The following is a 144,100-nucleotide window of genomic DNA, read 5'->3' as shown; positions in this document are numbered from 1 at the left end:
TTATTCCTCTCGATATAAAAAATTATATTTGACATTTCCAAACACCATATATGTAAGTTGTGATGATCAAGTTTGGTGTTTTAAACAAATAAAAGGAGATAATTAATGACAAAAGGACACTAGAAAAAATCCTAGACTTCAAGAAATTCCAATTTTCCTTAATTCTTTTTTTTATTTGACTATTATTATATTTATATATATTTTATAATTTATATAACTTCATAATAAAATAAGAAAGTCCAAATACAAATTAAAAGAGTTATTTATATCTAACTTTTGTAAGTTTCTAATAATATTATAAATAAATAAAGATGAAATTTCACTTAAAACTAAATATAAATTATAATATTAATGACATTACATTAATAATTTAAATTTTATTTTATTAGGGATTAAATATATAAATTATGAAAATGTGTGAGAACCAAGCAAACATGTTAACTCATCTCTCCTTCCCTTTTCTCACAATCCTCCTCTGTTTACCTTTATTTTTTTAATAATATTTTTATATGATGATAAATAATAGATATACATTAAAGTGTCAATCTTAATAAATATAATGATACTTATCCTGAGTTTTATACATATAAAAAAAATCTACAATCAAATAATGTTGACCCAATTTAAGGAAATAACTTGTACGGATTACATTAAATAAATATCGGGAATAAGTGGATAAAAAAATATTTTGCTTTTATACAAAATGCATTCTTACATTGTAAACCCCTACCCTAGCAGATTGGACTTTAATATAAAAATAGGGTATTTTAATAACTAAGGAAGGGTTGGTTAGAAGGAGGAATCGATGAGCGCAATGCCCAACATGTTCATAGGTCATAACAAGTAAAGTATGTCTTTGTATGAGTGTGGTTGAACAATGATGCGATTGGTTAATTAACTCTTTTATACGAGAATAAAGTAAGGATTGACCATTTTTGGTTTTTTTTTTTAATGAGCTAAAATATTAAGCATTGAAAATTTAATTAATAAGAGGAAAAGGATATATTAACCACTAATTTCTTTTTTAAATAACTAAACCCCAATTAACTATCTTTTAATATTTCATATTTGAATTGAGATATTTAATTAAAATAGAAATTAAAATAGAAATTAAATTATTAAATAAAATTATGAATGAGTTAGATATAGAAAAATAATGGATTGTTTAAGTAACTGGTAATTGAGTTACAAAATTTATGATGAATCGATGAGGTGATATCTTTGGTTTCTAGTGAGTTATTTTAATTGAATTGGTGCTATTTTGATTTGGGTACAGAATAAAAAACATTTGTTAAAACAAAAAGTATCATCTGATTTATGGATATTTGTTGGGCGAGTCAAACTTATGATGAGTGAACATTAAAAATAAGATTACAGTGAACATAGAGACCTTTCACTTATTGGACGAGCTTGATTTAAATAGACTCTCAGGGCCTATGTCCTTGGGCGAGAGTTAATTTTGAAAATGACAAAGAGGAAAGGAATATTTGGTGGCTGAGCGAGTCTGTCCTCACTGGACGAATTTATATGTGTTTGATTCCGGTGCTTGGTTCGCTAGGTGAGTAGCTTAGTTATTGTGCGAGTACATTCTTATAGATAATTCAATAAAGGTTAAAATATTTTTTTGATCTCCATTTTCGTCAAGTTTTTTCAAATAAGTCCTAATTTTGGTTTTGTGTTCAAATAGGTCTTAATTTTCGTCAATTTTGTTCAATTGGATCCTTTTTTTGCTAACACCGATGGCCATAAACAGTGACTGTCACGTGTCATTTTGTGTTTTTTTTGAATTTTTTTTTATTATTTTTTTATTATTTTTTAAAATTTTTAAATTTTTTTTTCAAATGTACACGTGTCAATCCAGGAGCGTGCCACGTGTTACTTCGTGGTTTTTTTGAATTTTTTATTTTATTTTTTTTGAATTTTTTTTAAATGTCCACGTGTCGACCCAATAGTGTGCCATGTGTCAAAGTCAATGTTCTATATTCAATTTGGTCCCTATATTTATTATTTTTGTTCAATTAGGTCCCAATTTTTGTTAACATTAACCAATTTGATCCTTATCGAAGATGTGACCAAATTTATTTTTTATATCAAAGTTATAATGATGTGAATTTTAATATATTATATAAAAATATTTAATAAAAAATGTGAATTTTAATATAAAAATTAGATTTAGTTTTAATTTGGAGAGGGACCAAATTGGTTAATGTTAACAAAAATTGGACCTAATTGAACAAAAATAACAAATATAGGGACCAAATTGAATTTAGAACATTGACTTTGACACGTTGCACACTACTGGGTTGACACGTGGACATTTTAACAAAATTTAAAAGAATTTTAAAAAAATTTAAAAAAAATTCAAAAATAAATAAATAAAATTAAAAAATAAAAAACATTTAATAAACATTTTAAAAAAATTAAAAAATAAAAAAAAAATAAAAAAATTCAAAAAAATCATGAAGTGACACGTGGCAGTCACTATTCATGGCCGTTAATGATTTAGGTGTTAACAAAAAAGGACCCAATTGAACAAAATTGACGAAAATTAGGACCTATTTGAACACAAAACCAAAATTAGGACTTATTTAAAAGAACTTGACGAAAATTGAGATCAAAATGTTATTTTAACCTTCAATAATCAAGCAAGTGATCTTGTTGAGCGAGTTTGTGAATTGTTTTATATGATTTATTATGGAATTATGGGAATTATAATGAAAATTTATAATGTTATTGATATGGTATAAATAATAACTAATAATAAATATAATCATTCATGCTTATATATAAAGGAAATTATTTTTTGTGCCACAATTACTTTTTTAATTTACCTTTTAAAAAATTAAATGAAAATAATTATTTTACTAATTTTACAATAAATGTTTTTTTAATTTGACTATTTTTTTTTAACTTAACTATTTTGTTGATTATAAAAGTATCTACAAAATAAATAAAAAATTTACAACAAAATTATAAAAATTATTTATATTTAATTTTATAATAATAATTTTATTATTTTTTACTATTATAAAAAAATAACACACATGTGTATAATGCAGGTATTTTCATTAGTTATACATAATATAAATTACAAAGAATAGTAAATAATTTCTAATGAATAATAAATATATAGAAACAAATAATAATTACAATAAATATTATAAATAAATATAATAAATAGTAATAATATGATTTGAAATAAATAATAATAAATAGTAATATTATTATGTTAGGGTCTAGTTATATTAGGAATAAATTAAATTACTCTTTTATTTCATTTAGTAATCATGTAATTATTTAATTATGTTATTATTATTGACAGAATGACATTATTCTTTTTCAGTTATTACATTTTATTATTTATATTATTATTAGAGAGTGAAAAATTTGTTGAAATTTTAAATATTAAATATGTTTGTATTTCACTTTTTCAAGATTTTTAAAAATAATAATTGTTCTGAAGAGTCATGAAAATGGGGAATTTGTTGAGCTTCCATAATATATTTTCAATAGTTTAGATGAGTCTTTGCTTAAATTATTGTTGGTCACATAATCATTTTATATGTGTTTCTTTTAATAGTTTTAATTGAGTGTAAAAATGTTATTATTAATAAACAATAACTAAATGATTCATAACAAATAATAATAAATATATAATTATAAATAATAATAATAATAATAAATGATAATATATCATAATAAATAATAACTAATAATAATTAGTGTTCTAAGGATATTAAATAATAATAATAATAAATAACCATTAAATTTTACACAAAGTGAATTGTTAATTGTGACATTAAATTTATTATAACATCATTAATCATTGATGTAGTTATACTTTATTTTAAGAACAAAAATGTGAAGATGTGTTATACACTATTGATAATTTATCTGAAATAAAAAAAATTAAATAATAATTAAATAATTTTAACATTGTTGAGAAGTTTCATTGAGTTTTCTTAATTATACCAATCAAATTAATTATTTCAAATTTTAATATCAATTATTTTATATTTTAGGTTAAAATACTCCGATGGTCTTAATTGATCTCAATTTCGTCCTCATTTTTGTAAATGTGTTTTAAATTAACCTTTTCCGTTATCAGTTCATAGACGGCGTTTATTCCTGATGATGTGGCTGTTTTGTGTATTCTGACGTGTCATTCACTTGTTTTGGCACATATGTTCTTAGTTTCTCTTTTAAAAAGAAATTATTTTCATAACATTTGAATGTTAGGGTTTGAAAAGGGTGAGGTGAAGCTGTCTCTTGCGATCTCAATTGGTAATATTGGTAATGTCTCCCTCTCATTCTTACTCATCCTGCACTTGCAATGCTTGGGAGATGAAAAATTCCAGCTTTTCTTCTCATGGAGGTGCAGTGAGGAGGTCCGATTTAACACCTGTTTGTTATTGCGGTGAGAAGGCAATCACAAGAACTGCTAGAACGGCTAAGAACAGGGGGAGAAAATTTTGGGGTTACCCAAAGTTCAAGGTACGATATTGTTGTTTTGGTGGATGTTTTTTGCGTATTTAGGATTTGGAAAACCTAATTTTGGTAATTGGTATGTAATTGGTGGTGTTGATTTTTTGTTGGACAGGGTGGAAGTGAAGAAGTTGTTGGATGCAATTTTTTTTCATGGTGCAGTGAAAATGTAGTAGACGAAAGATGTGGTCCTACGAAGAATGACGATGATGACACTACAACGAAGATGGTAGAAAGGGATGACCAAAGCAAATTAATAAAGACAAAGATGGTAGAAAGGGAAGGGGAAAACAAATTAATAAGTATCAAGAAATGTATTATGAGATTGGAAAAATGGTGAAAGTGTTGTTTGGAATGGTTTGTTTGTTGTATGTATTAAACATATTTCTATTCACCATGTATTAAAGTTCTTGCTGTAATGATTCCAAATGAATATGAAAGTTTCAGCACCTTTGGAATGTAATGACAAATCCATTTGAATTATTGATTTTTGTAAAGCATTTTGATTTTGGAACTGAAATATGGCATGGATATATTTGAATATACTGTATTGGAGTACACCAAATGTGATATAAAATGTGTACATGTAACTGGATTTCTGTGGGACAAATATGTGTTTGAGTAAAGCACCACATTCCTGTCACAGTTATTTATTCCAACATTGTAAACATCCATCCCAACATCAATTAAATGGTACCTAATATCAAAGACATTGGTCATCCATCCAAATTATCATACAGATCCATCCATCCATTCAATACTTAAACACCATGAATATACAATAGATCCATATATCCACTGCCTACACAAAATATTGTTCAAAATACCATGACAGTGGACTGCCCAAAAAGACTACATGTGTATTAACCAACAATCAACAAAAGTTTAAACAACATCTACAAAGCAGATTTAAACAACATCAAGGCTTCCAAACACGCCCCCTTCTAGCTTGGAGTTTGTTCCTCATTGGTTGGACAATTTGATTGCTTGATGCACGTTGAGATTGACTTGGTGGTGGCACTGATTGGGACTGATTGGCTAGTGCTCTTGCTGCTGGTAGTGGGCCTCTTTGCTGTGATGGGGTTGCTGCTGGTAATGGGCCACTTTGCTGTGATGGGGCTAATGCTGTTGGTGGGGCACTTTGCTGTGATGGGCCTGATGGTGCTAGTGGGCCAGATTACTGTGATGGGCCTGATGGTGCTGGTGGGCCAGTTTGCTGTGATGGTCCTGCTGCTTCTGGTGGTGGCGGTGGCTTTTTAGGACAAGCAGTTCTATTATGACCAATTTCCCTGCACACAGCACACCTTTTGCGAACTCCTCCTTTTCGTAATGCGGTCTCATCCTTTTTCAGCTCCCAAGGTTCCAATCTTCTTTTCTTTTTAGGTCTTCCGGGCATAATTCTTTTGATTGGTGGCAGGACATCAGGATATGCTGTAACTTCCCACAACTGGTGACCATTAATTGGGTAAACTACTGAGTTATACGTCTCCTCATACGTTGATTTCCTGAACCAATTGGCTATAAAATCTTCTCCTTTCAGATTCAAAAATTTTATGGCAGAAATTGCGTGGCAACAAGGAAGTCCAGTGATGCTCCATTTCCTGCAGCTGCATTCCATCTTGTCAATATTAACCACAAATTGTTCCCCTAGATCTGTTTTTGGCCCATCTCTTCATGATATAAACACGAATGTCCTCCAGCATACTTATTATTGGCTTTGTTCGAGTCTTCACTAGCACACTGTTGAATGCCTCACACATATTATTAACTAAGGTGTCACACTGGGCTCTTACAGTGAATCTAGATCTGGACCAATACCTAGTATCATATAAACAGATCAGTATGTATTAATGATGCAGTAAATATGGTGTAACAATTCATGGTGGCATACCTTGGAGGAATACCAATCAAGTGTTTGAATGCCTCTTCATTGACCTCTTTAATGTCCCTCATTATCTTCTCCCAAGCCTGTGGATGTGTTGCTCCTGCAGCCTTCCACATGAGACGTTTAAGATTTTTTCCGGGGAATTGCTTTCTGAAATTAGCATACAAATGCCTAACACAAAATCTCTGGTCCACTCTAGGAAGAAGTTCTTGCATAGCTGGGAGAAGACCCTGTGTGTATATGTGAAAAATAGTGATGTCAAAATTTGCAAACTGCATGCTGTTAAAATATAAATCAATTCAAATAATAAAGGTAATGTTTAAGGAATAACCTTTTGTTGGTCTGATATAAAAGTGCATGTTGCACAAACTGAATCCCCACCAAGATCATTAATTAGAAGCTCCAAAAACCATCTCCACGAATCCTTATTTTCTACTTCTACAACAGCATATCCAAGAGGGAGAATCTGCTCATTACCATCTCTTCCAATTGCTATTAGTAACTCGCCACCATACCTTCCTTTAAGAAAGCAGCCATCCAATCCAATGAAAGGTCTGCAGCACGTGAAACTGTCTTTGCATGCCTTCAAGCATGCATAGAATCTCTTAAATATAACTTCACCTTCTGTGTTCTCAACATTAAGCTTTACAGGAACCTGGATTGGTTCTCAGCAGTTCGTGTGCATAATCATATATTCTCCTAAACTGTTCTGAAAAAAACCCATCCACGTGATCTCTAGCAATAACTCTAGCCCGAAAAGCCATATTTCTAGAGATACCTACATTCCATTTCCTACTGACCTTGTCACGAATGTCCATGACCTTCATACTAGGGTTTTCTCTAACTGTCTTTTCCATCTTCTTGCTTAGCCACTTTGCATTCATTAATTTTACGTTGAAATCTCTAGAACACGTATGTTGATCTATTATTTTTCTAAGTTGTCATGACTTCACTGCACCCATATAACCACAATAAGCATACCAATTGCATTCTCCATTTGCTCCCAAACATTTAACTGAAACCCTCTGATTGTCATTTTTTACAAATTTTAAACTTTTTCCATTTGCAAGTGCATAGGTTCTAATTGCTTCAATGAATTCATGTTTCTCTGTGAAATAAGTTCCTATTTCCCATTTATAGTCGTCCATGTTTTTTGGCATTGTAAATGTAGGAAATGACCCATAACCTTCAAAATCATCTTTCACCTCATCAATGTCTGAACCACTAACCAATTCATCTGATTGCCACTCGAAATCTGACCCTCCACCCTCAGTCCTTACTTCATCAGAATCTGAATCAGTCGACTCTTGTGCTGTGTACCAACCTTTTCCATCAGATGCACTTTCAACAGCACATGGCACATTACCATCCCAATCTGAATCACTATGTCCATCACTGTTAATATTTACATCAACCAAACCTTCCTCATTCAATGATTCAGGCTCACCTTCATTTTCTTGTACTCCATCACCTTCATCAGCCCCCTCTTTTTCAACTACTTCTGGTGCAACACCTTGCTCACCCTCACCCCTCTCCTCTTCCACTACTTCAGCTGCAACATCTTGTTCACCCTCACCCCCCTCCTTTTCAAGTACTGCAGATTCAACATCTTGTTCACCCTCACCCCCCTCCTTTTCAAGTACTTCAACTTCAACATCTTCCTCACCCTCACCCCCCTCCTTTTCTACTACTTCAGCTGCCCCATGCTCATCAGCCTCATTCACATAGTTAACTACATCATCAGCCTCAGAAGGACCAACCTCCCCCATACCAACACCCTCTATCATGTTGATTATCTCAGGTTCTGTCATTTCATGAACCACATACAAATGAAATGCACCATTTAACGTTGTTAAGTTTGCCATATGAGTGGCCCCTCTATCATCACAAAGAAGCTCCAACCTATCTTCTAAGACAGTCCCACCTCCTAAACTATACCACAACTCCTTCACAGATACGTGTCCTAACTCTTTTAATCCAGCAATAACCTCAAAATATCCCCACGTATCAGGGTCACAGAACCACGTGGTTGTTTCCCCATCATATTCCAATTTCCCATTACTAAAAAAGTGGCCACTATGGTGGACCACCACTTGAAAACGATCAACAGACATGGCTATATATGCACCCTGTATACATTGCCCCCAAAGGAATTCAAATATTACAATTCATACCAACAACGACAACACAAAACAATGCATTGAAATGGGGGACCACAACTTAAGCAATTAAAAATGGGGGAACACATTCGAATACGGGACCACATACTATAATCCATACGGTCACCGATTAAAAAACAAAGTCGCATAGGGGACCACCAATCAAACGATTTCATTGTCGAAAATGGGGGGACAAGCAACATTTAATCACAAAATAAAAGCCATACAACATCATTCCCAACCAACAAAACCCTAAACAGCCAAGGATGAACTGATACTCACCTTCACGGTGTGGCACTCAAGAACGACTACGATCAACGACACTAAAGCTCGAAAATCGAACACTGAAATGTTCGAGCTCACCTTCGACGACGCTGAATCTCACCTTCGTCGACGTTCACGGCATTGACGCGAGTCGCCCTCCCAGTCGTCATTCTTCAACACTCAGTTTCAATCCTAATTCAGTAATTTAGGGTTTCCATACAAATGCTTATTTTAATGAATAACGCCACGTACAAATTTTTCAGTCCTCAGATTAATGAATCAAGCCACGTCAGATAATTAAAATGAAGTTAACGTTAAAAATTTTGACACTGTTAACGATTGGGTTAATTTAAAACACATTTACAAAAATGAGGACGAAATTGAGATCAATTAAAATTCGAGGACCAATTTGAGATTTTTGAACCAAAATGAGGACCATCGAAGTATTTTAACATAAATGTAATTAAATCAAAGATCATTGATTATAAATAAAAAATAATATAAATAGATAATATTAATAATAAACTTATTCATAATAAATTGTTTCCCATGAACAATACTCTTGCAGGTTTGTGGCTTAGCAATGTTCCTTTGGCTCAACAGTAGGACTTTTGACTGCATTTTATATTATCAATTGTTATGGCTAAGCTGGGTTGGCGTGACTCGGTTGCTAGATACCTGTTTTCTTTCTTTTTATGCAAAAAAGTGACATGTTATTAAAATTCCTCATTTATCATCCAAAAAGTTAGAGACATGATGTTTGGATAAAAGAAGGCATGTTTTCTTGAGAAAAGTATTTTTCCACCTAAGATAATTGTCTAATTTGTTATGCAAAATGGATATTTTTTAGACACTTATCATGTACCGTCCTAGTCATTCAAGGCCCAACTCGATACTCAAAGATGAATATTAAATGTCTGTAAGCCGACTTAAAGTTTATATGTCTAAGAATTGAACCTAAATTTGTCTTGTATTTAGTTTAAATTTTATTATAAAAAAAGAGATATCTTGTATGTAGTTATTATCTTTGTGATTTTTTGTTATTATCTTAGTATTTTTTTTTTGTTATCCTTATAACTAGAATATTCCTTGAATTTTGAAAATAAAAACAATTTGTAATGTTTACCTATAAATAGAGCATTAACTCCCCCGACCAAATTACAAAACTATTTTGGTTTAAGTGTTCTCTACTTCACTTTAGGTCAAGAGAGTTTTTAGTATTTGTCTTTTGCCAAAACAAAAAGCAACAAACAAAAAAAAAAAAATAAGCATCCTAATATATGAACTATCAAGTAATAAAGGGTTAAACATTTAAAAATTTTACAAAAAAAATAATTTGAGACTTCATTGAATTTCCTTACTTATTTCTTAAATACCTTAAATAGATATAATTAATAATAAACTTATTTGTAATAAATTATAATAAATGAGAATTAATAATAAATATAAATGACAATAAATAAAACAAATATAAATAATAAATAATAGTAAAATAATTTATAATAATAATAATAATAATAATAAATAGTAATAGTAATAATAAGGTCAACTATATTCAATGTCTATTGATCAGATGATTGACTATGTAAATTGAGATCATGAGATAATAATATATGGGAGACCTAATGAGAAGATACATTAATTAGATGATACATATCAAAATGATCTCAACGGTCACACAATACAAGCTTATCATATTGACAAAATACAATGTTGAAGTTCTCACTTATATCATTAGATGATACAGTAAAATTGCTTTATCATATGATAATACAGTACAATAAATATAAACAAAATATTCAGGTGTGTTTATAATTATTAGATGAAACTATTAATACACAAATTAAACAAGTCTCTCTAACAATATTCTCATGCTTCCGGTCCCACCAACAAATACTTAAACTACAAACAATCACTACTCTACATTTTTTTTTTCATATAGTCTATCTTTTATAATTTTAGATTGTCTTCTCTTTACATTTTTCTTCATCATCTAACCTTTGTATGTTTACAAGTATACTCTTTACATTTTTTTTTTCATGATCTATCCTTTATAATTTTATATCATTTATTATTTACATTTTACTGCATCCTTTTAGTAAAACAATTATATACAATATATTTCATTAAAAATATGTATAAATAACTTAAAAATACATTTTTATTATACAAAAAATCAAAATATTATTATTTAATTTAATAAAATAAAATACTTATATTAAATTGTAATTATATTTTAAATATTCAAATTAATATAATAACTATATTATAATTTTTTGAAATCTTGTGTCGGGTACACATACTAGTGAAGGAATAATCTCTTTTTTTTTAAAAAAAAAAAACAAAATTTATAGTCATTTCTGTGATAAAAATATATTATATTTTCATGTGAAAGAATTTCTTATTTTCTCGTAATATTTTTTTTCACACATTCAAATTAATTTTCTTTTATTACATTTAATTATATTTTAATTTTTAGTAATATTAATTATATTTTACTATTTAATTATTTTTTTAACTTTTAATAAATGTATATCAAATAAATTATTAATTAAAATTGTATATCACTTATAAATATTTTTATCCATTAAAATAAAATAAAATTACATTTTAAATTATTATATCAATATTCATTTAATATTTAAGTTAACTGTACACTCTTATAAAATTTAAAACATATCAATAATTATTCTAGTGTCCTATTAAAACCGTCAGCAGGATCCTAATAAAATACCAACATTAAAGCATGCATTAAAAATGCGTAACTTAGTTTTGGTAAAGGTAAACAACCAGTTTAGCTTTGAAAATGACAAAAGTAGTACGTTTCAAACTAAACTACCAAAATTTGACTCATTTTAGGAAAGAAAACAACCAAAATAAAATTGAAAATTTGTAAAATCACACAAGTAGAAAATTAAACAGAAAGTTCTCTTTCGGTCCTACTCAACGTTTTAAGAAATATTAGAAAGAAACGTGCTTTAGTAATTTGAAAAACAAAGTAACCCATTTTAGTCAAAACAAACAATAATTATTATGCCTTTAGAGGTGTGATCCTAAGATTTGATGAAAGAGGAATCTGAATAATAGCTTTTTTCTTTCTTTTTGCAAGAGTTTCTTCCTCTACCCAGTTTTACGAATCTCCTTCCAACTATGTTTGATCCATATCATATCACAAGACCTGAGAATCAAATCCTTAAGGCCAAATGTGCTTACTACTCACGCCAACCTGTTGCTGCCTCATCAGTTTTCACATAAAAAAAATATGGTTCTGCTGTCCATAAAAAAATGTAACCTTTCTTGCAGAGAGAAAGTACTATGTTTACGTTACAAATTGAAAAATAGAAATGTATTTATTTATGAGTAAAGTCAACTCAATTTTGATACATATCTTGCTAAAATATAGGGTCTCCACTTCCCATATGTCTAACAGGTAATACTTCTTTTATTCAATATTTGTCTCGTGTGAACTAATAAAATAGTATAAGCATCTTCACCGCGTGAAGGTGGCTACACATGGCTGTGATCTCGCCATCATTTTCGACGTATCTCTCAGTTCTAATGAACTTTGCAAAACTTTTGTGCGCAGATATGAATATGTTGCCACTTCGAAACCCACCCACCATGTTTGACCCTGCGAAAAATGCATGCTTTTAACTCCTTCCTCAATCTCCATACATATATATCGTGTGTCATGTTAAGGGAAAGGAATGGGATCCTTTCAACCACATACAAACATCGGCAAAACAAACTGAGAATGCTTTTGCTTCTGGGAAACGGATACTAGGTCGTAGGGGTGGCTGCAGTATTTAAGGTTGTATTTTGTTTTGTTCTTTTGTCTGGTTGAATGGAGAGTGGGGGTAGTTTCAGGAATGGTAGTGCATCCATTTGGAGGGAGAGTGGTGAGGATATGTTCTCAAACTCATTCCACAGAGAGGATGATGAAGAGGCTCTCAAATGGGCTGCCATTCAGAAACTCCCCACCTTTTCGCGTATGAGGAAAGCTTTGCTCACTTCATCCGAAGGGGGAGTGAATGAGATTGATGTGCACAAACTTGGGTTGCAAGAAAGGAGAGTCTTGCTTCAGAGACTGCTCAGAACTGCTGAAGAGGATAACGAGAAGTTTTTGCTCAAGCTAAGGGAACGTATTGATAGGTCTGATTCCCATTCTCTTTTCTTCTTCATTAATGAAGCTGTGTGTCTTTCATCGAATTTAACTCATGAATGGCCCTTCTCCTCCCATTTTCTTCCTTGGATTTCATGACATCAGAGTTGGGATTGATCTTCCTGCTATAGAGGTTCGGTTTCAGAACTTGAATGTCGAAGCAGAAGCTCGTGTAGGAAACAGAGCTTTGCCTACCTTCACTAACTTCATGGTTAATATTGTGGAGGTGAGTATTGGTATCAGCTTTCTTACATATAACATGACCTTACAGAAGGAGTTCTATAACTTGTTAATTTGGTTTCACTTTTTCTCGTTAAAAGGGTCTGTTGAACTCTCTTTGTATTCTACGAAGTAGCAAGCAACATATACGTATTCTCCAGGATGTTAGTGGAATAATAAAGCCTGGCAGGTAACAGTGAAAATGGTGTTCTATATATCTGTTCGTAGACTAGACCCGTATACCGTAATATGATAGCACCTTCAGAACCAATATAATGTTTCCATTTCCTCCTGTTCAGAATGACATTACTTTTGGGCCCTCCAAGTTCCGGAAAAACCACACTGTTGTTGGCCCTGGCAGCAAGACTTGATCCAAAATTAAAGGTTGGGGCATCAAAGAAAATAATTTTGTTTGTTCGAAAGATACTTTCATGTGTTTTTTATCTTTATTTTTAATATTGTATCTCTAGATAATATAGTGTGGTTTCTTGGTCAGGTTTCTGGAAAGGTGACTTATAATGGTCATGGGGTGGATGAGTTTGTGCCCCAAAGAACTGCAGCATATGTCAATCAAAATGATCTGCACATTGCAGAATTGACGGTCAGAGAAACCTTGGCCTTCTCAGCAAGAGTCCAAGGAGTTGGAACTCGTTATGGTTAGTCTGCCCATAATGTCTTTTGTTTAAATTCAATGTTGAAAACACATGCTAACATTGTCCGTGAAATTTAAGGTTTGATTATGTGTAAAAATTATGGCTTTATGCAGATTTGCTTGCAGAATTGTCCAGAAGAGAAAAACAGGAAAATATCATGCCTGATTCAGATATTGATGTCTACATGAAGGTAACAGAGTCCATCACTTGTAAGGAATGTGTTTGTCCCATTTGAATATAAAAGTCCTAGCACAAGAGCACACTCAAAATTATTTCATCACCAAATTGATTCCACCTCCAAGCTTTTGGGCCAGGCCAAAAATTAGGGGCACCAACCCCAACAGTTGCCATCTCGATTAATTATAGTTGAATCAGCAGTTTCTTTTTTTCCATACAGATATTAAGTGGTTGTCCTTTTGACTCTTAATATTCAGGCTGTAGCAACTGAAGGCCAGAAGGCAAATTTGATAACAGATTACATCCTAAGGGTATAAAATCTACTCTTTCTGAAGCTTCTCCAATCATCATGACTCATTATAATATTTTCTTTTAATCACTCATTTCTATTTGCAGATTTTAGGGCTGGAGATCTGTGCTGATACCGTTGTAGGAAATGCAATGTTAAGGGGGATCTCTGGTGGACAAAAGAAACGCCTTACAACAGGTAAAAAACATTTTTTTTATCACGAATTGTACTAAGTTTGCACCACTCAATAAAATGAATGTATAAACTTGTAAATTCAGGAGAGATGCTGGTTGGACCAGCTAAAGCTTTATTCATGGATGAAATATCTACTGGTTTGGATAGCTCAACAACCTTCCAAATTGTGAACTCACTCAAGCAATCTGTTCACATTCTCAAAGGAACCACAGTCATCTCACTCCTGCAGCCAGCCCCAGAGACTTACAATCTTTTTGATGACATTATTCTACTCTCTGATAGTCATATAGTGTACCAGGGTCCACGTGAATATGTGCTTGAATTTTTCGAATCATTGGGTTTTCAATGTCCTGAGAGGAAAGGTGTGGCAGACTTTTTGCAAGAAGTAAGTGTCCTTGTCTATTGTCCAATGATGTAAACTGTCTGCAAAAGTACTAGAGAGTTTTATAAATTAAATCTTGGCCATTGATTACTATGCTATAGGTAACATCAAGGAAAGACCAAGAACAGTACTGGGCACACAAAGATCAACCTTATAGATTTGTCACAGCCAAAGAGTTCTCAGAGGCACATAAATCATTTCATGTTGGGAGAAGCCTTGCTCAAGAACTCTCTACTGAATTTGACAAGTCCAAGAGTCACCCAGCTGCTTTGACAACCAAAAAATATGGAGTGGGAAAATGGGAGTTGCTAAAAGCTTGCTTATCCAGAGAATATTTACTTATAAAACGAAATTCATTCGTTTACATCTTCAGGCTGAGCCAAGTAGGTTTGGAAATTAGAATGGTTCATTTTATTGTCATGTTATCTAAAGCTTTTATTATCATACTGATAGCTTCCCCCTCCTTTTAGCTTGCTGTAATGGCATTTATTACCATGACCATCTTCCTACGGACTGAGATGCACAGAGACTCGGTGACTGATGGGGGGATATATGTGGGTGCATTGTTCTATTGCCTGGTTGTGGTTATGTTCAATGGATTTGCTGAACTTTCAATGGTCGCTATGAAGCTTCCTATTTTCTACAAGCAAAGGGATAATCTGTTTTTTCCTTCATGGGCTTATGCTCTTCCTGCATGGATCCTAAAAATCCCTATGACTTTTGTGGAAGTTGCTGTTTGGATATTCCTAACATACTATGTCATTGGATTTGATCCAAATATTGGAAGGTAAAAAGAGCTTTGTTTATACACATACTCAGCAAGCATGCTCGTTGATCTTTTCTAGTCTCATTTTCTACTTGGACCCTGCAAATAAGAAATGACATGCATTTTATGTCTACAATATGCAGATTTTTTAGACATTACCTTGTTCTTTTACTAGTGAACCAGATGGCTTCCGCACTATTCCGATTTATTGCAGGAGTTGGAAGGGAATTGAAAGCAGCTTTAACTCTTGGGTCATTTATACTAACTATCCTTTTTGCTATGAGTGGTTTTATCTTATCAAAAGGTACCATGAATACAAAATAGACCAATGCCATACTTTTCATTATGTTCTACGCTAACAATGCACTTTTGTTCTCTTTATGCCCCAGACAACATAAAAAAATGGTGGCTATGGGGCTTCTGGATATCACCTATGATGTATGGACAGAATGCTTTGGTAAATAATGAGTTCCTTACAGAGAGATGGGGACATGTAAGCTTTTAAATAATATATACTTGTATGTGTTCTTCATTATATAAATAGCATTATATTTGAACATAATCTCTTATGATAGGTTCTACCAAACTCTACGGAGCCTCTTGGAATCGAAGTTTTGAAATCACGGGGATTCTTCGTTCAATCATATTGGTTTTGGATAGGCGTTGCGGTTTTGATTGGATATACATTACTTTTCAACTTTGGCTACATCCTTGCGCTTACGTATTTCAGCAGTGAGGATCTTCAACTTAAATATTCAATAAACCATATAAGGTATATCTATCTATTAATGTGATAAAATTGATTTTGCAGCACCTGGGAAGCAACATGCTTTTATATCAGAAGAACCTGAAAACAATGAACAAAATGGTGGTACTGGTAATAAAGGAACTAATGTGATGAGATACATAAAATATAACTTTACCGAGCACTCAATTAAAGGTATTCTTCTCTTAACAACAGATAACACAGTCAAGTCTAGATTTGTAATAGTTCATTTTCAATTCACATTACATCTAACGGATAACGCTGGAACTACTTCACAGTGAGAGAGGGCGAAAGTATATGTGGAAATTCACCTTCCCATACTTTACCCACTAGCAATAGAGGAATGGTTCTTCCTTTTGAACCACATTCTATTACCTTTGATGAAGTAACATATGCTGTGGACATGCCACAGGTAATGTAGAAACGAAACAAACCATTTGAAAACTCTTGCATATACATACTGTGATTAAAAATTATCAAATACTTGCAGGAAATGAGAAACCAAGGAATTGTTGAGAATAAATTGGTTCTTTTGAAGGGTGTCACGGGATCCTTCAGGCCAGGTGTTCTCACTGCTCTGATGGGTGTCACTGGAGCAGGAAAAACAACTCTGATGGATGTACTTGCTGGTAGAAAAACTGGAGGATATGTTGGAGGGAACATCACAATCTCTGGGTATCAGAAGAAGCAAGAAACATTTGCAAGAATTTCAGGATACTGCGAGCAAAATGACATCCACTCTCCTCATGTTACTGTGTATGAATCCTTGGTTTATTCAGCTTGGCTCCGATTGTCTCCGGACATCAATGCTCAAACAAGAAAGGTTGGTATCTAAATGTTATGCCTTTTACTGTCTTTCAGGCTTATTCATTTTAGTTTAACCATTTCATTCGTGCTGCATTCTTGTCTAATCTGACTTATTGAAACAATCTAGTACTATTGCCTTTTCTGGATTGAGTTGTGACAAGCCCATACATTAGAGTTTGCAAGTAAATTTTCTCAGTAATCTGTAAGCGCCAAAACTGGAATCAATTACCATTCATGATTGGAAGTATTAAGTCATAAATAACAAAGGAAACAAGATTATGAGTGTCAAAAAAAAAAAGAACACACTTCGATGTTTGACACTGATTAATGTGGTTGCAGATGTTCATTGAGGAAGTCATGGAACTTGTTGAATTGAAACCATTAAGGCACGCAATAGTCGGATTGCCAGGTGTTGATGGTCTCTCAATAGAGCAACGTAAAAGGTTGACAATTGCAGTTGAACTTGTGGCAAATCCTTCCATCATATTCATGGATGAGCCAACTTCTGGGCTAGATGCAAGAGCAGCTGCTATTGTAATGAGAACGGTTAGAAACACTGTAGACACTGGAAGAACAGTTGTTTGTACCATTCATCAGCCTAGCATAGACATATTTGAATCATTTGATGAGGTGAAAAGCAGAACCAGTGTAGCAAATTTACTCTGCTCTCTTCCATAACCATGTTTCTAACCTTTTTGTCACATCAAAATGCAGCTTTTGTTGATGAAGCAAGGGGGGCAAGAGATATATGCGGGGCCACTTGGACATCGTTCTTCCAATTTAATTAGTTACTTTGAGGTAAAAGTAGAAATGCTATGAAAATAAGGAATACTGAACTCGTGCTTTGCTTCAAATCATCATCTTCATGCAAAAGTTTCACTCTTGTCATTCTTTTATTCTGAAGGAAATCCAAGGTATCAGTAAGATTAAAGATGGCTATAATCCAGCAACATGGATGATGGAAGTCACAAGTTCAGCAAAAGAATTGGAATTGGGGATTGATTTTGCGGATGTATACAAAAATTCAGAGTTATACAGGTATTTACAGTCCAATAAAACTACAGACTCGAAAGTAACCTGACAGAAAGCACTTAAGATCAAAAAATTCAATAAGTTTTTGTTTATTACAAGAACTATTCTCAGTTCAGAAGTAGAATGGTTGCTGATATATGGTCTTTGGCATTTGACTCAGGAGAACCAAAGCACTTGTTAAAGAATTGAGTACTCCAGCTCCTGGTTCCAAAGACCTTTATTTTCCTTCACAGTACTCAACTTCCTTCTTCACCCAATGCATGGCTTGCTTGTGGAAACAACATTGGTCTTACTGGCGCAATTCTCAATACACTGCCCTAAGATTTCTATACACAGCTATTGTAGCTGTTTTGCTTGGGAGCATGTTTTGGAACCTTGGCTCCAAAATGTAAGATCAAACGAGAAACTTGGACATGTGAATCTCCTTTGTTTTGTTGAGAGTGTTTGATCAAAACATGAAATTTGGCCATGAATAATTGCAGTGAAAAGCAACAAGATCTTTTCAATTCAATGGGGTCCATGTATGCTGCTGTTCTCCTTCTTGGTGTTAAGAATTCAAATTCAGTGCAGCCAGTAGTTGGTGTTGAGAGGACAGTGTTTTATAGGGAAAGAGCAGCTGGAATGTATTCAGCTTTTCCATATGCTTTTGCTCAGGCAAGCAATTCCACCTTTCTAATTTACCTCTGCATTCCTTCTTTCTAATATACATTTGTGTTAACTGTTGCAGGTTGTGATTGAGGTCCCATATGTACTTGGACAGGCTGCAGTATATAGCCTTATAATTTATGCAATGATTGGTTATGAGTGGAGTGTGCCTAAATTTTTGTGGTGTCTATTCTTCATGTACTTTTCTTTCCTCTACTTCACCTACTATGGAATGATGGCAGTGGCAGTCACCCCAAACCAACACGTCTCCACTATAATTTCTGCTGGCTTTTATTCAGTGTGGAATATCTTCTCAGGATTCATAATTCCACGCCCAGTAAGTTTCATCTTCCATTCGTACTTTATATGAATGATTATATTGATTATTCCTTTTTGGCATGGTGTAACAGAGGATCCCAGTATGGTGGAGGTGGTACAGTTGGGCAAATCCAATTTCTTGGAGTTTGTATGGATTGGTGGCTTCACAATATGGAGATATAAAGCAAACCATTGAATCCAGTGACGGAACAACAACAGTGGAAGGGTTTGTGAGAACTTACTTTGGTTTCAAGCATGATTTTCTTGGAGTGGTTGCAGTTGTGATAGTTGCATTCACACTAGTTTTTGCATTGGTCTTTGCTGTATCAGTGAAGATCTTTAACTTCCAGCGACGTTAAGAAAACATTCAAGTATTTTGTATAGAAATGTCGAATGTAACATTTGTAAGAAAATATCTTCATAACTAACTGTATTTATTATTTATCAATTATATGTACGATGATATTGGAAATTGAAGTGTGAGCCTTGTTGGGCACATAAATTAAAACCAGAACGCACACACCTTATGCAGAGAGAAAATGAGAGTTATTTTCTCATACACACATAAACTGAAAACTGCATTACATCAAAATAAAAGTCTAAACAAAACGGTAAACACACAATTAAGTGTTAAGCGTTAGTTCTTTATTCAAAATGACCAAAATTTCACCCTTGTTTAAGCATTTCCAAACTTGCGTTAACTGATATATAACTATCTCACTTAACTAGTCCAAATACACATCAAACAATTAGTCATGCTTTAAGTGCTATGCTTTTGTTTAATAAGTATCTACTCAAAACCATCATTGCTTCACTTAAACAATGTTCCCTTTTGCGATGAATATTTTTCACCAAAATTTATAATTGATTGACATACATTGTTCTTGAATATTCTGTGATGAAAAAAATAACAATATAATGATATACCGGACGAAATGATTTTTTTTTTTACAAAAAATTTGTATTATCTATAATAATATATAAAGATGATTTTCTATTTTGTGCCCATATTTTCAAATACCAATTTTACTTTTTAAAATATAGTTATTTATTAAAGTTTTGAAAATTGACCGTTACTTTTATAAATTTTTTAAAAAAATCATATATATATATATATATATATATATATATATGCTTTTTCTCATATTCTTTATTTATCAACGGTTATTCTCTCATCTTTTTTTGGTATATTTCACTTTATTTTTAATAAATATAATTTTATTTTATATATTAACTTAAAAATATTATATTATTATTCTTTATTAATATAATATCACACATATTTAAAAAATACGTACACACAGTATCTGTGGCCGTGTGTACGTGCCAGTCTCTTGTTATGACAATCGTATATTTTATCACAAAATTTATCTTCAAAAATTTATATCTATGATAAATTTGTTTATAAGAAAAGTGTACATATACTTATTTTCTAATTTGTCTTAGACCTTTGAGCTCAATGAAAATTAGTTATACATTACTCTTTTTATACAATTTATTTGATTTGTACTACAATTTCTCAAATTGAAATAAATTCTTAAAACATAAATATTAAGTAAAATTTACCAATAATTTAACTCAGTCTCACAGATAAAATGAAGGAACTGAGAACCCAGAAAAATATTGAACAATAAACATAAATAAAAGTTAGACGTAAAATAAATAAATGAATAAATTATAAATTTATATTAAAGAATGATATTTAACAAAAAAAAATTAGGTGTACCGAATGGTATTGAATTCAACACTACTCTTTAACGAACCCATTCTATGGTAGCACACATTAATTTCCCTAGCTACTGAAAAAAACGCTTTGAAGCGTCACTCCAAATTCTGATTTCGCCACCTCTTCCCTCAATTTCAAATCTGCACGTAATTGGAATTAGGGTTCAAAACTCAACACTTCAATTTGCACGTGCCAAATATCATACAATTCAACTTACCCAATTTAAATCAATTATACGCATAAAACAAAAAATTGTTACTATCTCATATAACTTAAATTAACCAATGCACATGTGATTAAGTAAAAAAGTGATTTATTCAACCAAACTTCAATTAAGAAGTATAACATATTTCTCCTCTTCATTTATTTCTAATATTTAAAAAATAAATCAAGCCATTATTTCTTATGTCGGTCCACGGTTCCATACCTATTTATTATTTATTCACCCTCGAAAGTCAAAATACTATTAAATAAATTTTATTACCACAGTAAGCTATATTCTTTATTCATCCACGTAACTCAAAATACTATTAAATAAATATTATTATCGTAATAAGAGAAATTTATTTACAGCGTAAAGACATATTTAGAGTCAACCAAAGTTAGGTTATCCCATTTCATTATCGTAAGCCAAAATGTTATACAGGATGATAATTTTAAAGTGAAAATTTATCCTCGTTTTTATCTCTGTACAATTCACATAAAATTTATATTCCATCCTTATCTTTTGGATAATGTATACTTATATTCATATTTATACCAACTTTATTACGATTTTTACTAACTTTACTACCATTTTTACAAAAACAAATTAGTCTCTAATTTTAAATTGAAAACTAATTTAAACACTAATTTGATAACTAAAACTTTAATAACTAGTATTAAAGATTGATTTAGAATTTAATTTAAAAGTAAATTATATTTTTTATTCATTATAAAAACTATTTTAGATACCAACAATAGTTTATAAAATGATATTTAACTTAGTTAATATAATAACTATTTTTTTTTAAAATTGATTGTTATTTAATTATTTTCGCAAGAAAGATATAAATTATGAAGTAAAAACTTAATAAATTATTATTCATAAATTACTTAAAATCGAACCGACGAGTAAGAGAAGTTTTTTTGGAAAGCCGGACAAAGTGAATCTTATTTAGAAGTCACACCAATGAAAACAAAAATCACATATTCACTTTAATGTCTTATTAATTCCTAATAATTTTTTTTTTTTGTTTTGATTTTCCAAAGATTAAACACGTTTATATATATATATATATATATATATATATATATATATATATATATATATATATATATATATATATATATATATATATATTAAAGTGAAAAAACTATATTAAAATAATCAATATTTATGTAATGCCTTATCTTTTTCGCCGTGTTTTGTTCCTACCATATATCTTATTATGTTTTTATTTCTAAAATAATAATATGGCTGATGTTTATAAATTTTTAGATGATGTTAATTTTCAATATTATTTATAGAATAAATAAAATGGAAATAAGACAAAACTCGAAATTGTATTAGGTATGCGATGTTGTTGAATTAAATTCAAAGTTTCTGTCTTAAGAGATTAATTTTATAGTTCAAAGTCAAAGGCCAAAATTAATTAAAAATCAATCATAAACTATGCATATGTTTTGTACTTATTTTTATTAATTATAATAATTGAATCTGATAAACACCCCTTAGTCAAGAATGATGTCGCCATTATTTGCATTAGATGTTGTAATTCATCATAATGAAGTCAATATTTGCTACCATAATTAGGAACATACATACACATAAGTGATGATGAAATTTATAAAGGGTTGGACATACATAACCCCACACATGTCACATCACATCACATCACATACATCACATAACGTGTCGTTTTCGTTTTTAACTGTTATTTTTCCTTATCCAACTTCGAACCAACATCACTGTATATATCAGCCTCTTACTTCACATCATTGCTTATGTAATGTAAGAGCAACCATGTAGCTTTCAATAAAAATTAATCAAAGCTTCATATTAAAAAAATGAAAATATTAAATAAGAAAAAATGAATAAAAAGTTTGATGTAAATTATATTAATTTGATTAATTAAAATAAGTAATGATCAAAATAATTTTAGTTAGTATTTAATAAAAATAAATATATTTAAAATTGATATGTGACTTAGCATGGAATATTTATTGAATAAAATAAAAAAATATTCATTAGAAATGTCTAAAAATTAAATTTTATATTGAATAAATAATTACTTTTTTATAAAAACATGATTTTAAAGTTTATTAAGAGAAAAATTGATGAAATAGTTTGTAACATATTATTTTTTTAACTTAATAATATTTGTAAGAAATCATTTATTTATTTATTACTAAATAAAATTTTAACACGAATAATTAAACTAGTATAATAATTTAGAAGAAAAGTAAATACAACATTTTTTATTGTATTAATTTAATTTTTTTTTACTGAAAATTGTAAGAAGTAAACTTTTTATTATTATTCCATGTCAACTCAAATATATAGTTATTAATTTTTATATTATTTTCTAATTTCAGAAATTTAAAACCATATATTAAAAATTTAATAATGCAATGTCAATAACATAGTATTGTCATTTTATTCTCAGTAAGGGACAGTTAAAAGAAAACTTAATCAACTCCTAAATTTCAAGAACATTAAGATTAATCGTGTTTAAGGAAAATAAATAAATTTAAAATATCAAGAAAAAGTATGAGTATTAATATAAAAAATTATCTTTAACTTTGACAAAAAGACAAAATTTTAATACAATATTTATTATCTTAACTCTGATTTTATTTTGTTTTTGTAAATATTACTATTACAATATATGCATAAACACTTAATTCAATTTAAATAATAATAACAAAAAAGGACAATATATTACGTAAAATTTTTCTTCTATACAATTCCTCTTGTTTTTCCATCACATTTTGAGTTGACTTTCCAAACCAGATAAATCTTGTAGTGAATATGTACACATTTATAAAAAAGAAAAACCCCAATAAATCCACACCCAAAATCTGAGTAACAGTTCCAAGGTACAAGAGAGATAACATAACATAATGAGTGATGTCAGCTTCCACATTTCCAATTTGGTTCCTTTCCTAAAAAGAAAGCAAAAGACAAAACAAACTAAACCAAGTTGTTGCATGCCATGGTCGTGGCCACCTTCAACGTCTCCCTCATTTGCAAGCAACATCAACAACCCAGCTATGTTATGTCTGTGTTCATGCTATTTTATGTCACACTCTCCCACCAAGTTTGACACGTTGACATAAATGACATACCTTTATCATCTCACTCCTGTTCCTTCTCCATCTCTCTCTCTCTCTCTCTCTCCCTATATATACATCCCAACACCTTTGTTAGATCTCAATCACCCAAAAGGGAAAGAAAAAAGCTACTGGGTCATGCAAAACAAGAGCAAAAGAAACAAACTTTAAAGTAGATATTTCTCCAGATTTGTAGTTTCTTCTGGGTACTGTTTGTCTGCAGTTCAAGTGGGGTGCCATAAAGGTTCAGACTTTGCTTGAGATACATGGAGGGTGGGGGTAGTTTAAGGATTGGAAGTTCATCCATTTGGAGGAACAGTGACGCAGAGATATTCTCAAACTCATTCGAACAGGAGAATGATGAAGAGGCTCTCAAATGGGCTGCTATTCAGAAGCTTCCCACGGTTGCACGTTTGAGGAAAGCTTTGCTCACCTCACCTGATGGGGAAGCCAATGAGATCGATGTACAGAAACTTGGGTTGCAAGAAAAGAGAGCTTTGCTTGAAAGACTCGTCAGAACTGCAGAAGAGGACAATGAGAGGTTTTTGCTCAAGCTCAAGAGCAGAATCGATAGGTGAGAATCTCACTCTCGTTTCATTCTTCTTGATTTTAATACAAACGCACTAATGGCTTCTCCTATTTTTCTTCCTCTTGGATTGGATAATATTAGAGTTGGAATTGATCTTCCTACCATAGAGGTTCGTTTTGAGAACTTGAACATCGAAGCAGAAGCTCGTGTAGGAACTAGAGCTTTGCCTACGTTCACTAACTTCATGGTTAATATAGTGGAGGTGAGTATATCAGTACCTATTTAATTATATGCTCGAACTTGCTAAATGATCTTAGCGAAGTAACTAACTTGACGTTTTGTTTCATTTGTGTTCTTCAAGGGCCTGATGAACTCTCTTCATATACTTCCAACCATGAAACAACATTTAAACATTCTCCAGAATGTTAGTGGAAAAATAAAGCCTGGCAGGTACTGATGTTGTGTTATTGTCATTGATATCTCTTTGGAGGACTAATATAACACGATTTTTCCGTTTTTTATTCTTCAGAATGACATTGCTTTTAGGCCCTCCAAGTTCTGGGAAAACCACACTCCTGTTAGCCTTGGCTGGAAAACTTGATCCAAAACTGAAGGTAATGATTTTTGTTACGAAAATCATTTATTTTTGTGTAACAGTGTTAGCATGCTTTTAGTTCTGTTTTCTTATCTTAAAGCTCTAGCTAATATTCTGCTACTTCTTGATCAGATCTCTGGAAAGGTAACTTATAATGGTCACGGGATGAATGAGTTTGTACCCCAAAGAACCGCTGCTTATGTGAATCAAAATGATCTTCACATCGGAGAGATGACAGTTAGAGAAACCTTGGCCTTCTCGGCAAGAGTCCAAGGAGTTGGACCTCGTTATGGTTAGTTCATCGGAATTCTTTATGCTTACACTCATTATTAAATTCAATATTCCAAACACAGGTTGACTTTTTTGAGGAAATTAACTCTTGACTATGTCTAACATCTGTAGACTTGCTAGCGGAATTGTCCAGAAGAGAAAAGGAGGCAAGCATCAAGCCTGATCCAGATATTGATGCCTACATGAAGGTAATGATTTTTTTTTTTCTGCCAAGAATGTGTTTTTCATATTTGACTTGCATTCAGTAGCGTTTCAGACCAAAGTGTGAAAGAAAAATATGACAGCTTAACAAGTTTTTAATATCAAAAGCTGTTTGGTTTTAGAAATTGGAATGACTGATGACTAATTGGTTGTTCTTTTGACTCATAATGCTCAGGCTGTAGCATCTGAAGGCCAGAAGGCAAATATGATAACAGACTACGTACTGAGGGTAAAATTTATACATTAAAACCAATCTCTGATCATTTTCCATCCATGTCATATTTCGGTTAAAAGACTCTTGTTTCTTGGATATGCATTTGCAGATTTTGGGACTAGAGGTTTGTGCTGATACCGTTGTAGGAAATGCTATGTTAAGAGGTATCTCTGGTGGACAAAGGAAACGTGTTACAACAGGTAAAGTTAACCTGATTTCAATCTTGAAGTGTATCTTGTTTAATCTCCTGAAAGTTTGATTCCAAGATTCTATTAGTTAATAATTATATATCTATGAATACAGGGGAGATGCTGGTTGGACCAGCTAAAGCACTTTTCATGGATGAAATATCCACTGGGTTGGATAGCTCAACAACTTTTCAAATTGTGAATTCACTGAAGCAATATGTTCACATTCTCAAAGGAACCACAGTCATCTCGCTGCTGCAGCCAGCACCAGAGACTTACAATCTATTTGATGACATTATTCTACTCTCTGATAGTCACATTGTGTATCAGGGTCCCCGTGAGCATGTCCTTGAATTTTTCGAATTAATGGGTTTTAAATGTCCTGAGAGGAAAGGGGTGGCAGACTTTTTGCAAGAGGTAAGTGTTCTTGTGTATTGTCTCAACAACTCAATCTGTCTGCTCTGGTAAAAGGGGGTTTCATACATTTAATTTTCATCATTAATATGTTATGTTATAGGTAACATCAAGGAAGGATCAGGAGCAGTACTGGGCACACAAAGATCAACCTTATAGATTTGTCACAGCCAAAGAGTTTTCAGAGACACATAAATCATTTCATGTTGGGAGAAGCCTTGCTCAAGAACTTGCTACTGAATTTGACAAGTCCAAGAGTCACCCAGCTGCCTTGACAACCAAAAAGTATGGAGTGGGAAAATGGGAGTTGCTAAAAGCTTGCTTGTCCAGAGAATATTTACTTATGAAACGCAATTCATTCGTTTACACCTTCAAGCTTTTCCAAGTAGGTTTTGAAATTGAATGCTTCATTTTTTTGTCTTATCATTATCATCTAATGCTGTTATTTTCTTACTGATAACTTTCCCCTCCTTTCAGCTCGCAGCATTGGCAATTATTGCCATGACCATTTTCTTCCGGACAGAGATGCACAGAGATTCAGTGACTCATGGAGGCATATATGTGGGTGCCTTGTTTTATGGCGTTGTTGTGACTATGTTCAATGGATTGGCTGAACTTTCCATGGTTGTTTCAAGGCTTCCTGTTTTCTACAAACAAAGGGATTATCTTTTTTTCCCTTCATGGGTGTATGCTCTTCCTGCATGGATCCTAAAATTCCCTTTGACTTTTATGGAAGTGGGTGTTTGGGTATTCCTTACCTACTATGTCATTGGTTTTGATCCACATGTTGGAAGGTAAAAAACCTATGCTTTCACATGTACTCATCAAACTAGTAAATTAGTACTTTCTCTATTGTATAATTTTCTATTTGAATCCTATTAATAACTAATAGAGCATTTATATGTCAACTTAATGCAGATTGTTTAGGCAATACCTTGTTCTTGCACTTGTAAATCAAATGGCTTCGGCACTGTTCAGATTAATTGCAGCAGTTGGGAGGGAAATGACAGTGGCTCTAACACTTGGGTCGTTTACACTGGCCATCCTTTTTTCTATGAGTGGTTTTGTCCTATCAAAAGGTATCAAGGATACAGAACTAAACATTCTAGGCTTTGTCACTTTATGTTCTACACTAACAATGCATCTTTGTGCCCTTTAATCCCCCAGACAACATAAAAAAATGGTGGCTATGGGGCTTCTGGATATCACCTATGATGTATGGGCAAAATGCTATGGTAAATAATGAGTTTCTTGGGGAAAGATGGAGACATGTAAGTTTTAACTAATCTGTATTTTTATTTTCATGCCTTCCAATGGTTTATAATATAAATAATATGACATTTGATTTGAACATATTTTCCCATGACAGGTTCTACCAAACTCTACTGAGCCTCTAGGAGTTGAAATTTTGAAATCTCGGGGATTCTTCACTCAGTCATATTGGTACTGGATAGGTGTTGGAGCTTTGATTGGATATACATTACTCTTCAACCTTGGCTACATCCTTGCCCTTAAATACTTAAATCGTGAGTACCTTAAATGTATGACAAACTACCAAAAGGTATGCCTGTGTACTAACTTCACAAAATTAATCATGCAGCATTTGGGAAACATCAGGCTGTTATATCAGATGAATCTCAAAGCAATGACCAGAATGGTGGTAGTAAAAAGGGAACTAATGTGATGAAGAACACAAAACATAGCTTTTCTCAGTACTCAAATAAAGGTAATTCAATACCAACTGCAAATGAATAATATCTATATATACATAAGTAATATTTGATTTCAATTCACCTTACACCTTAAGGCTAACATTGGGGTTACTTCAGTGAGAAATGGTGAAAGTACAAGTGGAAGCACTTCTCCCCATACTTCATCTACTAGGCACGAAGCAGTTGATGCAGAGACAAATCATAACAGGAAAAGAGGAATGGTTCTTCCATTTGAACCTCATTCCATCACCTTTGATGATGTAACATATTCTGTCGACATGCCAGTGGTAATGTGGAAACAAAAAAAAAAAAACAAATTGAAAATGCTTGTGTTTATCTTTTCTAGCATTCTTGTGACATGAAATTATTAAATACTTGCAGGAAATGAGGAACAGAGGTGTTGTTGAGGATAAATTGGTTCTTTTGAAGGGTGTCAGTGGAGCTTTCAGGCCAGGTGTTCTCACTGCTCTAATGGGTGTGACTGGTGCTGGAAAAACAACTCTGATGGATGTACTTGCTGGTAGAAAAACTGGGGGTTATATTGGCGGAAATATCACAATCTCTGGTTATCCAAAAAAGCAAGAAACATTTGCAAGGATTTCTGGATACTGTGAGCAAAATGATATCCACTCTCCTCATGTTACAGTCTATGAATCCCTGCTTTATTCAGCATGGCTTCGGTTGTCCCCAGAAATCAATGATGAAACAAGGAAGGTTAGTTTAGCTTTTTAGTTTTGCATACGAGGATAACTGGTTTGAACACTTGAATATTCACGAGTATCTTTTATGAATGTATTAGCTCCAAAACTAGTACCTTTCACCAATCCTGGTTGGAACCATCATGTCATCAAACAACTAAAGTTACAAAAGGTTCCTTTAATCATCGTTACCAAGTTTGACAGTGTTAAATGGTTGCAGATGTTCATTGAGGAAGTTATGGAACTTGTGGAACTGAAGCCACTGAGGCACGCATTAGTTGGATTACCTGGTGTTAATGGTCTCTCAACTGAGCAACGGAAGAGGTTGACTATTGCAGTTGAACTTGTCGCAAATCCTTCCATAATATTCATGGATGAGCCAACTTCTGGGCTAGATGCAAGAGCTGCTGCAATTGTCATGAGAGCAGTTAGGAACACAGTAGACACAGGAAGAACAGTTGTCTGCACCATCCATCAGCCAAGCATAGATATATTTGAATCTTTTGATGAGGTAACTAACATAGGAAGAATTTAAAAAAGTAGCAATTTCAATTTGTTCTCTTCCATTTCTGAGTTTCTAATCCTTTTTTTGTGTCACTATGAATGCAGCTTTTGCTAATGAAGCAAGGAGGGCAAGAAATATATGTGGGGCCACTTGGACATCATTCTTCCCATTTAATTAGTTACTTTGAGGTAGAAAATTTGCATTGATAAATAAGGATCACTGAATTCGTGTTTTGCTTCATATCATTAACTTCATGTGCATACTTTCATCTTGAAGGAAATCCAAGGTGTCAGTAAGATTAAAGATGGCTATAATCCAGCAACATGGATGTTGGAAGTCTCAACTTCAGCAAAAGAAATGGAATTGGGGATCGATTTTGCACAGGTGTACAAAAGTTCAGAGCTATACAGGTACTTTCAGTTGTGTGAAGTGTAATCAAACTGTAGAGTAGAACTCAGATATAATTCACTGAAAGAACTTATAATGCAAAAAGTACAAGCCTTTTTTTATGACAGTGTAGAATGTTTACTGATATTTAAACTTTGGCATTTTTTTTCAGGAGAAACAAAGGACTTATTAAAGAATTGAGTACTCCAGCTCCTGGTTCCAAAGACCTTTATTTTCCTTCACAGTACTCAACTTCATTCTTCACTCAATGCATGGCTTGCTTATGGAAACAACATTGGTCTTACTGGCGCAATCCTCTATACACTGCCATTAGATTTCTTTACTCCACCACTGTAGCTGTTGTGATCGGTAGCATGTTTTGGAACCTTGGCTCCAAAATGTAAGAACAAAACAATCCACAAACTTAGAAATGTTATAGCTTCAAACTATTACAACCTGTAACTAGCATTTGATCTAACAGTAAATTTTGACATCAATCTTTGCAGTGACCTACAACAAGATCTTTTTAATGCCATGGGCTCCATGTATGCTGCTGTTCTTCTTATTGGCATTAAGAATGCTAATGCAGTGCAGCCAGTGGTTGCTGTTGAAAGAACTGTCTTCTACAGGGAAAAAGCAGCTGGAATGTATTCAGCTTTGCCATATGCTTTTGCTCAGGCAAGCAATTCCTTTTATCAAAAACTTTTCCTCTGAGTGTTTCTATATCCTCACAAGTCCTACATTGTCCTAGGCTGCAACATGTCTCTTAGGAAATTGTACACATCAGTAATTGGTTTCAATATGGAGTATAACACTGCTAATATGCATAACCTCTGCATTTTTTCTGATATTGATCTTCTTGTTTTGCAGGTTGTAATTGAGCTTCCATATGTTCTAGCACAAGCTGTGGTATATGGCATCATAATCTATGCCATGATTGGTTTTGAATGGACTGTGACTAAAGTTTTCTGGTACCTATTCTTCATGTACTTCACCTTCCTAACCTTCACCTACTATGGCATGATGTCAGTGGCAGTGACCCCAAACCAACACATTTCTTCTATAGTTTCCTCTGCATTCTATGCAGTGTGGAATCTCTTCTCAGGATTCATAGTCCCAAGACCAGTAAGTTTTGTCTCCCTTTCAAACTCATGCACTATTGTAGATTAGTACTTTCCAAGCACAGAAGAATATCTTAATGTATTTTATCTTATTTTGATCTTCTTTTATGTATAATGACAGAGAATCCCAGTGTGGTGGAGATGGTACAGTTGGATTAACCCTGTAGCATGGAGTTTGTATGGATTGGTGGCTTCACAATATGGAGATATACACAAAAACATGGAATCTAGTGACGGAAGAACAACAGTAGAAGGGTTTGTAAGAAGCTACTTCGGTTTTGAGCATGATTTTCTTGGAGTGGTTGCAGCTGTGATGGTTGCATTCCCAGTGGTTTTTGCATTGGTCTTTGCTATATCAGTGAAGATGTTCAATTTCCAACGGCGTTAAGAACACGTTCAAGTAGTATTTATTTAGTATAGGATGTTCCATGTAACATGTGGTAACAAAATGTTCACATAACTTTCTGAATTCTTTTATTTACCTGGTGGAAATCCACCGATAGGGTAGGTCAAAAGTATTGGAAAATTTAGGTAGATTCCATGAGATCATGGATTTAAATCTTGTAAAAAAAAAGTGTATCATATTGATAATATTAACATATGTAACACCTTATGCAACACTCCTTTTTTTCAGAAACACAATCAAACCCACTCTCATTTTCTTCTTCTCTGCAAACTCAACTCTCCCCTCTGTCTCCCTCTCTCTGACCCTTGCCTCCATCTCACCAACCTTGCTTCTTGATTAGGTCCTGAAGAAGAAGCTACGCCTGAGCCTTCTGCTGCCTCCACTCATAGCCTCTCATCTCCTAGGTAAGTTTTCCTTGCAGCTTCAATTCTGAATTCGAAATTCAACTCGAAATTCTGCTTCCATTCAGAGTCTAATCCAGTGCTCATGCTTCCTGTGTGATTTGATGATAAATTCTTCTAGGTTCAGCTGAGGAATTCTGCTCCCCTCTTCTAGGTTGTCTTCACCCAAACTTTAACTCAAGAATAGGTAAGGGAAGCTAACTCTGTAACTCATTTTGATGTGAATTGTGTTCGTGAGTGCTTTAATTGCATGATTGCTTGTTTAATTGATGTTTGAGACTGCTGGTGTGTGAAATTGAGTGGGAGATGTTCTTGAGCGAGCTTGCATGTGCAGAACAGGGAGGATTTCCTGGTAGTTTCGCCTAGGCGAGTTGGTTTCGCCTAGGCGAGTTGGTCTCGCCTGAGCGAAAATACCAGAAGCTCACCCTTGTCATTGTGCGAAATCTCGTCTAGGCGAGCTGAGGTCGCCTGAGCGAGATGACATCTCGTCTAGGCGAGCCAGTTTAGCCTGAGCGAGAGTTCGCCCAGGATTTGTAATTCGCCACTGTATGATGTCTCGCCCAGGCGAGATCAACTCGCCTAAGCGAGATAGACTCTCTAGCTTAGGCGAGACCCTCTAGCCTAAGCGAGACTCCCTGCAGAAGATTGGTTTTCCCACTGTTTTGATTTCTTGATGCTAGATTGGTTGCTTTAAGATGATGATGGTTGATATTGTATGTGATCCTTATGCATGTTGGACTGTGTGATGGAATTGAGTGTGAATTTGATGTGAATGGAAGTATGTTAGAGTTAGGATGTCAAGGGAAATCCTAAGGAATGTGGTTTAGTAAATGTAAGGGCATGAGGACTCAGATTGGTGATATCCTGACGCTTCCAGTAACCATTAAGACTCAAGTAGAGTATGATGGATTACGTCGGGGGAAGTAGCAGGAGGTCCTGGTCTATGAATCCGATCCATCGTAGAGGTGATGGGATTTACCTTGAGAGTGGTTGGGTGAATACCCCTTGTGCCTAAAACTCTACAGAGTTTAGGAACCATCTCAAGTGCAAGTCACCAAGAGCTCCAATGCCACTTACATAATCCGGATATCGAGTCTAGAATGGCGTGTGGTGTTATAGTTGGAATTAATTGGATGATTTTTGATAGACTGTTTAATGAATCCTGTTTTCTGCCTTAGCATAAAATAAATTGCATGGTTACTCTTCATTCAAGTTAGCTTACCCTTCTAGTTTCTATGGTGTGTTTGTGTGTGTCTTCTATCTTTGCAAAGATCGTCTCGATTGGATGGCGTGAGCAGATAAACGTGCAGGTGAGGATACACCCTCTGGGACGTGAGATGATTTCATTAGGCGTACCAGTAGCATATGTGACCTTTTCTTTCTTTTGCTTAGCTGATCGGGTATTTTGTAATCCCTTTTGTCGTGTACGGACAGTATAGGTTGATCAGTGTATGTATGGTTATTTTTGAGGATGACTGTATTGCATTATTCTGGCCTATGTCATCATTTGCTTCTGAATTGCTAAAATTTAAATGTTTTGTTTAATAATTTAAAAAAAAACTATGAAAACGGGATGTTACACCTTATATATTTAATAAATGCCAGTTGCTTCTTCTTTTCTTCTAATAGTAAGCATTGTAATTTATTCATTATTCAACTAGTTAAAATAAAATTTTATTGAGATAATTATATTTAATAAATGCCAGTTGCTTCTTCTTTTCTTCTAATAGTAAGCATTGTAATTTATTCATTATTCAACTAGTTAAAATAAAATTTTATTGAGATAATTAGGAGATATTAGGAAACAAACAACTAAAATATATTATTGATTTCAGTAAAGTCAAATTTTTAAATAAAATTGGACAAAATATGCCTTTAATAACTTGTGGAGATTTATTTTTTTTCTAACAGTTCAAAATGCTTGAAAGAAATGTGTTTATAGTTTCTTCTATATATTACATAGTCCATAAACTTGTCACCACTTCATTTCCATAACTTTAAGATAACAATTTTGTAAATTTTTTTATATATTACCTTTTTTTTATTTTTATATAATGTGAAATTCAAATTCATATTTAAATTCTTAAAAAGAATACTTAGATAATATAGGAGGACATTACTAAAAGCTATTTCGTCACTTTTAGACTAATAATCCATAAACATTTATTTCGCTTAAGTAAAGGGACACCTTATGCTTCACAGTTTAATAGAGCACCTGTATAGCAAATTCTACAGTTACCTTTAAATTTTAAGAATTATAAAACTGTTTATATTTTTACACCAATAATAGTTATTAAGTTTCTGTAATATCACCAATTTTGGTTATTTGATATAAATATATTTCGTAGTTTAATTTAGTTTCTAATTAACTAAATAATTTTCATTTAAATTTAAAAATTACAATTATTCCAAAATTCAGAAAAATCTGATTCTTGTGTTAAAAATATTTTGAGCTGTCTATAATTGGAGAGTATTATCGACTATTAACAAAAAAATAACATTGCTGCTTAAAAAAAAATGAAATATCTACCAAGTTTACAGCTCAGCACATGACAATTTAAAAAAAAAAAAAGGAATCAAAAATAAAGGAAAAAAATCACAAATTAATGTTGTATCGGGAAACTCGAGGCTGAGAGCATATTATTAATCCTGTAAACTCTCGAGTAGAGCAGTGGCTTTATCTTGGAAAATCTGCCACGCAGTAGTGACATGCCTCCTTTCTGTCAATGGTGCTCCTACTGCAAAACGTAGAATGTACTCACCTGATAGAACCTGCACATATTAGGTAACAAGAAGGGAAAGAAAATTAGTGAAAAAGAAAGAATAAAGAACAAAAGTTACAAAATTATGAAGATAATTTATGCTTACCGTGTGTGATATGAAAATATTTCCTGTTGAATTTACTGAGTCCAGTAGATCACTATTTAGTTTATTACCATGATCTTCAGAATTGAGAGGGGGCAATAGCCGAAAGCAAACTAAGGAGAATGTGCGAGGTGCAACCACCTGGGAAGGGAATTTGTTGCAATTTTAAAGCATATGCAGATAAGTAAATAAACTACTTAAGGAAAAATATTCAATATTGGCATATATTGACTTAAAACATTATTTAGATGGCCATATTTTGGCTGATAAAAAAAGAAGGGACCATGTTTTGACTGAAGGCATTCTCTAATACCTAGTTTTTGCTGTCCACATAAAGGATAATTTGTTTTTAAATTAAGAAATGATTTAATATCACTTTTGATCTCAATATTTATCGGAATGTGGTCCCTCAATTTTTTTTTACTCAGTGTAATATCTATGTTTGTTAAAAAGAGCCATGTAGTTGATTATGTTAAATTGTTCTTCATGCGGGTGACCGACAATATAAATAACAAGTGTCATCGTCTTGGGTTGTCCAACATGATATCAATCCTTCACTATAAGGTGTCATTGTTTAACGTGGCTGCATTGTCCAACATGACATCAACCTTTACTGTCACGTGTCATATTGTCACATGGTGTAATGAGGTGTCATTGTCCAAACATAACTGGGTTATCCAACTTGGTACCAATCCTTTTATTATCATATATTTTCATGTTATCACCCTCTAAAAACTATATTGGGTTAAAAAGTTGAAAAACCACGTCAAATAATTCCAACAAATATTGGGACCACACTAAGAATAAGCCTTAAGAAATTAAGAACAATGCTTTTCATAGAAGGACGAGTACCTTGAATCTTGTGTCCTGATTAACAAGCTCTTCAAAATAAGCAGCTAACTCAATGTGGTTTCTTACGTGGCTTCGCAGACCTTCCAAACCATAAAGTCGCAACACCATCCACAATTTTAATGATCTGGAGTCCAGTAGAGTGAATAGACAATGTCACACATTTGCTGGCAAATATAAACTTCTAAGGTGTACAGAAATATTTATTAAAAAGATATAAGACCAATGATTTGATAGAAGTTTTGACATCAGAGTTCCCGTAATCTCTTAAAACGGGGAACATCGAAAAGAAACTCAGACGTACATAAAATCCAAAAAAAAAAACATTAAAATCAAGATCACAAAAAATTAATACGAGAAATGTTAACAATACACTCTTTTGAACGCACCCTTTACTATTCACCGAAATTCATGAAAAATACAATTTTGGTAGTCATCACATATCACGTGAGGACTTTCTATCCAGATTTCATAGTTTCCAATAAATTTAAAGCAATAGTAAAGGGTATTATTAGCATTCCTCTTATTAATACTTTTAGGCATAAATGAGTTAGAGCCCAAATGCACGAATAAAGAGGATTTATGTGTCCAGACGAAGATATGCATGAACATTCTCGGGTACAAAATAATTCAACGAGGAGAAGAGAGATTTCAATACCAAATACAAATATATCTATGTATAGATAGAGAGAAAGAAACAATGAAAACGTTTCCAAAGGAAAATAACCAAGAAACCACCTAAAGCGACGCCCAAGAGGAATTTGCCAATCTTTGTAATCTATGACCGTGTTTCCTTCAGAGGCCTGCAAGGTCAAAAACATAAGCACACTATAAAACCACGAATAGATAATAATAGCAGCGACCTTTCAGATGACAAGTTTCATGCTTAAGTGACACTGACTCTGTTCACTCGGGATAAGAACTAGTTCGTAGTGAAAGAGGAAATTAACTCTACGTCGATACATAAGAAAAAGAATTGAAAAACAAATGCCCCCGGTTAATTTCTGAGTGTTCCCATAAGTATTCAATACTTATCACTCATAACATTTGAAGCACCTTTCTGAGGGAAGTTGAAAAAGAGGACATTTTTAGATGCTTCAATTTTGTTTCACTCTCTCTTTCCTTAACATGTATTTGTTTACCGTTTGGGTTCATTTAATGTAGAATGCTCTTTTCTTTTGGAATACCAAGTCATATTCTTTAATTTTCATCTAGAGAACCAACTTGTAAATTTAATGTGATGCTGTCTATACACCTTGACTGAATGGAATATAATAGCTTAATGTAAGATCCACACACAGAAAAGAGAAGAAAAACTAAAAAGGATTATTCAAAAGTTTGAAAACTTCCTGCAGTTAAACTTCAGCATAAACCTCGAGCATGCAATAGAAACTTACCTTGTTTTTCAGAAATTCAGGATTTGTAGACAGTGATTGAATCAGAAAACTTCTGTCCTGTGTCATCAACTCGTAATAAGTTTGACCTCTTATCTTGAAGTACATTGAAATGTTACAAATAAAGATTCAAAAGTGAGATTGAGATAAAAAATGCGTTATGGATACCTTAACCCAAAGTACTGAACAGTCAAAGTTAGTGAGGAACCATTTATGTGCATTCATGTTAAACGAGTCTGTTTCTTCAATACCGTCAAAGCAGTGGCGGTACTCTGGACATATACAAGCACTGCCAGCATAAGCAGCATCCACGTGAAACCAAAGATTGTTGGTCTGCCAAAAAAGACAGGCAACAGAGCATTATCAGATTTCATAGCTCTACAAAATACATTCAAAAGACTGGACAAACAAAATTTGATGCAGGTCAGCGGAGGTTTATGAACCACTCATCCTAAAAGCCTAAGCAGGGACAATGAGCCAAAACAGTTGAAATACTCATGTATCGAACTTTTCTTTCTTGCAACTCCACAAGTATCATTATATCCTTGAGTTCATAACATACTGCATAGTCATTTATGGGTTTTCATCTATCTAACTGCATTCCTGTTCCTTGAGAGTCACATTTTTTTTTTAAATAAACGTTTGGTTTAATAACCTCAATACAATGAATCAGTGACTATACTAGCTTTTTTCACATCACAACTCCATAAAATGTATTACCTTGGCAATTTTTCCCAATGCAGGCAGTGGATCAATAGCTGTTGACGAAGTGGTGCCAACCTGCATATATAAATGGGTAATGTATGCAATTAATGCAAGAAACTTAATATCCAAAAATAATGGACTCTTAAGTTACCTCAAGTTACATCAAAATTCAGATACTTTTCACTCATCAACAAAACATTAGTTCCAAGTTCCAGGGTGATAAACATTCGCCTTTAGTCCTAACATAGACCCTATTAGTAGGTATATAACCATTTGTTTCCCAGCAACAAATAATTAAGAGACGGTACATAGGTATCAACATGAAGAAGGACATTTATCCCTTGATCCTATGCTCAAATGAGCTGAAATTTCTTATTTGAAATTCTCTGAACATGTATGATAAAATATTGGAGATAAGACACGTAAATAATGGTCAGTTAAGGCCATGCATTATACAGCAATTTCTTACAAATTCATGTAAGTGTTCAATTCTTACAGTAGCACATAAGAAAAAGGGTACAAGACCGCCAGCAATGTCATTTGAAATTGCTTCAGAAAGAACTTCAGGAGAGAGTGCATAATTTGTTGAAGAATCAGCTTTAAGCAACTTGCAAAGCTCAGGATTAAGTCCTGCTATCTGCCAATGAAAAGTTCAAAACTATTACAATAAAAATTATGTCATTGGTTATATTCAAGAATGCATATAAGAAAAACAGGAAGACTCTCATACCAGAAATGGAATCAGACTATCATTTGATCAACTGGGTGATAAATACTAAACAAATTTTTAAAATACTTACAGAAGAATAGGTTTTCTCTAACAACACATTAACTACTTATAGACTATAGGCTGAATAAGTTTGAACTTGGTGTTGTGATCAAAGTTAAGGTCATATGTTTCCAGGTGACACCGTAACACTGGCATATACATATGTTTGGTGCTAAAGAGCATGATAATCATGTAATTAAGGAAACAAACAGCCATTACAATTTATTTAACTGAGTAAAAATCTCTGTTATTTCCCCATTTTGCAAACTATTAACAAGAAGCTTATGATTATAGATTTAACAGATAACCAACTCTTTTCCTTGGATAAAACAAAAAACGAATCATAATCAAAATAAATAGAATATTAAAAATCTATAAGGCCTCTCTTCGAATTTTGGCTTAAAGTGTAATTCAAGCTCGTAAATTTTACTTATATAAAGAGAGATACTCAAGCTTTATAATGATTACATTGATCATATCTATAGTTGATATGAATCTCGATACACCTACTCATGCCAAGGAATAACAACAGAAAAGTTTTAAAGAAATGTTCAGTGTTTAAAATAGGTCAGAAAGCTAGGAGCACTGATCAACAAAAGTTAACTTGACAGTGAAAATGAACAAGAAGGAAATCCATATGTCCTTGAGTACATAAGATAAGGTCATTTTCTTTGTTATCTGTCATTGGAGGTACCTGGCAAGCTTTTCGTAAAGCAGAGTGTGTTTGATCAGATGCATACATCACAAGCTTAGGAAGGGCACTCCTTCCAAGCCTTCTTAAGATCTTGTCACGTGCTGCTAATAGGACAACTAGTACAGCTTCACTTGCTGTTCCCTGTATAACTCCACCACCTTTCCCTGCAGTCAAAGTTTACATAGTGTATTTGAGCTTTTCTATCAAATAAATTATTCATATGCAATTTAGGCTCACATTTTTATTATCTATAAAATTCAACCGAGTTGAAGGTTAATGAAAATCTCAGGCCTGAGTTTACAAATTACAAGCTCATCCAAAGCCAGGAGATATTTCATATGCAAACCTACCTGAATGAGTCCTGTTTATGGAACTGACCCATTTTCTTTTTTTCTCTTTTCCTTCTCCTTTTACTCTTCGAGCAATATAAAGGAAAGATATCAATTCAGAAAAGTATAAAGGCCATGTAAGTCCACATTCTATTAAAGAAGAAGAAAAAGACAAGACAAAGAATGACTCGTGTTCTAAAAAAACTCACAAAAGAACTTCAGGAGCCAAAAGGAAGGGCCGACGAAGCATCAAGATGAACTTCGTTTATTGCAAGATTATTTGCTTAATTATAGACTTAGAGTTTGAATTTCTAGAGGATTCCCATAATATCATAGTTATATTTTACAATAGTTTAGAGTATATTAAATTATAATTATTATACGTTTTAGATTGGTTACCCTATTTTCTTATATTTCATCATCTGATTTCATATTTAATTTGGAATGATTCTGGTATTAATATCGGTGAGGGTTAGCGCTTTATGTTTTGTAACACATCCAATATGTTCTCTCATATCAGGTAAATATGAACTTCAAAGTATCAGTCTCTGTTCTCAAGCTTACATGCCTCTGTACCTAGAATCCCATAATTTCTACAATTATCAGTTAAGACACGAACACCCCATGAGAATACAATCTCTTCCTTTTCATATACAAAATAAAATAACAAAATACCCAACTTGAGCTTAAAAAACAAAAACTAGTAGTGCATATTGTATCTTCATACGCTATACAGCATCCCAAGACCTTACCGGTAGAATAGAATTCTTCAGGCAACTGAAACGCCTTAGCCAGCCAGTCAAGAACAATGCTTTCAAGTTCAGTGGCAGCAGGAGAAGTTATCCAGCTGAAACCCACAATGTTAAGACCCGCACTGAGCATCTCTCCAAGAAACCCAGCAATGCTACTGTTGGAAGGAAAATACGCAAAATAATTCGGGCTTTGCCAATGCGTCACCCCTGGTAGTATTTTCTCCTTTACATCTACAATTTGACAAACAGTATCACGCTAGCATTGCTCAAACAATTTCACAATCTACTAAACTAATGAAAATACGATTGCTGCTGCTGCTACTACTAAGGTTTTGTCCGGAAAATTTTCTTAACACTTATATAAAAGAAATTAAGATTAAGTGAATTAAACCTCTTCTGTAACCATAGTTTTAAAATTGTCTGCAACCGTAACGAGTATTGATTGCTGCAATTGCGGCCGCATTGGCCAGCAATCTTCTACAACGCCAAGGTTCACAACAAATCTGCAACTGTGTTGCATTGCAACCACAAATTTAAAACCACATTGGAAGACGCTGTACAACTTAAATTCTTAATTGTCTTGTCTAGAAGTGTTTGTTTAAAGTTGATCCAAAAGGACCCTAATAATAATAATAATAATAATACGTTGCACTAAACAAAAAAGGGTAATTGAGAATCGAAGTAAGAAGTTTCACCGTCCAAAACATTTTGCAAGGAGTCAGGATACTCGGGAGCAGAATCTGGTAAAAGGTTCCCCAGATAACCTGGCTGAAATTGGAGAAACAGAGTGATGAAGCAGCATGTACGTAAAATCAGTTCTAGAAATGCATTGATTCGAAGAGAAGGAGGAGAATGAAGAACCTGGACTTGGCTGAGAACGGGGAAGTTTTGAATGGTTTTGTAGTAATCGGAAATGAAATCGACCATCTTGTGAGCGTGCTCTCTCAGTTGCTCAGCGTCCATGGCCCTCAATGCACTTTCTTCCATCTTCAAACAATTTCAAACACTGCACGCAATAATGCAACCAACACCTTTCAATAAATCAGAATCAGAGAACTAACAAACTAACTAGCCATTCATACATTTCTCTGTCAGAAAAATTCAGAGGGTGAAGCGGAGCCACTCGAAAGAAAGTTATCGTGGGTCCTAACAAATATCATAAAAATCATAATATTTAAAATTAATTACAAAAGTACCACTCGGTTATTGGTTCAGCCAAATTTTGTTGCATAATGACGGTGATTTTTGTTCCAAGGAGAAATAGTCTCGAAAAGTATATATATATATATATATATATATATATATATATATATATATATATATATATATATATATATATATGTTAGTTATGTTTTAAATGAGTCATGAATTTAGTTATTTTTAATCTATTAAGTATATTTAAAGCTTTTATATCTTTTTAATTGAGTATTTATGATGTAATATTTTCGTTAATTGAGTATGGGTATATTATTTAGTTATATTAATTTTATTTATTTATTTCTAGTATTAAAAGATAAGATGAGATGTGAGATTCTTTGTTTAATATAAAATTGATTTGGTAATGTGTCAACGGTGAGAGTTAATTTTTTGCATATCTCTCACTTTTTTGTCACTATTTACTAGTTTGGGGTTCGAAATGGCTGGTTTAACTCCTCATCTACTATTCTCTAATGCACACAAAACTATGGCCGAAAGGACTAATTAATTAATTTTGTATGTATTTTTATTTTATTCAAACTTTGGTAAATCCATATATCACATATAATGAGTTTGAGATTGTCTTTTTGTTAAATGTTTCTCCTAGTTTGTTGTCAAGTCAATTATTTTTTTCATGATTTAGAATGATGCGTTACATTTATGAAAATATATATTAGTTTTGTTTTATTTAAAATTTAGGTCTTAAAAACACAGTTAAATATTGATATTTTCATTTTTTTTTTCTATATCTTATTATGGGTTCTATGAGAATGTTGAGTTGAGTTTCAGCAAATTTATTATCTTATTGAGTTAAGATAGTTTTGGATTGGATTAGATGAGGTTTGAGATTCGTATTTTTTTTTCCAGAAGTTCTAAACCAAACCAACACTACCGGTTAAATACGTTAAGTCAGTAGGTACTTAAAATATAAAAACCATATTATAATTAAACTATCATTTTTCCTTTGCAATTTGTTTTTATATAACTTTTAAATATTTCTATTGCTTTTTTCTAATAAATAATGCAATTGAACAAATAAAATTAACTTATGCATACAATACATAAGGACATTTTTATTGACCGTTCCAAATTCAATTTCTAAGTTTTGTTTTTCATTTTTTTTTTTTTAAGGATGGAGTTGACCATTGAGAAAAGTTATATATATATATATATATATATATATATATACATATATATATATATATATATATGAGTTTATTCTTATAAATAAATAAAATTAACTTTTCAAAAAAATTATACAGTAGAGATAAATTTTAGTTTATCATTATATTATGCGTTTGGATGGAATTTTGTAAGATAACTTGGCGAGCATTTACTTGTTGGACGAATTATTAAGGAATGTATTCTCTAGAGTCCCAATAATACATTTGATGGGCAAATAATATGATATTGGTCGAAAATGTGTTTTTCATCCAACGAGAATTATGTGTTCGTTGAACGAGTGGATTAAAACCGAATAGGTGTTGACTGAGTTCTTTTAGAAGCTTTATAAATTTTATGATTAAATGATTTGGTATATGAGATGGATTTGAGATTGGTTTTATGAGGTTTAGTTGAGATTTGTTGATCCTAATTCAAGGAGAATTGTGAGTGATTTGTAATAGTGTATGCAATAGTATATGATCCAGTTGGAAGTGATCCTAACGCTCTAATGACCATCCAATTCTTAAGTAGAGAAGGGTGGGGCATGTGGTAAGAGGAGCATGAATTCCTAATCTAGGGATTTTACCTTAACCAGAGGCGTTAACGGACATTGTGTGTGGTAGGGTGAAATTCATTGACAATGACTCTGTAGAGCAGTAGAGGCCAAAACAAGTGCACAACTTTCCAGGATCCGATATTAATGCATGTATCCGGATAATTGAGTCGTTGTTTGGGTCTTTGTATGAAATAGATTGATAATGATTCATGATTAACTGTGTATGATTAATTGATCCTATTCTTTTAATGATTAAAACTCTTTTGCCATATTAGCTTACCATTCGTTGTGTTTTTGTCGTGTGTTGTTTGTCTTTGTTATACGATGATCACCTATTTGGTGATAGTAGATGTGATTGCAGTTTCTAAGACACCTCTAAAGAATGAGAAGTCATCTATTAAATTGGTGGAAGGTTTCAGTAGAAGTTATTATATGTGATTAGTTTGTGTATAGAACTATTATTGATTTTTAGTTTTTAGTTTATTTGTATAAATGTTATAATTTTTATAGTTCTAACTTTAATATTATTGTATTAATATATTTTATATATTGATTTATCTGTTTTGAACATTAGATAAAATATCATATTTATTAGTTTTTAAACGGGTAAAATTAAGATGTCAGAAGAGTTAATTACTTAATTATATCATTATAAAGCTTACTAAAAGTAATAATCTAAATTTTTAAATAATCTTCCCTCTCTTAAATGTGTGTATTTTATTTTCATATTTTTCCAGTATAAGTCCAATCTGAACACTGTGAGTTCAATATTAAGAGAATTCTTTTTTCAAGTTAAACCAATTGCGATTATTTGTAATTATTATTGTCAATGTTTTTCTTTTTTTCAATACAACTCAATATTTCTCGATTGATGTTCGTAGGAGCTTTATTTGTGAATACCATTGATTTTTTTTTCCTATGACTATTAGGATGGTCTAATAGTCATTAATAAAGAAAAGGCTTAAATACATTTTTAGTCCTCATTTTTGTAGTATTTGTTGCGGATGGTCCTTATTTTGACAGAATGTTTAAAATGGTCATCATTTTTACCGAATGTTTAAAATGATCATCATTTTTGCAATTCGTGTTTTATTTGATCCTTTTCTGTAATGCCGTTTAAATAATTAACGGAGCATTGTATAGGTGGCACGGTTTGTTTGTATTAGGGTGTGTTACGTGTACGTACTGTACAGGTGTGGTAATTAGATATTTGAGGATAAATAAGTGAGTTAGGGGTTTGGTAAGGAATGTCTGGGCAGTTGGTGAGTTTTGGCAATCTTGTTCCTCAATTCTCAATTGGTGTTGATGAAAAGGATGTCATCATCATGACACAAATAAGCCAGATTAATGATTTGGAGAAGTCATTGAAGGTTGCTGAGAAGAGACTGCAATTAGTAATAGGGTTCACTTGTGTTGTTATTGTATTATTCGTACTGTTATTGTGTGTAATTTTTTAAAGTCCAATCTGTTTTGTATTATTGTTAAATGAAGAAAGGAATTAGTTTGATTATGTTGATATTAGTCCCAACATGTTCAAAATGACATCTTAATTTGAGCATTGAAGTAAGTGATATTGATCTAAGCTTGGGAAAAATTAAATTGATCTAAGTCAAAATGCAGTACATCAATAATGAATTCTACATCAGAAATTCCAAAAAATAACTAAGACGTTTGTAGCTGATATCATGGCCTCCTCCTAATATGTAATTTCATCATAAACTACTGAGATGGTTCTGCTGTTTGAGTTGTTTGAGTTTCAGCAGTTGGTGCATTCTCAGCAGTTTGGGTATCTGGTACAGTCTCAGCATGTGTTGCAGTCTGCTCATCCACAGGCTTATCTGGGCAATTGTTACTGTTATGTCCAATCTGACGGCATATGCTACATTTTTTTCTATGACCTCCTTTGTTGATTTGTGTGTTATCCTTTCTCAACTCCCACTCTTCCAACCTTCTTTTTTTTTCTTTTTTTCTTGGCTTTCCTGGTAAGATCTCTTATGTGATGGATGGACGTCAGGGTAGGGAGTTCTTTCCCATAAGACTTCACCATTGACTGGAAAGATGATGGATTGATATATTCTTCGTAGGTGGATCTCCTGAAGCAGATTGGTACAATCAATTACAAATAAATAATGGGGATCATTACACCAACACCGACAACCGACAAACAAACCAACTGAAATAATACCCCACTAAACCCTACCTACAGACACAAACTACACAAAATCATGGAAGTAATTTAGAAACCATGCAGAATATCACAACAATCGAAAGACAAACAAATCCCAAAATAGAATTACGAAAATCCTAACTTACGAGCAAACACAACCCATAAAACTCTAAACCCACTTACCTCGTTGATGATGATTAACTGGAAAATTGAAATGAAGAGCGCAACTGCAATCCAATGATGAAATGACAAGTATTAGCTGATTCCTCTGCAAATCCAAGCAAAATTTCCCATAAATTGAAAAATTAACATTAATTAGTCATATGTACAGTACATGTAACATACCCTAATACAAACCGTGTCATATGTACAATGGTCTGTTAATGATTTAAACGGCGTTACAGAAAATGACCAAATAAAATACGAATTGCGAAAATGAGGACCATTTTAAATATTCGATAAAAATGAAGACCATTTTAAACATTCTGTCAAAATGAGGACTATCCGCAACAAACACTACTAAAATGAGAACAAAAAAGTATTTAAGCCTAAAGAAAATATATGACTATTAGTGGATAACCAAAAAATGGTGGAAATTGTGCTTTTAAAATGACAACTAATAAAACAATCCACTTAGAATAAATGCATACAAGAATATATCATGTTTGATCATGCTACTGCGTTATCTATGGATTCATTTATGTTACTTATTAGGGTTTCATAATTTAACATATAACATAACATTTTATGACATACACACACCAGAGTGAAGTTACTCTCTTCTGATACCAAAATAGTAGATAGTATGATATTATTGCTTCTGGAAGACATGGACCTCAAAAAACAGCATCCCATATGCTAGAAACAAGTCGTATGTTCAAATGAGTCTTCTAGGATGTTCAACCTTGTTTTGTGATAAAAGAAGAAAAATAATCAAACATTTAATTTTGTGGGACCTAGTAAGTTAAATAAGTGAGTACTGAACTGTTACAGTCCAAACCAACCAAAGTTATTTTCTGCGACCTGTTGTTATCTCAGAAGTTTCAGATACAGCATTAATGTGCAGTGAATGGAAAGCTTCTCAATGATATGGGTACATATTCTTATCAACTCTGACCTTAATCAATTTAGATTCATATGTGGATCATGTTCATGAAAGATCAAGAAAAAAAAAAAAAAAAAACTTCATATTTCATAAAAAGTAAGTTTTCTTTTTTATAAATTTTAAAAAAAGGTCCCACCGAGATTTGAACTCGGGTTGCTGGATTCAGAGTCCAATGTCCTAACCACTAGACCATGGGACCTGTTGCTTCTTAATTAAAATATATTGATATAGACTAAATTAATAATTGCATGATTATACATCTGATAAAATAATTTTCACAAATTTCAATTATAATCTCATTGCAAGGACTCATTCAAACAATTTTATACATATATATATATATATATATATATATATATATATTGAGAATCTTATAAAACTGCTAATTATAAAATTGAGGGACTGTTTTCTCAATTCGGAAACTTTTAAGGAGACACGTAAGTGAATAAATGTCTAATTTTTTTTCCTTATCGATTGTGCCAAAAATAATAGTCATGTTTGGCAGTGGAACGTCATTATCGATAAAAAGAAAATAAATCTCAATCAAATCGAGTTGCTCGCTTGATGTATTAACTGTCGTTAATTTCAAATGTGAAATTATTTGATATATAATGTATGTTTTAAATTATATCAGGATGATTAATACAAATTATCAAAAATACTTATCATTCTATAAATATAATTTATCCTTATAAAATACCTTATGCTACTTATCACTCTTTAACATTGGCACTATTATATGAGGATCGATAACTCCTTTTGTCCTTGACTGGTGACTTATTCTGTTATATGTAATAAATTTTATTTCGGTTCAGAGTTGAGGTCAAGACGTAATTTAAATATTCATTTCTTTATTTATCTTTTGAGACATCTTTTAAGAACAAAATCATAACGGAATTTCACGCTCTAAAGCGGACAATAGCTCAGGAACATGGTAGTTATTCTTAACAATGTTGCTGAATAGATTTGGGTCGGGTCAGAATATTGGTGTAGGGACTGACAACTCCCTTTGCCCTCGACTGGAACACCCAATAAGTTTCATATCTCTTAGGAGTTTATATACTTTATCCCCCTCTTAGGCGCTTTTTAAAAACAAAATTGTAACAGAGTTTTACGCTCCATAACAGACAATACCTTAGAAACGTGGTGGTTGTTCCTAACAATGTTATCAAAACTTGGGTCGGGTCACAACATTGACGCCGCCTGTAGAGATCAACAATGTCTCTTGTCCTCAACTGGGACACCAAATAAATTCTATATCACTAAAGAATTTATATATTGTCTACCTTCCGAAACATCTTTTAAGGGCAAAGCTTAAGAGTTTACATACTCTCCCCATCGTCCAAGGAGTTTGTATACTCTCTCCATCTTTCAAGACGCCTTTTAAAAATAAAATTACTCCAAAACAAATAATACTTCAATATCACTATGATTGATTTAGCTATGATGTTTTCGCCTGACTTAAACAATAACTAATTTAGTTTTAAAAATATTATTATTTTACTTATTATTTAATACTTTATATGGAGCATTCCATCTGATTATTTAATTATTGTATACCACCACAAGGTTGAAGGACCATAGATCCCCAAGTTATGTCGCCAAAATTATGAACAACCTCATCTCTTAAAGTATCTCTATCTTTGTTCAAAATCCACGATCTTATCATGACCTATGCGTCAAACCTTACACGTCAAATTTTCGTGGCACTTTCTATATCTCACATCTCTCACTTATTTCTTAACTCGCCAAAGTCAATTCAATAGTTGAAGTTCGATTCGAGTGGTATGCATCAGATTTTTTATTTTATTTCTTATTTACCTTAAAAATGCATTTTATTTTATTTTCCATGTTTTTAATTTTAAATTAACTTCACCTGTTCAGAATTAAAATCTATGCAGAAAATAAATTTTTCGTGTTACTATAACCCTCGTTTTACTTTCTTTTATTTGTTTTCCAGCACTTTTTATTCAATATATAATTTATTACACCTGTTGAACTTAAATAAATAATTAGGTTGTTAATGTGAAACGGACTTTAGTTTAGTGAAAAATCAGATTAAAAAATATATTTTATTGAGTAATTAGATTAAAATTTTAATTATTTACTTCTTTATTTTCAATATTTTCTGAAATTAGTTTTCTCTTAGCTCGCTAATAGTTTAAAGCTGATTTTTTGTTCTTTTTATAATTAGAGAATGTTAGTTAAACAATGATGAAAATACGAAGGTGAACTATAGGATCAGTTCTGATCAATTAAAATAGATTTTTTTTTTAATATCTCACATTTTTTTATTATATTCGTTGTTTTTTGTAAATAATTTTGTTAACATATCACACGGAACTATAATTTTATGGTAGGCGTATAATTATTCATATAAAAAGTTTTGAATACGAAATTTAATATGCTTTTAATTATATTAAAAATTACTTAACATGATTATAACATTATATTTAAAATGATAAACTAATATCTTTCTAAAATCCAAAATGATCCTATAATCAAATTTGAAACAAAAAATAATCAATTTATTATAATCATGGCTATTTATGTATGGCAATCATAAAATTTAAGGAAAATCGTATCAGTTATAATTTAAAAATTAGTTAATATAACATTAAATTTTGTAACATATGTTCTCAATTGTTTTGTGACAATAATTACGCTTGAAAAAAAAATTAACACGTATTTGGAGCAACTTTATATTTTTTTGTTAAGTTCACACGATAAGGCAAAACAAACACCATTTTTTTATTTTTTAAATTACATAAATGAATAGATTCTAACAAAATTATAGATAAAAATAAGTCATATCATCTTAACATAATTTCATGGAAAAAATAATATCAAATAACACGATTTTAATGTATAATTTTTTTAAATCGTGCTAAAGTAACATGATTTTAATTTAATAATGTAAAGATTAATTATAATATGACACAAAATAAGTTTTAGTTTATTCTAAAAATTTTTGTTATCTTTTTTTTTTTTCATGAATTTGTCATCTATCTTGGTGAATCAGTCGAGAAAATTAATATTTCTCTACTAGTTTAGGATATATTTAACTTGATTATGTTTAAATATTTTAATCGAAATTTTAAAATTCTAAGTAAGTTCATGTTTGAAATATAATTCTCATTGGAATAAGAAATTATAAATAAATAGAAAATACTGTTTGTGTTTTTTTTAGAATCTTGAGATAAACATAGATAATAGATGATCAAACAATATAAATAGACCATAATCTACCTTGTGAGGGTTGTGGGACACTAGATTTAGTGTTTTGTGTGGAAGTTCGAAAAGGAGACAAGGAAGTAATTTTTTTTATATTTTCCCTAATTAGTGAATTTTTAGGTACAACCAATTTGTTTCTTAGGAAAAATGTGATTACCTAAAAATAATTAGGAATAGTGGTAGTTTTCATAAATATGACACTTAATTATTTTATTATTTAAAAGTCATATCGTAAATAAATTTTTTTATTAATCAAGTTTCATTTTAGAAGAAATACTTTATCTTTACAACCTTTTCAAAATATTTTCTATACCTTCTAAAAGGAGATAAAAAGAATAATATATAAGGTTATCTCATCATTTAATTCATAACTTATAAAACATTAATAAAACAAATAATTTAGGCTAATAAATAAATGTAGAATGCAAGACTACAAAAATAATGAAAACTAGATAAACAAAATATTGTAAGTAATACTTTTAGCTTCTCAAGATAATTTTTAGTCTTGATTTTAATATGTCACTGTCATAAGTAAGATAAACGGAAGAAAACATTATGTATTCTTAGTCTTACTTATTTATTTTAGGGTTAAATATGTTTTTGGTACCTCAAGTTTTAGTGAATTTTGGAATTAGACTCTCTTTGAAACTTCATATCAATTTAGTCTTTCATCTTTATAAATATGTAGATTTAGTCTTTTTTACCAAATTTTGTTAAGTTTATTTGATATTTTAAACGCATTTTATGATAATATTTGAGTTAACATTGAAGCGAAAATGTATTAAACGATATAAATAATTCAAATAATATCATGAAATGCGCTTGAAACGTCAGATAAACTTAACAAAATTTGATTAAAAAGACTAACTTCACACATTTTTAAAGATGAATGACTAAATTGATATAAAGTTTCGAAGAGAGACTAATTCCAAATTTCACTGAAACTTGAGGGACCAAAAACATATTTAACCCTTTATTTTATAATTATGATTACTTGATAAAACAACGTTATTTTATGTTATTTTATAATTATAATTGTTTACTAGGAGTAGGTAATACGTTATACTATTAAACAATATTAAATTATTTATAATTATAATATTCTGATAGGCGTCTTTGTTCTTCTTCTATTTAAGGGTTAAATATGTTTTTGGTTCCTTAATTTTTGGTGAACATTGGAATTAGTCATTCCTCAAAATTAATTTTGGCCTAATTTAGTCCTCCAACCTCAGAATCGTGTAAATTTAGTCCTTTTAACAAGATTTTATTAAGCTTATTTAACGTTTCAAATGCATTTCATAATAGCATTTGAGATGTTTATACTATTGAACACATCTTTTGTACAATATTAGCTAAGAAACTATCATGAAACGCATTTGAAAATTAGGCCAATGTTTCAAGGATGGACTAATTCCGATTTTTACTGAAAATTGAGGGACCAAAAACATATTTAACCCTTTATTTAATTATTTTATGTTATTAATATTTATCATTATTTAGTTAGACATCCTAATGTCATATTATTTAGTTATCTAAATGATAATAATATACTATATGATTATTTTTAGTATATTTATACGTATTTCCTAATTTAATTTATAATATATTATTATGTTGGTAAATAAATATAACATATGATATAAGCAATATCTTTTGTTTCATTAATAATTTAGTCGTACATACTAATGCATAAACGCCAATTTATAATACTTTTATACCGATACGATATTATTTTGTATAGAACAGGATGTATTAGTGAGTAAACCACAATAAACAAGATTATAATCCATTATATATTTATTTTATTTAATCAACTAATGTTTTTTGTGTTCATCTGCTGATTATTTTTTATACTTCTACACGAGTAGAGAGTGATACAAAATGTAAAATGCATTAAATAAAGATAGTCTCAAATGTTTAGTTTGTAATAAGAATATATCATTTTACCAAAATCAATAAAACATTTCAACACTAATTATACCAAACTAAATATTGTTTTAGAAATGTTTTTTTTATAAAACTAAAAACAAAACCGAAATATTTATTTTTTAAAACTAAATAAAATTTAAATATCTAGTTTATAAAATGAAAAAGGTTAGGTTCTACAATTGTTTGGTTAGATTGGTGAAAACAGATGTTAGGTTAGAATGTTGGTTGGGGTCCTCTTCTTTTTAAGATGTAGTTGGAGCTTCATGTGAAGATTTATTTATTTATTTATTTATTTGGAATAAACTAAAAGAATTTTTTTCTTAGAGAAAATCATGATGGAGTTGCCTATAACTCTATTAGTGACAAAGTTCTCTTTTCGAATATTTAAGGTAGATGCATAGTCAAACTTCAAATTATTTCTCATGCTAAATGGTGCAAAAATTAATATATTTGTTTGGTGAATAAATAGTGATTTAACATTACACCATTACTTGAAATTTATCACATTTTTCACTCTCCAATCTTATTCAATATACTATAAAATAAATAATTTTGACCTATTTATTTATAAAATTTAGCTTTGATGATTGTTAGGTTGTAATGTTGGTTGAGAAAGGTGAGGGTGAGAGATAGAGGTAGATGAGTTTGATTAAAGAAAAAAAAACATGGTTTGATTTGTTTAAGTTTGTTTCTATTATCAATTAAAAAGACTTGTTTTTTTTGTTTTTTTTATTTACTTTAGATTTAGTCGTTTTGAAAGGGTGGTTTAACTTAATATAAAAATATTTATTACTCTCAATTTTAAAATAATTGTTACTCAGATGAGACAAAGAAAAGTTAAATAGGTAGGTTGAATTTTACAAAAAAGTAATGTATAATTTGTGTATATGATCATCATGCTAATTTTATAGTAAAACCCTTTTACAAAGCATCAATACCTCCTTTATTACTATTACTAATATTAATATATTAATATATATATATATATATATATTAATGAAAAAGGTATACTAGAAGAAATTAAAACCGATAATAAGAGGATATAGTGAATGAAAAAGTCAAATTTACACTCAATTCCAAATATGTTATTCCTTTATTCATATATATACTTATTAATTCAAGTGATCGCACTTTTGAGCCAAACTTTTAATTTTATTAATTATTACGGTCCTTTTACCTTTTCTGGATAAACTTCACAATCACGTGCGATAAGATGGGTCCATAACCTGGAAAAGTTTTCATAAAAGTCAATGAAATGCTTACAGCCACAAGTTTTGTAGGAAGAAAAGAAATCACCTAACCAGTTTATTTATTCATTCATGCATCTTACAAACCCTAAACTTTTCTAAAGAAGTGCTTGAATTAATGTGTGGCCACTCAAGTTCTGGTTACATCTACTTAGTTGTAAAATCATCATCATTTTTACTATTTAACTTTTTTACATATATTTTACCGACAAAACTACATGTAAAGAAAATTGACAATAAAATATAGGTTTAAATAGTTTTTTCGTCCTCATTTTCATAGTATTTGTTTGGGATGATCCTCATTTTGACAAAATATTTAAAATAATTTTTATTTTTACCGAATATTTAAAATAGTCTTCATTTTCGCAATTTGTATTTTATTTGATCATTTTCTGTGACGTCGTTTAAATAAGTAACAAAACACTATAGGTGGCAATGTTTGTAATACGTTACATTTGGGTGTGTTACGGTAAAAATAAGAATCATTCTCAACATTCTGTTACAATGAGAATCATCCGTAACAAACACTACGAAAATAAAAACGAAAAATGTATTTAAACCTATATTTTATTGTCAATTTTCTTTACATGTAGTTTTGTCGGTAAACTTAACAAGTTTCATATTATTTAAAAGTCAAAATCAAATATAATTTAAAATATTATTTCGTTCTTTCATTTTTTTATTATATTTTTTAAAGACAAAATTTTAATGAAATCCTGTTAAAATATAATTATTGTTCTTAACAATATTACGACTGTATCACAAGACATATTCTACCAATTTTATTAAATTTTTAACAAAGTAATAAGTAATATTAAAATGATTTGAAATATGCTTTTAGCTTTGTCCTCTTTTATAACTTATCTTCATGACAGGTCGTTATTTGGTTCAGTTTAATGGACCCGCGTAATATGAATAAATTGATAAAATACACACACAAAAAAAGAAAGAGAAATTAATGATAACGATCATCATGAAATAATTATAATTGAATGATACCATATATGCAATTAAGTAAAATTGCAACTGAATTTATCATTTTCTCTTTGTCTTTAACCGAATTCATCATTAAGTAAAAGCTTTAAATATTTGTGGACTATGAGAAAATCAATCAGCACAAATGATGAACCTTTATTTTAAAGAATTAATACTCATTTTAAAAAGTAAATTACAATCAAATTTTCTTCTATCATATTTAGAAACTGTAATGAGATTATATAATTTAAAAAGTGTAAATAAGATTAATAGAGAAAATAGTAATTCTCAATAATTGAGTTTACGTTCAATTAACTTAATGAAATTTGCATTCTACTTTTTGGCACTTTTTAATTTTAGTTACCGTAAAATCTTTAAAATACCTCTTATATTCAAGAGTGAATATTTTGTATTAGATATTTAATATTTATAAGTTGTAGCACCTCATTTTAATAATATATTACTATTAAAATAAAATATCTTATAATTAATATTTAAAAATTTTACAATTTAAAATATTAAATATATTAGTACAATCATCAAAAAATATAATTATAATAACATAACCTTTATATGTCCTCTACTGTTATAACATTAAAGTTTTATTCCAAAATTATACAACTCAAGTCTTATGTCTAATAACTTATACGACTCTCATCCCATCCTTTAAAAGCGTTTTTATACTTACATTTTTATTTGGTCACACCAACAAAATAATAATTACACATGAGGGTATGTTAATTCGAAAAGAAACATTACATATCCATTAAACATGTTGTATTAACATGCAAAGTAATCCAAAAAATTCTAAAAGCACAAGCTATACAATTAAAAACTTTTTTAAACTCAATTATCTGAATATTTGTTTTTATGACAAAATTTACAAAATCAACATCGAACAACTATAATATCACATGATGCTCTATCTATACATAAAACTATTGTAAAAACTAGAACATACTATTATGATCTTTAATTAGTAGATGCTTATATTAATCACTCTAAGAACACATACAATCAGAGAAAGAGTGAATTGATCAAACATGTAAAAAAAACCAACTCACTTAAACGAAATAATTGATCAAGCATGTAGAAAGAACTTGCCAAAAATATCATTTATATAATCTTTCTGATCTCCAACCAGATGAAGATCGAAATAAAAACAAAAAAAAGAATGCTAGAAACAATATTTAAAAAAATAATCTTGTTATGAAAATGAATTATAATTATTAAAACTTGTACATAATTTAAAAATTTTATTATTAAAATATTACAATGTTATAAAAGCCACCATTACCATTTTCTATACATACATATAAAAAAATTAAGATATATTTAAAATTCCTTTATTATATTAATTAGTAATTCATATTTTATTCAACCTCACAAATTTTCTTAAAAATGAAATTTATATACTAGTTATATATTATAAATGATTAATTAATAAATCTTTTGGACTCCTTAATTTAAACATTATTTTAATTTTCCAAAATTATCTATTATGATTTGTTGATATGAAATCACCGACTATAGTGATGATTAATATATATATATATATATATATATATATATATATATATATATATATATATATATGATAAATAATTACTTCTGCGTCTTATTCCTCAAAAGTTCTACCAACTCTTAAATTCTCGAAAAAGCAAAGCAAACCTTTTTTTGATTGATCTGAATCCCACTACCAAAGCCAAATTTTCTTTCATTAGAGTCCAAGACGTAAAAGGAATCAATCATTTCTCACACAACTCTATTTCTCAATAATTTGTACTGCACTTCAAAACAATCTCACACGTTCAAACACTAAAGTAGTTTACACAAAAGTTTAGTAATGGTGGCTTCATATATCATTAAATAAAATTTTTATAATCTATTTTAAATATTTAATTAAAATCATTTAAAAAATAACAATTAATACATCATTCAATTAAAAATAGAAAAAAATAATTTTATGAGAAGGGTAGGAAACAGTGTAAGATCCCTGTATGACCTCAACACATCAAGCCAAAAAATGTGCATCAACATGTAGAAAATGTGCATTAATATCTAATATTCTCTATGCAGAAAAAACCTAAATGCAAAAGGTTGTCCATTTTCTCTTCTATTTACCATCACCATCACACACACACACATGACAAGCACAAATGGGTGCCTAAAAATGATATTTTTAAAGGGATGTGCTCCACCAATCTCAAGAACATTGCCCACTGTTTTTTATTCATTGCACTCTTTCAAAAGGTGAATCTTTTTTTTCACATGTTTAAACTATATTGTCTAAGTTTGAGTTTTAAGTTAGAAACATTATATATAAATAGTAAATATTTATTTGATCAAAGATTGTAAATGAATTAAAAATATTATGAAAAAATTGTAGTGAATGAGTGGTTAAAATAAAAGTTTATAGGGTATAATTTGATGATTTGTAATAGTGTTGAAATAATAATAGCAGAAAAGATTATTAAAATAGTAGTATATATAAGTTGATTCCTATGTCTGGCATGAAGCTATAAATAATATGGTAAATGAATGAAGCACGCCTGAGTGACTGTGAGAGTCGGAACTGAGCTAAAATCTGTATAAAAGGATTCCTATTAAAGCGAAAAAGGGTTTCCATTTTCATTCAGCTAACACCAAATCTTCCATTTTCTCAAACCTTAAATAGAAAACGGAAGTTGTTCATTCTCGCACGGCACTTTTATGGTTACCAGCATCATTCACACAGAGAGGGAAGCATAGTTAAAAGGGAAAAATAACAGAATATTAAAGAGAGCAGAAGAGAGAGATTCATTTCTCTCTCTGTCTCTCTCTCCCTAAGACATTGTTGTACTTATTTCATAGCTGTTCTATCTTAATCATTATCTTCACCGTCACTGTCGTTGTCGTTCTCTGTATTCGCGAGGTGTTCTATTTATCTTCTCACCCAGGTGCGATATTCTTCAAAGGTTGTAGCTTTTCGAAGAGCTTGATCATCACAAGCGATTTCTGAGACCAACCCAGGTCATTTTTTTGTTGTTTTTTTTTTCTCTCTTTGTCTATCAGATTCTCGATTCCCATTTTTGTTGTCCCTTTCTGAATTTGGAATGTTTGAGAGCTGAGAGGTGCTGCTGCCTGTTGTTTTTTGTGTTTCCGTGTGATGTTCCTCTGTTTCTCTTCGGGTTCCGTGCTGACGAAATTATCTTTGTTTGCGCTACAATGTGTCTGCAGAATCTGCCACCAGATGGTGAAATGCCCTTTCTTCAATCACTCACGTTTCGATGACATCATCACAAGTTTAGAAACTTCTCAATTACCACCGACTCTCTTTTCTGAATCCACGTTTTGCTTCACACAACAACAATGGCCGTCGATGAAATTGGAATCTCGTCTCCAACGTTGTTTTCTTATTCTTCTTCTTCTTCTTCGGGATCGTTTGAGAGTCTTTGGAGTGCGATCCTTGGATTGCCTTGGGTGGAAGTGGTGGCAATCTGTGCCAACTTGACACTGTTTTTTGTGTTTGTGTTCGTTCTTTTGGTGAGGAGGGTGGTTGTGTGTTTAGGGGGTGGAGTTAGATTTGGTAAGGACAATGGAACTGGCAATGCCAGCCGCAGCCGTGATAGTGTTGATTTGGAAACACGTGACGTTCGGATTGGAACGTGGTTCAAGTTGTCGGTGTTGTCTTGTTTCTATGTTTTGTTGGTGCAAGTTTTTGTGTTGGGGTTTGATGGGTATGCCTTGATTAGAGAAAGGGATGGGGATTTGGGTTTGGCTCTTCTTTCTGTGCCTCTAGTGCAGGGTTTAGCTTGGGTTGCTTTGAGCTTCTCGGCTCTGCGGTGCAAGTTCAAGGCGCGTGAGAGGTTTCCAATTTTGGTCAGAGTTTGGTGGTTTGTGTTGTTTGTTGTTTGTTTGTGTGGTTTGTATGTTGATGGGAGAGGGGTTTGGATGGAAGGTTCCCAGCACCTGCGTTCTCATGTTGTGGCGAATTTTGCTGTCACTCCTGCTCTAGGGTTTTTGTGTATTGTTGCAATTAGGGGTGTTACTGGTATAAAGGTATGTAGGACTTCTGATGAGCAACAACCATTGCTTGTTGAGGAAGAACCGGGGTGTCTTAAGGTTACTCCCTATAATGATGCTGGACTTTTTAGCTTGGCCACTTTGTCTTGGTTGAATCCCCTTCTCTCCATTGGGGCAAAAAGGCCTCTTGAGCTTAAGGACATTCCCCTTGTTGCACCTAATGACCGATCCAAAACAAACTATAAGCTTTTGAATTCTAATTGGGAGAAATTGAAGGCAGAAAGCACATCCGAACAGCCTTCCTTAGCTTGGGCGCTTCTCAAGTCATTTTGGAAGGAGGCGGCTTGTAATGCCATATTTGCTGGTGTAACCACTCTTGTTTCGTACGTTGGTCCATACATGATAAGTTATTTTGTTGATTTCTTAGTTGGCAAAGAGATTTTCCCACACGAGGGGTATGTTCTTGCAGGGATATTCTTTGCGGCTAAGCTTGTGGAGACCATGACTACTAGGCAGTGGTATCTGGGGGTGGACATCATGGGTATGCATGTTAGGTCGGCTCTAACTGCAATGGTATATCGAAAGGGTTTAAGGATATCAAGCTTGGCCAAGCAAAGTCACACAAGTGGGGAAATTGTTAACTACATGGCTATTGATGTCCAGAGGGTTGGGGACTACTCTTGGTATCTCCATGACATGTGGATGCTTCCTCTCCAGATTGTTCTTGCCCTGGCAATTTTGTATAAGAATGTTGGAATTGCCTCTATTGCGACGCTGATTGCTACAATAATTTCCATTGTCGTCACTGTTCCTGTGGCCAGGATCCAAGAAGATTATCAAGACAGATTAATGGCTGCTAAGGATGAAAGGATGAGAAAAACATCCGAGTGCCTGAGGAATATGAGGATTCTCAAACTTCAAGCTTGGGAAGACAGATATAGAGTCAAACTGGAGGATATGCGTGGAGTAGAATTCAAGTGGCTTCGGAAAGCCCTCTATTCTCAGGCTTTCATAACTTTTATATTCTGGAGCTCTCCGATTTTTGTTTCAGCAGTTACTTTTGCTACTTCCATATTGTTGGGTGGTCAGCTGACAGCTGGAGGTGTACTTTCTGCTCTGGCTACTTTCAGGATCCTGCAAGAACCTTTGAGGAATTTTCCAGACTTGGTGTCAACAATGGCTCAAACAAAAGTTTCTCTTGATCGGTTATCTGGCTTCCTTCTGGAGGAAGAATTGCAGGAAGATGCAACTATTGCCTTGCCACAAGGCATCACTAACATTGCTATAGAAATTAAGGATGGTGTCTTCTGTTGGGACCTTTCATCTTCTAGACCTACTCTATCAGGGATAAGTATGAAAGTTGAAAAAGGGATGCGTGTGGCTGTTTGTGGCATGGTTGGTGCTGGGAAATCAAGCTTTCTGTCTTGCATCCTTGGAGAAATTCCTAAGACTTCTGGGGAAGTATGTTGGTGCCCTTAAGCTTTTGATTCCCTCTTTATTCTATTAATCTGTCCGTTGACATTTTAATCTTTGTAATTTTTAATACTTTTTACAAAATGCATTCATTTATTTTTCAGGTCAGAGTGTGTGGATCTTCTGCATATGTCTCCCAATCAGCATGGATACAATCAGGAACTATAGAAGAAAATATCCTCTTTGGAAGCCCAATGGACAAAGCAAAGTACAAGAATGTTCTTCAAGCTTGTTCACTGAAAAAGGACCTAGAACTTTTCTCACACGGTGATCAGACAATTATCGGTGATAGAGGTATAAATCTGAGTGGTGGCCAGAAGCAGCGGGTTCAGCTTGCACGAGCACTCTACCAGGATGCTGATATTTATCTTCTTGATGATCCCTTCAGTGCAGTTGACGCTCACACTGGATCTGACTTGTTCAGGGTTAGTTTTCCTTAGCATGGAGTTGATAGTACTTTTTAAAATTGTGGATATGACATAACCTTTCACATGGTACCGCAGGATTATATATTGACAGCACTAGCAGATAAAACAGTCATTTATGTGACCCATCAAGTTGAATTTCTTCCCGCTGCTGATTTGATACTGGTATGGCTGTGTTGTACTGTTTTTTCGTGCGCATTCGGGCATTATGCAATAAGAGGCCAAGTTTATGATAATGCTTTATTTCACACTTTAATTTTGGATTGTGTATTCCCTGCATGATGCACGATTCAGGGATTCAGGGATTGTCAAAGTGAGGTTTTCCTCTTGATGTGCTGTTTGCATTTTAGTTCTCTCTTAATATTACATGAAGTCAGTTTGTACACCTACTCGTTTTTTTGTAGAAGGAATATTTAGCAAGTTGTATGTTTTTGGTGTTTTTAAACCAAAGACAAGTCATAACTTGCTAACAAATTTCTTCTAAAAAATAACATGTGTGTGTATATATAGGGTAAAATCCATTGACACTAGGAATAATTAAATATCCTCCACTGATGCAATTAAATTCCATGACCGAAGTTATTATTTTACTTAAAAAAAAAATAACAATCTGACTCACTCGACCTTCTTTTATTGCGTCCTTCAAAATTTGATGACCTTGTTTCCCTTTTCTGAAATATTTGGACCCCTTTTCCCTTTTTGATACATTAATAAAACCCTTTTGTGGTTGTTCTTGTTTGTTCGTGATTTGAAGTACTTCAATCAAGTTTTCTATTGTGAGCCAATTGGTTTCCATACCTGTCCAACTTATGTTATCTCTAACCTATAACCAATCCGATGAGTTGTTACGTTCACATTCAACATCAAATTTACAATAGCAAAAGCTTTGACATTTCAAGAAAGGATGGTTTCAGTATTATAATAAAATCCTTCATAACAAAGTGCACTGGACCCCTCTTTTCTACACACATCACATTTTTCTGTAATTTCTCATATCGTATAATTATGGGAGTGCCCCATTGCAACTAGTGCAATTAGCGCCTGGAAGCTTTTTATAGGAAGAATCCTATTCAAATGTTTCATGTTATATGAAATTTCTGTTTTTTTCTAAATTATGTGATGATGTTAAGATGATTTTTTCTAAATTTAAATTTCTATTCTTGAAGGTGCTTAAAGAAGGCAGCATCATACAGGCAGGAAAGTATGACGAACTTTTACAAGCAGGAACAGATTTTAATACTCTGGTTTCAGCCCATCATGAAGCCATAGAGGCTATGGATATCCCTGCTCACTCCTCTGAAGATTCAGATGAAAATTTATCTCTGGAGGCATCTGTTATGACCAGTAAGAAATCCATATGTTCTGCAAATGATATAGACAATTTGGCCAAGGAAGTACAAGAAGGAGCGTCTACTTCAGATCAAAAAGCAATTAAGGAGAAGAAGAAAGCAAAGAGATCGAGAAAGAAACAGCTTGTTCAGGAAGAAGAGAGGATTAGAGGTAGAGTCAGCATGAAGGTCTACTTGTCATACATGGCAGCCGCATATAAAGGCTTGTTAATTCCTCTCATAATCATTGCACAAGCATTGTTTCAGTTCCTTCAGATTGCTAGCAATTGGTGGATGGCTTGGGCTAACCCTCAAACAGAAGGAGACCTGCCCAAAGTAACTCCCTCAGTTCTTCTTCTTGTATACATGGCCCTTGCTTTTGGCAGCTCATGGTTTATATTTGTAAGGGCTGTTCTGGTGGCTACATTTGGCCTTGCAGCTGCACAGAAGCTATTTTTGAAAATGCTTAGAAGTGTTTTCCATGCACCAATGTCTTTCTTTGACTCTACACCAGCTGGAAGGATCTTGAATAGGGTAGGTTCTCTTTTTGTCGTCTTCTTCTATTTTTTTTTATCATATCTGTATCTGCATGGTGTAGATAATTATAATGTGTCACCTGTATCCCACCAGGTATCAATTGATCAAAGTGTTGTGGATCTTGACATTCCTTTTAGACTTGGCGGGTTTGCTTCAACAACAATACAACTTATTGGTATTGTTGGGGTAATGACAGAAGTTACATGGCAAGTTTTACTGTTAGTTGTCCCAATGGCTGTTGCTTGTTTGTGGATGCAGGTAATTAGAATTTCTCCAGCTTAAAATCTTTCTAACTGCCCTTTCAAAATATTCGCATAAAAGAAGAAAACTGCTTTCATTGGGAGAAAAAGTGAAAATTTTATTCCGGAGTAAAAGAAAGGATACATTTGGCAAAAAGTTCTAGTAATCTTCCAATCTGATTGCATTATTTAAATGTTTGTATATCACCCCATGTTTTAATTTAGTCTAGCCAACAACCAAATGTATTGCAGAAATACTACATGGCATCCTCCAGGGAATTGGTTCGTATTGTTAGCATCCAGAAGTCTCCAATTATACATCTTTTTGGTGAGTCAATTGCTGGAGCATCCACCATCAGAGGTTTTGGACAAGAAAAAAGGTTCATGAAGCGGAACCTCTATCTTCTTGATTGTTTTGCACGACCATTCTTCTGTAGTCTTTCTGCAATTGAGTGGCTTTGCCTGCGGATGGAGTTATTGTCAACCTTTGTATTTGCTTTCTGCATGGTATTGCTTGTGAGTTTTCCTCGAGGAAGTATAGACCCCAGTAAGTGCTTTTAGAAAATAGATTTACTTTCACAAGTGCTGGTTATACAGGATGCTGAATGCGATAATGGAATATATTCTGTTCTAATTGCTGTTACCTTTTCTCTATAGGCATGGCTGGACTTGCTGTGACATATGGCCTAAATTTAAATGCACGCTTATCACGGTGGATACTCAGCTTTTGCAAACTTGAAAATAAAATTATATCCATTGAGAGAATATATCAGTACAGCCAAATTCCTAGCGAAGCACCCACTATAATTGAAGATTCTCGCCCTCCATCCTCATGGCCTGAAAATGGGACAATCGAAATAATTGATTTGAAGGTTCCATGCTTAGCTTCACATTTATGCTTTTTGTCTTCTTTTTTTTTTCTAGTCAAATATTTATGGTTTATTTCTTGATGAATCTCGTATGATGTCTCTTTATGTACATTATCTAATCCTAGTTGTTAGCCATGTTACATTGATATCTTTATTATGATTTTGTGCTGCAACTGGCTTTGTCCCATCACGAGTACTGCATCTCCACTCCTCTTATCCTTACTCTGTGTCTCTTGAAGGTCCGTTACAAGGAGAACCTTCCTTTGGTGCTTCATGGAGTAACATGCACATTTCCTGGTGGAAAGAAGATCGGAATAGTTGGACGAACTGGCAGTGGAAAATCTACTTTAATTCAGGCACTATTTCGATTGATTGAACCAACAAGTGGAAGTATCCTTATTGACAACATCAATATTTCAGATATTGGCCTTCATGATCTTCGAGGCCATCTCAGTATCATCCCACAAGATCCAACTTTATTCGAAGGTACTATCAGAGGCAATCTTGATCCTCTTGAGGAGCACTCAGATAAAGAGATTTGGGAGGTTGGTATTATTTCATAACTCCACGTTTTTATTGCACAGCTTGTACTATCTGTTTAGAAAACTGCTTATAAAGTTTACTTGTATTCAGTTTTGGATATCTATGTATAGTAACATTCAAATTATAGTAAGACAAATGGAAATATTGTTAGCAAGGCAGGACTAAGGAATAACACGGAGTTCAGGATATACAAGCAAAGAGATCAAACATAAAATAGATATTGACAAAGGGGGAAAATGAGAACATGAAGTCAATAATATAAAGAAAAAATCTTCAATATTTGGTTTAGAAGTAATATATGTATAAACTTCTTTAAACACCCCCACCAAAAACAAACCAAGAAGAGCCTCCACTATTGTCATACCTAACAAACTTCCTCCACATATGTACCTTCCGTGGATAAGGTAGAAAACTCACCACATATGCCAAAAGTAACCCTCCATTCGAGCTAAATGTGGTATGCAAAAGAAACTTGGGACTAATCAAACTTGGGTACTCTTAGGTTTTTAAGAGGAGAGACACCAGGAGATTCGATACTCAATGAGTTGTGAACAAGCCTATATAAATGATCAGGACACCACTTTCAATCCAAAATCTTAAAAAAATGGATTTATGAGTCCTTCTACTTACATTCTACTCATCTTTCTCATTTTTTTCCAATGTAAGACTTCCAATTCACCTTGAACTCTTAACATGTACTTAATTACTTGTCCTTGACTGACAAGTAATTTCAGAGCCTAATTTGAAAGATCTTTTGTTTTAGGCTGATTAATATCACACTCCAAATCCAATAAACCACTTTATACCTTCACTCCTAAGCAAAACTCAGTATAAGAAAATAGATCAATAATTTTTTTATTTTTGAAAATTATGGCTGTTCGAATAGAACTTTGTGCGTTATGCGATCATTGGGTTTTAATTTTTCTCAGGCACTTGACAAGTCTCAGCTTGGAGAGGTTATCCGTGACAAAGGACAACAGCTCGATACACCAGGTAGGTGACCAAAAGACATATGAAAAGTCACAGTATCCTTCCTTCCTTACCCCTTAAAAAGAAAAAGAAAGTGTTCAGTCACAAGTAGCCAACTTAACAAATTCTTTGAAATCTGCAGTTCTAGAAAATGGAGATAATTGGAGTGTAGGACAGCGACAACTTGTTGCTCTGGGCCGAGCACTGCTGCAGCAGTCAAGAATACTTGTACTGGATGAAGCAACGGCATCAGTTGATACCACCACAGATAATCTAATTCAGAAGATTATCCGAAGTGAGTTCAAGGCCTGCACTGTGTGCACTATTGCACATCGTATACCTACTGTCATCGACAGTGATCAAGTTCTTGTGCTAAGTGATGGTGCGTATAAAAGCATATTGATGCCTTATTCTTCTCTATTTATATATAAAATTACATCATGGTTTTTTAGTGTGTGCTTCTGAAGTTACCCTTTGGATACTTTTTCAGGTCGAGTTGCAGAGTTTGACACTCCTACAAGACTATTAGAGGACAAGTCTTCCATGTTTCTGAAGTTGGTGACTGAGTATTCATCACGTTCGAGTGGAATACCAGAATTTTAGATGAAATGGAATGTGTTAATGGTTTCTTAATGTGGTGTCTTAAGACAGTTGAAAAGCTGAAGCAGGAAGTGATGCCACATTGCATGCCACTGTTGCATTCGGGGCATGCATAGCCACGACGAGATGGAAACAAACAAAATAAAAAGGAGAGGTTTGTGCCTCATCAATCAAGCATCCCACTGCCAGAAATTTGTTTGATTCTTCCCCTTAGAATTGAGAAATTCATGCATGGTTAGCATGCTTTGTAACACACAATAAGAGTATCTGTGATTACAGGAAAGCAACGAAGTAGTTTGTAGAATGAGGCACTAGGATCTTGCACTGATAGAGAGAAGTGTAGAGTTTAATCTAGTTTTGTGTATTCCACAATTTTCTTGTAGCCAAGTTTAGAATTAAGCTCGTATCCATCTCCTCCCTAAATGTTATAGTAGTTGTCTTTTATAAAATGTTTCTTAATTTTCTTTGTTTTTCTCAATTTTTGTTACTAATATAGTAGTTTCATATACTTTTTCGTGTACCCTCTCAATTCTTCCACATGCCCATTTTATCTTCCATAAAAGTGACTTTTCGTGTTACATGTTTCAAACAAAAACACTTTGAAAAATTTTCAGAATTTTTAGAATAAGATTTTCAAAACAGAATTTTCGGAATGTATTCTAGAATAAGTTTTCTAGAATGAGATTTTCCAATGTATTTTTACATGAAATATGTTTTGGAAAAAAAAAAATCGAAATATATATTTCGAGAAAAACTTTTCAGAGCAAGTCTTTTCCATGTTTTCTGTATATCTTCCTTTACAGCGTTTTACTTGGTATGATTCAATCGTGGCCTAATTAGCCATAAACTAATATACCTTTTTTTTATATTATATACTATATTAAGAAATAACTTCCACAAACTTTTTAATTATCACTCTGCATGACAAAAAAGCTAATTATTAGAGATTCAACCCTAGTAGTATTTTATACATGAGTCTCTCTCTAGCGTGTCATTCGGCCCTTATTTGACTTAATAATTTTAAATGGTTGAAATTATTTGGGTATTGCTTCCTCCATTCCATCAATTTCATCTTGCACCCTATCAATATTTTAAAATAACTATTTTATCTTTGTAAAACTGACTTCCAGATTATTAATTCTGGAGTAGAATTTCCGGAATTTACGAAATAATATTCAGACCAAAATTTTTGAGATGAGATTTTCAAAATAAAATTTTTAGAATGTATGAAATACATTTCGGAACATATTTTTCGGAATACGCTTTTTGAAACATGTTTTTGGGAATATGATTGCTGGAACAAAGTTTTCAGAACATATATAATATATTTCGAAATGAACTTTTCCAAAACACTCCAAGTTTCGAAAAAGAAAAAAAAATCTAGAACACGTGAAATGCTTTTCAGAAAAAAAAATCCATGAAATTTTCCTCGTGGTGTGAGTGCAGAAAGAAATTTAATAGATTGCATGAAGCAATTGCCATTATTTACCCGTCAATATTCGCTAGTTTGTATGCTGTAGGTTGTTCCCAGGTGTTACTTCTTTCACCCTATCAATTTTCTTTCTGCACCGCATCAAAGGTTTCAGAAAAAGTTTTCCAAAATAGGAGTGAGTAAGTGTCTTCTAGAAAAGTGAGTGAGTGTCTTTCGGAAAAATCTTTTCAGAAGTGATTTAATGGGTTCTGGAAAATTAAATCCGAAATGATGAAATGCAGGAAGAAATTTGATGGGATGCAGGAAGTAACCATCGTTGTTGCATTAGTAATTTTCTGCTCAATTGTTCCTGTCCAACAATAGTTCATACTGGGATTTTTTCCTAAAAACACATTTTTTATGTTAATTTTTCAAAGTGTGTAAATCTCTATAAATTAAATTTAAAAATAGAATACCAAAATAATTACGATTCAAAATAATTACGATTGAGTGCTTTTCATTAGACAAAAAATTATAGTCATTAGTTAAGACATAACTCTTTTTACTTAAGAGTGTAACACTTTAAATCTTTCGATTGTGACCTGACTCACTTGGTTTTCGTCACAGGACAATTAATGTCACATGCATTAATCTTCCTAAACAATTGTCCTACTAGGAATCTCACTTGAATTGTGACCCAACCCACTTAATCTTAACTATGCAACCCATAAAAAAAATTATTTTCTTGAAATGGATGAAATTTCAAAGCACCCCAAACAAACCAGAATATCATAAGCAAGATTCTTGTTATTGTCCACTTAGAGTGTGGTTCAAGTAATTCCAGGTTCCTTGAGCAATAGGAAACCTTTGAATCCAATCTTAAACATTGAGAAAACTGAAAAATCATATTCCCCATAGCAGCAAGAGGTGCCTCATTCTCACACTCTTCAACTACTCATGACTCTTTCATGGACTCAAACTTCAAGAACGACTCCTTTGAATACATCAACTTGGATGGCAAAAACGTTGGTGCCACGATGCACATTCATCACAGAACCACAAAGGTCGACCCAAAGGATTGTTGTTGCATCAACATTTACGTCAACAACAATGTTCAAGGTGTCTCAAATTCGGTGTTGCACGGTAGCGAGGTAAGGATGCGAGATCCAGGAATTAGTTTATACTTTGAAAACTTTAAGGTTGAGAGAGGAACTCCCACATCGTCCAAGAATTTTTTCTGGCGCAACAGATTTGGATTTTGGCTTTGCATACTAACTTTGTTGGCTCTTATGTTTCTCTTGGTGCTTCTATTCTCAACTAGATTCATCATCATTGTGTTCTAACTAAACTATGTATGCTATATATTCATCTTGAGGTGTTGGATTTTTTTGGGGCATTATATGGCAATGCTAATCATGTGTTCATGCTTGACTTCATCTTATGGTTGTGTTGTTGCTTTCATGTATGTGAAGGTCAACTTTAAGAATGTTGGAAATCATAATTAACAAATTCTGCATGCCACTTTCCTTGGGGTTCTAGATTTGTTTATAAGGCCTGCATTGGATCAACACAACTGGAGTTATTATTACTATTATTTATTATTATATTATTATTATTATTATTTTATATACATCTATTAAAAATGGTGTAAAAATGGTGTATGATGAATATTTTGTTATTAAAAATAGTCGATGTATACGGTAAGCATTAAATGTTTGGTTAGTGGTATCCCACTGGAAGATGAAGATTCGTGGTTGATGAATGCGCGTAATTCACAACCACAACTGTGTAAACTCGAAAAGACATAAACATGATCATAAATGTGGTTTTCAAGGGTCTTTCTCCACCCCACCACCAAAATAAGAAATAAGTAAATTAAAATTCAGTCACTTTATGGACTAAATCAAATACTCATAATATTTTAGTTTTTTTTTTTAGGCACAGTACGAACTTTTGTTTTCTCTCTTTTACCGAACAAAATTATAATTGTGGGCGCAATTAAAGGCCTCATTAGTTGACGTGTGTCACTTTTGATGTGTCTTTTAATGTTTGGAACAATGTGTTGTGGGGAGTGATTAGTGGAGTGAGTGACCTTAACCTAATAATTTCTGAGAAGTGATTGTGACGGCTTTTTCTCTTTTTGAGAATTTGTCATGAAAACTTTTTGCTGTCTACGAATATTAAACCATTAATAAATTTTAATGTAATTAACCTTTTTCTTTAATATATGTGAAATATTGTTTTCTTTTACATATCTAATATTAACGTGTAAATTTGACCAAAAGTTTATAGATGGTCTTGGCCCATCTTTTATTAGGTCTTTTTTATTACTTATTATATCTACAATAATAAAGATGATATTTCTATCTTGTTATTGAGTTATAGTCTCGTACTATTACTTATTTTTTATTTTATAAATGTTCTATAATTAAAATTATGAGTGCTAAAATTATTTTTCTGTTTAAAGAAGAAATATGAGATAGAAAAAATGAAAAATAGGTAAAATAAGTGAAAATAAAGTAAAAATAAAACGTATTTAGTTATAAAGAAATAAAAAAGTCAAGAAAATATAAAATAACAAATAAATAGTATAATATAATGTAATAAAATTTTACAATTTTCAATTTATTCTCTCTTTTTTTACACTTTTCAAACCTACGAATTTTTTTTATCCTTTTTTTTCTATACGCATGTAGCAACTACTACATGTCAAAACTTATTTTTGTGTTTGTCATCTTTCCATTTGTACATTAATCAATCAGTAAAATTATGAATTCTAATAAACTGTTAAAATGTATTGGAATTTAAAGTTTTACACTTTACAAAATTAAATTCTAATAATCAAAAAATAAAATTTTTAAACAACATAAAAAATCCAAACTTGGAAGCCTCCTATATTTAACCAAAATACTAAATAAGTTATATAAAAGTTAAAACTTAGTAAGGTGGTTTTTTTTGGGTATGTAACTTGTAATAATAGACAATGAAGTTTTCTAATAATATAATACGTTTTAATAAATTTTCTTGAAAACAATTTAATAGTGATTCAAAGTCTTAAAGTAAAAAAATAGTTAAATACTATATAAGATAAAAGATTAATAAATTTATTATTTTAAAATTTTAAATTAAAAATGATATTAAATATATATATATATATATATATATATATATATATATATATATATATATATATATATATATATAACTACAATCTTTCTATGACTATAGAATTGATGATTCAGGATGATTGACACAGAACTCATATGATAAAATAACCCATCAATCTTGTAGATTAGTATATCGGTGTATATTTTTAAGATTGATAATAATTTAAAAATAATGAGAACTCTATCGTTTTAATATTAAAAGAATTTAAAACGAATTTTATTATTTTAATACATATAATTTCAATAAAAACTGATTCTCGATAGTTCTCTGAACAAATAACTAAAAAAGAGAAAAAAAGAACTTACTGCGAGTATTAATAATAAAATTTCACTTCTACTCTTTAAGTATTTTCAGTTTCTTACCTTAAATAGTAAAATCAAAATATATTTTCCAGGATCCGATTCTCTCCTGTTATCATTCCAAACGGTAGAATAAAATAAAATGAACATTTTTTTTTTCTATATTCTTTCTCCTAGATTTCGACTCTTTTAAGATGACGGAAAAACAAGCCGGCGATTACTTCTTATTTTTTCAATTTTTTTACTTGTCGTTAACTAATTAATTATATTTATATTTTTTATCAACCCAGCTCTAACGTTTTCACGGTGGAAAGTTGTTCCAACGATAGTAACAAAATATAAGTGTAAAAGACAAAAGTTAAGTTTTCCATTTAAAAATGAGCCCAAGAGAGTGTGTTGAATCATGATTTGAATCCAACAGTACAAGTTCGTGGCTCATGGCTACAAGAGATACTATATAGAGTCATTAATATTTCCATAATTACAATTATTATTAACTCAACCAGTAGTAATTACAACTACCACCCAATAATTGATTTTAAAAGTAATTAACCAGCTATTTCTTTTTAATCAATCATCACTTGTTAATTAAATATATATCGGTAATAATTAAAAAATAAAAATAGTAAAGAGAGAGTAAATAGTTTTGGAGAAACCGACACGTGACGGAGGTGTGTGTTAGAGGAACATAACAAGGCACCGACACGCGACAGTTGCCACCAGCGCACGTTGCTGATCTCCAAACTCCGTTTCTTCAAACTCTGCACTTTTTTTTTTCCTTTCATCTCAATCCGCCACACCCATCGTCGAATCTTCATTCCTCAATCCTCTGATTTCATCAACATTCACATTCCTTATCCTCCTTAGGGTTTCGATGAGCCGCCGGAGTTCCATCGGAATCGGATTCGGAGTCCAATGAGACGGCGCCCCGTGGCGGCCATTCTCCCCGACCAGATGGAGAAACCCTCCACCAGGAACCCTAATTCCCGCCTCTGCTTCCTCGCAGCACTCTCTGCATTCTTCTGGTTCCTCCTCCTCTACTTCCACTTCGCCGTTCTCGGAAACCAATCCCCCAAACTAACCCCTATCACCGTCACCTTTCAGCAACCTCGCAAAAGCCTCGACTCCCAAACCCTAATCGAAGCCCCTCCGCCACCCTCCTTTCCCTTCGCACGCGCCCTCCAGACCGCCCTCAACAAGTCCGACAGCTGTGGAGGGCGCTACATCTACGTCCACGACCTCCCCTCCCGCTTCAACGAGGACATGTTGAAGAAGTGCAGAACGCTTTCGCTTTGGACCAACATGTGCAAGTTCACCACCAACGCCGGCCTCGGCCCCCCCTTGGAAAACGTTAAGGGCGTCTTCTCTGACACCGGCTGGTACGCTACCAATCAGTTCGCCGTTGACGTCATCTTCAGCAACCGGATGAAGCAGTACGACTGCCTCACCCGCGACCCTTCCCTTGCCGCCGCGTTCTTCGTCCCCTTCTACGCCGGCTTCGACATCGCGCGCTACCTCTGGGGCTATAACATATCCGTCAGAGACTCTGCGTCGCTTGATCTCGTTGATTGGCTCGTGAGGAGGCCCGAGTGGAAGATCATGAACGGGAGGGACCATTTTCTCGTGGCGGGGAGGATCACGTGGGATTTTAGAAGACTCTCTGAGGAAGAATCGGATTGGGGGAACAAGCTTTTGTTTCTACCTGCGGCGCGGAACATGTCCATGCTTGTGGTGGAGTCGAGTCCCTGGAATGCGAATGATTTCGGGATTCCTTATCCCACTTATTTTCACCCTGCTAAGGATGATGATGTGTTCATTTGGCAGGAGAGGATGCGGAGGTTGGACAGGAAGTGGTTGTTTTCTTTCGCCGGGGCTCCGCGGCCGGATAACCCGAAATCGATTCGGGGGCAGATTATTGATCAGTGTAAGAGATCCAAGGTGGGGAAGTTGTTGGAGTGTGATTTTGGGGAGAGTAAGTGTCATTCCCCCAGCAGCATAATGCAGATGTTTCAAGGGTCACTTTTCTGCCTTCAGCCTCAAGGGGATTCCTATACCCGACGATCTGCTTTTGATTCAATGCTAGCTGGGTGTATACCTGTGTTTTTTCATCCGGGTTCGGCTTACACTCAATACACTTGGCATCTTCCCAAGAATTATACTAAGTACTCGGTGTTCATTCCGGAGGACGATATTCGGAAGAGGAATGTCAGTATAGAAGAGAGGCTTAGACAGATTCCCGAGGAGGAAGTGAGGATCATGAGAGAGGAGGTCATTAGTTTGATCCCCAGATTGGTGTACGCGGATCCTCGATCCAAACTCGAGACCCTTAAGGATGCGTTTGATGTTTCAGTGCAGGCTGTGATTGACAAGGTTACCAATTTGAGGAAGGACATCATGGAAGGTCGCACCGATGATAATTTCATTGAGGAGAATAGTTGGAAGTATGCGTTGTTGGATGAGGGACAGCGCGAGGTTGGACCTCATGAATGGGATCCCTTCTTTTCTAAACCTAAGGATGGAAATGCGGAATCCAGTGATTTGTCTTCCGAGGCTGCAAAAAATTCTTGGAAAAATGAGCAAAGGGATACTTCTTGATTCGGGCAGGGGAGGTAAAAATTGCATCTGTAGGTTCTTAGATGTGTTTTATTACTGACTCAAACGGTTTCCCTGAATTAGGGAAGAATCAAAGCTATAAAATAATTGCTGGGTTGTTACTACGATCTTACTCCAGAGCATGTACCTGAGTTTACTGAGCAGGCTTTCTCGTTGAAAACCACTAGCATTGAGAGATATTCCCTGCTTTCTACAGTTTTGTTATATAGATTTTTTTTTTCAGATATCTGTCTTATGTATTCCTAGATGTATTTTCCTAAATTAATAATTTCTTTGTTACTATATATTCCCCCCCCCCCCCCTGATTCATATAGGAATATAAACAGAATTATGGTTATCAATGAGCGGAAGTATTCAATGAATGATAATATCATTTGGCAGCTGCATTATCAGAGTTGCCTACATTGTTAGTGGGCTTATTTGGATTGTGGGTAATAGATTACTCTATTTTGATAACCGTGAAAATAAATGTTTTCACTTGCTTTATTTTACCAGTTGTTTGTAATTTTTTTTAGCTAAATGATGTAAACATATTGGGTGGTATTAATATACTGTTTCAGGCTTTCATCTGTTTGATTGGTTAATTGCACGGCCCGATAAAGCATGCATCTAGTGAAAACTACTGTTACCTGTTGATTCTGATTTGTATAACTCTTGTTCATGATCCCTTATTGTTTTATTCAGAATTAGAAACAAAAATTGGGCGCACAATGAAATTTACCTTTAATTCAGTTGACAGATGAGAGTATTCTGATTTCCTTTGTTGTGGTATCTAGGATTTGAATGTACAAAAAAGGAAATTGACATAGATTTCTCACTGAAATTATCTAGGACTTGGGATATCATACTGTGGGGAATTTACTTGCATTGCATGGCATTCCATACCATTTGGCAGTGTCTTTTTAATTTTAGAAAACTCTGCTAGCTTGTATGTGTCTGAATGTCCTTCTCCCTTTGTCGTCTCCACTCTGTTCAGTATGACTGTGCAATGAGGCAAGATAGAAGAGAAGTTGTGCGTGGAAGGAAAGTGATTGTAAAAGGCTGTGCAAATAAACTTTATTGCCAAAAAAATCATAATCAATAATTTATTTCGTTTGTATGATCAATATAACCGTGTATTTGATGTCAAATGTTTGACACAAGAAATTTGAATTCCATTTATTTGTTCTTTTATATCCTCTCAAAGTTCACAAATAATTTGAAAACTATACAAAACAATGAAGGTTCTTATTGTGTTAAAATTTTCTACATCGAGAAAAGTGAGACTACCATAGCAGGAGGAAGAGGACTTGAAAATAATTAGTGGATGACAATTTAGTCTCTCACTGAAACATTACTACAAAGGACATGTTATTGCCCGGTAGGAGTGGTATAAGAAATGGAGTTATAAAGTGAAGGAATTAAGTTGACGCAGGGAACCTGACACTGAAAAAAGGAGAATAACTTTTTGTTGCTTTACTAGTTTCTTGGTTTTTGTTTTGTCAGTGCCTCCACAGGACCCAGGATGTATGTTTGGTATGTGAAGCCAATAAACTGGATACACATGCAGGTATAGACAAAGGAGTTGAATGAAAGAAACATGCATGACTCTGTTTTTCAGTTGGGAGCTCTGGCATGGCATGGCATTTGGCAACGCAACATCTGAAGAGCTCATGTAATGCACGACACGAGGTCACTCCTGCATTAATATCATCCATCTATCTGTTTAATCTTTTATTATTTATGCTTATCCATGGTTTTTGAAGCCTTCATATTGATATTGTTTTCCTGTTTCGTAAACCACAACTATTCACCGGTTCCTCAACCATGGATTTCAGGCTTTGTTATGAATTCGATAACCAAAAATATCGACAATCAGGAAAGCTTTTACAAAAATACAATCATAACAAAGTTATGACTTTTTAAAATAATAATAAAGCTTTGAAAACGTAAAATTATGATGAAAGATTGAATAATGCTCTTAGAGATTAAATGATAATGATGAGTGATAGAGCGTTGTGAAAAAGATAGATAATACTTTTCTTGGGTTAAGACATACAAACACATATCTCCAAGCCTGTTGGATTTAGTAATAAGTTATAAGTTACCTTTATAATGTTGGGAAAACCTCTCGCATGATCTTATAAAATGCAAGGTATTGTCTGAAGCTTTTACAAATATTTTTTTTTTCTCATTCTTTAATAAGTGATTCACTATCGGATAATACCGATACTACATGAGTAGAAGAAGTAAAAAAGAAAAACATGTAATTTAGGTTGGTATCAAATAAAACTGGGCCTAATTTTTCAAAGCTGACCAATAAAGGCCTTTTTCAAAGTTGTTTTTTATTATCGAAGCACACAAGGCCTTTCTACGCAAGAACGTAGAATAAAGCTATCTATTCAATTTCCTTTGAGTTTGCTATCAAATATATAAATTCTTCAGACTCTGTCCTAAAACTCATTCATGTCTTTCTGTTTTCTTTTAAATTACTGAAATATTCAAAGTTTAAATAACATTATATATATATATATATATATAATTTTCTTTGTATTTACTTTTGTAGCTTTTCATATTTCTTTTCTTTACATATTTTTCTTGGACTATTTCTGATTGTTGGGTTTGTTTTATATCCACAAAATTTACTCTTATATCTTCAAGATATTTTTTTCTTATCATAATTTTAATTACATATTTTTTCATGTAAGAAAATTATTAAATAATAACCAATTTTAATTTTAGAGACAAAAAATAATTAATCACTATATTAATTAAATTAAATATAATTTTATAAAATAAAAATTATAGGTATCTAAAATAGTATTTGTTATGAATAAAAAAATTATAATTTGTTTGGGAATTAAAACTTAAGTGATCTCTAATATTAGTTAATAAAGTTTTAATTATCAAGAAATTAATTTAAATTGGTCTCAATTTACAATTAGAGATTAATTTAAAATGAATAATAGTAATACTTAATGAATATTTTTGTTGTTATGAAAACACTAAAAAGGTTGGTATGAATATGAATATGTATATATCCAATGAAAATAAAAATGAAATACAAATTTTATACTAATTAATATAGAGATAAAGATAAATATAAATTTTTACTTAAAAATAAATAAGATAATGAAACTCATCGTTTGAAAATAATAAATGTCTATGATAAGAAAGGATAATTTAACTTTGGTTGACTCCAAATATGTTTTTACGCTATAAAAAAATTCCTCTTATTACGATAATAATATTTATTTAATAGTATTTTGACTTACGAGAATGAATAAAGAATAAATAGCTCTTAACTATGGTAATAATATTTATTTAATAGTATTTTGACTTATGTAGATGAATAAATAATAAATAGGTATGAAATCGTGGGCCAACAAAAAAAAATGGCTTGATTTGTCCTTTTAAATATTAGAAATAAATGAAGAGGAGAAATATGTTATACTTAATTGACATTTGATTGAATAAATAACTTTTTACTTAATCACGTTAATTTAAGTTATGAGATGGTAACAATTTTTGTTTTATGCGTATAATTGATCTAAATTGGGAGTACCAAGTTGAATTGGGTGGTTATGGAGAGATTGAAGATTTGGCACGCGCAAATTGAAGTGTCGGGTTTTGAACCCTAATTTCAATTAGGTGCATGAATTGAGATTAGGGATGTCAACGGGGTGGGTAGGATATGGGTAGTAGTTCTTCCGTATCCTACCCGCTGGATAAATATCCGTTCCGTATCCGTATTTATATCCGTCGGATATCCGTTATGCTGGTATCTGCCTATTTTTTTCATATTCGCGAGTATCCACGGGTACTCACGAATATTTATAAAATTATTTAAAAAATAAATATTTAATCATAGATTTAAATAAAATAAAATAAAATACATCATTGTCATAAATTTTAAATAATGTTCAAATAAACTTAAGTTCATACAAGTCCAAATAATTATAAAAGTAGATATAAAATGACGTTCAACACAATGAAAATTTTTTAATTAGTGTTTTGATAAAAAAGTTCACTTTCTCCAATTGATTCCTAAAAAATAAACAAATAATAAACCTTAATTATCACATGCCAAATATTCTTATTTTGATTTCATCATTTTACAACAAGCATACCATAAACATCATTGTCTATATAGGATTTGATGTATATGTCCAATTTCAAATAAAGGAAAGAGAAGAATGTCAAGGGATGTACTTAAAAAAAAATAATATACCAATACTTTTGAAGTTTGAAAAATGAAGACATAAGATTAGATGTGCAACTTAGAAAAAATTAGGCCAAAATGTTTTTTACTAATATATATATATATATATATATATATATATATATATATATATATATATATATATATATATATATATATATGAGTATTTTTGTGAATTAAAGATTAGCGGGTACAGGTATCCACGAGTACGGATACTATGATACTCGTACCGGCCCCGTTAATATGCGGGTATCAAAAATATCCGTACCTACGGATAGCGGATATCCATTTTTAATATTCATTTCTTACTCGTTGCGGATTTTATCTGCGGATACCCGCGAATACAGATTTTTTTGACATTCCTGAAATGGAGTGCAGATCGAGGGGAAAAGGTGGCGAAATCAGAATTTGGAGCGGTGGTTCAAAGCGTTGTTTTAAGTAGCTAGGAAGATTAATCTGTGATAGCAGGGAATGGGTTTCTTAGGGTGCACTGTTGAATTCCATTCTATTCGTACACCAATTTTTTTTTTAAACATGATCCTTTACTATAAATTTATAATTTATTTATTAATTAAATATGATTCAATATTAACTTAAATATTATCATTCAACACGTTTGAAACATCCAATAAATTTCATAAAATTTATTAAAAAAACTAAATTCAGACATTTCTAAAGTTGAAAGATTAAATTGAGTCAAAATTTTAAAAAAGGAGATTAATTTCAATTTTCACTAAAAATTAAAGAAACAAAAGATATTTAACCATTTATTTATTTATTTATATTACATCTAACTTTGATTTAAGTTTATTATTTAATATTTTTCTTTTGAGTTTTTAGTTACTTCATTTTATTTGTGAGATTGAGTTAAATTATTAGTAAAATTTACTAAATATTAATGTTTTAAGAATTCTTTTAAATTTGAGAAATTGAAGACAAATTAAATAAACTGTATAAAAATAGTAATGTATAACTAGTTTTCATCGAGCTCAGAGGTGCAGGACAAATTAAAAGAAGGATTATATATGGTATATTTTTTTCAGTATTAAAAACCACTTTTCTTATAAATAAATTTATCACAAAATATAGAAACTCAATATGAATTTTTCAAGATAAATTTTGTAATAAAATAAATCATTGTCATAAAAAAAATAATGCAAAATTTTTTTGACAAGAAAAAAAATCATTTCATTAACTATATAGTCATATTTTTTATTTTTTTCATCACAAAATGTTTGAGAACTATATACGCCAATCCGTCAAAAATTGTGATGAAAAATATTTATTATAAAAGGGAACATTTTTTTAGTGAAACAATGGTGATTTTTAGTGATTACTTGTTAGATAAAAACACATTATTTAAAAGCAAAACTAAAGTCACACACATTATTTAAGAGAGTAAGCATTGTAACCTAAGTGAACAATTAAAATGAATAATATTTTTCTAATAAAAATTTTAAAGGAAGAAAATATAAAAAATGGAACATATTACAACCATAAAAATGTCTCATATGCATATGAATTGTTTTTGCTTGTGATAAAATTAATAGTAATAAATATAATAATCATAATAATATTAGAAGTTAATAATTTCAAAGGAAACTAAACATCATCATTATCCTCTTGTTCTATTGCGAAAGGGGAATGTTTGATTTGTACCAGTGGAGACGAGTAAGTGAAGAATTCAACATAAATTATGTCATTTGCTCTCTCAACAAACATGACTATTCCTTTTAAGCAATTAACATGTTCTTCAAACTTATTTTCTTCGTATTTGATGGATATAGAATGCATCACTATTCATATTGACCGTATGTGATGACATTTGAAAATTTTAAAGAAGGTTTGAATTTTTCACCTGCTAATCCTACACCATAAACTTGTCATCCTTTTCCTAGAAGATGTCATCATCAAATGGATAACTCGACATATGTTTATGTTCATGTTCAACATTTCTATACAAAATACTTGAATGGTTTCCTAACGCCGCTGGAAATTAAAGATCTTCACTGATACAGCAAAGACCAATGCAAAAACTAGTGTGAATGCAACTATCACAACTGCAACCACTCCAAGAAAATCATGCTTGAAACCAAAGTAAGTTCTCACAAACCCTTCCACTGTTGTTGTTCCATCACTGGATTCAATGGTTTGCTTTATATCTCCATATTGTGAAGCCACCAATCCATACAAACTCCATGCTACTGGATTTGCCCAACTGTACCACCTCCACCATACTGGGATCCTCTGTTACACCATGCCAAAAAGGAATAATTAATATAATAAATTTGGTACCTTTTATGCTTATAAAGTATGAATCGAAGAAGAAACTTACTGGGCGTGGAACTATGAATCCTGAGAAGATATTCCACACTGAATAAAAGCCAGCAGAAATTATAGTGGAGACGTGTTGGTTTGGGGTGACTGCCACTGCCATCATTCCATAGTAGGTGAAGTAGAGGAAAGAAAAGTACATAAAGAATAGGCACCACAAAAATTTAGGCACACTCCACTCATAACCAATCATTGCATAAATTATAATGCTATACACTGCAGCTTGTCCAAGTACATATGGGACCTCAATCACAACCTGCAACAGTGAACGCAAATGTATATTAGAAAGAAGGAATGGAGAGGTAAATTAGAAAGGTGGAATTGCTTGCCTGAGCAAAAGCATATGGAAAAGCTGAATACATTCCAGCTGCTCTTTCCCTATAAAACACTGTCCTCTCAACACCAACTACTGGCTGCACTGAATTTGAATTCTTAACACCAAGAAGGAGAACAGCAGCATACATGGACCCCATTGAATTGAAAAGATCTTGTTGCTTTTCACTGCAATTATTCATGGCCAAATTTCATGTTTCATCAAACACTCTCAAAAAAACAAATGAGATTCTCATGTCCAAGTTTCTCGTTTGATCTTACATTTTGGAGCCAAGGTTCCAAAACATGCTCCCAAGCAAAACAGCTACAATAGCTGTGTATAGAAATCTTAGGGCAGTGTATTGAGAATTGCGCCAGTAAGACCAATGTTGTTTCCACAAGCAAGCCATGCATTGGGTGAAGAAGGAAGTTGAGTACTGTGAAGGAAAATAAAGGTCTTTCGAACCAGGAGATTGAGTACTCAATTCTTTAACAAGTGCTTTGGTTCTCCTGAGCCAAATGCCAAAGACCATTATGAGCAACCATTCTACTTCTGAACTGAAAATAGTTCTAATAATAAACAAAAAGTTATTGAACTTTTAGACCTTAAGTGCTTTTTATCAGGTTACTTTCGAGTCTGTAGTTTTATTGGACTGTAAATACCTGTATAACTCTGAACTTTTGTACACATCGGCAAAATCAATCCCCAATTCCAATTCTTTTGCTGAACTTGTGACTTCCATCATCCATGTTGCTGGATTATAGCCATCTTTAATCTTACTGATACCTTGGATTTCCTTCAGAATAAAAGCATGACAAGAGTGAAACTTTTGCATGAAGATGACGATTTGAAGCAAAACACGAGTTCAGTATTCCGTATTTTCATAGCATCTCTACTTTTACCTCAAAGTAACTAATTAAATTGGAAGAACGATGTCCAAGTGGTCCCGCATATATCTCTTGCCCCCCTTGCTTCATCAGCAAAAGCTGCATTTTGTTGTGACAAAAAGGTTAGAAACATGGTTATCGAAGAGAGCAGAGTAAATTTGCTACACTGGTTCTGATTTTTACCTCATCAAATGATTCAAATATGTCTATGCTAGGCTGATGAATGGTACAAACAACTGTTCTTCCAGTGTCTACAGTGTTTCTAACCGTTCTCATTACAATAGCTGCTGCTCTTGCATCTAGCCCAGAGGTTGGCTCATCCATGAATATGATGGAAGGATTTGCCACAAGTTCAACTGCAATTGTCAACCTTTTACGTTGCTCTATTGACAGACCATCAACACCTGGCAATCCGACTATTGCGTGCCTTAGTGGTTTCAATTCCACAAGTTCCATGACTTCCTCAATGAACATCTGCAACCATTAATCAGTGTCAAACATCAAAGTGTTTCTTCTTTTTGTTTTTGTTTTGACACTCATAATCTTGTTTCCTTTGTTATTTATAACTTAATACATCCAATCAAGAATTGTAATTGATTTCAGTTTTGGCGCTTACAAATTACTGAGAAATTTTACTTACAAACTCTAATGTGTGACAAACTCAATCCAGAAAAGGCAAGTACTAGATTATTTCAATGAGTCATATCAGACAAGAATGCAGCATGACTGAAATGGTTACTTTATGGCAACCTCAAGTGTTTCAAAGTAATTGGCAGAAACTGAAATGAACAAACCTGCAAGACAGTAAAAGGCATAACATTTAGATACCAACCTTTCTGGTTTGAGCATTGATGTCTGGAGACAATCGGAGCCAAGCTGAATAAACCAAGGATTCATACACAGTAACATGAGGAGAGTGGATGTCGTTTTGCTCGCAGTATCCTGAAATTCTTGCAAATGTTTCTTGCTTCTTCTGATACCCAGAGATTGTGATGTTCCCTCCAACATATCCTCCAGTTTTTCTACCAGCAAGTACATCCATCAGAGTTGTTTTTCCTGCTCCGGTGACACCCATGAGAGCAGTGAGAACACCTGGCCTGAAGGATCCAGTGACACCCTTCAAAAGAACCAATTTATTCTCAACAATTCCTTGGTTCCTGATTTCCTGCAAGTATTTGATAATTTTTAATCACAGTATGTATATGCAAGAGTTTTCAAATGGTTTGTTTTGTTTCTACACTACCTGTGGCATGTCCACAACATATGTTACTTTATCAAAGGTGATAGAATGTGGTTCAAAAGGAAGAACCATTCCTCTGTTGCTAGTGAGTAAAGTATGAGAAGGTGTAGTTCCACATATACTTTCGCCCTCTCTCACTGTAAAGTAGTTCCAGCGTTATCCATTAGACGTAATGTGAATTGAAAATGAACTATTACAAATCAAGACTTGACTATGTTATCGGTTGTTAGGAGAAGAAGTTGTTAGTACCACCATTTTGCTCATTGTTTTCAGGTTCTTCGGATATAAAAGCATGTTGCTTCCCAGGTGCTGCAAAACCAATCTCATCACATTAATAGATAGATTTACCTTATATGTTTTATTGTATATTTAAGTTGAAGATCCTCACTGCTGAAATACGTAAGAGCAAGGATGTAGCCAAAGTTGAAAAGTAATGTATATCCAATCAAAACCGCAACGCCTATCCAAAACCAATATGATTGAACGAAGAATCCCCGTGATTTCAAAACTTCGACACCAAGAGGCTCCGTAGAGTTTGGTAGAACCTATCATAAGAAATTATGTTCAAATATCATGCTATTTATATAATGAAGAACACATACAAGTATATATTATTTGAAAACTTACATGCCCCCATCTCTCTGCAAGGAACTCATTATTTACCAAAGCATTCTGTCCATACATCACAGGTGATATCCAGAAGCCCCATAACCACCATTTTTTTATGTTGTCTGGGGCATAAAGAGAACAAAAGTGCATTGGTAGTGCAGAACATAATGGAAAGTATGGCATTGGTCTATTTTGCATCCATGGTACCTTTCGATAAGATAAAACCACTCATAGCAAAAAGGATGGTTAGTGTAAATGACCCAAGAGTTAAAGCTACTTTCAATTCCCTTCCAACTCCTGCAATAAATCGGAATAATGCGGAAGCCATCTGGTTCACTAGTAAAAGAACAAGGCATTGTCTAAAAAATCTGCATTATGTAGACACAAAATGCATGTCACTTTTTATTTGCAGGGTTCAAGTAAAAAATGAGAGTAGAAAAGATCAACGAGCATGCTTGCTGAGTATGTGTATAAACAAAGCTCCTTTTACCTTCCAATATTTGGATCAAATCCAATGACATAGTAGGTTAGGAATATCCAAACAGCAACTTCCACAAAAGTCATAGGGATTTTTAGGATCCATGCAGGAAGAGCATAAGCCCATGAAGGAAAAAACAGATTATCCCTTTGCTTGTAGAAAATAGGAAGCTTCACAACGACCATTGAAAGTTCAGCAAATCCATTGAACATAACCACAACCAGGCAATAGAACAATGCTCCCACATATATCCCCCCATCAGTCACCGAGTCTCTGTGCATCTCAGTCCGTAGGAAGACGGTCATGGTAATAAGTGCCATTACAGCAAGCTAAAAGGAGGAGGAAGCTATCAGTATGATAATAAAAGCTTTAGATAACATGACAATAAAATGAACCATTCTAATTTCCAAACCTACTTGGCTCAGCCTGAAGATGTAAACGAATGAATTTCGTTTTATAAGTAAATATTCTCTGGATAAGCAAGCTTTTAGCAACTCCCATTTTCCCACTCCATATTTTTTGGTTGTCAAAGCAGCTGGGTGACTCTTGGACTTGTCAAATTCAGTAGCAAGTTCTTGAGCAAGGCTTCTCCCAACATGAAATGATTTATGTGCCTCTGAGAACTCTTTGGCTGTGACAAATCCATAAGGTTGATCTTTGTGTGCCCAGTACTGTTCTTGGTCTTTCCTTGATGTTACCTATAGCATAGTAATCAATGGCCAAAATTTAATTTATAAAACTCTCTAGTACTTTGCAGACAGTTTACATCATTGGACAATACACAAGGACACTTACTTCTTGCAAAAAGTCTGCCACACCTTTCCTCTCAGGACATTGAAAACCCAATGATTCGAAAAATTCAAGCACATATTCACGTGGACCCTGGTACACTATATGACTATCAGAGAGTAGAATAATGTCATCAAAAAGATTGTAAGTCTCTGGGGCTGGCTGCAGGAGTGAGATGACTGTGGTTCCTTTGAGAATGTGAACAGATTGCTTGAGTGAGTTCACAATTTGGAAGGTTGTTGAGCTATCCAAACCAGTAGATATTTCATCCATGAATAGAGCTTTGGCTGGTCCAACCAGCATCTCTCCTGCATTTACAAGTTTATACATTCATTTTATTCAGTGGTGCAAAAACTTAGTACAATTGGTGATAAAAGAAGTGTTGTTTTTTACCTGTTGTAAGGCGTTTCTTTTGTCCACCAGAGATCCCCCTTAACATTGCATTTCCTACAACGGTATCAGCACAGATCTCCAGCCCTAAAATCTGCAAATAGAAATGAGTGATTAAAAGAAAATATTATAATGAGTCATGATGATTGGAGAAGCTTCAGAAAGAGTAGATTTTATACCCTTAGGATGTAATCTGTTATCAAATTTGCCTTCTGGCCTTCAGTTGCTACAGCCTGAATATTAAGAGTCAAAAGGACAACCACTTAATATCTGTATGGAAAAAAAGAAACTGCTGATTCAACTATAACTAATCGAGATGGCAACTGTTGGGGTTGGTGCCCCTAATTTTTGGCCTGGCCCAAAAGCTTGGAGGTGGAATAAATTTGGTGATGAAATAATTTTGAGTGTGCTCTTGTGCTAGGACTTTTATATTCAAATGGGACAAAACACATTCCTTACAGGTGATGGACTCTGTTACCTTCATGTAGACATCAATATCTGAATCAGGCATGATATTTTCCTGTTTTTCTCTTCTGGACAATTCTGCAAGCAAATCTGCATAAAGGCATAAGTTTTACACATAATTAAACGTTAAATTACACGGACAATGTTAGCATGTGTTTTCAACATTGAATTTAAACAAAAGTCATTATGTGCAGACTAACCATAACGAGTTCCAACTCCTTGGACTCTTGCTGAGAAGGCCAAGGTTTCTCTGACCGTCAACTCTGCAATATGCAGATCATTTTGATTGACATATGCTGCAGTTCTTTGGGGTACAAACTCATCCACCCCATGACCATTATAAGTCACCTTTCCAGAAAACTGACCAAGAAACCACACTATATTATCTAGAGATACAATATTAAAAATAAAGAGAAAAAAAACACATGAAAGTATCTTTCGAACAAACAAAATTATTTTCTTTGATGCCTGCCCCAACCTTTAATTTTGGATCAAGTCTTGCTGCCAGGGCCAACAACAGTGTGGTTTTTCCGGAACTTGGAGGGCCCAAAAGTAATGTCATTCTGAACAGGAGGAAATGGAAACATTATATTGGTCCTGAAGGTGTTAGCAAATTACGGTATACGGGTCTGGTCTACGAACAGATATATAGAACACCATTTTCACTGTTACCTGCCAGGCTTTATTATTCCACTAACATCCTGGAGAATACGTATATGTTGCTTGCTACTTCGTAGAATACAAAGAGAGTTCAACAGACCCTTTTAACGAGAAAAAGTGAAACCAAATTAACAAGTTATAGAACTCCTTCTGTAAGGTCATGTTATATATATGAAAGCTGATACCAACACTCACCTCCACAATATTAACCATGAAATTAGTGAAGGTAGGCAAAGCTCTGTTTCCTACACGAGCTTCTGCTTCCACATTCAAGTTCTCAAACCGAACCTCTATAGCAGGAAGATCAATCCCAACTCTGATGTCATGAAATCCAAGGAAGAAAAATGGGAGGAGAAGAAGACATTCATGAGTTAAATTCGATGAAAGACACACAGCTTCATTAATGAAGAAGAAAAGAGAATGGGAATCTGACCTATCAATACGTTCCCTTAGCTTGAGCAAAAACTTCTCATTATCCTCTTCAGCAGTTCTGACGAGTCTTTGAAGCAAGACTCTCCTTTCTTGCAACCCAAGTTTGTGCACATCAATCTCATTCACTCCCCCTTCGGATGAAGTGAGCAAAGCTTTCCTCATACGCGAAATGGTGGGAAGTTTCTGAATGGTAGCCCATTTGAGAGCTTCTTCATCATCCTCTCTGTGGAATGAGTTTGAGAACATATCCTCACCACTCTCCCTCCAAATGGATGTACTACCATTCCTGAAACTACCCCCACTCTCCATTCAACCAGACAAAAGAACAAAACGAAATACAACCTTAAATACTGCAGCCACCGCTACAACCTAGTAAATGTTTCCCAGAAACAAAAGCATTCTCAGTTTGTTGATTATGGATGAAAAGAAGATAATATTAGAATGAATAAGAACCATAAACATAGCTTAGAAAAAAGAAATTGTACCTAAATTCCACCACAAACATCAAATGTTCTTGTAACAATATAGAGCATAGTTGTTGAAAATGATAGAATCTTCTTAGTGTAATGTGGATTACTAGAAAATGAGTCATTACATGTATCAATACACTAATTTTTTGATAAATCTACATTCAAAAATAACTTTTGGATACGATCTTGATGCCAAACTTCTTTTTGTTGTCTCTTTAAAATACCCTACTAGAGTTAACACAACAAAGTGAATGTCTATCTTAAGTCTCTTGAACAAACTCAGCACACAAAACTATGTTATTTATAGTGAAACTTCAGAATTTATCATACTGTTAGGAGACAGAGATACTAATTAGGGAAGTGGCAGTGCAGTGCAGCAAGTTCTTCGTGCACTAAAGAATATATATTAATTCATAAAAGTTGTATCTACTATCGATTATAGCATTTATAAATGTTATTATATCTCATTTTTCAAATATTTATATTTTAATCTATAAACTTTATATGTGATGGACCACTGGTAGAGTCAGATTGAGTAAATAAGATTGAGTGAGTGTTTATCGAATACCATATATAAGTAGTTATAAATAAGTTGTTTTATAATTGTAAATAATAGGATTAAATTGTTTTATAAAGATCGTAAGTTATTATGTTCTTTATAATTTAACACGTATCTAATTAATTATTGTGTTAATTCTGTAATCTATCGCAAACAAATTGCTATCCAAATATTATTTTTTAACTTTAACATTTATCATTCAAACAAAAATCTCATATTCTATATGTCTTTGTATGTCTATATTTGTATGTATTTCTAATTACAAATTTTATCATTAACTTCATGTTGTACATGATCATATTAATATTTTAATTTAACAATTAAATATGCATATATATTTCATTTTAATATAATATATAAATCAGAACTCTAAATGTAAATTTTAACCATATTGTTTTACTACATACTATCCATTATTATGACACTTTCATAATTTAACACAAATAAATTCACATCAAAATATTATTATTTTTTTAATTCTAATATTACCATTTAAAAAAAAATAAAAAACAAACATATATGTATGTATGAATAATTAATTATTATAAATTCAATGTTTATATTGATAACAATATCTAATGTATTTTTGTTTAAAACTTTACTCATAATTTCATGTTACTCTAACTTTTTCCAATAAAGATCACATCTCACCTGTGTTTGCATTTTACTTAAGTTGATTATTCATATATACATGTTATTTTTGTATATAATATTTTAACTTTAATTTTATATTTTCTCTTATTCCTCATGTTAATCTATACCTTTCAATATGTCTCTGTCTCCTAGTCTATCTACATGTCTTTCTACTTATAAAGTTTAATCTCTACCTCTGCATGTGTTTCTATTTACAAGATTTAACATCAATTTCATGTTTCTATTTTGTAGAGAGATCATATTTTACATGTTTATCTACATTTTACTTTAACAACATTATGTGTTTATGCATTTTATTTTAATGTAATTTATAACTTGGAACTTTAATTGTAAATTTTAATTATATAACAATATTGTTTTATTACGCATCACTAATTAATTATTATGTCAATTTTATAATTTAGCACAACACATAATCATACTAAAATATTATTTTCCTAATATTATTGTTTTACAGTAAAAAAATAAATCTTTATGTATGCATCATCGATAATTAGTTATTATAAATTCAATAACTTCGTTGATAATAATATTTATATGTATTTACATTTAAAAATTTTCAATCACAATTTTATGTTACTCTAAGTTATTTTAGTAATGATTACATTTCACAATATTTACATTTTAATTTAAGTTGATTATTTATATCTCTATGTTACTTTTATTTAGAATATTTTAGGTTTAACTTCTTTTTTTCTCTGATTCCATATGCCAACACCATTTTAATATTCTCTTACTTTTAAGTTGTCTATATTTACATGTGTTTTATTTTAAAAATCTTTAACTTCAACTTCATTGTGTATTTATTTTGTACGAGATCATATTAGACTATACGTCTATATTTTACCCTAATAATGACCGTGCATACACATTTTATTTTTATATAATATATAATTTAAAAGCTTAATTATAAATTTTAATCATATAATTATATTAATTTACTACATATCACTAATCAATTTGTGTGAATTTTATAATTTAAAGCAAACAAACTCATATCTAACTATTATTTTTAAATCTTATTATTATTATTATTGGTTTTATTATTATTATAATTAATATTATTGTTATTAATAGTATTAACTTATTATAATCCATTATTTTTATTAATATTAATACTACTAGCTGTATTTTCTATAATATATTATTTTAAGATGAAGAAATCAATATTAAAATAATACTATTTACTTTTAATTAATTTATTATAAAAATATAATAATAATTTATTATTTAATTTTTTTATATTATTTAAATATTATATAAATAATTATAATAATTTGTATATAAATTATTTATTTACGTATAATAATAATTATATTAATTTTTTAATCAAAATTTAAAAATGAAAAACAAAATGTACATAGGGGTTATATTTGGTTTTTATAACATTGGTCTTACACATACACATATAAGATATTTGACACTCACAATAGTGTATGGATCTTTATTCTTATATAATATTTAATTTTGTCTATTCTATCTAATGTGAGACTTGGACTCACACTTGGACTATTCAGGGAAATTAATTCAATTTCTTGAAACAAATCAATAATTTTTTATTAAGATTGACACTATATAATTATGTTAATTACATCAATAAAACAAATCATCCTTATTAACAACTTTAATTTTGATAAAAAATTCTTAATCCGTTTTAAAATATCTAACGAAAAAGATCAAATTATATTAATTTTTAAAAAATCAGAACCAAGTTGAAATTTAAAAAAATTGAAAGACCAATTTAACATTTTTAAACAAAAACAGTAAAAGAAATAATTAAACCTTTTATCTATAAACTTTATATGTGATGGACCACTAGTAGAAGTAGAGTACGATTGAGTAAAATAAAATTGAGTGTTTATCGAATAACATATAAGTAGTTATAAAGAAGTTGTTTAATAATTGAAAAGAAAATATGATTAAATTGTTTTATAAAGATTGTAAGTTATTTTTATAAGTTATGTCAAGAGTACTATGTTTGAATAAGAGTTGAAATATGAAGAGAATAATTAGCGAAGTAAGAAAAATATTCAAGTGGAGAATTATGCTATATGAATTGACAAACTTTAACAATGAAATAATTTCAAGTCATTTTTTTTTTGGATATATTGAAAAATAAAGGAAAATAAATAAGTCTACCAAAACAAAGACCCTTAAAATTTAGATAAAAAAAATGAATAAATAGCCGATGGGTATAAAGAAACTTGAAAATACAAGTCTTTTCACTTGAATTTTACATCTTTCATGAGTAAAACCATTTATCTTAGGACCCACATATTTCTTTTTCTGGTTTTCTTTCTATTTCACCTTTGTTGTAAAAGAATAATAAATACGTATAACATAAAATACTTTTTAATTTGTTTAGAGAAAAAAAAAAGTTAACTGAATATAACAATAATACTAAATAATAACACTTCCCCTATTTTTCTTCTCACCATTTGAGGTGAAGTAATGGTCCTACCCACTTATTTTATCTTTCTCCTAATAAAAAAGGATGAATGAAGAGAACATGTATTTTAACAACTTTTTTTCTTTTCTTGGGATTTCTTTCTACACAGTATAAATAAAAGAGGTTTCATAAAAGAGGTAAGAAACGTATACAATTTTATTTCCTTCTTTTTAATTTCTTTTCTTTTCGAGTAAAAAACCAAAAACAAGCTTATTAGAATAAACTAAAATCAATTTATGCATATCATATATATTATTTTTACAACATTTTCCAAATACTTGATGAACACTTGCATAAAACTTATTAAATTCTTTCAAACACACGATATAGGACAACAAAAAGTGGGTTGATTATGTAAGAGTAGTTTGTTAAACATTTTTTGGCCTTAAATAATTTGTCATCGCTGCAAAGGCAAAGGATTGTTATGATTTGTCAAACATAAAATAAGGTGAGAATTATTTTTTATTATCTTAGACAACAAATGCAAAGTAACAGCAAAAAAAAAAAAAAAAAAAAACAAAAAAAAAAAAAACAAGGGTTAGAGTTGAATCGCGAAGAGATTGTACTCATATAATATAAGGAACATGAGCGACTACGGACCTAAAACTTTAGAATATTTTTTTAAATTATATTTATTTTTAAATTTTTTAAATTATATATATATTTTTAATTTTTAAATATATATATATATATATATATATATTAGTTAGTATTAAATTAATAGAAATTAAATTAGATAATTTTTTTTCTTCATAAAATACAATATTTAATGTTAATAAATAATAAAATATAAAATTAAATATAATAAAAGAAAATTATTAAAATATTTTTATTTTTTATTTTTTATTTTATTATTTTTAAAAAAAATTATATGTTGTACTCATCTCTTAAGCATATATTTTTTTTTTGTTACAAAAAAAAGAGTTAGAAACAAAATTATTTTCTCTCGTTGTTATTGACACAAACTCATTATTTATATTCTTATTTTTTATATATTTTTTTTCATTCTTAAAGAAAAAATAAATCTATCTTATCTTACTTGATAGTGAAATATTTATTTAATATTTAACCTTATTTTTTATGTTATGATCCTTTTTGTATATTAATTTTTTATGAATATAGAATAAATATGTGTTGTTTTATAACTGATTTTTAATTTTGACTTAATTATCATAATTTTTTTAATAATTATATCTCTCAATTTTTTATAAATTATTTTTTAGTCTTAAACATCCTCTTTAAATAAATACATTTATGAAAAAAAAATTAATTTTTAGAAGTGATAAAAATAACTACCGGTAAGAGATAAAAAAAAACAATATTATTACTCATCGCATAGTAATCGAATAAAAGCTTATGAAGGCTTTTAATCAATTCATGCACATAAATAATAGAAAAATATTTTGCAAACAATAAAGTTATTAATATTAAAAAAAGCTATTCAATTATTAATTATTAATGAGTTTAATATTAAAAAATAAAGGATAAATATGGAATTTAATTTATAATTATAATTATATGAAATTATGTATTTATTTTGATTCAATCAGTCAGTATAATTAAACATAGAAAAGATAGAGGAGAACCAACCAAATATCACAAATATAAAGCTTACAAGTTTAATAAATGAATACAGTTTTTATCATTAATAATTCTTTTGGGTCCTTCAACTCATCCATTTAGTTAGTAAACAAACAGAAGCAATAGCATTTCTACACTCAATTTTCTTTTTTCTTTTTTTTTTTATGAGAAATAGAGGAAGAAAAGGAGAAGGTAAGTGAATAAACAAAAGTAATATATTGGTAACATGGAATTCACAGAATTTGAAACAAACGGCTACTTAGTTTTTTTTTTTTAATTTTTCTTTTCCTATTAAAGGCAAGTAAAACATCTCGTGACACTTGCTGCGAGCTTTCGGCTCCCCAATTCTCAGTCAAATCCGGTTTGGGACTTCTCTCTCAACAAAAGATCCTCGTGATGAAGAGCTCTCATATTTCACGAGCTTTGTATCAACAACGCTTACCTTCTCCAGTTTTGAATTCTTCTCAACACCTTCAAATACCCCTCCACAACATCATGCATCACCAACCAACAACAACAACACAACCTCGTACTACAACACCCAATGGACTCCAAATCCAAAATTCAACTTTTTTTCCTCACCCTTTTCCTCTTCACTCTCACCATCGCCAATGCAGAAGCGCTTGGAACTTACATAGTTCAGCTACACCCTCATGGCACCACCAGCTCTGCTTTCACCTCCAAGCTCAAATGGCACCTTTCATTCCTCCAACAAACCCTTTCCTCCGATGAGGACCCTTCTTCGCGCCTTCTCTACTCTTACCGTTCCGCCATGGACGGTTTTGCAGCTCAGTTAACCGAGTCTGAGCTTGAGTACCTCAAAAACTTGCCAGATGTTATCTCAATTAGGCCTGACACCATGCTCCAGCTTCAGACCACTTACTCTTACAAGTTCTTGGGACTCAACCCTGCCAGAGAAAATGGTTGGTACCAATCTGGTTTCGGCCGTGGAACCATAATTGGGGTGCTTGATACTGGAGTGTGGCCTGAGAGTCCCAGCTTCAATGATCAAGGAATGCCCCCAGTTCCCAAGAAATGGAAGGGTATATGCCAAGCTGGGAAGGCCTTTAACTCTTCCAATTGTAACAGGAAACTTATCGGTGCAAGGTACTTCACCAAAGGCCATTCTTCAGTGTCACCTTTCAGAATTCCGGAATATCTCTCTCCAAGAGACTCCTCTGGCCATGGCACACACACTTCATCCACGGCTGGAGGAGTGCCTGTGCCTTTGGCGAGTGTGTTTGGTTACGCCTCCGGCGTGGCAAGAGGAATGGCTCCTGGTGCCCACATTGCGGTGTACAAAGTGTGTTGGTTCAATGGCTGCTATAACTCAGACATCATGGCTGCAATGGATGTCGCAATCAGAGATGGGGTGGACATTCTCTCCTTGTCTCTAGGTGGCTTCTCTACGCCTCTATATGATGACAACATTGCCATTGGAAGCTTTAGAGCAATGGAGCATGGGATTTCGGTGATATGTGCAGCAGGAAACAATGGTCCTACGGCAATGTCTGTTGCCAATGAGGCTCCTTGGATTGCCACCATCGGTGCAAGCACACTAGACAGAAAATTCCCAGCTACAGTTCGAATGGGAAATGGACAAATGCTGTATGGAGAGTCCATGTATCCGCTGAACCATCCAATGAGCAACGGAAAAGAACTTGAACTGGTTTATCTGTCTGAAGGGGACACCGAGAGTCAGTTTTGCCTCAGAGGGTCTCTTCCAAGGGACAAAGTTAAAGGCAAAATGGTGGTCTGCGATCGAGGGGTCAACGGAAGAGCAGAGAAGGGACAAGTGGTGAAGGAGGCTGGTGGTGTTGCTATGATCCTCGCCAACACGGAGATAAACTTGGGAGAGGATTCGGTTGATGTTCATGTCTTGCCTGCAACTTTGATTGGATTTGATGAAGCAGTTACCTTGAAAGATTACATAAACTCCACAAGAAGGCCTCTTGCAAGGATTGAATTTGGAGGAACTGTGATAGGGAAGGGTAGAGCTCCAGCAGTGGCAAGATTTTCAGCTCGAGGACCAAGTTATACGAACCCTTCAATCCTCAAACCAGATGTTATAGCTCCAGGAGTGAACATCATTGCTGCATGGCCTCAGAACCTTGGTCCTACAGGCCTTCCAGAAGATTCTAGAAGAGTTAACTTCTCTGTGATGTCTGGTACCTCAATGGCATGCCCTCATGTTAGCGGCATTGCTGCTCTCATTCGCTCGGCTCACCCGAGTTGGAGCCCTGCAGCCATAAAATCTGCAATCATGACAACAGCCGAGGTAACCGACCACACTGGAAGGCCAATTCTTGATGAAAACCAAGCAGCAGGAGTTTTTGACATGGGAGCTGGACATGTGAATCCACAGAGAGCATTGAACCCTGGACTTGTGTATGACATTAGGCCAGATGATTATATCATCCACCTTTGCAGCCTTGGATACACAAAGTCAGAAATATTCAGCATCACACACAGAAATGTGAGTTGCAATGCAGTCTTGAAGAAGAATAGAGGCTTCAGCCTTAACTATCCCTCATTCTCAGTGATTTTCAAGGATGGGGAGAGGAGAAAGATGTTCAGCAGAAGACTAACAAATGTGGGAAGTGCTAACTCCATCTACTCAGTGGAGGTTATGGCACCTGAAGGAGTAAAAGTGATAGTAAAACCCAAAAGGCTTGCATTTAAACAAGTGAATCAAAGCTTGACTTACAGGGTATGGTTTATATCGAGAAAAAGGGTTAAAAGAGGTGATGGTTTGGTGACCTATGCAGAAGGGAATTTGACATGGTTACACTCCAAAAATGGTTCCAACAGGGTCAGAAGCCCTGTGGCAGTGACTTGGAAGTCAAAGTAGCAGGGAGAACAGTAGCAGATTATGAAGTTTTTCAATATGATTATTGGTTCAATAGGTTTATTTATGATTGCAGAATTTATACTGAAGTTGGTGTTACGAGTTTTAGTAGAAAAAACTCGATAGGAAGAATCTTTAAGAGTAAGCCCATTTATAAATGCTGAATAAATTGGTTGTGCCAAGATTTAGTCAAAACTCTCTGCTTTACATGTTTTCTGAATCAGAATTAACGTAAAAAATTAACATGAGAAAGGGTAGAAGACAGAAGGTATTCCATAGTAACTTATTTTTGAATGAATTGCAAACCATTTGCATCAGAATATCGTTCCATGAATCTCATGAATCTGTCCCAATCCTTTGGAGTCCGCATAACATACTTGGCTTCAATTCCTGAGGGCTTTCCATTGACAAACTTAGCACTCACATCAACAGACTGAAGGACCCCTTCCTCATCGATCATGTATAAACCGGTGATATCAGCAACTTCGCGAAATGAATCAAAAACTGAGGGTTGATCAAAGTTGAAGATGGCCGTACCATTTGTTCCATCACGTGATGTAGTGAGCCTCACATCTGGTATTGTTTGTTCATCAGTTCCCCTAATGAACTGCATGGTTGGTTTGGCCATCATCATAACAAAAAAGTGTTTCGGAGGATTTTGCTTTAGCTTGGACAACCTCAAACGTGGCAGATTCACAGATTGGCCATTGAATGAAGAATGTGTGCTACTGTGATGAAAAATGATAGATGAGACTGAAAATACAACATTATCAAGTTAGCCACCAACACCATCATTAAGCTCAATACTACTCCAAAACCAAAAGTCTGTGCAAGAAATTCTAACAACTTAAAAGGTCAATTTATAATATATAAAATGAATACAAGTCAATAGGTCTGATAAGATTGAGTTAAGCTTAAAGTTCACTTCTTATAAAACATTCAAAATTGTTAAATTTATGAAAGGCATAAATGCATGAAGGTACAAACCTACTATTTGTTATGAGCTTTAAACCAGTAGCAACGCTTAATGGAACAGTAATGAAAAATTCTTTCAAAAGAAGAAGAAAAAAGATGCAGTTAGTGAAGATAAATGTACCTGAAGATGAATGTGAGTGGTGAAGAGTTTTGGAGAGTGAGGAGGAGAATGTGAGGGAATGGAAAGAAGTTGCCATTGATGAATTGTGTTATATGTAGTGTAGTGATTATAAATGGGAGAGAAGTAACATTGTGTTGTGTGGGTATTGACAGAACAAAGTAGGGTATATGTGTAACAAAGAGAGCCATTCAGTTGAAGAAACAAAATTTTGGGGTTTTGGAAAATGATTGTGTTTGTGTTTGTGTGTGTAGGATAGACAGACACTGTGTCTAGATTTAATGGTTCATATCAGATTCACATATTGACATGGCACACCAGAATGATACAAAAAGAACATGTCTAGTGTGAGGAGATTCACTTTAATTAACATGTTTTAATTTAATTTAAATTTTGTAGATTTCTTTATATCACATATTATTTTAGATATTTTTGTAATTTTAATTCTGGTGGAAGATTTTTATATGACTTGCACTTTCTTTAATGTTTTACTCAGTTCTTAATATAAATACATATTTTTTTATTCGTTATATGGAATCTCATTTACGTAGGTGTACTTTTAATTTAAAGCTGAAATAAACTTTAAATTGTGGTCAACTATATAAAAAACAAAAAAGAAATATCAGTTATAATAACGTAAAAGAATTAATTTATATTCCTACGACTGACAAAAATTGTCATATAAAAAAATGAAAAATTTTCAATTAATTATAAATCATTGTTGTTATGTTTTAGAAACAATTATTGTTATAAAAGTGTACAAAATCATTGAATGTGTGGTATGTTTGAAAAAAATCTTTTAAAAAATAAGAAAAAATAAATTTATGCATTTATAAATTGAAATTAGTCTATATGGGAATAATTTGTCTAAAATCAATCAGGTTTTTAAATTTTAATTTATTTTTGTGAAAAAGATCATTTTATTTTTTTATTTCTTAAAGCATGTATGAAGAAAACAAATCATTATATTTTTTAATTAAACTAGCGGAAAAACAGGGTTTATCTGAGTTAAAATTAATATCAATATTAATTTTACTTTTACATACGAACTTAGTTAAAATTAAACGTATTATTATTTTTATATTTGATTTATAATTTATGATTCGAACGAAAATAAAATTAGAAAAGGAATATAGATTTAAGTGTAATGGTGTTGTGGAGTAGTAAATATTTAGTGGATGAATAGTTTATCATTACTTTGTTTTTTTCTTTTTTTTCTATATGTAACAAAATAGATAGTTGTGAGGTTTTAGAAAAATAATTAAAGACAAAAATATGAATATAAAATAAGGTATGTTTGTAAATATGGTTACAAATAATTTATTATTTTTTATTGAATTAAATATATTTTTTCTTATTAATTTATTGTAAAAATTATGTTTCGTCTTTAAACTAAATTGTAAAAAATTTATATGTGAGGTTTTCTTTTAATATATGATAAATGAAATTCAATTTTCAACTATAATATAATCTCCACGTTTCCATATAACAATGGAAGAATGTTTTATATGATTTTTATGCATTACAATAAATAAACTAAAAAAAATTATATCTAAAATAATCTCTATTAATAAAGAATTATATTTAATTTGTAGATCATAGTCTAAATTGATTTATAAAAATATTAGTTATTAATATTTTAATTACCAAAAAATTAATGACTAAATTAGAATTTGTATTTAATTTAAACACTAATTCTTTTATTAAATAATATTAAAGATCAATTTAAATGATGATAACTTATAAAATAATTATAATTTTTTATTTATAATAGAAATAATTTAGATATTAATAATTTTTAGTTTATAAATTTATATTTAAATTAATCATAATTGATTATTATTTATTTAGAATAAAATATATAACTTTTTGTAAAAAACATATTTAATCTTTTTATTTTATTAAACAATAAATCTTAAGTCAATGTGTTTCACCCAAAATACAATTTCATTATGTTTAGTTCAGCAATAAAATCATTATTAGTTATGTTCCCTTATTTACAATATCACAATAGTTTAACTTTTATCTTAGTTATTTTTTTTAGTTATCTTAGTATCTTTAATAAAGAAAATATCACAAAGTAATAAATGCATCCTTTAAAATATTTTAATATTTAGAGACAAAGCAACTGTCAACCATAGTGATAAAAATATATTAAAAGATTCTAATTTTTTTCATTTAAGTACAAATTATTATAGCATACACATGTAATCAAGTTCTTACAAGATAACACGAAATCTTAATACAAATAAAATGTACCAATAGAACAACATAACCTTTGATATTATTTCAAAAATCTGGAAAATGGCACATATTATAACTATTTGTAAAGTGGGTGGAGATATATCAAGGATATAAAAAATAAATATTGAGATTACAAAAAATTGATGTCTTGTTATGTAAAAACTTAGAAACGTTTCATTCCAATTAACTGGGAATAAAAGCCAATAAATTAAATAAACAACGTGTTTGATAACACATTACCAAAAATTGTTAAGAATGTGGGATTGAAACATGAGATCTTTAGCTATGCTAAATATGTGTTAATATTTTTTTAACCCTTTAAATTTGTTGGAGAACACAAACATAATTAGTTTGATGTAAGATTTCTTTTGAAACAAATAAATCTTTAAAAAGGAATTCAGGACTATTATCAATCAATTTTTTTAACTAAACTAATAAATAAAATCTATTTCGAGGGAAAAAAAAATAGAACATATAATTCATGAATTAGTTAAATGAGTCAAATCTAAGCTTCACATTTTTTTATAGTCAAATTCAAGCTTTGCATTTGACTCCCATAAATAAATTAGCTAAAATTAAATTATCTTTTTTATCCATAAACCTAACCTAAAGTTTAAGCATTTGGCCTTTGATTAATCCTTCAAGTGTTATTTTTTTTAACCAATTATTGATTTTTCTTTTCAAAATTAGTCCCTTCAAGTGTCCCGAGAGAACCAAACCTTAAGTTTTTGTTGAAAGAAGATTTTAATTTTAATTAAAGTTACAGCAAATCCTATACTTTGGTCTTTTTCCCATAGGATATTTGCTTGAATAGTGTATTTAAATAATACTTAAGATTGTAATAATTACTTGAAATATTTTGAATACATAAAATAATTTTTTTATTTCATTAAAAAAATAAGAACTGAAAGCTCTTTATATCCAATTTCTCTCTCTTCTTTCCTCTACCCTCTTTCTCTTCTTCAATCATACCCTGAAAATTAAGAAAAACATAGGTTAACAAAGTTTTTTCTTATAAATTTTGACAAATTATTTATTTAGATAAAAAAATAATAATTTATTACTTTATTTTAGTTAAAAAATAAAAAAAAATAATCTATTTTAATTCTATTTATAAAAATTTTGTTAAAAAAAATTTATCAGAAGATAATTTTCCAAAAATTAAATGATATTATCCAAATAATAATTTAAAATTATCTTATTCAAATAAAATATTTTAAAATAATATGAAATTATTAAAATTTTTGTTCAAATAATTTGAAGTTCTAAAATTTCTGATCGAAATACAAACTGATCTTTTTATTTTCAATTAGCTACTGAATTGCCAAATTAATTAGTTCCAATTTGGTATTTTTTATTGATTGTTGTCTTCAATGATTATTGAGGATTATAATTGAGGAAAAGGAACATTAACATTAAAAATCATTGAATGCTAATAACAAATGATCAGGAATGGGATAGAAGATAAAGGTCATAGAAAAAAATGTTCAATATCCCATTAATCACATTGCACACTCCAATTATATCATCTTGCAAATCTCTTTTATTGTTTTTCTTTATTGTTTCCAATAAAAAATAATTTTTTAGGATAAAACTTGATTCTTCTATTTTTTTTTTTATATCTTTTTTTTAATATTAATGGGGTCTTTATGTTTTAATTGATCTCAATTAGATTTATATTTTAAAATAGTGTAACAATTAAGTCCTTTTTATTAATATTATAATTAAATGTATCGTGACTTTTCTGTATTTTTTTTAATTTTTTTAATATACTTTTTTAAGAAAAAGATTCTTTTGTTACGTCTTAAGTCGTTATCATATTTAATGTTTAAATGTTAAAATTTGTAAAACTTTCAATTTAGTTCTTATATGTGTTATTTTGATTTAATATAATTTTAATTTATTTTTTAAATTGAGCAATTTTAATTTTTTTATATAAATTTTATACCGATACTTTTATTAAAATTGATATTTTTAAGAAGATTAAATTTTTTAAAATTTATATTTGACATTAAAATTCATTTGAAATTCATTTTAAAATTTTAAATGTTTTGTGTTGATATTTTTTTACATCAAATTAAATTTTATATTTTTTTTATTTGAATTTATATTTTAAATAATTATATTAGTTTTTTATTCAATTTAGTTCAATTTATTATTTTAAATTGAGTAATTTCATTATTTTCTAATTTGAGATCATATTTAATTTTTATATTAAAATTGATATTTTTATTAAATATATTTAATAATATTAAATTTGTTTAAATTTATATTTTACACCAAATTTCATTTAAAAATTGTTTTAAAATTTTAAATGTATTTGTGTTGATATTTTATTGAATCAAACTTTATATTATTTTTTATTTAATTTTATATTTTAAATAATTATATATAAAATTATATAGATTTATAAAGTTATATTATAAATATTTATATAACATTCTATATCAGTCATTTATATTTAAAGAGTTAGTTTAAAACAATAATTTTATAAATTAAAGTGCAACATTTTAAAATAATATAAAGTAAATATATTTTAAATTTTAAAATAAAATTTAAATAAATTTAAATTATAAATTATAAATTATAAATTTAAATAAATTTTGATCTCTAAACAGAGACAAAATTGTTCAATTTTAAAAGAAATTGAGATCAAATTGAATTGTATTAATATTTTTTCAATTAAAAATTTTTAAAAATCATTTTTTTAAACTTAGAAAAATCACGAAAGACACGTGAGATATATTTAAGTTGTTAGCATATAATAATAAGACCAATAAAAATATGAAGAAATAATTAAAAATTTTGAACTTATGTTTTAACCTAATTTTTATTACCTAATTAACGAAGAAGTCAACAAAATTCAGTGAAATGCTTTTTTTATTATTCATCGATGAGTACAATCACCCGATCACAAGGGTCTCAATTTTTATTATCAGAGTCTCAATTTTTTTTCCACTGATACAATACTGCAAAATTGAGCACCTTTATATCAGATCAATAATAATAAAAACTTTGAAACTCTAATTGGAAAATTGAAACTGAAACCTGGTTTGCATTCAGGGTTCTTGGTAGTATAATGGAAGCCCAAAACCCAAATTCTTGGTTTTGATCAACCAAAGTAAACCTAGGAACAATTTTCCAAAGCAATTAAAGTCGGAGCCACGTCACATGCACGTGCTGCATGTGCAATTCGGAGCACCATGATCCCATTGTGGCATCTCTTCGCTGTCTGCAAAATGGTTCTCTTTTTCTTTCCATTTTTTATTAAACGCTGAAAGCTGGTTCTGGTTTTCCTTGTCACCAAGGCATTTGGACACAAGTAATCAAGTTTTTTCACTCCTAACCTCTCTCCATTTTCCACCTTCACACCAATTCAACAGAACAACCATCACAAACAACATTTTTTTAGTTAAAAACGTTTGAAGTTCTCATTTGTCTCTCTCCAATAATAAGCAACCTTGTACTTCACTAGGAAGCTGCTATTTCACATGTCTTCCATCTGTCTCAGCACCAGATGTGATCTAAGCAATAGGAAGAGCAGAAACATTATCACTGTATCACTAAATTAATTTCTTGTTATAGCAGTCCACACCATGTGTGCATGTGAATATTGATAGAGAGAAAGGAAAAGAAGAAATATATTTTATATCAGAAGTGGTAGTTGGTAGGTTCAGACCATGATTGATCAAGACTTTGCACTTTTCTCCCATTTTCTTCTGTTTGCAAATTCTCCTCTTTGTTTATTCTCCATTATTATCAACATCTTCCTATCTTCATCTAACACTTGTTCATTTCTTCATCTAATTTGTGTCTTGTAAAATAAAAAATCAAATAAACAAATCTACCCTAATGTCTACAAAAAACAAGGACCATTAATTCCCGGATGCATATGCATAGGCTTCTACTATTTCACCAATATGGTCAATTGAGTGTACATGCTATGCACTGGTTTAAAAATACCCTGCACTATTCATTTTAGTTTTTTTAAGTTAATGGGTGGTAGAACTTGTCTTATTTTCAAGTTCCTTTCACCTTATAACATGGAAAGATTCCCTCATCAAAATCATAATGAATAATTAACATTGATGAGCCTAAAACCATCAAGTGCATGATGGGTGGTGTTTCAGATCTTTATTTTAGTTTATTTTTATTTTCATCTTTCTCCCATTCCCACCCGTGTGTCTTTTTTCTTTCTGGCCCTTGCTAGTGGACTTAAAAAAAATATACAGGGACATCATTTTTCTCTCTGTTAAAAGCTATTCTCATCATCACATGACTGGTTTGGAATTTGATGTTAAGATAATCACGAGTACATCAATGTTCTCTGGTGGATCCTACATTAACCATATGTTAGTTGGCCCACTAATGCATCATTTCTGAATCTTTGTCATACTTAGAAGTTACCCTTCAATCAGCTCGAACTTGAAAGTGCATTTTCACACTCTTAGTATGAAACACACTTAAAGCGGCCTAACAAAAAAGTTGTATTTAATGTACTGAGAAAGATGCTTTAGACAATGCTTATTGTCTGAAAATAAAGTTTCCTTTAACACTTTAACAGTGTAGTTCTGTGTTAATGTGGTTGTCATATTCTTCAACATTTTTACCTCACTTTTTTCTCGTTTCCGCATCTGGTTGATCTCAAATATAGATTGTGGAACTTATGTCTATGTTTGTGAAGCTGTGAGATCTAGTGTTTGGATAGTTTAATCGGAAAAGTTAACTCTGAGATGGGGTCAGTAATTATTATGATTGCATTTATTAACATTAACTGCTAGAAAAGAAATATAAAATCTGAAGGCCATTGTGGATCAGTCTTCTTCTGATCTTTTATGTGGAGAAGATTTTAAATTCTCACATTCCTTCGCTCACAATCTTGTTAGGAAGAATTTGATTACTGTAAAAGGAATTCTTAATAAACAAACAAGAGATAAACTTTTTAAATAAAAAAATTAACTGCATTATCCCTCTTGAGATTGACAAGGATAAGCAAAAGAGGAAGAAGTAGAAACTTAAACAGCATTAAGAGCCATATTCTCCCATGTTTCATGTCGGATAAACTTCTAATAGATCCAAAGCTTCACCTGTCTTTACATACACTGTCGCACACTGCTAGCTTCTTTGAAATACCGCTTCATAAACCTGACTAGTTCTTAAACCGAAACTACTGTTCTAGTTTATTTATTTGTCATATAATATACAGAATCACATGCATATGCTGTTCTTCTTTCAACCACTTCTCACAAACTGCACATATTACTCTCTGCCAGTGTTGTGTCCATCCTCACAACCATGTCCCTCGTTTCACAAAAATGCAAATGATGGAGAAGTGAGCCATTAATCAAACAGCATGAAGAAGATCAAAAACCAAATGAAAATCCAGCTTTTCATCTTCTTTTGCTACATTGGTTGTTCCTCCTATGGTTTTTCTGCTGCTGTAAATGATGAAGTATCGACTTTGCTTTCTATAAAAGCAGGTCTCATTGATCCATTGAACACTCTTCGGGATTGGAAACTGCATGACAAAGCACCGGTAAAGGATGCATCTCATTGTAGCTGGACTGGCATCAAATGCAACTCGGCGGGAGCTGTAGAGGAGCTTGATCTATCCCACAAGAATCTCAGTGGTACAGTATCCGATGTTATACAAAGACTTAAAAGTCTTACCTCTCTCAACTTGTGTTGCAATGCTTTTTCATCGCCATTGCCAAAATCCTTAGCCAATCTCACCACACTTAACAAACTTGATGTGAGCCAAAATTTCTTCAATGGTGACTTTCCATTAGGCCTTGGAAGAGCATGGAGACTCATGACCCTAAATGCATCCAGCAATGAATTCTCAGGTTCTCTTCCTGAGGACCTTGGAAATGCCTCTTCCTTAGAGATGCTTGATCTCAGAGGCAGCTTTTTTGTAGGGTCAATTCCAAAATCGTTCAGCAACTTGCATAAGTTGAAGTTCCTTGGTCTATCAGGGAACAATCTCACTGGTAAAATTCCTGGAGAGCTGGGACAACTTTCGTCTCTGGAGTATATGATTCTTGGATATAATGAATTTGAAGGTGTCATTCCAGAAGAGTTTGGCAACCTCACCAATCTTAAGTATCTTGATTTAGCAGTGGCCAATCTTGGTGGTGAGATTCCAAGTGTATTGGGAAAGCTCGAGTTGTTGAATACAGTTTTCTTTTACAACAACAATTTTGAAGGCAGAATTCCAGCAGCAATTGGCAATATGACTTCTTTGCAGTTGCTGGATCTTTCTGATAACATGTTGTCAGGAAAAATTCCAGCTGAAATAAGTCAGCTGAAGAATTTAAAACTTCTGAACTTGATGGGCAACCAGTTGTCTGGTCCTGTGCCTTCTGGCTTTGGAGATTTGCCACAACTGGAGGTACTTGAGCTATGGAACAATTCCTTGTCAGGGCCATTGCCTAGTAATCTTGGCAAGAATTCACCATTGCAATGGTTGGATGTGTCATCCAATTCATTCTCTGGAGAGATTCCAGAAACTCTTTGCAGCCAGGGCAATCTCACTAAGCTTATACTATTCAACAATGCCTTCTCTGGTCCAATTCCATCAACCCTATCAACGTGCTTTTCACTTGTACGTGTTCGAATTCACAACAATTTTCTTTCAGGGACAGTTCCTGTGGGTCTTGGCAAGCTTGGGAAGCTTCAAAGGTTAGAATTGGCTAATAATAGTCTTTCTGGTGGAATTCCTGATGACATTGCTTCTTCCACATCCCTTTCCTTCATTGATCTCTCAAGAAACAAACTCCATTCTTCTCTTCCCTCCACCGTCCTTTCCATTCCAAACCTGCAAGCTTTCATGGTCTCCAACAACAACTTGGAAGGTGAAATCCCAGACCAATTCCAGGATTGTCCATCACTTGCAGTTCTTGATCTCTCGTCAAATCATCTATCCGGAAGCATTCCAGCAAGCATTGCTTCATGTCAGAAGTTGGTAAATTTGAACCTCCAAAACAACCAATTGACTGGTGAAATCCCAAAATCACTAGCTAAGATGCCTTCATTGGCCATGGTTGACCTTTCCAACAATTCTCTGACAGGCCAAATACCTGAAAGCTTTGGAATTTCTCCAGCTCTTGAAGCACTTAATGTCTCATACAATAAGCTAGAAGGCCCAGTCCCAGCGAATGGAATACTAAGAACTGTAAACCCAAATGATCTTGTGGGCAATGTTGGTCTATGTGGTGGTGTCCTCCCTTCATGTGACCAAAACTCTGCATACTCTTCAAGGCAAAGAAGCTTACGCACAAAGCATATGATTACAGCATGGATCACTGGAATATCATCAATCCTAGTTATTGGGATAGCGATTGTGGTAGCTAGATCTTTGTACATAAGATGGTACACTGATGGGTTTTGCTTCCGAGAAAGATTTTACAAGGGTAGCAAAGGATGGCCCTGGAGATTGATGGCATTTCAGAGGCTTGGTTTTACTAGTACTGACATTCTAGCTTGCATCAAGGAAACAAATGTGATTGGCATGGGAGCCACAGGGATTGTTTATAAGGCTGAGGTACCGCAATCAAACACAGTTGTGGCAGTGAAAAAATTGTGGAGAACAGGAACTGATATTGAAGTTGGAAGTAGTGATGACCTTGTGGGGGAGGTGAATCTTTTAGGGAGACTAAGGCATAGAAACATTGTTAGACTATTAGGATTTCTTCATAATGACATTGATGTGATGATAGTTTATGAATTCATGCACAATGGCAACCTAGGAGAAGCCTTGCATGGTAGACAAGCAACAAGATTGCTTGTAGACTGGGTTTCACGGTACAACATAGCTCTAGGAGTTGCACAAGGACTTTCTTATCTTCATCATGATTGTCATCCCCCCGTGATCCATCGAGACATCAAGTCAAACAATATATTGCTTGATGCAAACCTTGAGGCACGGATAGCAGATTTTGGTTTAGCAAAGATGATGATCCAGAAGAATGAAACAGTCTCCATGGTTGCTGGATCTTATGGTTATATTGCCCCTGGTGAGTTACAAGTTCTATACATCTTACTTTATCAGTTCATACATTAGCTTCCAAACCACTTTAGATCAAACAGGATATGTAGCGTACACATTAGAGAAAGTATCTTTCAATTATCATGTCATTCAATGTTTATATTTGTAAAGATTGTCTACTTTCATATTTGCTCCACCTTCGATGTACAAATCCATGACGTTTCAATGATTTACCGTTTGGCAGAATATGGATATGCCTTGAAGGTAGATGAAAAGATTGATGTTTACAGTTATGGAGTAGTTTTGTTGGAGCTTCTCACGGGAAAGAGGCCTTTAGATCCAGACTTTGGAGAGTCAATAGACATTGTAGAGTGGATTAGAATGAAGATTAGAGACAACAAATCACTGGAAGAAGCATTAGACCCCAGTGTAGGAAATAGCAGGTATGTTGTAGAAGAGATGCTTTTAGTTCTAAGAATAGCAATTCTTTGCACTGCCAAGCTCCCCAAGGACAGACCAACCATGAGGGATGTCATTATGATGCTTGGAGAGGCTAAGCCTCGAAGAAAGAGCAGTGGCAATGATGCAGCTAACAACAAAGAGTCACCAGTTTTTAGCACATCACCGGTTAATGGCCTAATGTAGAAGCCCAAATCAGTTTATCCTGTTCATCAACCTGTTTAGAGCTGTAATTTTGTAATCAGCTATTCGCATTTATGTTTAAATTATTAATTGGTATATCAAGATGTATTGATTTTTGCAAATAAATTTTCTTTTGTATCCTGATTTTGGTACAGAGACATAGATTTCAGCATAAACCAAGGTAAAGCAATTGTACCTATTGTTCATTGAATAGGAATAATAACTCTCTAAACGTACTGATGAAGTAAACAAAAGTAACTTGGTCTGAGTTTTTTTTTTCTTTACACATGTAAATGTGAGGAACTTTCTTTCAAAAACATCCATTGGATCGGTGCACTTGAGCAACGCACGATTTCCTTAACTCATAATCTCATTTCTGACAAACAAAACAAAAATAAGCAAAGAAAATAATGCATCAAGCTTTAGGCTGTTGTTATCTTTCTTGCACTAAACTCTTTCATTTTTATTCCTCTGGGCTCTTAAGTACTAGACTCGATTTTATTTATGTTCCAAAAATACGGATCATGTCCTTTTAAGTTCCTAAAAAATAAAAATAGTACTTTAATCCTCCTAAATATTTAAATGACTTTTAGTGAAGACATTAAATTTTTGTTACGTGAGCAATAGAATCTGTCAAACTTCAAATCGATTAAGCTCTTTTAATAGTCCATTAAATGCCCAATGTAATGTTGATCTATATGTGCAAGGTTGCAATTTGTGGCATCAACAACACTGACGACAGAACACTAACTATTCTGTTTATTTTAAGTTTTTATGAGTTTAAAGATGTTATCCAATTACAAAAAAGAAATCAGGCAAACTTCAGCTACTCAGTCCTCAGCAAACCAAGCCAGTAACAAACACAAATTAAACAATGACAAGCAACTCTAAAGTGCTAAAAAGAGATAGGACTTTTATTAACTGATCACAGAATAAATTACATGTATTGTATTTGTATCCTAAGTAAATGTGAGGCTAAGATGAGCTAACAGCAAGCTACTCAGTGTATAGAACTGTGACGTGAATGATACAATTTTGTTATCACCAATAATCGCCACAAGAACAACTACCATTTCTAAAATGGTGAAATCTACTAGCATCTTTTATCACAATTTCCCGTCCTGTAACCTTGGCTATAAGTTTAATTGCATTATGACAATCACCACACACACGATGGCCCTGAGTGATTTGCAAAGGTGTCCAATATGGAGTGTTGATAAGTCCAAAAGCTATAGCCAGCTTTTCACTGTGGTATTTTAGAATACGCTGCTCCTCTTCATCCACATCAGGAAGCAAAGTTTCATTCTCCACAGCATAACCATACCTAGATATTTCAACCATCAGGCTGTCTACCTTATCATAAATTTCCTTTGTTTGGGAATGAGATTTGTCTCCACAAAGGAAGACATAAGGTTGTTTCTTCACTTCAATCCAGCTACATGCCGAAAGCATTCTTAAACCCTTCCTCTTTAAGGTCTGCAAAACACCTGCTGCTTCCTTTAATTTACCACAACTGTTGTATAGGTTCAGAAGCACTACATAATTACACAGCTTCTCCGGCTCCATCCCGTAAAGCTTTTCAGCAGCCAACTTCCCCAGCTCTAGATTCTCGTTCATTCTGCATGCTGTCAACAATGCTGCCCACATGTTTGTCGTTGGTTTGAAAGGAGCACTTCTTATTAGTGCGTAAGCCTCGTCTAATAAGCCCTCCCGGCCTAATAGTTCAATCATACATGCATAATGCATTGCTCTGGGCTTAACCTTGTGATCTCTGCTCATAGAGTGAAAAATCTCCCAACCTCTTTCTGATAAACCTGAATAGCTACAAGCAGATAAGACAGCAAGGAAAGTGACATGGTTAGGAATCATCCCTTCCTGAAGCATCTGCTCAAACATTTCTACAGCCTCTTCTCCTTGACCGTGGTTACCATATCCGCCAATCAATGCATTCCAAGATATGATATTCTTGCACCGCATCCTGTTGAAAACATGCTGGGCATCCTGCATCCTACCCCATTTGCTATAGAAGTCAACAAGTGCAGTGTTTGCCACTATATCAGTGCCATAACCATGACGAACTAAAGCAGCATGAGCTTGTTTTGCATGTTCCAATGACGCCAATCTCGCACAAATTCTTATCACTATTGAAATAGTAAAATGATCTATTGTAGCTCCGCTGTCTCGCATGCCGCAGTATAAACTAAGAGCTTCCTCACTATAACCATGAAGTGCATAGCTAGCAATAATGGAATTCCATCCTACAGTTGTCTTCTCTGGCATTTGATCAAATACACAATGAGCATCCTCGATGCTACCACACTTACTGTACATGTCAATCAGTGAACAAGACACAAAATTATCATCACCGACCCCTCTTTTCAAAGCACATGAATGAATTTGCCTTCCAACTTGAACAAGACCCAATCCAGCCGATGCCCGAATCATGGTGACAAACGTGCGTGATCCTCCGTCATTAATCTCTTCCCACATACACAGAAACAACCTAAAAGCTTCAGAAAAATTCCCAGTGTCTACAAGTCCACCAATCATGGTCATCCACGAAGCCGAATCTCTCTCAGGCATTTCATCAAACAGCTTTCGTGCATCGAGCATGAGACCACATCTCACATGCATAAACAAAACCCTGTTCATCACAAACAAATCAGGCTCAAACCCACTGTTGATCATATAACTATACACCCTCTTAACACCTCTAATCGATCTCAAACAGACGCAAGCACTCACCAAAGCATCATAGGTGCTACCACCCACATCAAAACCATCATGTCCAACTTCCAAAATTTCAAACCACTCCATTGCCTCCCGGTACCTATTACACATAACCAACTTCTCTATCTGACGACAAATCCCAGAAGAGGACGGTTTCCTGAACGCGTTATCCTCAAAAACTGTCACTTGTCTTTCAGCATGCCCCACTTTCTTTGGTTTTGGTTTCAGCCCTCGTTTCATGGAGGAACAACAAATCCGGGAAAACGGGTGACACCGATCTCTTTCCTTTGAGGCAAAGCAACGCCCCAAAGAAGAAAGGTTCCCAGGAGATGAAGAACCCAGAAGTGGGGTTTGGGATTTGTGAAGAGAAAGTGCAATTTCCATTGGCAATAACAAATGTTGTGAACGAGGAAGGAGGATTAGAATGAGTTCTCCCAATTCCTCGTAGTGAGGAAGGGAACTTACATGGATGCAAATGTGAAGAATAGGAAAAAGTGCGATTTGGAACGAGTCTGCGTCAGAAACATTGAAGTTTCCGCCCAGGTAGGTTCGGTAGTTAACATCTACATACTGTTGCAACAACCACATGCACCACGTGTGAACATTGACGTTGTTTCCAAAGTTCTCGCATTGGTGCAACATTTTCTGTGCATTCTGTTGTTTTTTATTCTGTGATTTCATTGGTTTATGTGTATTGTGCTTTTTGATAAATTAAAATCAAAATGAAGTATTGGATAATTATGTTGGTTAATGTTCTCAGTTCCGATTCATTTATTCAAGCCTAAATCAAAATCGTAGCAGCACCAAAAAAGGGAATCAATTCAAAATTCTCAACCTTAATCCAGGCAATTATTCTTTCTAAATTCATTGGATTGCTTGTACTTGAGGACTTGATGTTTTTTACTATAACATTGTTGTTAGACAAAGAAATGTACCAGAGAGTTTGAGACACCAGTAATATGATAATATAGCAATAGCAACCCTTAACACATATTTTAACTTTGTTAAACACAAAATACAGCCTGTGAATCCATGGATACCATCCTTTTGAAATAAACGTGCATTGTACACAGATATTATGCAATCCCTTGGGTTCTCAATGTAGTTATAATAAAGTTGAGCATAAGTAGAACAGGGAGGTTTGTTTGCACTTTTCCGTGTCTCACTGTATATGATCAAGGTGGGTTTGAGCCAGATTTGTTCGTGGTGAACAGGGTTTTGTTTTATGCATGTGAAATGTGGTCTGATGCAGGCACTGAAGCTGTTTGATGAAATGCCGGAAAGAGAGTCCACTTCGTGAATGAGGATGATTCAGAATTTCTCTGAGCTTTTAAGTTGTTTTTGAGTATGTGGAAAGAGTTTAATGATGTAGGACTTTTCATGTGATTTGTGGATTTTTCTCCTTGTATGTTTATTCAGTGTAGGACTTTCATCAATATGTTTGCAAATCTACACCTGTAGTTCTGAAAAACAGGAGAAAAAATCTTATTTCAACTGAATTTAAAATACAAATACATGGAAAGAGGAGAAAATCAAAATTTGATAGAGGTAGCAAATATCTCATTTATATTTACATTAAACAGTAATGACTTATTACAAACAATACATTGAAAATTTATGGCGCTTGTGCCTTAAATGATATACCAAGAGAAATTGAACAAACACCATGTCAATTGAATCAGAAAAAAAAAAACGAGGTTTGATTATTTGAATATAAAAATCCATTACTCGCGGTATTGCTTAATATTCCTCTTGCTGACTTCTCTCCCTTAAGTATTCATTCTTTTTGTGCTGTACGTTTTAGGCCATAAGTTGTGTCTCTAAAGTTGTAAATTGTAAACATTATTTATATGAGCTTGCATTTCGATCTGCTGTTCTTCTTTCCAATCTTGGAGCTGCAAATGAGTAACTAAGCTAGAGAAAGAAAAAAGAGTAAAGGGAGTAATGCTAGGAATAATAGAGAATCTACTTACGGTTAGGAATCAAAGTCTAACTTTAAGTTTCACATTAAGTAAAAATAGAAAGTTGAACACATATAAGAATAAAGATCTATAAATTCATTGACTTAAGGTTTTAGGTTGAAAGTGGTGTCAATCCTTTATGTGTGGATTGAACTCATATCTCATTAGTATTGTACTTTCTCGGTAATCCTCTTTCAAAAGATCCAACACTTACTAAGTCCATTAGCTTCATGTGTCCTTATGATTCCTAACCTCTTGAGAGCTAAGGAACATCCTGATATCAATTTCAAGGACAAAGGTAAAAATGTATCAAAACAAGAAGTCCTACACTTCAACTAATCGATTGTAGTTTTCAAGTTGGCGGTTGAAAGAGAATGAGCAAGATGAAGATGGAGTTTGGGAGAAGATGAACAAGACGAAAGACAAACATAATGATCAAATTGAACATTCTGAAACACAAACATTACTTCCCGGATTGAGCAATCTGGAACACAAATATATTCATCGGATTGGTCATTGTGACAAGTATTTTAAATTTGGCGACATATTTTAGATTACACTTTCGGTAAGCACCCCTCAAATTTTGATCTTCTCATCGCACATTTCGATTCTTACATCTTCCGGATTCAATAATCCGGTATTCACTCAGATTCGAGACAACCTTCCAGAGCAACCATTTTGATTAAAAAAATATTTTTACTGAATTATCTGATTTGAAGAGTATTACGGAGGGGCTAAAATGGAAAAGGATAAAAGTTTAAGGGTGCTCATGAAAAATGTCCCCTCCACCTATTTATTAAGTGGGGTTGGGTTGGGGTTGGAACTTAGGTAGTCGTACTCATACACCGAGTATAACACCTAAATACACTAAATTTACCTTTTGATTTTAGTTGATGCGTTAATTAACTTGTCAATTTAGTTGCATACGATGATTTTAAGAAAAAGTGTTGTTGATGATTTAATTGTTATTTTTTATGTCTCAATATGTGTGAAAACTTATGGAATTTTTTTTTTCAAAAGAAATTTTACCTTAGTGAGGACTATAGTCAAATCAACTTTCCTTCCAATTGGGATCTTTCTAGGTTGAGAACAGTAACGAGAACTGAATAGGATGCTATGAGAACTTATGAAGACAGCATAATATTGTGTTTTTCAAGGAAAAATATTCAACAAATACAAATTAATTCAATCTATTAAGCGGAATGTTGATGGTGGTATGACAATGATAAGGAACTGAAGTAGAAGAGTGTGAAAGAAAATCATAGCTACATATAGCTTTAAAAGAAGATATATAAATTATAAAAGCAGTTGAAACCATTGTTGGAAATTTAATTTTTAGTGCGGTCCTCTGGAAACGATGTATGCCCAAAAGAGAGAACTCATAAATTTTGTCTCATGAATTTATTATCTTTTCGAACTAAATATCCTCTTAATTCCGATTTATTGTTAAATAAGACTGTTTAAAGGCTCTCTTTTTTTAATTTTAAGGTAGCTGATTTAGTATGGCATGAGAATATTAATTCAAACAACCGTGAAACTACAAAACTCGATGCGAAAAGTTAAAACTCAAATTATTAAAGAATATTATTCTTACTTTTCTTTCATCAGCATTGCATTAATTCCGCCGATACAACCATAAACAGCACCATCGCAAGCTTAACTTTATCAGTGAGGCTCATCTTATGATATGATACAACAAACTCACAGCATATACTTTAAATAAAAAATTTCAATAAAAACCAAAGAGACAAAAAGAAAAAAATAAGAACAAAATTCTTCAGAATTTAAAATTACTTTATGTAAATTAAAACTTAGACCCATAATGATTTTGAAAATTTTATTTACTTTTTCTTTCTATTTTCTTCTCTTGTAAGTGAATATAAAAATGTTTATTCACCCACACCACACCGACAATACAGGGTGCCAATGGACAAAGTCACCAAACAAAATCTACCACAGTGCTTACCTCAGTAAATAAAATTTACCATCCCAAAAAAGATAGCTAGGAAGATCAAAAGGCAAAAGAAAAATGCAAAATAAAGAAAAATTACATCAATCCACAAGGAAAATTTTTCTTTCATAAAGTAAGTCGGTGACTAATTATAACACGTTACCCAAAGAAAATTTGGAAATAAATTTATTCTGTCAAAGCCAAAATATTGACGTCCACCTAGCCTCAAAATCATATAAAATATTTAAATATAAAGGTCAAAAACTTGCTTTTAGATGAATTTAAGATTACCAATTAACCTTTTATTGATTAGAACTCAAATTTGCCTTTGAATTTTCCGATGGATGAGGTGTGGTCTCGGTGCAAGCAGTGCAAGAAAGAGGATTTTCAGCAAGATTGATCCGCAATGTTCGGTGCCTCTCCTCATTCCCAGGTACATGGAGGAGAGCATCCATGATTAAAATGTCCCAGTCACGATGAAGGAAAAATGAAGACCAAGTGTCATCTGTTTCAAAGAAGCCAAACCAATAATAATTTCCATTACCTATCAAAAACTGGGCTCGCTGTTCCCACTTTCCAAACAATTCACAAGCAAATAATATAATATTTCAAAGCAAAACAAGCAGATCATGGTGGTTATACAGACTAAAATGGTTAACTACCAGTTTGGTAAAAAGTTTTCATTCAAATCATAAAGATAAATATTGAAATTGCTAACCTCGATTTCGAACTGCCTTCAGCTGCAAGATACCGGTGCCTTTCGGTCCAGAAACAGGAAATGAGCATGAAACAGAATGTCTTTTATGAGCTACTGCAAGAGCTGCATTGTACCATGGACCTTTAACAATGGGTTCTCCGATAGCATCTATTAGTCCTTGGTTATTGACCGCCTTTTCCATGGCCTTGCTGAAAATTTTGCAGCCAATTACTTTAGGGGCTGCCATGGTAGACAAGTTTTCAATTTTGAAATGTAAAGAACAGAAGCCGAGAAACTACTTACGTGATAAGTCATAAGTATTAGTAGCAGTCTCATAAAAGTATTCAATAAGCTAACTATCTAGTATCTAATATGCAAAACAAAAATAAAAATAGAATAGGATTCATAAGGTGAGATAGGATGGTGAAGAATTTGAAAATAGCGATTATTTTAATCAAAGTTAGAGGGCTATTCTCTTTTTATGAAGCAAGATATCACAACTCGCTGGGTAGCTGGCGTGTACATGGAAAAGGACAAAAAAGGAACAAATATCTCAGAAGCCCTCTTTCTCCATGAGAAACTTTTGTAGTTAGCAACTAAGAGTATAATTATTATCTTAGTATTCTAGATCTGATTTTTGTGCACCACCTTAGTGCCCCCTGTTATTTTCTATGAAAAATGAAAAGGCCAAGCAAAACTATATTGAAAAAGAAGATAACTACAAACTTCAGATGATAAACTTGACTTACAAAATCGATATTGCACTAAATATAGCCATCACATTTTTAGTTATTACTATGTAGGATAGGTAAGAATGGTGAGGTTTCAGTTAAACAAGGAAAAGTTTTGGCCTCCTTGAGGAACATATCCTTTCCATAGACAATGAAGATGGGAGATGTGAAATATCATGAACAACGTAAATCAAATCAAAAGGTTTATTTTGGGCACTAAAGTCTACAAAAACACATTATGTTAAAGTGCACCTCTTCATAGTTTTCTCAAGCCTGGCTAATGCATTCCCAATCCAAGTGATTAAGCTAAAATAACCAGGCATCATCGACTCTTAACACAGAATACCAAATTACAGCTCAATGTATACCTGCTACATCCATGATAGATGGCAAGGTCGTCAAGAGCACTCAGAGCAACACCACCTGTAATAGTAATCAAAATGAATGACACTGCCTTTCTACCATAGTATTTGCCGGTCTCTTCATCCACATTTTTCGTGGCACTGCAACAGTTTAAACACTGGTAGTCACAACCACATTACCGTTCAATTATGATGTCAATTTCAAGGATACCTAAACAATGCATCTATTCTTTAATCATCTAGGAAAAGTACATCTATATATACCTGAGTAGATAAAAGAAATATGTTATGTATGATAATCTGCAAGAGCACAAATTTGTTGGAATAGCCATCCCCATATTCATTTAAATGAAAAAGTTAAAAGTACTTCACGTTTTTCACTTGAAAAAGAAATTCAGCTGAAAAAAGAAGAAGCAATACTTTGGCTAGAAATATAGTTTTAATCCCACGTCTGAAATTTTGTTTCAATTTGCTCTGGTAATTTAAAAAATTTATCTTTAACACGTTACTCTGTTAAATTTGGTGATACGTGACAAAGTTCTAGTGAAGTAACTTCAGATGGGCATTTACCACTTAAACAAAATTAAAACTGTTAGTCATAAAATAGACAGAGAGACCATTTTGATCTAACAAACCTAAATAAAACTTTTTAAATTTGACAAACCCACCTGAAACCAAAGACTCAGATGAGGAGCCAAAATTATATTTTCAGCCTATTATTTTACTTCCTTTGTTTGAGGACTAGTCTCGCTATATTCTAAATTCACGGGCTTTACCTAGCGTGATGAAAACTGCAAAAATTCCTAATTTGAGTTACAGAATATAATGACTTTGTTGAGATACGATTTCTGAAATTTTAAAGCGTGAAAAATTGAGGGCATAAATGAGTGTTTGAGTACACTCAAAATCCCCAATCCCTATTTCTTGCAAACCCAGTCACATACATATAATTTAACAATTAGTCTCTAATAGAAACGCACAACTTACAAAATTTAAAACCGCTAATAAAATCTACGAGTACCAATCAACAATAATTAAATCCAATACAAGGCAAAAATAAAGACAAGGAAAGCAATAAGATGGAAATAGAAGAAGAACCAGAGAGCTTACGAGGAAATCTGAGGTTTTGGGGAGAGTTTAAGGAATGAGCTTAATCTCTTTACCAACATGATCAATCAACGAATGTCGTGTCACCGTTGTCTGTAGCTTGCGATTTCGTGAGTTATCAAAACGAACTACGAGAAATTGCGATGTTGCGTAGTATATGAACGTGAAGAGAAAAAAATTTACGTTTTCTTTTAGGAACGAAAATGGATTGAAAGCTCAATTATGATAAACCCTAAACTTACAGGAGGAGATTGGAGAAAGATTGTGACAGTGTTCCTTTTATTCAGTTTTAGAACTATTCCATCCCAACACTCAAATTTGAAAATAAATTACTATTTGGTTTATTCCATTTCTAGTTAATTGTGATTTTGTCGTCATTTAATTCTTAAATCTTTGCATGGTTGTGAGAGAAATCATAAGCATGCTTGTTTGTTTGTTTATTTATTTTTGAAAAAAAAAAACTTATAACTCTTTAGACATTTTTTAAAGAAAATTGAGGTTAGATCATTCCAGAGGTCCTTATTTTTATAACGAAATCTCAAATAAGTCTTTCATTTTCATCTGACTCAATTAAGTCCCTAGTTTTAAAAATTTGTAGCAATTAGTTCTTTTAGGTCTACAGTAACGATTTTAATTATGTGTGTCAGAACGTGGTTTTTTTGATTTTTTTTATAATTTTTATAATTTTTTATTTAATTTTTAATTTTTTTTTATAATTTTAAAAAAAAATTAAAATTGTCACGTGTCAATCTGACATTTTACCACGTGGCAGAGACATTATGATGAGGCAGTGGCAGTGCCACGTGTTACGGTTGGATGTGAAAAGTCTCAATGTAGTCCTGTATTTTATTTAAATATATATTGTGCACTGATATTTATTTATTTTTTTAAATATTTATATATCTATAATTTATAGATAAATGTTAGAGTTGCTTTAAAAATAAAAACTTTATAAATTCAAATATAAAATTTTAAATATAAATTCTAAGATTTGTTTATAAATTATTGATATATAAATATTTGAAACAATATTTAAATAAAGTTCAATGCAAAATATACATTTAAATAAACTTAATTTTGTTAAAAATATCAATTATAATAAAAATACCATTGTAAAATTTATATAAAAATTAAATTTGATACAAGGATGAAATTGATTAAATTTTAAAAAATTTGGGACCAAATTGAGACAAAATAATAAATATAGGGACTACATTGAGAATTTTCACATCCAACAGTGACATGTGGCACTGCCACTGCCACATCACATTGTCTCTGCCACGTGGCACAATGTAAGATTGACACGTGGCAATTTTATTTTTTTAAAAAAAATATATATAAAAAAATTAAAAATTAAAAAAAAATTAAAACAAAGTCAAAAAAACCACGTACTGACAAGTGGCACATAATTAACACCGTTATTGTACACCTAATGGAAAGGAACTTATTGCAACGATTTTCAAAAATAGGGACTCAATTAAGTCAAATGAGAATGGGAGGACCTACTTGAGATTTCGTTACAAAAATGGGAACCTCTGGAATGATTTAACCAAAAAATGAAAAGAAAAAACAACAGTTTTTTTCTTTCTTTCTACTTCTACTTTTATACTATCACATGATTTTTCAATTTTTTTAGGGTGCTTCTTCCTATACGTCCATGATTTTCGTTCTGCACCCCGTAACATTAAGAAAAGGTCTCTAATACCCTTTATTGAAAAATATTAAAAACTCTAATCACATTCCTTCACCCTTGCGTTTACATTAGATAAACTTAACAAAATTTGGTTAAAAAAAACTAAATTTACACATTCCTAAAGATATGGGACTAGATTGATCAAAAATTTCGAAGAAAGATTAATTCCAAATTTTTCTAAAATTTAAAAGACCAAAAACATATTTGACCGAATTTTTTCTTTAGATATATATATTTATTACTTGTAATCGAGGGAAGGAAAAAATGGGTCGTTCTACCAACTCGTCATCACTTAAGTGGGGTGAGTCAAAATTTTGAACCCTCCAACTCGTATTGAACCGGTTCACCTAGTTCAATGTTGACTTTTTGACAAACACTCCATTATCGTCAATAATTTTAAAAGTAAGAGGGTCAATTCCATAAAACACAAAGACTTGGTGTAATATTAATAATTACATTAACTTTATACTAGTAGGCATAAAATACACAATGGAGTATGAAGTGAGATTAAATAACAAAAACTTAAATGAAAAATTAAAACTAAGCACTACAATGTTTTTGGTAGTTTTGAAATGAGAAAACTAGTTGGATGAAAATATATAATACGAATATGTTGGGATTAGACATCATCACCTCATGTTCTTGTTTCATTAAGCTCGTGAATAAATATTTTCCTCTTCTTCATTGTCGTCAATTCTTATCATGAAAAGTTATACTCCAATCTCTTATAGCAAATCATAACTATACTTTATTGAATTACAATTTATTGTCAACTCAATAAAACAAAATTTGCATTAAGGTAAAATAATTTAAGATAATCAATAAGTCATTCTTTGTGTCCAAACAATTGATTTATTGATTATCATAGGTCAAAAACTCAAAAGGATTTTTCAACCTTCCACGACTTCTCACTACCTTATAGTTAATCAAACCATCATAAACAAAAAAACATAAAGTGTTGGAGATCTCATATGAACTAAAAGTAAAACGAGTTTATCACACACACAACATATATATATATATATATATATATATATATATATATATATATATATAGAGAGAGAGAGAGAGAGAGAGAGAGAGAAATATTGTCTCTCTTACTAGTATAACATTTATATAAGTAATAAGTTTGGTCCTCAAATTTAAGAAATAGACAATATTGCACTATTTTGAAAAAATATATGAGTATAACATTTATATAACTAATAAGTTTGGTCTCAAATTTCAAATTTAAGAAAGACACAATATTGTTTTATTTTGAAAATAACGTTATAACATATTATATATATTTTTTAATTGTTAACTCATGTTTTTGTTATTCATGACTTTTGCAACTAAATTTTAATATAAATATCAATACTTAATTTTGTACGTCATTTTTAATAACAAATATCAATATAATATTTATATAAGTAATTAATTTCGTATTAAGAGATACAATATTTCTCTATTTTGAAAAAAAAAGGTGGGACTAAATTAAATCAAAAGGATATATGTGGAGACTAAATTGAAACAAATAGACATATCTGGACACTAAATTGAAACCAAGACAATAACTCTTGATAGTGACACTGATACATAATTGTACCTTGTCACATGATACTAATAGTGTCGTGTGTCATACTAGTAACCTGTGGTAAAAAAATCAAAAAAATTAAAAAAATAATTAAAAAAAATTAAAAAAATCTATAGACTAACATGTGGCACGTCGTTAACAACGTTAATAATTTTTTTGTTTTTTTTAAAGATCTAATTGAGACACTTCTTCCAAAGTTGGAATGCAATTGAATCTTTTTTAAAAACAATGTCCAAACTGAAACATCCGAACAAAAGTAGATACAGTTCGACTAATTAAATTCATTTATTATATGGATAAACTTGTTTGGAAACTAACACACTTTTCCTAACCAAATTTAAATGTGTTTATATATTTTTAAATGAATTATGTGTCAAATTATTGATTTTATTTTATTTTTGAATGGTATACGAAAATTAAATACAAGAAGAGAAACATAAAAGTTCAATTATATTTATTTTTAGTTAAATATATCATTTTAACTTAATATAGCAAAAACTATTTAATGCATTACTAGTCTAACGCCCAAATGTTAAATTTAATATATATTTTCACATAATAAGACATTTAAATAATGAGGTAAAATAAATAAATAAATAACTTTGCGTTAATAAATAATATTTTAAATTTATATAAAAAAAAGTATACATTTTTTTTATTCCTTTTGTGACTTCTTATTTTTTTCACCCAAATAAAACATATTTTTCAGTGATTCTTTATTTACTTATATATCATTGGCTTAAATACCTTTTTGGTCCTCATTTTCGTAGTATTTGTTGCGGATGGTTCTCATTTTTACAGAATGTTTAAAATGGTCATCATTTTTACCGAATGTTTAGAATGGTCCTCATTTTCGCAATTTGTGTTTTATTTAGTCCTTTTCTGTAATGCCGTTTAAATCATTAACGGAACATTATACAGGTGGCACAGTTTGTATTAGGGTGTGTTACGTGTACTGTACAGGTGGCTAATTAACGTTAATTTTCCAATTTAGGGGAAATTTTGTAATTAGGGAAATTTCTTTATCTTCGTCTTTCCTGAGTTCAGATTTGCAGAGGAAGCAGCTAATACTTGTCATTTCATCATTGGATTGCAGTTGCACTCTTCATTTCAATTTTCTAGTTAATCATCATCAACGAGGTAAGTGGGTTCAGGGTTTTCTGGGTTGTGTTTGCTCGTGGGTTAGGGTTTTCGTAATTCTATTTTTGGGTTTGTTTGTCTTTCGATTGTTGTGAGTTCTGCATGGTTTCTAAATTACTTCCATGAATTTGTGTAGTTTGTGTCTGTAGGTGGGGTTCAGTGCGGTATTATTTTAGTTGGTTTGTTTGTCGGTTGTCGATGTTGGTGTAATAGTTCCCATTATTTTATTATTTGTAATTGATTGTAGCAATGACCCCCCATTGCGTTAAAGTAGGCTTAATAATACATCTTTTTTATTTGTTTAATTTACTTTAGGGCAATAAGTGATGATAGGTTCAATGTTATTGTCCACCACGGTGGTGAAGTGGAGGCCCATGAAGAGGCTGCCGAAGTAGAGATTAGGGATGGCAGTGGTCTGAATATTGATGTTGAAGTGGAAGGTGAAATTGAAGTGAACATCCTTTTCCAAATCATTAATCTGCCTCATTTGTGTCATGATGATGACATCCTTCTCATCAACACCACCATTTGAAAAAGTTGCAGCCCACATTATTAGAACCATCACTCTGTAAATCAATAAACCAAAAATTAAAACCAATTTATTATTAACAAAAAAATAAAAATAGATTGTACCCAAAATTTTCTACCAATATTCTTTGGAGTTCTTGTCATCCTCAAAGCAGCCATCTCTCTGCAACTACAAATCGGGATTAATTCGTTTCTCGTTGAACCACCAATAGTGCACGAAGTGATACAACACGGTTGCCTCCAACGATTACAACCAGATGTAAAGGAAAAAGTTTGGGACCGTAACATACCTATATAATGGGATTGCAGGAAGAAGAAGATTGCAGCAATACCAATTGGGAATGGAGGAACAAGATTGCCAAAACTCACCAACTGCCCAAACATTCCCTACCAAAACCCTAGCTCACTTATTTATCCCCAAATATCTAATTAAGCCACCTGTATAGTACACGTAATACACCCTAATACAAATTGTGCCACATGTACAATGCCTCGTTAATGATTTAAACGGCGTTACAGAAAATGACCAAATAAAACACGAATTGCGAAAATGAAGACCATTCTAAACATTCGGTAAAAATGAGGACCATTTTAAACATTCTGTGAAAATGAGAATCATTCACAACAAATACTACAAAAATGAGAACCAAAAAGGTATTTAAACCTATATCATTTATACTTTTTTCTCTCTTATTAGCTATTTCCTCTTTATTTCACTCCTAGTCCAAATAAAACATCGATTTAAAAATTCGATTCATCAACTTCTGTGTGATGTCAATATTTCAAGATGGAATGCCTTTGTCATAAATATTTTTATAACGTTTTCATAATATTATTTTCCAACCACATAATACTTAGATTACTTTTTTCTTTTTTCTTTTCATTATTAAACTAAAAATTATAGTATAAATAAAATAAAATAAAAACTCAAGGTTTTGAGATAGAGAAAATTGTCCTGTCAACTTTCTAACAGTAGTAGTTAATAATCTCATTTTGATTATTAAGCATCCTCATATTGACTCTGGGTTATTATAACCTAATTTTCTATAGTAATTTGATTTGAATTTTGATTTCTTTATATATAAGTTATAATAATTGTTAGAACCCGTCATTTATCAAAAACACATAACTTTTTCCAATAACAATTGTAATTTGATACTGAAACAAAATTATACTTATACTCTTTTGTCTTCTCTTATATGATTATACTTTTTTTTATATATTTAAAACCATATTTCTTTAGTAAGATTATCAAATTTTCAACCGTTCAATACTGTTAAAAATTTTATTATTTGTAATTTTAAACTTAGGAGATTTGTCATCATTATATATATTAAAAAATAATGAAAAATATGTATAAATGAATTGATGAATTTGTGACCTCAATTCTAATTAGAAGATTTTTGGGGTTTACACCGTAAGGTTTCGGCTGCTGATAAAAATCTTCAATTGAATTCTCTTCTATGTATGTATCAATATTGTAAGACTTTTTTTATAAATAGTATTTATACTTTGAATTTAATCAACTTTGTTATCATAAGAAGAGAGAAAACACAAACACAAAAATAAAAATATAGGTTACGTATCCAGAATAAAATAGTTTTAATTGTAATCAACTGTAAATTTGCACGTACATGTCAAATTTAGAATAATTAATTTCACAATTATATCAATAATGACATTTAATCAGGTACTAGTATAGAAATATTTTTTTGATTACTCACTTAGTCTTTAATATTTATAAGTTGTACTTTTTTTTAGTTCTTATTTAGTTCTTATATTTAAATATTATCAGTTTTCTTATTTTATATTTTTTTAGTTTTTATTTCTAAATTTATAGGGTTTGAAATATATTTAAAGGTAAATTTTGATAATTCACACCCCTTTTGTCATCTAGAATTTGTGTCCATCTTTTATAGGTTTAATCTTTGTTTGATGTCTTACGCGTCTCAATTCAGTAGTTTTATTTTTCATAAATAAAAGGCAAGAAGATGGTCATTTAAATTAGAGATGATAACATGTTCGATATCCTTAAGAAAATATAAAAAATAAAATAAAAAATAGAAAGTTAGATGGTTTGAATTGAAAAAAAAATAGAAATGAGGGAGAACATTTTTTTTATATGTTAAAATGACTTTAAAATATTTTATTTTAATTATTTGTTGTATTATAATAGAAAAATGTAATTATTATAGTAGTCAATAATATTAAAAAAATAATATTTGTATAAAAGGTAAATCATTTTTTTATCTGCATAGATCCTACGAATCCTGGATACGGATACAAACAAGAATACGATATGGACACGAAGATATGACTAAATTGAAAAACATAAGATATGATACTGCATGTATATACATATTAGTTTTAAATTTTCAACCAACACATTGTCAACTAATAAAAAATGAATCTAATTTATCTATCTAATATCCAAAAAAGTGAAAAGTAGTGACCATATAATATTTTTTCCTTGTTTTTACAATCATAATAGAAACTAATGTGATAAATTTATAAGTTTATGGATTTTTTGAAAAATCATTGAATTTGTGGTTGTTATTATTATTGTGTTAGAATCATATCAAAATTATTTAAAAGATAGAAGAATGTCTTTCAAATTTGACATTTTAATAATACTTATCGTGTACGGGTGTTGGTGTTCTATACGTATCGAACACGGGACACAATAAGACGTCTTCGGGCTTCATATAAATCTTCATAAATTGTGTTCAATATTATGTGAAAAGCTTAGATTGTAAAATATGTTTAGTTTTTGCGTGTTTTTTAGTTTGTGGATCCTCAATTTTCACATTTTTTTTTTGTTTGCTTTTCTTTGTTGATTATCTTTGATGAGTTCAAAGAAAGAAAGGTATGTGAAATTTAAGTCGAGTGGAGGAGGTGTAAGCACTAAAAACGACAAAAGAAATAGAAAACTTGTTAACATAAGAGGATGTACAGCGGAACAGCAGTTCCAGAAACGAGGAAGCACGTTTTTGATTTTGTTTCTACAATTGAATTTTGTTGCAGGAATCTCCCAAGAATATCTTCGAACATCAATTACAAGTTGTGTACAAGAACTGTAGAACAGTCAAATAAGCGCGTGAATGAGGCACGTGTACGGAGAAGAAGCGTTTGTTTGTGTCAATACAAACGTGAAACAAAGTTGCATTAAGATTTTGGTGTGCCAAACATAATAATTATCCCTGCCCCTGGGAGGGAGGGACATGCCCTCCATGTGAAAGGTTGGTATGCTAGTACTTTCTTCAATAATGCATCATTTTTCTTTTTCTAATAATAATAATAATAATTATGAAAATCTTTTTCATTTTAATTACTGCATTGGAAACAATGTTGCCCTTTTCCGACTACTTTCTTTCCAATTTCCATATGCACTGTCATCCAACGACTCTTCACAAGTTGATATTTTTCTGTCATCCAAATGCTACATCTACCACACATTCACCACCCAAATGAATTTTCTTTTTTAGGGTGAAAAATAAACCATTTTTTTTTGTTTTTGATTATAATATTCGACAGAGAAGGTTAAACCACTCATGTTCACATGCACCTCACCGGCAAAGTCTTCACCTTTATATATAAAGGATCCTGCTTTTGTACATTTAAATGTTTTTTATATGTACAAAAAATCTCTCCCTTCCAATCATCTTCTGAAATTACATAGATTACAGTGCATCAAGGACTCTACAAGGTCTCAAAAGGGTATTTTTCTTTCCTTCTCTTTCTCTTCCTTTTCCAACCGAAACATTAGTTTTTTGTGTTATCAACTGAGCAATTAGCGTTGTTACATTTCCTTGTATCCATGTCAATTTGTTTTCTGTTTATGCCTTTCTCTTCTCTAGTTTATTGTTTTGGTTTTCCTGAGAAGTAATTTGCAGTTTTGTTGTATTTTCTGCATGATTTGTACTCAAAAGGCAAGAGACAGCCAGAAAAAGGTTATCTTGAATCTGAAAACATTCTGAAAACATGCTGCTAAGAAGCTCTTCAACGCCAGTTCTTGGATCCCTCCTTTCCAACTTCACAGATAGTCCTAACAACAGTATTCACTCAGAAACCAGCCATGGAATTAAGCACTTTCCACCAACCAGCGTTCCCCAACATTATCACAAACTTCATGTCCCCCAAACTGGGTCCTTCACTCTCCCTTCCTTTTCATGTGGTTCTTCCCCAATCTCTCCCTCAATTGGTGAGCTTGAAAGGCAAAGCAAAGGCTTTAGAAGAGTTCAATCTGATGGGAACTTGCAAGACTTGGCCTACTGCAACAACGAAGACATGTTGGAATTTTCAGACCCTTCCAAGAGGTTTCCAACGAGGAACAGGTGCTTGGTGCTGGAGACCATTCCTTCTTTCTCGATTGGTAAGCACAATGGCCTGCGTGTAGAAGAGGAAGATGAAGAAATGGAAAGTGAGAGCGAAGAAGGGGAGGAGAACGGAAGAGAAGGGTTTAGTGTGGTGAATGGTGTGATATTGAGTGAAGCTGGGAAAGCGAGAGATGGAGTTTGCAGAGTGAGTTTTGATGAGCAGGAAGAGGGTGGAAGTGGTAAAGAAATGTATCTTGCAAAGGGGCTTGGAGTAGAGTGCTGTGGTGATGGCATAGGTGGCTGCAGAGGGGGTGGTGGAGGTAGCAGTGATCACAATCCTTTGGGTTCTGGAGGGAATGATGGAGATAGGCATGATGTGGAGGAATATTACAAGAAAATGGTGAAAGAAAATCCTGGGGATCCTTTGTTTCTGAGGAATTATGCTAACTTTTTGTATCAGGTAAGTTCTGTTTATTTCCCTGTGTATTCAAAACAAAAGTCTTAAATACAAATCACACCTAAACACTCATCATGATAACCAATTTGTTGGTCATAATAAGCTACTTTTGCAACTTCTTTCAGAGGATTTGGTTACTTGGAAGTGAAAATGTAGTGATGATTTGAATCTAGTGTTAGGGAAAACACCAAAACTTGGTTTTGTTAGTGGGTGTTTTTGGTGATGAATTTTGTCTTTTTACAGTTCAAACAGGATCGTGAAGGAGCGGAGGAGTACTATTCCCGAGCCATATTGGCAGACCCAAATGATGGAGATGTTCTATCACAGTATGGGAAGCTAGTTTGGGAGGTACACCATGACCAAGAACGTGCCTCAAGCTATTTTGAAAGAGCAGTTCAAGCCTCTCCTGAAGACAGGTATGTGCAGAAGATTCAGAATGTTATGATATTTCTTAAAGCTTTATAATGGTTTGAAATGCATTCTGACAAAAGAAGTTACTTTTTTTGTGATAACAGCCATGTACATGCAGCATATGCTAGTTTCCTTTGGGACGCAGAGGAAGAGGAAGATGGTAACAATGAAGCACAGTGTTTGCCTCCTCATTCTCATCAGGGAGCTATGGCTACAGCAGGTGCTTGAATTGGTGGGGTTGGAATGCAGAAGCGAGTGTGTTATCATCATCATGTGTTGAAATTCTTGTATTGAAGGCAATGTTGTAAGAGTTGGTTCTGTTCAGAAGGCTGCACATTCTATTAATAACACAAATCTACGATCTCTAGCTTTGAGTTTCTGTAGCACAGTTGGTTGTTTTCCTTTGTCAGAGTTGTGCGCAAACTAAACTAATTACTTAATCAACATCTACTGCTTCATAACATGTTTTATTCGGGACTAGTACTTGTATGTTTCATCAAAGGCACTGCACAGCTTAAGAAGGAGAACATAGATTAGATGAAGAAAAGGGCATGAACTGATGAAACAACACACTAAGCCATTGTACTACAAATATCAGATCATGAAAAAGGTTCTGAAAGATCTCAATCTGAACTCAACATTGAAGGATGATGGGAGAGGAAATTTTAGGTGAAGAATATAGAGAATAATAGTGATGCTGATAAGGGTCTTCTTGAACTGAATGTGGAGAGGAGAAGAAGGAATTGAATGCTGCTGCTGAATATCTTTGATAGTTCTAATGGAAAAACCACTACCTATTTCGTCAAATCATGATACTCACAGGAAATGAGTCCTACCAAGTTTTAAACTGGTTTTTAATAGCAAAGGCATGTTTAAACGAGATGATAGATTTTATTTAAAGAATATTATGGAACTTTACTTGGAAGTAAAAGAGAAAAAAACTTTGCGTGGTTTTCAATAATTTTTACCATGTATATTAGTCAAGATAAAAGCCTATAAAATTATAACAAAATAATCTGCCATGTAAAACATGTACATGGTAAATGTTTATTTTATATAATTATAACTTCCGATATATTAGTTCTTTTTAAATATGTAAATATTATATTTTAAATCAAATAAAAAACGATTGAAAAGTCAACAACAAATGAAAAACAATTCAAAATATTTGGAAGATATGTAATTAGAAAATAGTTCTAAGAGTAGTATGAGTTTTTAAAAGATTATTTATTAGAACTTTCAAGATCAGTTAAAATTTGTAAGGATTCAAGCTGGGTTGAGTTAAAAGATTTTTTCAAATTTTTGTATGGACCAAAAATAGACCTAACTTACTAAGAATTCAGCTTATCGGGATTAGCTCACCAACTTGGACAAAATAAAAATCATCTCATTCTTAACTTAATCATCTAATCCAAAATACAAGTATCTTTTCCTAAGGTCTAGGTTTTCTCGATTTTTCTTCCAACTTTGAGATTATTTAGGTTTAATTTAAAAATGGTTAAATATGTTTTAAGTCTCTTAATTTTTTGTGGACATTTGAATTAAATTTTTAACTAAATTTTGTTAAGTTTATTTGACATTTAAAACATTTTATGAGCATTTGTGTTGTTTACACAATTTTTAACATATTTCTATTTCAATGTTAGCTAAAAGATACGTTTAAAATGTTAAATAAACTTAACAAATTTTGTTAAAAGAGTTAAATTAATTCACATATTTCTAAAAAAGAGTGACTAAATTAAATCAGGAAAAACTAATTGTAATATCCCCTTAAATTTAGGAGAACAAAAATATATATAAAATTATGATTTAGTTTTTGAGACAATAATTTATTTCTTGTCTAAAATATAAAAAAAAAAACAAATTTTTAAAATAGATTTGAAATTTTTGAATTTTGGTGACTATTAAAAAAATGTTCGATCAAAGAAAAATGCATAACAAAAAGCTTTTAGTTTGTTTACTTATTTTGTAAATTAACTTGTTCTAGACTAAAATTATCGTAAAATAATGTACACTTTCATTTAATTATAAATTTTTGAACCTTGGTATCAGATTTACAAATTTTACTAACTCCTGGACTGAATAGTACAAGCCTTCTCATCGTTGGAGTTGTTTTCAAGTAAAGTCAAACGATTAAATGAAAAGATTTAATTATCTACGTCTCGACAATGTCCCCAAACTAATAGAGAAAATTTATAATAAGATTTCCATAAGACTTGCTACAAGTTTTAACAAAGGCAACGAGCCAATGCACCCATAAATGCACCGCAACATCTGACAATTAAACACAACCTCTACTGATGTCTAAACTAAACCACTTTCTTACTTTCAACACCTCTCGTGATTAAAAGGCCGCCACAATCCAAACATGGAACAATACAAACAACAACCAAAACTTCCCACGCGAATGGCATGCTAAATAACATTCAAGGGGAACCAACTGATCTATGCTTGTGAAACAAACTGTTTAAAGTCTCAATGGCTTTTACTAGAAAAAGACGCACCCAAAACGTAAGACTACTTAATGTGAAACCACAGAAGAAAATGTTCTGCAGTAAATACCCACACCAAGCACAGATTTCACTAATTGTATAAGCCCTTTCAACAGAATCTTCTCACTCCATGCTTTTGCCATTTTTTCTCATCGTGAACTACGCTGAAGATAACCATCTCCTCTTAGTCTCGAGTAGTCTGAATTATCCAGATTACTTCCCCTTCCCATGTTCCTTGCACCAAAACGCCCTCTCGGAGCATCTGCCTGATAACTGCCTCTGCCTCTTCCCCTTCCTGACCAACGAAATAAAAAGGAAATGGACTATAAACAAATCATTTTCTAATTTGAACAGAAAACACTTCAGAACTGATCACAGTAGAGTATCAAAATTTTACAGACATATATTATACCTTTTCCAAGTCAATTTATTTATAATATTGATAGTATATTAGAAACTTCTTTAAACACTATTAGGAGAGAAAAATAGAAAGGAAAAGAGAATTAGTTTCTCCATAAGGTAAAATTAGCTTATGCATTAAAAAACAGATTTTGGAGAAGCTAATAGGAAACAACCTCTATAAATCAGCTTGTACGTGAGATAATATTAGCTTATGAAGACAAGCTTATTTCTCTCTCCCAAAAGTATTTATTGGAGAAGTTCCTTAGCATATTTTAGTAATAAATGCTAATTTCTGCACAACGGGTTCCTTAGCATATTCAGCCATAAGGCTATCACTCAGATCACTAATGCTATCGAGTATGTATTTATTAGGTGCAGTCCGACACTAACAATTGCAGCAAGTAATAAAAACCTTCCAAGGATTTAACCCACACAACTTGAGAGGCTAAAAACATTTGAAAGTATAAGAGCTAAATGAAAAAGGTCAAAAACATTACTTCCTCCTCGAACTGCAGTGCCACTGTTTGGCCTCCGCTCTTCTATGTATACTTGTCTTCCAGCTAACTGAATTGGAGAAGCCTACAATGAAGTATAGAATGAACATAGATAAGAACCATGTTATCGCATTAAAAAAACAATAAGAATAAAAATATAAGCAATCTGCATAACAAGACCGTTGAGTCAAGCCGGATTACTTATTTATGTTTTGGGCAAACTACACAACACTGCCCTCTGCTTTAAATTTAAAAATTACACCCCTTTACGAATGATAAAATACATGTTACACTTCAAAAATTACACCCCCTTACGCATGATAAATACATGTTACACTTCAGTTCATTTTAATATCAACAATCTTATTAAAGAATTTTTCTATCTCTGAACATCAAGAAGTAGTTTTAAACTCAAACTCTGAAACAGTAGAAGAGAAATGAAATCCAAAGCCAAGATCAGATGTTCTGCTTAAAACTTCAAATCCATCAAAAATTTTAAATCAAACACAAGTGAGAGAAAGTTCAAGAGAAACGAAAATGACCTTGGAAGGGGGAGTAGTACTTTAAATTAAAGTGACATAGCTTGAACCATACTTGGGACGATAAGTGCAAGATGTCTTTTTTTTATTGACAAAAAAAGCTTCAAATTCATAAGATGTAGATACTTGATTTCACTTTTCACTACAAATTCAACCAACGAAACTGTCATGATTTTCTTAAAGACTAATAATAAACCGGTATTGAACCATAAAACATAAAAATATAAGTCAAAAAATGTCAATTTCATTCCACAGTCATGAGAAAACAATTGAAAATGACAATAAATCAAATAAGCAAACAGAGATGTCCTAGATTTAAGCAGTAAGAAAATTGATGTTGTATAATTTCTGTAACAAATGTAAAGATGTTCTGTGTTCTTCTGTTTATCAAGGTACTTAATATTAGATTATCAAATGAATATTAGGTCTAATAAGAAAATACAACATAAAATAACCACAAACCTGAAGTGCATTTTGAACACCAACGATATCTTCAAATTCCACAAATGCATAGCACACTCCAATTTCCTGTAAACGTCAATTTTTACTTTACCTTTTTTTTATATTTCTCATGAAAGGAGTGCATTCAATTTAATCCAAGAGTGAGGAGCTACCTTTCTAACCCTGATGAATATTCCATCTGGCTTAATTCTGCCAAAATTCTTAAATTCCTGGTCAATCTCTGCTTCAGTAACGTTAGCAGGCAAGTTTCTCACATAGACAGAGGTTACTTCACCTGGAACAATTAAGATCAGAAATCAACTTCATGTTTAATTCTAAAAATTCTAAGACCATGTTAGACAATGTAAGTCATGCAACAACAGTTAAGATATGCAGTTTCCAAAATGCAAGAACTGAACCATTTTCATTATAAATAATTTTCAAATTTCTTTTTCTAAATATTATGGATCGAAAGGGTTATGCCCGCAACATCCTCTAAAGTCTCCTAAAATAATTTTGTAGTGAAAAATCTTTCTGCAGGTATAATTGTTTAAAAACTTGTATGATACTCACTCCTAGTAGAAAATAAAAAGTCCAGCAACCAAGACCTCACCAAGAATGAACAAAGAATAGTAATTCCCACACCATCATCCTAAATGATACAAGTAATAAAAGGTATATACTATATAGACACCAGAACCGCAACGAATATGATCACAATATCAGAGGATGATAAACTAAACCTTCATCTTCTAGTCCATAGCCTTCATCTGCGGGCTCAGACCCAGATTCAGGGACATACATAGATGCAGGGCTCGACTGCTGAATAACAGGCTGTGCTACATGGTTCACCTCTGAAGGAGGTGGAGCACTTTTAAAGGTGTATTGGGGAACATGCTGTGGAGCAGCTGATAACATAGGCAGCCCTTTGGAGACTCGTAACTGCAAGTTCATTGCGACACAATTAAATTAAGAAAAAACACCAAAAGTTGAAAATCAATTTCTTTTTAATTAGGTTCAAGGACAACAGATACAAAAGAATAGCAAATTAAGACTTTCCCACTATTTGATGCCTTGTGATTCATTTAAGAGAGGCCAGCTAAAGAAAGAGAATGTTCCAAAGAAATAACTTCTGACAAGTAAGGAAACTGAATTTCTTGCCAACCTTAATTTTTCACTCCTTTTACTGTTTTCCTCATCATCTAAAATACTACAAAAAATAATGCTGCCTAGTCAAATCACCCAAAGCAGACAAATAAGGAAAAAATGTACATAAAGTTCCATATGAGTTGTTTGTGTGTAGTGTTTTTCAATCAAAATCAAATTCTAGTGGCCTAGGAGAGTTCAATAAATCTCACAAAACACAAATTCTTGATTGCAAACAATTTAAGGAAATCATGATAATGGAAACATAAAAGAATGGTTTAAGTAAAGACTTGTTACTCCAACAGTGTGGTTACGTTGTTCATGGACAGTGCATAGTTACACAAATATTAAAAGTATTAAACTGAAAGTATTACATACAATAGAAGCGTAAGTTTTCTTAGGAGGCTCTTCAAAAGACTCTTCCACAAGAGCTGCAGGGGGTTCTTGGACAGTATGAGCAACATTGTGAATTGGTGGAGATGCCTCCTGTGCAGAAGTTTCCTCCACAACTATTTCGGTTTCAAGATCTTCATGGATCTGCTGGTGGTGCTCAGGAAGACTATACTTGTCCACTGGATCATCGTCAATATGAACTGAGTTTACATAGTCCCTAGCTTCTTCCTCTAAACTGTAGTCTGAAGCTACTAAATCACAAACACAGGATTCTATTAAAAAATTGTGCAATAAATATAAATATTGTTAAATTTTAGTTTGGATAGATCAAGATAAAAGACTGAGAAAATCTGTCGCACCAGGACATGTTTTTAAAAACCTATTATCGTTACTTAAAAACTGTGTTTTTGGATACCTATTACACAGATTGTGAATCTCCTCTTAACTAAACGGACTGCAGCACAAATTTTCAGTAAAACTAGTACAAAATTGTCCTAAAAACATAATTCTGCAGCTAATTTACCTGGTGGCTCTGCAAGAGATGCAGACACATGCGGCTGATTATCGATTGCTTCAGACGCCACTGGTATCATATTTGGGTATGTAACACCTTCTTCCACAAAATGAAAAATATCATTCAGAACAAAGTAACCCTTCTCTTGAGGAGCGAGAAAGAATGTTTGAACAAACTTCCGCCTCCCAGTGATATCCTTTAGCTTCACAGAACCTGAGACCATGACAAGCACACCTCCATCCCAAGAGTCCAGAGAATTGATTGTCTTGATCTCAATCGAAGTGAAACTCAGTAATGAAACAATTGAATGAATTTGCTGCATGAGAACCCTAAACTGGTCAGCTATTAGCTAGAATTTAACCAAAACAGAAAAGGTGGAAAAGAAGCATACAAGAAATTATCAGACATGTATCTGAAAGAAAAATAACAATATATTTACTTTGACAGAACATTTTTCTCACTTTCGTCAGCTTGATTTCACTTTATTTCATGTTTTCAAAAGTTTTTACAGGAATCAACTTCCAGTTTTATATTCTGTCTTCACTGTTTCCTATACATATTATTTAAAACAAAAAATAATGAAAATAAAAAGCATTTACAGACAAAAGAGAAGCGACAGCAAAAACAGGAAGTAACAATCAAAACGAAAATTGTTAATCAAAAGACGCTGAAATGACAATTAATTGAGAGCACCAAAACTAATAGAATTATAACAAACCTACACATACAGTAGGCATTACCAGCAAATACATCTAAAAACCAAAAACTAAAATCCAGCATCCATTCTGTGTTATCTAGCTATATGAACTAGAATTTTAATTATATGTTTACAACAACAAAAAAGAAAAACCTCCACAATATTCCAACCAAGCACAAACTGAAAAAAAAAAAAAACGCACAACATGGATAACCTAAACACAACAGTAACCTCAAAACCTCGAAACAACACTTCTCATAAACAATAAAGTTGGAAAAAATACGCATGACCTAGCAAGGCATACCACCACATCTTGCGCAGATTCAATGGAGTCTCCATCGACACGAATCATGCTGCTGGAATCAGAGTAAAACTGGTGAACGAGATTCGGCTGCTGGCGGAGAATCTGATAGTACTGTCCGACAAAGTAGGAGCCAACCTGAAAGCAAAACATCAGAGCACTGACTCAGCCTCCAACTTGAAACGCGGATCAAAGCACAAATAAAAAAAAAGAAAAAAAGAAAAAGCGCCATAAGAGAATACCTGTGTTGCACTCACGGAACCAGGATATGACGACGCCATCTGGAAAGAGCGTTGGAGTTCAGAGCATGCAGAGCTTCTCCCAGGTCTTGCGGCAGATCGAGGAGAAGAGCGCGCGCAAAAACCCTAATTCAAGAAAAGAGATGAAGCGGGGTTGGGCTTTAAAGACCAAGGAAGAGGCCCAACGAGAGGAGAGAGAAAGAAGGGGATTCGGGTTGAGAGAGAAAGGGTGGAAATGAAGGAAGTGTGGAGTTATAGATCGGAGCTTGAGAATGGTGCTGCGCAGCTTAGAGTGTTAAAATATGAGAGAGGTGTGTCTGAAGGTGTGAGCAACTGTGTGAGTGGAATGTGATGTGATTCTTTTATATTTTATAATATTTTTATTTTTTATAATAAAAAAAGGTGCGCCGAGAAATCATAGTCATGGGATTGCTTATCTCTTATAATAAACGGGCTACATTGATTTCAAAGAAACACGATGGACGGCCACGATTTCAGTTACACACCACACCGTAATTGGGCTAATGTTATGAATACGTACGGTTGTGGTAGGAGAATCTTACCGAAGCACTAGATATCTTTAATCTAGACTTCAATCGAAGAAGTCGCAACTTCTCTACGAGAATTCAATCAATAGTGTAAATGATGAAAAATAGATCCTTGAATTTAATTTAAAAACTTTTTTCTAACTAATAGATATTGTTTGATGATTTCATCTGAAAAATTAAATCATTTAAAAGTGTGGACACAAAATGCAAATTAAAAAATATCTTTATAACTATATTTAAGTCATGATTATGTAATATTGTAAATAATGTTTAATAGATTGTGTATTCATTATTTTCTGTCTTTTTCACAGGGATTAATTTAAAAATTTTTCCAACTGTTGAAATGTCAAGAGATAAAATAGTTAATATCTTTTACTGTATAAACAATATTTTTATTAATGAAAATATTCGTATTAAATGAATGTAGAAGTATATCAAAGTAATTTTTTTATATTTTATGAAAGAGCACTTGGTTATTTTCCTTATATGTGAACACATGCCTTTAGGGGATGAACAATTATACACATCTTTTACGTAATATGCACATCTCTTATGTATTGTCTAGAACAAACAATTCACGGTGAAATAGCTTGTGTTTTTTTTTTACTATAGTATCTTATTATAAAAAAATAATTATGCTTATTTTAATACCTATAAAAAAATACTGTTCTAAAAAAATTTTAATTCAAATACATAGGCAACTAACTGTAGGAAATAGTTTTTTTTTTTTAAATTCGAACAGATGGTAAGTAAATGTTGTAAATAAATTATTTCTGTTTATGAATATTTTGGCCCCAAAACAAATTACTTTATCTTAAATTAGAATCTATATTTTTATTTTACTTAGTTACTGTTCTTGATTTTTTTTTACAATAAAATTCTCTCCCTGATTCCTTTTTAAATAGAAGTGTTAAGGGTGATGATTATAAATTACTGACACAATAGACCAATTTGATAAAATACATATAACATAAAATTAATAATTTATTTAAAATAATATATAATTAAGATTTTTATATTTAATTGAACATTGTGAAATCTGTTAAAAGAGTTCAAACTCTATCATATCTAAACTAACTCACTTTATTATGAATATTGTGATAGATTTAAAATAGATGATCTCAAACTCAATCTAAGATTTAATTATATACTTGTCTCAACTCACTTGGAAGTTTGCATAACCTAAGGCAAAAATAAAACTCTTCTTATAATAATACACCTCCATTACATATCAACCTTAACATCAAACAAACAAATATAAATACTTTTATGGTATGTGTTTACTTCTTCATATCCATCTTAGTATTCTAGTTTGTGTTCGTCTTTCTTGTTCATTGCACTTAACCCTAACATTAAACAAATACATATAAACATCATTGTAATGCATATTTTTCTTTATATTAATCATAAAATTCTTGTATTTGTCATTCACCTTTGCAGTTTTTTCTTCGACACAATTTTATCCTCAACCTCAATTTCAAATTGAAATATCTTCCATTTTTATTTTTCACTTTTTTAGTAAAAATATTTTTTTTCTCTTCCACTATTTATCTTCTTATTATCGTCCTAGTTATAATTTGTAGGAACACGAGTTCATTGTGAAATAGAAAACATACCCACTAATCACATATATTGTATGACTTTACTATGTTTTTGCTTCTTTGGTGGTTGTAGTGGATGATGGTAACAATGTCTACTTATAATTATTCTTTTGTTGATTATTAAAAACTACTCTTATACGAAATAATGTTGGTTATTAAATAAATATTTGGATAATTTGCAAATATTCCAGTGTTAACAAAATAAAAAAAGTTGAAGTGAGTCGATCATTATCATGAAAAGTATGAATGTCTCAAGTCTTATGTCTTCATTATCATCCTTTAAAAATCCTTCTCAATATATCATTTCACCTTTAATCATCATCAATGTTAAAATTTTCTATTAAAGTCATCTAAACCATACCAAAAGTTCAAAAGAAAACTTACAAAACCTCTTTCAAAGATTTGAATTCATCATGTGACAATATCATCCGCAAGTTGACATCTCATTTCTAACAGAGTAGTCTACTAAAATTAAGCATCACATTATTATAATACAAAAGAGCACATGACATGAAATATACATGTACTAACCATTACAGTTATCCATAATATATTTAGAATAAAAGCTTAAGCACACCACGGTGTCATAAAATATAACACAAGAGTACTATTGTTTTACAAAAGATTGCTTATAGAGCAAGAGATTTACAATAAACTAAGAGTTCTTCAAAAGGACTCAACAGTGAGTCCCAACCTAGACCATGGGAACCACCCTACACTGCATCATCTTCACCATCCTGAGTACCACTAGGGGTTTCCACATCTGCTCACACCAATAGAATTGGTGATCATTGCAAAAAGGCAAAGTCATACAAAATACAGAACACAAATAGAAGGGTAAGCTAGAGTAAAATATTTTAACATGTTATCGAGCAAGCAAATGATAAAACAAGTTATAATCAAACGAAACAGTAGGCACCCAAATCATGTGAAAGCAAACAATTACAAGACTCTTCCACTCAATATCCGGATCATACGCTTCGTATAGAATTCTAAGCTGTGCAGAGTCTAGGGGTTATCACCCAACCACACAAAAGGTTAATCCTCTAATGTCTTGGGCCCAATATGTTTCAAGACTAGGACCTTCTGCCACTCTCACCACATAAGCCGTTCCGCTTATGTGAACATGACAAGATATCTTCCTTTATCTATACATCTCCTATATCAAGTGTACACTAATCACCATCACCAAGAGTTTTCCTTAAAACTCTTGTACCAACAAAATTCACATGTCATATCAAGCATTCAATCATCATGCCAAAACACCACTATCATACAATTCCATACCTTAATTCATTCCAAGCATACTAATTTCAGTTCTTACCAACCAAATTACTCATGCACATTCACATACTTCATACATTATCAAGATAAACAATCGGCCACAGAAGTAAAAGACATTGAAATCGTAACCATGGAATTGCTGATCTCTTGTAATAAACGAGCCACATTGATTTCAAAACAGCTACGATTTCAGGGTACACACCACATAGTAATTGAGCTAATGTTATGATTATGTACGGTTGTGGCTACCGAAGCATGATATCTTTAATTTAGACTTCAATAAAAAGTCACAACTTTTTTAGGAGAATTCAATCAACAATGTAAATGATGCAAAAATAGATCTTGCATTTAACTTAAAAAAAAATTCTAACTAATAGATATTGTTTGATGATTTCATCTAAAAAATTATATTATTTAAAAATTCTTGACACAAAGGTAAAAAATATCTTTATATAAGTCCACTATATTTAAGTCATGATTCATGTAATATTGTAAATAATGTTTAATAGATCGTGTATTCATTATTCTCAATTTCCTAACGATTGAACTGTCAACAGATAAAATCTTCAAGTAATAGTTAATATCTTTTACTGTATAAACATTATTTATATTAATGAAAAACAAATGAAAATATCTGTATTAAATGAATGTAAAAGTATATCAAAGTAATTTTTTTTATATTTTATGAAAGAGCACTTTTATTTTCCTTATGTGTGAACACATGCCTTTAGTGGATGAACAATTATACATTTATTTTAGGTATTATGCACATCTTTTACTTATTGTCTAGAACAAACAATTCACGGTGAAATAGCTCCTGTTTTTTTTTTTTTACTATAGTATCTCTTTATAAATAAATAATTATATTTTAATTATCATGAGATATTTTAATTTCAACAAAATAAAAAAATTGAAGTAAATCTATCATTATCATGAGAATTATGAATGTCTGGAGTCTTATGTTATCATTAACATCCTTTAAAAATCCTTCTCAGTATATCATTTCAAGATTAATCATCATCAATGTTAAAACTTCTTATTAAAATCATCTAAACTATCCCAAAAGTTCAAAACTTCCTATTAAAGTCATCTAAACTATCCCAAAAGTTCAAAAGAAAACTTACAAAACCTCTTTCAAAGATTTGAATTATTCTGTATCTGGATGAATCGATATTATTACATTCCAATTCCTTCCCGATACCTCGGAACCGAATTGAATCCCAAATTGACGGGTTAGTGTGAGCTTATCCATGCAGTTATGCACCCTTCGAATAGGAATCTATTTTCTGAAAGATCTCAGCTTTCGTGCGTTGGTGGGTCTTCGAGATCCTTTCGATGACCTATGTTGTGTTGAAGGAATATCTATATGAAAAGATAGTTCTATTTCTATTCGATTAGTATTTTCTATTAGTATTAAATTCGTTTGAGTTAGTGATCTTTGAATTTATTATAGGAATGTGACATGATCATCCGCAAGTAATGTAAAACTAATAGTAAAATGTTTGAAACTACTACCTAAATATTTAAATAATTGTTATATGAATTTTAATAGGCATTTGAATAAGAAATAGAAAACAATAAATATCGAAAAAGTATGTAACAATAAAATTCAAAACATTGACTTAATAAACCCAATCTAGTGAAAAATATATTTATTAAAATCATATCTAACCCACACAAACGTTAAAAGAACAAAAAAATTATGTTAAATGAAAACAAAGAAGAAATTTAAAGAAGGAACTGACAACTGAAAAGTGATTGAAAAAAATATTTATACACTATTTAATCAAAATAAAATAAAAAATTACAGCTTTTTTAATAAATAGCTTACTTGTTTAATTACAACTCTTTCTATTATTTTGTTGTTTCAAATGCATTTTTGTTCAAGACAGCTTTAATTCCCTCTAACGGTTGTTCGATTTGGAAAAGTGTTTCCAAAACCACTAACTTCATTTATAAATTTACTACTTTAAAAAAACTTCTATAATTTACCCCGCTTTCAACTCTAAAATTAATTGCTTAAATTCCAAATGAAAAACCAAAATTACATAAGTTGATAACGAAAACCTATTTTATCACAGATTCACTTAAAACGGATAAACATAGACCAAGTAAAATTGTAAAAAATTTTAAGGGTTAAATATGTTTTTGTCCCTCAAGTTTCAGCAAAATTTGAAATTAGTCCCTCATCAAAACTTTTGACCAATTTAGTCATTCATCTTTCAAAATACGTGAATTTAGTCTTTTTAACCAAATTTTGTTAAGTTTATCTGACATTTCAAGCGCATTTCATGATAATATTTAAATTAACATTGAAGCAAAAATATGTCAAACAATATAAACAATTTAAATACTATCATGAAATGCACTTGAAATGTCAAATAAACTTAACAAAATTTGGTTAGAAAGATTAAATTCACACATTTTGGAAGATAAAGGACTAAATTGGTCAAAAGTTTTGATGAGGGACTAAACCCAAATTTCGCTCAAACTCGAGGAACCAAAAACATATTTAACCCAAACTTTAAAGACGAACTTGAATGAATTTAAATAATCAAATATGCCAGCTAATGGTTCTCAGCCTGTATTTTTGGCCTATGCATAATTCGTACAGCAGCAAAAAGAGGGATACATTTTCCAAACGAACTCAGAATTTAAAAATTCGAACTCCTTTCAAACATGAGACACCAAAATGTTACTTAATCCGCATTAAAAAAAAAACAAATACTAACCGGTGAAAAGAAAATTACCAATAGAATGTACACTGAAAAAACTAAAAAAAAACAATAGCAAATTAGTCAAAACGATTTTCTATCTTCAATTGTATAACTACAACTGTGCTCCATACCTAAAATATCAAATTACCTATAAAACAAAGTAAAAAAATACAGGAGGCGAAAACAGTTGACATCTCATTTTGTGAACTCAGTAATAACTCCCGTAATAGGCTTGAGGAACTGCAGCAGGTTGCTGTGCAGGGGCTGCAACAGGTTGCGCATAGGTCTGTTGAGGAACCGCCGGCTGAAATTCAAATTCATAACAAAAGAATCACCCTTAATAAAACTAACCATGCTTATGTTTACCAGAATCTATCTATCTATCTAAATATATAAACAACAAACAACGTTAGGTGAGTCATAAAAAAAATTGCACGGAACTCTGCATATTTCCTTTATTCGTTCACTTTCCCTTTTTCAATACAAAAACAAAATCACAAAATAAAAGTCCCATGAACAACTGAATAGAATTGTATCGACTAATCCGAATACATGTTAGAGGGAAAATAATCATAAAAATATAGAGAAACTGGTTGTACCTGTGCAGGATAAGAAGGAGGGTAGGCACCGTATGCAGTACTAGGTGGAACTGATGCGGGCAATTGAGAATTTGCATAATTGCCGCCATATCCAGCATAAGCCCCATAGGAAGCCTGTACCAAATCAGAATGAATCAGTATAGAACATATATGACTCTATCAACCTGCCGAAACAATTGGCGGAGAATGACACCAGATTGACCACAAAATAATATAACAGTTTCAATTAAACAACGAATTAATATTACACCTAACTCAGGTGCTTATTTTATGAATATAGGTGTACAAACACTCAATGACACAGAACACCAATAAAAAATGTTAGCTCCATCATAGAAATACTAATCATTTTGGTACACAGCAATATAGGTGTACAAACACACAATGACACAGAACACCAGAAAAAAATGTTAGGTCTACCATAGAAATACTACTCATTTTAGTACACACCAAAACAATGCACATTCATGACACACTTTTTGTGTACACATTATCTTATTTTACCCTTAATTATATTTTAATTTTCAATATTTCAAACCCTAAAACTATTATTCTCTTCTTTTATGCAAATATGAATCTATATTGTCTTTCCAATATTGTTTTCATTCAAATTATAAATTACACGTCAAATTATAATAACACATTTTATAATTAAATAAAATTATAAAATTAAAATTAGTATAAAGATTAATTTTAACTAAAAAATGAGATAGTATAATAAGAAAAATGCGGAAACACAAGCTCAATGGCGCTAACTTTGATAAAGATGCTTAAAGCAATCATGGAGTTAAACTGCAAGAATTTAAGGAGAAATTATACTTTAATAATGCTGAAGCTTAATAGAATGGGTTTGTCACATATTATATGTCCACATTCGTTTCTAAAAACACAATCAGGATGATATCTGATTAACAAGTATAGCAAACAAAAGTAGGGAACATGGAGTTAGCTTAGCTTGACAGATTTGACAGTCTAAACAGCCTAAAACAATATCCAGGGTCAGTGATTCACACGTATAAACCCTACATACACAATAAGCCAGCAAATAAGAAGAAAGGATACTATACCTGTTGGGTGTAACCAGCAGTCCATTGTTGCCCTTGTGCTTGTGTAACCGGAGGCCAAGTTTGAGGTTGTACTCCATAATTAGTCCATTGGTTTTGTGCATTTGGATACGCACCAACCACGGATTGGGCAGGTGATTGAGCAGAATAAGCTCTTGACACTTTAACTTTGTCTGAAGCTAAGAAATCCTCAGCATGACGTTTTTTCAACTCTGACATGCTTCTGTGTGGCAGAAACAATTTGGCATGCCTATCCTCTGCCCTCTTGATTGATTGAACATCTCCAAAGAGATTCAAAAACTAGAAAATAAACAATTCAAAAAAATGAATAATATTCAAATTCAACATGTAAAGTATAGAAAGACAAAGGAGGCCTTTGAAGAAAGAGACACATACTCATTAAAAAATTAAGATATAATAATTCTTTGAAAACAATAGCAAAAGACCATCAAATATGTGTACAATATCGTAGAAAATGTATCCAATTAAGATAATTATAAAGAGAAGAGGTAACAAAATAAAGATATATTATACTGCCAATGGTATATGTGAAGCACTGTTACAATAAACTACCATTTCAAAACCGTTCAAAGAGACACACGTTAAATTCAAGGCAATTACCATTTCAAAACCGTTCAGAAAGACAAAAGTTAAATTCAAGGCAGTGAAACGTATCAATATCACCACTGCTAAATTCCCTCCACTGACTCCTATATTTTTGTACTGTGAACATGTTCAACTTTCTACTTTGGTCATGATTATTCAGTTTTCATTCAAAGACTTGAATGAAATTCTAATTTCCTGGCATACATCAGTGCCCCCTAGTTACACCAAGCCATGACAATTATCCGATAATAAGACTAGTACTGCAAATGAGAGAGGTTAGTGTTAAAAGAACTAAACTTCAGATCAAGGGCTGTCAAAATTAATAAATTAAACCAATCTTGATATGATTACCATTATCTCTTCTCAATCTCATTACTCGAAAAGACAAAAACACCCCCACACACTAGACACAGAAGCAAGCACAACCAGCATACAAAGACAACATATTTAAATTTACCAATCATTAACCACTTTAATCACCTGTACTTTCATGTCACAACCTCAAGCTTAACAATTATCAGTAGACTGTAGATTAAACCATTATATATTTCTTTACTTAGCATCAATTTGATTTCACGTTTCAAAGTTGATGTAATTCTTCACAGTCAGTAAAAGCCGTGCCTCACGGGGCAGTCAGTTACAAGGATCAATCGACCCACTGGAAATTTAGACATGGAATAATAACTAATAAACATACACCAGAAAAAGTAAAATAATATCCTAAAGGCAATATTTAATTACTCAAGGAAACTTATTTAAAACACATTCTAGAACATCCTTCTGACAAGGACTTACCTCCAGAAAAATACTAGAAAGTTCTTCACGCTCAATTGCACTTGCTACACCAGGACTCTCCGAGTTAGGCATTATGAATTTGCAAACCGATGACTCCAGAAAGTCAATATCAACTTGCTTTGGCAAGGGTTGAATAGCCTCAAAATGCAATAAGGCCTGCATGTTATTGAATTAAGAATCTGATTAGATATGAGTGTAAAATAAGATGAAATAGGGTTTTAGGATTAATCTCCCTTGTGTAAACCCTACACAAAGGACAGTTTATTTATATTGATAATGGGCCAAATCCCAGAAATACATAATGGGCTGAGCCCAACTATTAAACACAATATTATATCATCTAACACTCCCCCTCAAGCTGGTGCATACAAATCGTATGTACCAAGCTTGTTACAAAGATAATCAATTCTAGGTCCTCGAAGGGACTTAGTGAAAATATCTGCTAATTGATCACTTGAATTGACAAACTCGGTCTTGATGTCCCCGGATAGGATTTTTTCTCGAATGAAGTGACAGTCAATTTCAATGTGTTTGGTCCTCTCATGAAAGACAGGATTAGAGCTAATATGAAGAGCAGCCTGATTGTCACATATGAGTGTCATTTGAGTGACATCTCCAAATTGCAATTCTTGAAGCAATTGCTTAAGCCAAACAAGTTCACATGTGGCTAAAGCCATAGCTCTATATTCTGCTTCTGCACTAGATCTTGCCACAACACTTTGTTTCTTGCTCTTCCAAGAGATCAAATTACCACCAATTGAGACACAATATCCGGAAGTAGATCTTCTGTCGGAAGGAGATCCTGCCCAGTCAGCATCTGAATAACATACAACTTTTGTATCAGAGTTGGAATCATATAGTAAACCTTTTCCAGGAGAGCTTTTGATATACTTTAATATGCGAATAACTGCATTCCAATGTTCTTCACATGGGGAATTAAGGAATTGACTCACCACGCTAACAGCAAAGGAAATATCAGGACGAGTAACAGTAAGATAATTCAACTTTCCAACTAACCGTCTGTACTGTTCAGGATCTGAGAAAGGCTCCCCCTGTTTAGGTAGAAGTTTAATATTAGGATCCATGGGTGTTTCTACTGCTTTAGAATTCATTAATCCAGTTTCCTCCAGAATATCCAATGCATATTTCCTCTGAGATATGACAATACCACTATTGGATTGTGCTACTTCAATACCCAAGAAATACCTGAGTTTTCCAAGATCTTTGGTCTGAAAATGACGACAAAGATGTTGCTTTAAGAGGGAGATGCCAAGGTTGTCGCTTCCTGTGAGAACAATGTCATCAACATACACTATTAAGTAGATACATCCAGCACTGGAGTGACGATAAAAAACTGAATGATCCACTTCACTGCGAGACATGCCAAATTGTTGAACAACACTACTGAATTTTCCAAACCAGGCCCGAGGAGACTGCTTTAGGCCATATAAAGATTTGTGAAGACGACAAACCAATCCAGAAGACTCCCCCTGAGCAACAAAACCCGGAGGTTGCTCCATATAAATTTCTTCATTCAAATCGCCATTGAGGAATGCATTTTTTACATCAAGTTGGTGAAGAGGCCATTGGCGAAGAGCAGCCATGGCAATGAATAAGCGAACAGATGCCATCTTGGCCACTGGAGAAAAAGTATCACCATAATCCAAACCAAAGATCTGTGTGTAACCTTTGGCAACAAGGCGAGCTTTGAGACGGTCAACAGTGCCATCAGGGCCAACTTTGATAGCATAGACCCACCTGCAACCAACAACAGATTTCCCGGATGGTAATTGAACAAGATCCCATGTTCCACTATGCCTGAGAGCACTCAATTCATCAAGCATGGCCTGACGCCAACCAGGGTGGGCTAATGCATCACCTAAAGATTTTGGAATTGACAAAGAGGAAATAGACGAAAGGCATGTA

General features: G+C 32.1%; 14 protein-coding genes and 1 non-coding gene across 28 annotated transcripts in view; 7 read left to right on the top strand and 8 right to left on the bottom strand.

Annotated features, from left to right (window-relative positions):
- Positions 1-12,289: 12,289 nt before the first annotated feature.
- Positions 12,290-19,563, top strand: LOC114194064 (pleiotropic drug resistance protein 1-like). Its single transcript, XM_028084110.1, has 24 exons — positions 12,290-12,945; positions 13,061-13,181; positions 13,276-13,364; positions 13,474-13,558; positions 13,671-13,830; positions 13,941-14,017; positions 14,262-14,315; positions 14,401-14,491; positions 14,572-14,873; positions 14,972-15,253; positions 15,341-15,657; positions 15,780-15,940; positions 16,026-16,129; positions 16,212-16,368; positions 16,448-16,576; positions 16,681-16,814; positions 16,893-17,225; positions 17,549-17,839; positions 17,924-18,007; positions 18,114-18,247; positions 18,402-18,629; positions 18,724-18,895; positions 18,969-19,223; positions 19,297-19,563. Exons 1-24 carry the CDS (start codon positions 12,638-12,640, stop codon positions 19,561-19,563), a joined length of 4,335 nt encoding a protein of 1,444 aa, XP_027939911.1. The 5' UTR covers positions 12,290-12,637.
- Positions 19,564-24,511: 4,948 nt separating this feature from the next.
- On the top strand, positions 24,512-31,744 carry LOC114195526 (pleiotropic drug resistance protein 1-like). Its single transcript, XM_028086034.1, has 24 exons — positions 24,512-24,819; positions 24,916-25,036; positions 25,136-25,224; positions 25,304-25,388; positions 25,502-25,661; positions 25,772-25,848; positions 26,037-26,090; positions 26,185-26,275; positions 26,379-26,680; positions 26,781-27,062; positions 27,155-27,471; positions 27,596-27,756; positions 27,845-27,948; positions 28,047-28,203; positions 28,278-28,403; positions 28,507-28,676; positions 28,771-29,103; positions 29,308-29,598; positions 29,697-29,780; positions 29,869-30,002; positions 30,152-30,379; positions 30,486-30,657; positions 30,850-31,104; positions 31,222-31,744. Exons 1-24 carry the CDS (start codon positions 24,512-24,514, stop codon positions 31,486-31,488), a joined length of 4,368 nt encoding a protein of 1,455 aa, XP_027941835.1. The 3' UTR covers positions 31,489-31,744.
- Positions 31,745-34,388: 2,644 nt separating this feature from the next.
- On the bottom strand, positions 34,389-41,479 carry LOC114175106 (tryptophan decarboxylase 2). Of its 3 annotated transcripts, none has more exons than XM_028059873.1 (13): positions 41,461-41,479; positions 41,126-41,270; positions 40,960-41,032; positions 40,265-40,495; positions 39,184-39,347; positions 38,217-38,357; positions 37,736-37,795; positions 37,184-37,348; positions 37,019-37,075; positions 36,360-36,424; positions 35,625-35,748; positions 34,776-34,913; positions 34,389-34,679 (listed from the first exon to the last, which is right to left on the bottom strand). In XM_028059873.1, exons 2-13 carry the CDS (start codon positions 41,249-41,251, stop codon positions 34,551-34,553), a joined length of 1,473 nt encoding a protein of 490 aa, XP_027915674.1. In that variant the 5' UTR covers positions 41,252-41,270; positions 41,461-41,479; the 3' UTR covers positions 34,389-34,550. The 3 variants fall into 3 exon arrangements, with proteins under 3 accessions (XP_027915674.1, XP_027915670.1, XP_027915667.1); XM_028059869.1 differs by lacking the exon at positions 41,461-41,479 and adding an exon at positions 41,347-41,421; XM_028059866.1 differs by lacking the exon at positions 41,461-41,479 and having other exon boundaries at positions 41,126-41,340.
- A 5,101-nt stretch (positions 41,480-46,580) lies between these two features.
- On the bottom strand, positions 46,581-46,652 carry TRNAQ-CUG. The gene has a single exon. It is a non-coding gene; the product is annotated as a tRNA-Gln (tRNA).
- Positions 46,653-56,318: 9,666 nt separating this feature from the next.
- LOC114164310 (ABC transporter C family member 5) lies at positions 56,319-65,296 on the top strand. Of its 2 annotated transcripts, none has more exons than XM_028048936.1 (12): positions 56,319-56,850; positions 57,058-59,304; positions 59,421-59,741; positions 59,820-59,906; positions 60,908-61,603; positions 61,700-61,864; positions 62,098-62,392; positions 62,503-62,717; positions 62,954-63,259; positions 64,187-64,250; positions 64,369-64,608; positions 64,717-65,296. In XM_028048936.1, the coding sequence occupies exons 2-12, from the start codon at positions 57,190-57,192 to the stop codon at positions 64,827-64,829; spliced, it is 4,617 nt and encodes a 1,538-aa protein (XP_027904737.1). In that variant the 5' UTR covers positions 56,319-56,850; positions 57,058-57,189; the 3' UTR covers positions 64,830-65,296. The 2 variants fall into 2 exon arrangements, with proteins under 2 accessions (XP_027904737.1, XP_027904747.1); XM_028048946.1 differs by lacking the exon at positions 56,319-56,850 and having other exon boundaries at positions 58,113-58,226; positions 58,313-59,304.
- Positions 65,297-70,375: 5,079 nt separating this feature from the next.
- Positions 70,376-72,703, top strand: LOC114185589 (xyloglucan galactosyltransferase MUR3-like). Its single transcript, XM_028073415.1, has one exon. The coding sequence runs from the start codon at positions 70,620-70,622 to the stop codon at positions 72,297-72,299; it is 1,680 nt and encodes a 559-aa protein (XP_027929216.1). The 5' UTR covers positions 70,376-70,619; the 3' UTR covers positions 72,300-72,703.
- Positions 72,704-78,498: 5,795 nt separating this feature from the next.
- On the bottom strand, positions 78,499-85,841 carry LOC114175838 (pleiotropic drug resistance protein 1-like). Of its 2 annotated transcripts, XM_028060671.1 has the most exons (25): positions 85,601-85,840; positions 85,117-85,484; positions 84,879-84,999; positions 84,696-84,784; positions 84,502-84,586; positions 84,224-84,383; positions 84,037-84,113; positions 83,738-83,791; positions 83,562-83,652; positions 83,175-83,476; positions 82,796-83,077; positions 82,392-82,708; positions 82,109-82,269; positions 81,920-82,023; positions 81,681-81,837; positions 81,545-81,601; positions 81,296-81,429; positions 80,885-81,217; positions 80,236-80,526; positions 80,068-80,151; positions 79,828-79,961; positions 79,447-79,674; positions 79,182-79,353; positions 78,854-79,108; positions 78,499-78,765 (listed from the first exon to the last, which is right to left on the bottom strand). In XM_028060671.1, the coding sequence occupies exons 2-25, from the start codon at positions 85,422-85,424 to the stop codon at positions 78,499-78,501; spliced, it is 4,263 nt and encodes a 1,420-aa protein (XP_027916472.1). In that variant the 5' UTR covers positions 85,425-85,484; positions 85,601-85,840. The 2 variants fall into 2 exon arrangements, with proteins under 2 accessions (XP_027916472.1, XP_027916463.1); XM_028060662.1 differs by having other exon boundaries at positions 81,542-81,601; positions 84,879-85,484; positions 85,601-85,841.
- Positions 85,842-91,088: 5,247 nt separating this feature from the next.
- On the top strand, positions 91,089-93,871 carry LOC114181425 (subtilisin-like protease SBT1.2). Its single transcript, XM_028067879.1, has one exon. It carries the CDS (start codon positions 91,373-91,375, stop codon positions 93,677-93,679), a length of 2,307 nt encoding a protein of 768 aa, XP_027923680.1. The 5' UTR covers positions 91,089-91,372; the 3' UTR covers positions 93,680-93,871.
- LOC114181435 (photosystem II reaction center PSB28 protein, chloroplastic-like) lies at positions 93,687-94,894 on the bottom strand. The gene is made up of 2 exons (XM_028067890.1): positions 94,773-94,894; positions 93,687-94,429 (listed from the first exon to the last, which is right to left on the bottom strand). Exons 1-2 carry the CDS (start codon positions 94,846-94,848, stop codon positions 93,960-93,962), a joined length of 546 nt encoding a protein of 181 aa, XP_027923691.1. The 5' UTR covers positions 94,849-94,894; the 3' UTR covers positions 93,687-93,959.
- Positions 94,895-102,029: 7,135 nt separating this feature from the next.
- Positions 102,030-105,780, top strand: LOC114164651 (MDIS1-interacting receptor like kinase 1-like). The gene is made up of 2 exons (XM_028049391.1): positions 102,030-105,028; positions 105,245-105,780. Exons 1-2 carry the CDS (start codon positions 102,367-102,369, stop codon positions 105,643-105,645), a joined length of 3,063 nt encoding a protein of 1,020 aa, XP_027905192.1. The 5' UTR covers positions 102,030-102,366; the 3' UTR covers positions 105,646-105,780.
- A 755-nt stretch (positions 105,781-106,535) lies between these two features.
- On the bottom strand, positions 106,536-109,601 carry LOC114180503 (pentatricopeptide repeat-containing protein At5g50390, chloroplastic). The gene has a single exon (XM_028066832.1). It carries the CDS (start codon positions 109,051-109,053, stop codon positions 106,684-106,686), a length of 2,370 nt encoding a protein of 789 aa, XP_027922633.1. The 5' UTR covers positions 109,054-109,601; the 3' UTR covers positions 106,536-106,683.
- Positions 109,602-112,203: 2,602 nt separating this feature from the next.
- On the bottom strand, positions 112,204-115,486 carry LOC114176504. Its single transcript, XM_028061570.1, has 4 exons — positions 115,185-115,486; positions 114,081-114,215; positions 113,003-113,190; positions 112,204-112,789 (listed from the first exon to the last, which is right to left on the bottom strand). The coding sequence occupies exons 1-4, from the start codon at positions 115,241-115,243 to the stop codon at positions 112,587-112,589; spliced, it is 585 nt and encodes a 194-aa protein (XP_027917371.1). The 5' UTR covers positions 115,244-115,486; the 3' UTR covers positions 112,204-112,586.
- Positions 115,487-123,666: 8,180 nt separating this feature from the next.
- Positions 123,667-126,205, top strand: LOC114190361. Its single transcript, XM_028079214.1, has 4 exons — positions 123,667-123,835; positions 124,048-124,894; positions 125,135-125,307; positions 125,407-126,205. Exons 2-4 carry the CDS (start codon positions 124,100-124,102, stop codon positions 125,528-125,530), a joined length of 1,092 nt encoding a protein of 363 aa, XP_027935015.1. The 5' UTR covers positions 123,667-123,835; positions 124,048-124,099; the 3' UTR covers positions 125,531-126,205.
- A 1,268-nt stretch (positions 126,206-127,473) lies between these two features.
- LOC114183943 (putative G3BP-like protein) lies at positions 127,474-133,307 on the bottom strand. 3 transcript variants are annotated; one of them, XM_028071164.1, is made up of 9 exons: positions 132,964-133,307; positions 132,725-132,859; positions 131,733-132,039; positions 131,195-131,451; positions 130,414-130,612; positions 129,844-129,965; positions 129,692-129,757; positions 128,694-128,775; positions 127,474-128,089 (listed from the first exon to the last, which is right to left on the bottom strand). In XM_028071164.1, the coding sequence occupies exons 1-9, from the start codon at positions 133,000-133,002 to the stop codon at positions 127,944-127,946; spliced, it is 1,353 nt and encodes a 450-aa protein (XP_027926965.1). In that variant the 5' UTR covers positions 133,003-133,307; the 3' UTR covers positions 127,474-127,943. The 3 variants fall into 3 exon arrangements, with proteins under 3 accessions (XP_027926965.1, XP_027926949.1, XP_027926957.1); XM_028071148.1 differs by having other exon boundaries at positions 131,195-131,460; positions 132,964-133,306; XM_028071156.1 differs by having other exon boundaries at positions 131,195-131,457; positions 132,964-133,306.
- A 5,795-nt stretch (positions 133,308-139,102) lies between these two features.
- Positions 139,103-144,100, bottom strand: part of LOC114183870 (retrovirus-related Pol polyprotein from transposon RE1) — a 15,153-nt gene continuing 10,155 nt past the window's right edge. For 3 of the 8 annotated variants that reach the window (XM_028071058.1, XM_028071066.1, XM_028071074.1), the window contains exon 6: positions 142,377-144,100. This exon is cut by the window's right edge and continues 1,298 nt beyond it. In XM_028071058.1, coding sequence (XP_027926859.1) covers positions 142,528-144,100 — 1,573 coding nt within the window. In that variant the 3' untranslated portion in view covers positions 142,377-142,527. Of the gene's footprint in view, positions 139,415-139,709; positions 139,824-140,776; positions 141,074-142,174; positions 142,331-142,367 lie in introns of those variants that run through there. The other 5 variants (XM_028071033.1, XM_028071041.1, XM_028071049.1 and 2 more) reach the window with 3 other exon arrangements.

This window comes from Vigna unguiculata, chromosome 1, assembly GCF_004118075.2.
Source record: "Vigna unguiculata cultivar IT97K-499-35 chromosome 1, ASM411807v1, whole genome shotgun sequence".
In the NCBI taxonomy this organism is placed as follows: Eukaryota; Viridiplantae; Streptophyta; class Magnoliopsida; order Fabales; family Fabaceae; genus Vigna; species Vigna unguiculata.
The sequence above is the reverse complement of the archived record's forward strand: the minus strand, read 5'-3'. Positions and strand labels throughout refer to the sequence as shown.

Coding starts and splice junctions, on each gene's coding strand:
- LOC114194064 (XM_028084110.1), top strand. CDS start 12,638: ATGGAGAGTGGGGGTAGTTTCAGGAATGGTAGTGCATCCATTTGGAGG. Junction 14,018..14,261: donor ATATTGATGTCTACATGAAG/GTAACAGAGTCC, acceptor CTTAATATTCAG/GCTGTAGCAACTGAAGGCCA. Junction 14,874..14,971: donor TGGCAGACTTTTTGCAAGAA/GTAAGTGTCCTT, acceptor ACTATGCTATAG/GTAACATCAAGGAAAGACCA.
- LOC114195526 (XM_028086034.1), top strand. CDS start 24,512: ATGGAGGGTGGGGGTAGTTTAAGGATTGGAAGTTCATCCATTTGGAGG. Junction 24,820..24,915: donor CTCAAGAGCAGAATCGATAG/GTGAGAATCTCA, acceptor GGATAATATTAG/AGTTGGAATTGATCTTCCTA. Junction 30,658..30,849: donor TGCCATATGCTTTTGCTCAG/GCAAGCAATTCC, acceptor CTTGTTTTGCAG/GTTGTAATTGAGCTTCCATA.
- LOC114175106 (XM_028059873.1), bottom strand. CDS start 41,251: ATGGAAGAAAGTGCATTGAGGGCCATGGACGCTGAGCAACTGAGAGAG. Junction 37,796..38,216: donor CCTTTTTCTTATGTGCTACT/GTAAGAATTGAA, acceptor TTATATATGCAG/GTTGGCACCACTTCGTCAAC. Junction 36,425..37,018: donor CTGAATTTCTGAAAAACAAG/GTAAGTTTCTAT, acceptor TTGACCTTGCAG/GCCTCTGAAGGAAACACGGT.
- LOC114164310 (XM_028048936.1), top strand. CDS start 57,190: ATGGCCGTCGATGAAATTGGAATCTCGTCTCCAACGTTGTTTTCTTAT. Junction 59,305..59,420: donor TTCCTAAGACTTCTGGGGAA/GTATGTTGGTGC, acceptor TTTATTTTTCAG/GTCAGAGTGTGTGGATCTTC. Junction 59,742..59,819: donor CTGGATCTGACTTGTTCAGG/GTTAGTTTTCCT, acceptor ATGGTACCGCAG/GATTATATATTGACAGCACT.
- LOC114185589 (XM_028073415.1), top strand. CDS start 70,620: ATGAGACGGCGCCCCGTGGCGGCCATTCTCCCCGACCAGATGGAGAAA.
- LOC114175838 (XM_028060662.1), bottom strand. CDS start 85,424: ATGGAGAGTGGGGGTAGTTTCAGGAATGGTAGTACATCCATTTGGAGG. Junction 81,602..81,680: donor TGCTCTTACGTATTTCAGCA/GTGAGGATCTTC, acceptor TTGGTTTTGCAG/CACCTGGGAAGCAACATGCT. Junction 79,109..79,181: donor TTCCATATGCTTTTGCTCAG/GCAAGCAATTCC, acceptor TCACTGTTGCAG/GTTGTGATTGAGGTCCCATA.
- LOC114181425 (XM_028067879.1), top strand. CDS start 91,373: ATGGACTCCAAATCCAAAATTCAACTTTTTTTCCTCACCCTTTTCCTC.
- LOC114181435 (XM_028067890.1), bottom strand. CDS start 94,848: ATGGCAACTTCTTTCCATTCCCTCACATTCTCCTCCTCACTCTCCAAA. Junction 94,430..94,772: donor CCACTCACATTCATCTTCAG/GTACATTTATCT, acceptor TTGTATTTTCAG/TCTCATCTATCATTTTTCAT.
- LOC114164651 (XM_028049391.1), top strand. CDS start 102,367: ATGAAGAAGATCAAAAACCAAATGAAAATCCAGCTTTTCATCTTCTTT. Junction 105,029..105,244: donor TTATGGTTATATTGCCCCTG/GTGAGTTACAAG, acceptor ACCGTTTGGCAG/AATATGGATATGCCTTGAAG.
- LOC114180503 (XM_028066832.1), bottom strand. CDS start 109,053: ATGAAATCACAGAATAAAAAACAACAGAATGCACAGAAAATGTTGCAC.
- LOC114176504 (XM_028061570.1), bottom strand. CDS start 115,243: ATGTTGGTAAAGAGATTAAGCTCATTCCTTAAACTCTCCCCAAAACCT. Junction 114,216..115,184: donor CCAAAACCTCAGATTTCCTC/GTAAGCTCTCTG, acceptor AAACTGTTGCAG/TGCCACGAAAAATGTGGATG. Junction 112,790..113,002: donor GAAGGCAGTTCGAAATCGAG/GTTAGCAATTTC, acceptor TCTTTGAAACAG/ATGACACTTGGTCTTCATTT.
- LOC114190361 (XM_028079214.1), top strand. CDS start 124,100: ATGCTGCTAAGAAGCTCTTCAACGCCAGTTCTTGGATCCCTCCTTTCC. Junction 124,895..125,134: donor ATGCTAACTTTTTGTATCAG/GTAAGTTCTGTT, acceptor GTCTTTTTACAG/TTCAAACAGGATCGTGAAGG. Junction 125,308..125,406: donor CAAGCCTCTCCTGAAGACAG/GTATGTGCAGAA, acceptor TTGTGATAACAG/CCATGTACATGCAGCATATG.
- LOC114183943 (XM_028071148.1), bottom strand. CDS start 133,002: ATGGCGTCGTCATATCCTGGTTCCGTGAGTGCAACACAG. Junction 132,040..132,724: donor AATCTGCGCAAGATGTGGTG/GTATGCCTTGCT, acceptor GTTCTCATGCAG/CAAATTCATTCAATTGTTTC. Junction 130,613..131,194: donor AGAAAACTTACGCTTCTATT/GTATGTAATACT, acceptor ATGAACTTGCAG/TTACGAGTCTCCAAAGGGCT.